Source organism: Oncorhynchus mykiss, chromosome 1, assembly GCF_013265735.2.
Source record: "Oncorhynchus mykiss isolate Arlee chromosome 1, USDA_OmykA_1.1, whole genome shotgun sequence".
NCBI classification, from domain to species: Eukaryota; Metazoa; Chordata; class Actinopteri; order Salmoniformes; family Salmonidae; genus Oncorhynchus; species Oncorhynchus mykiss.
Genome location: NC_048565.1, coordinates 82156852 through 82301030, shown reverse-complemented (window position 1 = coordinate 82301030; position 144179 = coordinate 82156852). Strand labels below are relative to the sequence as shown.

General features: G+C 44.0%; 7 protein-coding genes and 1 pseudogene across 7 annotated transcripts; 7 read left to right on the top strand and 1 right to left on the bottom strand.

The window, feature by feature from the left end:
- The window catches only part of LOC110532782, a 10076-nt pseudogene extending 837 nt beyond the window's left edge, over positions 1-9239 (top strand).
- A 3244-nt stretch (positions 9240-12483) lies between these two features.
- LOC110530601 (neurofilament light polypeptide-like) lies at positions 12484-25962 on the top strand. Its single transcript, XM_036989948.1, has 6 exons — positions 12484-13512; positions 13781-13905; positions 14373-15589; positions 20333-20578; positions 25526-25755; positions 25927-25962. Exons 1-6 carry the CDS (start codon positions 12484-12486, stop codon positions 25960-25962), a joined length of 2883 nt encoding a protein of 960 aa, XP_036845843.1.
- Positions 25963-35012: 9050 nt separating this feature from the next.
- On the top strand, positions 35013-42985 carry LOC110532773 (neurofilament medium polypeptide-like). Its single transcript, XM_036989946.1, has 4 exons — positions 35013-35878; positions 36147-36271; positions 36739-40150; positions 42896-42985. Exons 1-4 carry the CDS (start codon positions 35093-35095, stop codon positions 42983-42985), a joined length of 4413 nt encoding a protein of 1470 aa, XP_036845841.1. The 5' UTR covers positions 35013-35092.
- Positions 42986-55398: 12413 nt separating this feature from the next.
- LOC118966722 (mucin-2-like) lies at positions 55399-68451 on the top strand. The gene is made up of 5 exons (XM_036989935.1): positions 55399-56264; positions 56533-56657; positions 57125-63045; positions 68015-68244; positions 68416-68451. The coding sequence occupies exons 1-5, from the start codon at positions 55479-55481 to the stop codon at positions 68449-68451; spliced, it is 7098 nt and encodes a 2365-aa protein (XP_036845830.1). The 5' UTR covers positions 55399-55478.
- Positions 68452-82147: 13696 nt separating this feature from the next.
- On the top strand, positions 82148-90529 carry LOC118966721 (neurofilament heavy polypeptide-like). The gene is made up of 5 exons (XM_036989927.1): positions 82148-83013; positions 83282-83406; positions 83874-87384; positions 88126-88959; positions 90440-90529. Exons 1-5 carry the CDS (start codon positions 82228-82230, stop codon positions 90527-90529), a joined length of 5346 nt encoding a protein of 1781 aa, XP_036845822.1. The 5' UTR covers positions 82148-82227.
- A 12079-nt stretch (positions 90530-102608) lies between these two features.
- On the top strand, positions 102609-110113 carry LOC110530609 (catechol O-methyltransferase domain-containing protein 1). The gene is made up of 7 exons (XM_021613824.2): positions 102609-102764; positions 104512-104633; positions 106036-106141; positions 106305-106423; positions 106923-106977; positions 107064-107197; positions 108912-110113. Exons 1-7 carry the CDS (start codon positions 102710-102712, stop codon positions 109062-109064), a joined length of 744 nt encoding a protein of 247 aa, XP_021469499.1. The 5' UTR covers positions 102609-102709; the 3' UTR covers positions 109065-110113.
- A 3711-nt stretch (positions 110114-113824) lies between these two features.
- LOC110532767 (neurofilament medium polypeptide-like) lies at positions 113825-118138 on the top strand. The gene is made up of 3 exons (XM_021616911.2): positions 113825-114700; positions 114967-115091; positions 115570-118138. The coding sequence occupies exons 1-3, from the start codon at positions 113915-113917 to the stop codon at positions 118136-118138; spliced, it is 3480 nt and encodes a 1159-aa protein (XP_021472586.2). The 5' UTR covers positions 113825-113914.
- Positions 118139-121953: 3815 nt separating this feature from the next.
- Positions 121954-128955, bottom strand: LOC110530588 (voltage-dependent anion-selective channel protein 2). Its single transcript, XM_021613789.2, has 9 exons — positions 128812-128955; positions 127346-127417; positions 127020-127069; positions 126608-126760; positions 126349-126401; positions 124179-124406; positions 123686-123836; positions 123105-123162; positions 121954-122298 (listed from the first exon to the last, which is right to left on the bottom strand). Exons 2-9 carry the CDS (start codon positions 127410-127412, stop codon positions 122207-122209), a joined length of 852 nt encoding a protein of 283 aa, XP_021469464.1. The 5' UTR covers positions 127413-127417; positions 128812-128955; the 3' UTR covers positions 121954-122206.
- Between the last annotated feature and the right edge of the window lie 15224 nt (positions 128956-144179).

The following is a 144179-nucleotide window of genomic DNA, read 5'->3' as shown; positions in this document are numbered from 1 at the left end:
TTAATTTCCATGATCATTGGATAATAAATTCCTCACCGTTTCTGTGATGGTTTCATACTCACCAGGTTGCTAGCACATAGACCTAGAACAAGTACCGTATACTATTTGTCCCATATCTTGTTTAATTACAACCACTTCATAGTAGTAAATAGACAAGCTATTTCACTCTAAACCATCCGATCCAGAGCTCGGATCCAGAGCACAGTTTATTAACGGTGGCACAGATGGTTGTAGGTTACTTCTGTAGTTTTCGTCTGAATACTGTAATTTCACATTTCTCTAGTAGACAATATTGCGTTTATACACATAATACATATTTTCAGAAGCATTGCAGAATAAATTCTTAAACCTTTTTGGCCATGATGGGTTCATATTCCCGAAGTAGCCACAGACTACAAACAATTACCAAGCGCATCTCTCATTTAACTGGGCCAATTAGATACGCTATTCAAGTATTTTGCTCTATGCACAGAAAGGAAGCTGGTTTATAACATACAGTAGAATGTATTTAACAGGTGAATAGACATATGACATTTTGCATTGAAGTGTGTAAGTTATGACCATCACTGTGAGTAGACAATGTTCTAGAATTCACGCAGTGCAGCAACGTAGGTTGGAGAAAAAGTAAATGCAAAACATGAAGTCCTATTGAATTCAAACGGTCTGTTTAAAGGTCCACAGCTATTTGCCTTTGTTGTTGTCTTACATAAACGTTTTGTCTGTCAGATAGCTACGGTCTACAGCAAATGTCACTGCAAAGGTTTAACATTCTGCCTTGGCCTAGCTCCAAAGTATACAGGAAATAAGGGCGTTATTGTCACAATAAAAGGTGAACGATGGGCATTTTCAAGCGGGGGTTTAATGCTTGTTGATACGTACACACTTCCAGGACGGGTCTGATTGGTAAACGGGAAACATACATACAACGTGCATATTCCATGCACCAAGTTAAGTGTGCAATTTACGAAATGGTTATAAATGAGGCCACAGGATTGCCACAACTATCTCGCCAGTCACTTTTTCAAATGATGTGTTTAATAAAAGCTGGCTGTTAAGAAACACTTAGCTAGCAATCGCTGTAAACGTAGATAGATGGCTAGCCAACAAGAAAGAGTGGCAAAACAGAATCTCCACACAACGTGGTTTACAAGCTGCAAAGGCAAGTCTGCATGCTGGACATCAGGTGCAGCCAGAGCAGCTTGTCCCCACATGGAACTCTGAGTTGGTAGATCATTTGAATATCCAAGTTCATGCACATCTCATTGGCTGAGCTGGCAAATTCAGCTGTTTTTAACCAGTAAGCCCACACCATTCTGTTTTTTCCTTACATGCCAAACAAGGGCACAGACTCAGAGAATATCCATCTTTTAAACATCTTTAAGTACTTCAATTTCTTTTCCTGATGTTGACAGTAAAGAATTCTTTACAAAGGTTAACTTGCTAAATCCTGAACCCGCTGTAGTCAATGTTTGCCATGGTTGCGAACATGGCTTTGGGGCTGACAATCAAAATGATGTTTAGATGGGTTACCATGCCAAACTAAATTTGTAACTGATGTTTTTTTGGTCAGGCACAGGAATAGGATCTGCCCTGCCAGGTAAGAGCCACAGTGGAGGGAAGAACAACCTAGTGCTGCAGTATGTCGTGAACAACTCACTGAGAGAACATCCTGTCATGACCAAACTCAGACTGGTAAGGCTGGGCTGGGTTAGAGCCAGGGTTAGGGTTGAGGTTGAGGCTAGTGTTAGGGTTGAACTGGGATGAGGACACGGAACTAGGGCTAGGGTTGGAATGGTAAGACTGGGCTGGGTTAGAGCCATAGTTAGGGTTGAGGTTGAGGCTAGTGTTAGGGTTGAACCGGGATGAGGACAATAAACTAGGGCTAGGGTTGGAATGGTAAGACTGGGGAGAACCAGGGTGTTTTTGAGATGAAAAGCAGGAATGTACTGTACATACAAACCAGATAGATACAGAGAGATTCTGGTTTTCTACAGTATCATGACAGTTAAATAGGCTACTATAACCACTAGAGGTCAGCACAGTACTATACAAACACTGTGCTGAAGCTAAATACATTGATTAGATTAAGTCATTAAAAAAAGTGCCTAAATGTTTTAGTCTTTTTTTGTCAATGTTTGAAATCAAACAACATCATTCTGATTTTGTGTTAAACGCTCTATAACAAAGCTTTCTTAGTGTCCAACAAGCTTTCTCAACCCTTAACCTTGTTCTGAACACCTCCAAAACAAAGGTCACGTGGTTTGGTAAGAAAAATGCCCCTCTTCCCACAGGTGTGATTACCAGCTCTGAGGGTTTAGAGCTTGAGGTTGTCACCCCATACAAATACTTGGGGAGTATGGCTAGACTGTACACTGTCCTTCTCTCAGCACAAATCAAATCAAATCAAATTGTATTGGTCACATACACATGGTTAGCAGATGTTAATGCTAGTGTAGCGAAGTGCTTGTGCTTCTAGTTCCGACAATGCAGTAATAACCAACGAGTAATCTAACCTAACAATTCCAAAACTACTACCTTATACACACAAGTGTAAAGGGATAAAGAATATGTACATAAAGATATATGAATGAGTGATGGTACAGAACGGCATAGGCAAGATGCAGTAGATGGTATCGAGTACAGTATATACATATGAGATGAGTAATGTAGGGTATGTAAACAAAGTGGACTAGTTTAAAGTGGCTAGTGATACATGTATTACATGAAGATGCAGTAGATGATATAGAGTACAGTATTTCCTGCACTCTATATCATCTACTGCATCTTTATGTAATACATATGAGATGAGTAATGTAGGGTATGTAAACATTATATTAAGTAGCATTGTTTAACATGGCTAGTGATATATTTTTCCATCAATTTCCATTATTAAAGTGGCTGGAGTTGAGTCAGTGTGTTGGCAGCAGCCACTCAATGTTAGTGGTGGCTGTTTAACAGTCTGATGGCCTTGAGATAGAAGCTGTTTTTCAGTCTCTCTGCCCCTGCTTTGATGCACCTGTACTGACCTCGCCTTCTGGATGATAGCGGGGTGAACAGGCAGTGGCTTGGGTGGTTGTTGTCCTTGATGATCTTTATGGCCTTCCTGTGACATCGGGTGGTGTAGGTTAGAGGTCGACCGATTATGATTTTTCAACGCAGATACCGATTATTGGAGGACCAAAAAAAACGATGCCGATTAATCGGCCGTTTTTAATTTTTTATTTGTAATAATGACAATTACAACAATACTGAATTAACACTTATTTTAACTTAATATAATACATCAATAAAATCAATTTAGCCTCAAATAAGTAATGAAACATGTTCAATTTGGTTTAAATAATGCAAAAACAAAGTGTTGGAGAAGAAAGTAAAAGTGCAATATTTGCTATGTAAGAAAGCTAACGTTTAAGTTCCTTGCTCAGAACATGAGGACATATGAAAGCTGGTGGTTCCTTTTAACATGAGTCTTCAATATTCCCAGGTAATAAGTTTTAGGTTGTAGTTATTATAGGACTATTTCTCTCTATACCATTTGTATTTCATTAACCTTTGACTATTGGATGTTCTTATTGTCACTGGGCTCGAACCAGCAACACAACGACAACAGCCACCATCGAAGCAGCGTTACCCATGCAGAGCAAGGGGAACAACCACTCCAAGTCTCAGAGTGAGCGAGTGACATTTGAAACGCTATTAGCGCGCTAACTAGCCAGCCATTTCACTTCGGTTACACCAGCCTCATCTCTGGAGTTGATAGGCTTGAAGTCATAAACAGTGCAATGACTGACGCACAACGAAGAGCTGCTGGCAAAACGCACGAAAGTGCTGTTTGAATGAATGTTTGCGCCTGCTTCTGCCTACCACCGCTCAGTCAGATACTTGTATGCTCAGTCAGAGCATAGATAATATCTAGTAATATCATCAACCATGTGGAGTTAACTCGTGATTATGATTGATTGATTGTTTTTTAGAAGATAAGTTTAATGCTAGCTAGCAACTTACCTTGGCTTCTACTGCATTCGTATAACAGGCAGTCAGTCTCCTTGTGGAGAGGCAGGTCATTTTTGCGTTGTTACTGTAGGTTTGCAAGATTGGATCCACCGAGCGGACAAGGTGAAAATCTGTCATTCTGCCCCTGAACGAGGCAGTTAACCCACCGTTCCTAGGCCGTCATTGAAAATAAGAACGTGTTATTAACTGACTTGCCTAGTTAAATCAAGATTAAATAAAGGTGTAAAAAAAATAATAATATTAATAATTCTAAAAAATTGGCAAAATCGGTGTCCAAAAATACCGATTTCCAATTGTTATGAAAACTTGAAATCGGCCCAAATTAATCGGCCATTCCGATTAATCGGTCGACCTCTAGTGTAGGTGTCCTGGAGGGCAGGTAGTTTGCCCCCGGTGATGCATTGTGCAGACCTCACTACCCTCTGGAGAGCCTTACGGTTGTGGGCGCAGCAGTTGCCGTGCCAGGCAGTGATACAGCCCAACAGGATGCTCTCGATTGTGCATCTGACAAATCAAAGCTGCAGGCTAAAGTTAAATCTAGACTTGATTTCCTCTATCGTAATCTCAGCTGCCAAACTAACCCTGATTCAATATGACCATTTTACCCATGCTAGATTATGGAGATGTAATTTATAGATCGGCAGGTAAGGGTGCTCTCGCTAGATGTTCTTTACCATTCGGCCATCAGATTTGCCACCAATGCTCCTTATAGGACACATCACTGCACTCTATACTCCTCTGTAAACTGGTCATCTCAGTATACCTGTCAAGACCCACTGGTTGAGGCTTATTTATAAAACGCTCTTAGGCCTCACTCCCCCCTATCTGAGATTACTACTGCAGCCCTAATCCTCTACATACAACACCCGTTCTGCCAGTCACATTCTGTTAAATGTCCCCAAAGCTCACATATCCCAGGGTCGCTCGTCTTTCATTTAGCTGCAGCTAGCGACTGGAACGAGCTGCAACAAACACTCAACTAGACAGTTTTATCTCAATCTCGTCATTCGAAGACTCAATCATGGACACTTACTGACAGTTGTGGCTCCTTTGCGTGATGTATTGTTGTTTCTACCTTCTTGCCTTTTGCACTGTTGTCTGTGCCTAATAATGTTAGTACCATGTTTTGTGCTGCTACCATGTTGTGTTGCTACCATGTTGTGTTGCTACCATGCTGTGTTGTCATGTTTTGCTGCCTTGCTATGTTGTTGTCTTAGGTCTTTCTATATGCAGTGTTGTGTTGTCTCTCTTGTTGTGATGTGTGCTTTGTCCTATATTTACAAAAATAAAAAAATGTAATACAAATCCCAGTCACCGCAGGAGGCCTTTTACCTTTTGGTAGGCCGCCATTAAATTTGTTCTTAACTGACTTACCTAGTTAAATAAAGGGTAAATTAAATTAAAATGTTCCTTCCTTCATGTTGCAGAAAACCCTTGAGGACCCATGGAGCATCATGCTGGTTGCTAGTGAACAAGCACAACTGATGGCAAATCTGGCCAAACTGATCAATGCCAGCAAAACCATTGAAATTGGTATGTAATGATAAAAACTTTTAATGTTACTATATTATTTGTAACATATTTCATTGTGCCAATCTTTTCAACATTCACTAATTCTGAATGAACTGCCCTCATTATAATATCAGAAGAGACTAATATTAATATTTTCCTCTCTCCAGGGATGTACACAGGGTACAACACCCTGTTGGTTGTACCACAAAACCAGCCCCCGTATCTAAGGAGAAGTCCCAAATGAGTCTCTGCCAAAATGTAAGGCTGGATTGTGTGAAGGCAGAAGAAAAGTCAACAAACAGAACCCTGACATGGGATTTGGCACCCTCTAGAACATGTTAAGGAGGGTAAGAATGGCATCATCAACTCCTCTGCTAGTCTGATAGGCAAACTGAAATGGGTCGAGATGCTTCTGGGTGAGACTGAGAATATGATTTTTCACAATTTTCTCAAGGCATTTCATTACAAGGATGTCAAGGCGACAGGGCGGTAGTCATTCAGCACAGAGTGTCACGCCCTGACCATAGAGAGCCTTTTATTCTCTATGTTGGTTAGAAGTCAGGTGTGACTAAGGTGGGTGCTCTAGTTTTTTTATTTCTATGTTGGCCTGGTATGGTTCCCAATCAGGGGCAGCTGTCTACCGTTGTCTCTGATTGGGAATCATTATAGGCAGCCTTTTCCCACTGGGTTTTTGTGGGATCTTGTCTATGTATAGTTGCCTGCGAGCACTAGATTAGCTTCACGTTTCGCTTTATTGTTTTCTGTGTGTTTCACTTCCAAATAAAGAGGATGGAACCATACCACGTCCGATTCATATAACAATGTTCGTGACAGAACATCCCACCACCCCAAGCAGCGTGCTCAGGAGGAGCAGACAGTCTGGACGTGGGAGGATATATTGGACGATAAGGGATCCTGGACGTGGGAGGAAATCCTGGCCGGAAAGGATCGCCTTCCATGGGAGCAGACGGAAGCAGCGAGGGAGGGACAGCGATGACACCGGGGTTCGCGGCCACGACGTAGGCCCAAGAAGTAGCCTCAAAACATTTTTTGGGAGGGGCACACGGGGTGGTTGGCGGAGCCGAGGTGTGAACCAGAGCCAGTCTGGGAGAGGAGAGTGAAGGGAGTGAATCAGAGACAGTCAGTGAGTTGATGGGGAAATTGGAGGAGAGAGTTATTAGAGAGCTGTTGTGTTGGGGCATGAGGCACGACATTTGCCCTAAGGAGCGTGTCCTCAGTTTAATGCCACCTGAGTCAGCTCTCTGTACTCGTCCTGAGGAGCATGCTAGCCGTCTGTTGAAGACTGTACCGCCACGCACCAGGTCTCCGGTACGCTTCCCCAGCCCTGCATGTCCTGTGCAAGCTCTCCATACTCACTTTGAGGAGCGTGTTATCGTTCCGGTACAATGTGTGCCGGTTCTACGCACCGTAGAACTGGAGACCAGTGCGCCTCCACAGCCCAGGAAAGTCCTGTGCCAGCTCGCCGCACTTGCCGTGCTAAGGTTGTCATCTGTCCAGGACACTTTGTGCCAGCTCTACGCTCCAGACCTACAGTGCGCCTCCACAGTCCGGTACATCCTGTGCCAGCGCCACGCACCAAGCCTCCTGTGCGTCTCCCCAGCCCGGTATAAAATTGTGCGTTTTTCCACAATACTGGCATGTGTTGCTGGTCGAGTGAGGATTGGAAAATGTCTGTAAAAACTCCAGCCAATTGTTCAGCACAGTGCTTTAATCTTGGAACTCCCTCTCCCGGATCCGGGAGAATTGTCATCAACTGACACTAATTAGCATAACGCAACTGACAAAAAATATTACTAGAAAATATTCATATTCATGAAATCACAAGTGAAATATATTGAAACACAGCTTAGCCTTTTGTTAATCTTTTGATGAGCTTCAGATGTTTTCACTCACGAGACTCCCAGTTAGATAGCAAATCTTCCTTTTTTCCAAAAATATTATTTTTTGTAGCCGAAATAACTCTGTTAGTTCTTCACGTTTGGCTGAGAATTCCACCGGAAATTGCGGTCACAAAAACACCAAAAAAATATTCCGAATTAGCTCCATAATATCGACAGAAACATGGCCTAAGCTGTCAATTATATGTATATTCTAGCATCTTGTCCTGACAAAATAGCCCGTTTACTTTGGGAACGTTATTTTTCCAAAAATGAAAATAGTGCCCCTAGTTTCAAGAGGTTTTAACACATGTCCACTTATTTTGACTGGGCCTGGGCTTTTGTTTGCGTTACATCCCCCACTTGCTCCATCATTCCTCTAGACAGGAATTAGATCTGTTTGTCCAGTATTCAACCCCAATACAACATCTAAACCCATTCAACCCGTTGGAATTCAGAAACATTGATTGTTTCCCCAAAAGCTTCAATACAGAATATTCAAATCAAATCAAATGTATTTATATAGCCCTTCGTACATCAGCTGATATCTCAAAGTGCTGTACAGAAACCCAGCCTAAAACCCCAAACAGCAAGCAATGCAGGTGTAGAAGCATTCAGTATCTAAAATATGTCAGTCAGACTTCACAAAGTGCTGTGGGTGGAGTAGTGAGGCCGTCTGCTCAGAAGAATGTGTCAACTATAATGAACTTAATGCCCCCCTCCAAACCCCAACAGTAGAAATACTACTGTACACAACACAGGTTGTGACAGAAAATGGTTGGTATCGTCTGCTTCAAACCATCTAAACTCGGAATCAAATCAAAATGTAATTTAAAGCACATTGAAACATCTAAATTGACTTTACAGTAAAGATGCCTAGACAATGAAAGACATGTAACTAACTACCTTTTTCTTTTCTAGGCCGGAGTCGAGGATAAAATTACTGTCCATCTTCAAATGTGTATAAAAACACTGGGTAGGTGACTGATTTTAAAGAACCCGATTCCGTTGTGAAACGGTTCAAACCTTTTCAACGTGATCTTTTGTTTGTCCTAGATGAGTTGATAGCTGCTGGGGAAGTTGGAACCTATGACTTTGTTTTCATCGATGCGGATAAAAGGAACTATGACAGATATTACGAGAAGTCTCTTGAGCTTGTGAGACAAGGGGGCATCATTGCCATCGATAATGTGAGTAGCCTATGCCCAAACTTTTATTCCTACAAGCGAGTCGTGATTTTGAATATGATTTGAATAATGCCAGCATGCAATCGATTTGATCTAATAAGCTGAGGTAAAGATGCATGAAAAGATAGGCCTACATATAAATAACAGAGAAAGATGGCAACCTATCACTTCTGTCCTCAGTCTGAGCCTCTCCCCTCACATGTCTCCCCCTTCACCTCACTGCTCTAATATGTCTATCTAATTACCCTTCCTTGACCTGTCTATCTAATTACCCTCTCTTGACCTGTCTATCTAATTACCCTTCCTTGACCTGTCTATCACCTGTCTATCTAATTACACTTCCTTGACCTGTCTTTCTGACCTTCTGACCACAGGACACCTCACCTGTATCTCTGATCCCCCCACCTTCTTCCCCCAGGTACTCTGAAGTGGTAAAGTGGTGGACCCTGCTCCTGATGACCTGACCTCCCAGGCTCTGGACAAGCTCAACAAGAAACTCCACACAGACCAGAGGATTGATCTGAGCATGCTCACTGTGGGCAACGGACTCGCCCTGGCCATCAAACGCTAACGATAACCCATGCTAACTCATACTAACCCGTGATGACTCATGCTTAACCCATGCTTACTCCAAACCCACTGTAATTTCTTGGCGATTTATTTGAAATGTGGTAAACATGAAGGGCTGGAATTAAATACATGTTATTTTCAACAAGCACGTGTACATGTATGAGTGAGATCCACTTTTTACTTGATATTCGAAAGCATGTCAGCCTCTGTCTCAGTAAGAGCAAAATCACTACGTTTTACTACCAGAGATTTTTTTTCCCAGGGTGTGACTAAAATCATTAAACCCTCCAGCTGGGAGAAGAGGGATCTGATGACAGGTCTCCAGGTTACATGCTAGTACTGGAATTGAGCAAAACCAAAAGTCCAACTCCCTATCTCCATCCATGGCTAATTTAGGAAAGGGTCAATTTTAGCTAGTTAGCTACAACAACACAACAGAGAAGCAACTATTCAAGGTGTTTCAGACAATGATGTATTGCTCTCGATATGATATGATTGGGGTGAAACCAAATGCAAACTGGCTTCGCTTAACACTTTATTTTGGTGCTCCAGGACCATTCACAGTTGAGCTCACACATCACAATGACATAGATGTCTCAAGTTTTTGGGAGAGTGCAATTGGCATGCTGACTATAGGAACGTCCACCAGAGCTGTTGCCAGATAATTGAATGTTCATTTATTCAACATAAGCCGACTCCAACATCGTTTACAGAATTTGGCAGTACATCCAACAGGCCTAACAACCGCAGACCACGTGTAACCACGCCAGCCCAGGACCTCCACATCCGTTTTTTTCACCTGCGGGATCGTCTGAGACCAGCCACCCGGACAGCTGATGAAACTATGGGTTTGCACAACCGAAGACTTTCTGCATAAACTGTCAGAAACAGTCTCAGGGAAGCTCATCTGCGTGCTCGTCATCCTCACCAGGGTCTTGACCTGACTGCAGTTTGGCAACGTGACTGACTTCAGTGGGCAAATGCTCACCTTTGATGGCCACTGGCACGCTGGAGAAGTGTGCTCTTCACGGATAAATCCCGGTTTCAACCTTACCACGCAGACAGAAGACAGCATGTATGGCATTGTGTGGGCGAGTGGTTTGCTCGTGTCAACGGTGTGACCGGAGTGTTTCAGCATGATAATGCACAGCCCCATGTCGCAAGGATCTGTACACAATTCCTGGAAACTCACCAGACATGCAACCCATTGAACATGTTTGGGATGCTCTGGATCGACGTGTACGACAATGTGTTCCAGTTCCCGCCAATATCCAGCAACTTCGCACACCCATTGAAGAGTAATGGGACAACATTCCACAGGCCACAATCACCAGGCTGAACCACTCTATGCGAAGGATATGTGTCATGATGAATGAGGCAAATGGTGGTCACACCAGATACTGACTGGTTTTCTGATTCAGGCCCCTACTTTTCTTTTAAGCTATCTGTTACCAACAGATGCATGTCTGTATTCCCAGTAATGTGAAATCCATTGATTAGGTCCTAAGTAATTTAAATGGACTGATATCCGTCTATGAACTGAAATTCAGTGAAATGTTTGAAATTATTGCACGTTGCAATTCAGTGGATTTGCAGTGAGTGTACAGAACATTAGAAATACCCGCTCTTTCCATGACATACTGTAGACTGACCAGGTGAATCCAGGTGAAAGCTATGATCCCTTATTGATGTCACTTGTTAAGTACACTTCAATCAGTGTAGATGAAGAGGAGCAGACAGCTTAAAGAAGGATTTTTAAGCCTTGAGACAAATGAGACATGGATTGTGTGTGTGCCATTCAGTGGGTGAATGGGCAAGACAAAATATTTAAGTGCCTTTCAAAGGGGTATGGTAGTAGGTACCAGGCGCACCGGTTTAAGTTTTTCAAGAACTGCATCGCGACTGGGTTTTTCATGCTCAACAGTTTCCTGTGTGTATCAATAACAGTCCACCACCCAAAGGAGATTCAGACAAGTTGACAGTGATACAACTGTGGGAAGCATTGGAATCAACATGGGCCAGCATCCCTGTGGAATGCTTTTAATACCTTGTAGAGTCCATGCCCTGATGAATTGAGTGCAACACAATATTAGGAAGGTGTTCCTAATGTTTTGTACAGTCAGTGTATCTACTGAGTGACTTTCACCTGATCTAAAAGCACTTTCTCAACACTTTGTTTGTATAGGGGGTGGGGTGAGGACAGTTAGGTGTTACATATTACAATACCTCGAAATTATAAAAATGTTGCCTATGAAATGTGTTAAAATATGTCAATCACTGTGTATCCTTTTCTAACATACATCTATCAAGTGACATGAGTTAATGTAGTGTTTATTTTAGTGATGATACACTATTTTACAATAAAAAATATGTTTGCAGAGACATTGTTTAGTCACATTTTCTATTTACTAATCTCTCTCTATAGAGATTTTCATGTCTGATTAAGAGAGTAAATATCCTATTCTGATATCATATTCACATTATTCACTGAAATCCATCATTGATTTCTATGAGCAACCTACCGTATACTGTGAGGTGTAAATGAAAGCTGTATCACAGGAACACATCCAGGCCAACCCCTTTCAGCCAGTCTGTCTCCGCCAAGCCAAGCAGACCCATGCATTTTCCTCATGTAGACATTTGTAAAAAGGTTCAAGATTAATGGGCAACTCCACCCATTTCCAACCTAATTTTCACTGGTTTGGTGCTGGAGATGATGAATATGAGGTTGAAAAGTGTTTGAAATGCCCTTTAAAAGTGCTGCTTGACTGAGAAATGGAAGCAGTTATGTCTCGGCTTAGGGTCATTCTTACATGACTATTTTACACTTGCATTACTGTCTCTTATATACAGTAATATACAGTTATATTACAAGGCAGACACATTCAGCCAAACCAGATTCTGCAACCCCTTTCTATAATATTTAAAAAATCAACCAAACAAAGAAAGATATATAGCCCCTTGGATAAAACAATAGTCTGAACACCTGACAATTTATTGAAGACATATGACTTTTAATTTTGAGGTGTCATTGTAGACTGCCGACGTTTTGAAGTGAAATTATCTCCTATCCGTCGATGCTGTCTGAGACAAAACGATGAGGGAGAAAGAGAGACGGAGAGAGAGAGAACACAGGTGAGGACACAAGCGTTGGCAGACAGTCAAGCCTACAGCTGATGCTATACATTTTCAGCACTATAGACAGTTCCATTCTGCAGCGCGAGCAGACAGAGGGGGTATAAAAAGGTAGGAGCCGCGCTGCTTAGCCTGCAAACTGACACTGTATAGTTTACTGAGGCAATATGAGCCACAGAATGGACTATCATTCGGGTTCTCCGCATAGGGGAGCTCAAGCTGAGTATTGCTGCTATCAACCCAAACTGACCGGATCCCCCTCTGCATCCAGGACTGTTGGCTTTGAGTCGACTATCGCATACACGAACAGAGGATATGCGACGACGCTGAAGAGCGAATTCGGATCCGTTCCGAGATCATCGGAGAGCCTTTTCGATTTATCAAACCCATTTACCGAGGTTTTGACAAAAAGGAATGAGAAAGAACTGCTCCATGGGCTGAACGACCGTTTCGCCGGATTCATAGAGAAGGTGCGTCATTTGGAGCATGAAAATGAATTGTTTGAGAGGGAAATCGAGGAAATCAAACTAAAGGCACAGTCCCCTGCGTCTCTGGCCCAGGAGCACGAGCCAGAGCTTATGGACCTGAGGAACCTAGTTCATGACATCACCCTTCAGAAGCGTCAGATCGAGATAGAGCATCAGAACCTGGAGGAAGATTTCCTCACCTTGAGAGACAAGTATGAGCAGGAGGCACGTGACCGCTCGAACGCAGAGAACGGCATCCTTGTGCTGAAAAAGGACGCCAACGATGCATACCTTGCCAAACTTCAGTTGGAAAAGAAAGCGCAGTCTTTGGTGGACGAGATCCACTTCCTGAAGAACAACCATGAGGACGAGATATCAGAAATGGTGGCCCAGATCCAAGAGGCTCAAGTAACGGTCAAGGCGTACAACTTTGGCAAACCTGACATCACAGAGGCTCTCCGGGAGATCCGTGTGCAGTTAGAAGGTCACGCCACTTCCGACATTCAGCAGGCCGAGGAGGGCTTCCGTGTCCAGTTCGCAAAGTTAACCAAAGCGGCAGAAAGTAACAGAGAGGCGTTGAAGGCAACCCAACAGGAGATCCAGCAGAATAGAAGGCACCTGCAGGGGAAGACAATTGAACTGGACTGTGGTAAAGGAATGAGAGAGGCCCTGGAAAAACAACTACAAGAGCTGGAGGAGCGTCACTCTGCAGAATTGATTCATTACCAGGTAGACTGTGGTTTATTTTGTACCTCTAACAAATATAAGTAAACATACACATTTTGATGATTCATATTTGTATTCAGGGCTATGTACTAGGTGTAGGCCACAAATATAGGCCCCATGTGAACTGTATCATTATTGGAATATAATTTTCTCATATTGGCCTATATGGGTAGAACAATATTTCCCCCCCTAAATATATCCTGGTTTTCATACCAGACAAAGTGGCTGGTTGACCCTATTATTGACTCTTATTGTGTGCTTTTCTGTCCAGGACACTATCAGGCAGCTGGAGAATGAGCTGACCAATGCTAAACTAGACATGTCTGGCTACCTGAGAGAGAACCAGGACCTGCTGAATGTCAAAATGGCTTTGGATGTGGAGATTCTCTCTTACAGGTAAGAGACATCAACTCTACCGTATATTTTTAGTGTGTTCCTGGATCTTTTTCTGAGGATAACCGGGGTGTGGACAGTTTATTCTAGCCCAGCGCTAACACATCTGATTCAACTCAGTGCTGTGTTACAGCAAAACTGTGTAAAAATGTCATAGCGAGGGTGAGAGATTATTACAAAACACAGTCAATAGTGAATAATAAATAAAGACTAATCAAATTAAACAGTAGACATTTTATTGAAATAGTTTGATTTCATATTTAACATCAAATGAACATAGACCATTTCACAACACAGAATGACACTTTAATCATGATATGGATATTCAGACATATCCACACACACTGTTCTCACAAGCTGACATGGATGTGTGCAGAATTGATCAGTCTGGCATTTACGAGGCTAACACATTGGGACATATCCATATTATAGTCATGACGGTAATAACACGTCTCTCTGCCTCCCTATAGGAAACTCCTGGAGGGTGAGGAGTCCCATCTGTACACCATCTCTGACACCCACATCTCCATGCCCTGCATCTACCGCCAGTCCCCCGTCTACACCCTGCCTTGCCTGGCCCGGCAGGGAGGGCCCACACGCAGGTCTGAACCCCAGTACAAGTTTGTTGAGGAGATCATCTCTGAGACCACCAGAGACATGGAGATGTCCGAGATTGAGGAGAAAGGCTCCGAGGAGACGGTCGGGGGAGAGGGAGACAAGTTGAGACAGAAGCAGGGAGAAGAGAGTGACAAAGCTGAGAGGAGAAGTGGGGAACAGGTGGATGAGCATAAAGAGAAAGCTAGAGGTAAAGTGGATGTTGAAGTGGACGCCCCGGAGGAAGAGGGTGAACAGGAGGAAGAGTCTAAGAGACAGCATATGGTCACATCAGCAGAGGTCGAGGTAAATGGAGATGGAGTTAGCCCTAGTGAGGGAGAAAATGGAGAGGAGGGAGATGATGAAAGAGAGGAGGAAAAGGGGGGTGAGCCAGATGCAATCAAAAAGACAGAGGACATTGACAGAGGTGAAAATACACAAAGTGAAGTCAAATCAGCTGAGGCCACCAGTGAGGGAGAGAAGGAAAAACTGGACACAACAGAGAAGCTAGACAGCGAGATAAACGAGACATTAGAAAAAGATGACACCCCAAAACAAGGCAAATCCCAACTAGAGGTTCCCATGAATGGTGACATCTCAACAGAACCCAAAACGTCAGAGTCAGAGGATAGCAAAACAGGAAGTTCAATAAAGGGTGAACCACAGGTCCCCACAGAGGACATCTCCAAAGAACCCAAAAAGGTGTCAGAGGAGAGAAAAATAGAAAGCCCTTTACAAGAGAAAAAAGAGGTAGATCTGAAAGAGGAGAGTGCCCCAACAGAGCAACAACAAGATAGCCCAAAAGAAAGTCCCATCAAAGAGGGGAAAAAGGTAGATCTGACAGACCAGAGTGCCCCAACACTGGAGCAGAAACCTGATCAGAAGGAGCACAGAGAGTCAGACCAACCTCAAGAGGCAGAGAGTGCTGTGACAACACAAGAAGAGGATCTCCCTGAGCCCACAGAGAAGGACATGGAATCCCCTGATAACACTGCAGAGCTCAACACCAGTTCAACCAAGGAGACAGTGGAGCAGGTGAAGTCACCTGATGATTCTGGTGTAAAAACGACACAAGATGAGAGAACAGTAGGAGGTAAAATGCCAGACAGAATTCTCAGCACAACAAGTGAGTGTAAGGAAGACCTTGTGCAAAAGATTCCTAAAAAGGAGGTGGGTCCGACAGAGCAAAAAGTGAGCAGCAAGGATGATAGTGTAAAAATTGTTGGCAGTGAAAAGGTCACAAAAGATGTCTCAATGGGTGAGGAAAAAAGGAAAGAATCTGAGACATCCCCCAAACCCGACCCAACTGTCACCCCTAAAGAAGAAACTTCCATTAAACCAGAACCAGCAGTCACTGCAAAAGAAGAAACATCCCCAAAACCAGAACTAGCAGTCACCACTAAAGAAGAAACTTCCCCAAAACCAGAAATAGCAGTCACCACTAAAGAAGAAACGTCCCCAAAACCAGAACTAGCAGTCACGGCTAAATTAGAAACTTCCCCAAAACCAGAACTAGCATTCACCACTAAAGAAGAAACGTCCCAAAAACCAGAACCAGGAGTCATCCCAAAGGTAGATACTTCCCCAAAACCAATCTCAACCATCACCCCTAAAGAAGAAACGTCCCCAAAACCAGAATCAGCAGTCACCCCTAAAGATGACACATCCCCTAAACTGGACCCCACTGTCACTCCTAAAGAAGAAACAACACCGCATCCAGAGCCAACTGTCACCCCTAAAGAGGAGACATCTCCTAAACCATACCCCACTGTCACCCCTAAAGAGGAAACACCCCCAAAACCATTCCTGACAGTCGCCACTAAAGAGGAGACATTCCCTAAACCAGAACTATCAGCCACCGCTAAATTAGAAACTTCCCCAAAACCAGATCTAGCAGTCACCCCTAAAGAACAAACTTCCCCAGAGCCAGAACCAGCAGTCACCCCTAAAGAAGAAACGTCCCAAAAACCAGAACCAGGAGTCATCCCAAAAGTAGAAACTTCACCCAAACCAGAACTAGCAGTTACCCCTAAAGTAGAAACGTCCCCAAAACAAAGCTCAACCATCACCCCTAAAAAAGAAACGTCCCCAAAACCAGAACCAGCAGTCGCCCCTAAAGATGACACATTCCCTAAACCGGACCCCACTGTCACTCCTAAAGAAGAAACAACACCGCATCCAGAGCCAACTGTCACCCCTAAAGAGGAGACATCCCCAAAACCATTCCCGACAGTCGCACCTAAAGAGGAGACATTCCCTAAACCAGAACTATCAGTCACCGCTAAATTAGAAACTTCCCCAAAACCAGATCTAGCAGTCACCACTAAAGAACAAACTTCCCCAAAAGCAGACTCAACCATCACCTTTAAAGAAGAAATTTCCCCAAATCCAGAACCAACAATCACCCCTAAAGAAGAAAATTCCCCAAAACCAGAACTAGCAGTCACCCCTAAAAATATAACATTCCTTAACCCTGACCCCAGTGTCACTCCTAAAGAAGAAACAACCTCTCAACCAGGGCCAACTGTCACTCCTAAAGAGGAGACACCCCCTAAACCGTACCCCACTATCAACCCTAAAGAAGAAACTTCCATTAAACCAGAACCAGCAGTCACCCCTAAAGAAGAAGCTTCCCCAAAATCAGATTTAACCATCACCCCTAAAGAAGAAACTTCCCCAAAACCAGATCTAGCAGTCACCCCTAAAGTAGAAACTTCACCAAAACCCGAACTAGCAGTCACGACTAAAGTAGAAACTTCCCCAAAACCAGTACTAGCAGTCACACCTAAAGATGAAATTTCCCCAAAACCAGAACCAGCAGTCACCCCTAAAAATGAAACATTCACTAACCCAGACCCCACTGTCACTCCTAAAGAAGAAACTTCCCCAAAACCAGAACCAGCAGTCACCCCTAAAGTAGAAACTTCCCCAAAACCAGAACCAGCAGTCACCGCTAAAGTAGAAACTTCTCCAAAGCCAGCAGTCACCACTAATGTAGAAATTTCCCTAAAACCAGAGCACACTGTCACTCCTAAAGAAGAAACAACCCCGCAACCAGAGCCAACTGTCACTCCTAAAGAGGAGACTTCCCCTAAACCGTACCCCACTGTATCCACTAAAGAAGAAACATCCCCGCAACAGGAACCAACAGTCACCCCTAAAGAGGAGACATCCCCTAAACCATATCCCACTGTCACCACTAAAGAAGAAACATCCCCTAAACCGTTCCCCACTATTGCCCCTAAAGAGGAGACATCCCCTAAACCAGAACGAGCAGTCACCACTAAAGTAGAAACTTCCCCAAAACCAGAACTAGCAGTCACAACCAGAGAAGAAACTTCCCCAAAGCCAGAACCAGCAGTCACCGCTAAAGAAGAAACTTCCACAAAATCATCTCTAGCAGTCACCATTAAAGAACAAACTTCCCCAAAAGCAGACTCAACCATCACCTTTAAAGAAGAAACATCCCCAAATCCAGAACCAACCATCACCCCTAAAAAAGAAACGTCCCAAATACCAGAACCAGCAGTCGCCCCTAAAGATGACACATTCCCTAAACCGGACCCCACTGTCAACCCTAAAGAAGAAACTTCCATTAAACCAGAACCAGCAGTCACCCCTAAAGAAGAAGCTTCCCCAAAACCAGATTCAACCATCACCCCTAAAGAAGAAACTTCCCCAAAACCAGATCTAGCAGTCACCCCTAAAGTAGAAACTTCCCCAAAACCAGAACCAGCAGTCACCGCTAAAGTAGAAACTTCTCCAAAGCCAGCAGTCACCACTAATGTAGAAATTTCCCTAAAACCAGAGCACACTGTCACTCCTAAAGAAGAAACAACCCCGCAACCAGAGCCAACTGTCACTCCTAAAGAGGAGACTTACCCTAAACCGTACCCCACTGTCAACCCTAAAGAAGAAACTTCCATTAAACCGTTCCCCACTATTGCCCCTAAAGAGGAGACATCCCCTAAACCGTATCCCACTGTCACAACTAAAGAAGAAACATCCCCTAAACCGTTCCCCACTGTTGCCCCTAAAGAGGAGACATCCCCTAAACCAGAACGAGCAGTCACCACTAAAGTAGAAACTTCCCCAAAACCAGAACTAGCAGTCACAACCAGAGAAGAAACTTCCCCAAAGCCAGAACCAGCAGTCACCGCTAAAGAAGAAACTTCCACAAAATCATCTCTAGCAGTCACCCCTAAAGTAGAAACTTCCCCAAAAACAGTACTAGCAGTCACACATATAGAAGAAACTTCCCCAAAACTAGAACCAGCAGTCACTCCTAAAGAAGAAACGTCCCCAAAACCAGAACCAGCAGTCACCCCTAAAGATGACACATTCCCTAAACCGGACCCCACTGTCACTCCTAAAGAAGAAACAACCCCGCATCCAGAGCCAACTGTCACCCCTAAAGAGGAGACATCTCCTAAACCGTACCCCACTGTCACCCCTAAAGAGAAAACATCCCCTAAACCATTCCCGACAGTCGCCCCTAAAGAGGAGACATTCCCTAAACCAGAACTATCAGTCACCGCTAAATTAGAAACTTCCCCAAAACCAGATCTAGCAGTCACCACTAAAGAACAAACTTCCCCAAAAGCAGACTCAACCATCACCTTTAAAGAAGAAACATCCCCAAATCCAGAACCAACCATCACCCCTAAAAAAGAAACGTCCCAAAAACCAGAACCAGCAGTCGCCCCTAAAGATGACACATTCCCTAAACCGGACCTCACTGTCAACCCTAAAGAAGAAACTTCCATTAAACCAGAACCAGCAGTCACCCCTAAAGAAGAAGCTTCCCCAAAACCAGATTCAACCATCACCCCTAAAGAAGAAACTTCCCCAAAACCAGATCTAGCAGTCACCCCTAAAGTAGAAACTTCCCCAAAACCAGAACCAGCAGTCACAGCTAAAGTAGAAACTTCCCCAAAACCAGAACCAGCAGTCACCCCTAAAAATGAAACATTCACTAACCCAGACCCCACTGTCACTCCTAAAGAAGAAACTTCCCAAAAACCAGAACCAGCAGTCACCCCTAAAGTAGAAACTTCCCCAAAACCAGAACCAGCAGTCACCGCTAAAGTAGAAACTTCTCCAAAACCAGCAGTCACCACTAATGTAGAAATTTCCCTAAAACCAGAGCACACTGTCACTCCTAAAGAAGAAACAACCCCGCAACCAGAGCCAACTGTCACTCCTAAAGAGGAGACATCCCCTAAACCGTACCCCACTGTCACCGCTAAAGAAGAAACATCCCCGCAACAGGAACCAACAGTCACCCCTAAAGAGGAGACATCCCCTAAACCATATCCCACTGTCACCACTAAAGAAGAAACATCCCCTAAACCGTTCCCCACTATTGCCCCTAAAGAGGAGACATCCCCTAAACCGTATCCCACTGTCACCACTAAAGAAGAAACATCCCCTAAACCGTTCCCCACTGTTGCCCCTAAAGAGGAGACATCTCCTAAACCAGAACGAGCAGTCACCACTAAAGTAGAAACTTCCCCAAAACCAGAACTAGCAGTCACAACCAGAGAAGAAACTTCCCCAAAGCCAGAACCAGCAGTCACCGCTAAAGAAGAAACTTCCACAAAATCATCTCTAGCAGTCACCGCTAAAGTAGAAACTTCCCCAAAAACAGTAATAGCAGTCACACATATAGAAGAAAGTTCCCCAAAACTAGAACCAGCAGTCACCCCTAAAGAAGAAACTTCCCCAAAACCAGAACCAGCAGTCACCCCTAAAGTAGAAACTTTCCCAAAACCAGACCCAACCATCACCCCTAAAGAGGAAATGTCCCCTAAACCAGACTCAACTCTCACCCCAGAATTAACGACCACCCCTAAACCATACTCAACCCTCACCCCAGAATCAACAACCACCCCTAAACCAGACTCAACCCTCACCCCAGAAACAACGACCACCCCTACAGAAGAGAGTGAAATGATGGGCAGTGGTGACAAAGCTAAGACAATCACACCACCAGAGAAACAGATGCCTGCAGTTGCAGAGAGCAAGGACTCACACAGGGGGGCACCAGAAAGCAACACAATTCAAGAGAAACCAGAGGAAAGTATGGACAAAGAGCCTGAGAAGGTTACAGATCCCAAAGATGGACCCACAAATACAGTTAGCGTGAAGACCAAGGCCTCTGAGTTAAAACCTGAACATGTTGAGATATCTATTACAAAGATATCACCAGTGAAAGAACAGGATGTATCAGCCGTGGGTTTGAAAGATCAGACAGTTGATGAGAAGATAACAGAACAGGTGCAATTTTAAATAGACTAGAACAGCTTTACAGGAGGTGCATGGTTAGTGCAAGCCCATAAAGCAATATGAGAACTGCTCCGCCTTAAAATATTAACTGACACTTAACATGTAAAGTATCATGGTTATCAATTATCACCAGGGCCGCAACTTTCACTGGGGACGGGGACGGGACATGTCGCCCCCCCCCCCCCCCCCCCCACACTTCTAAAATCAAAGATGCGCCCCTGATTATGAGGCACAATTAATGAACTCCTGCAAGAGAGATGTACTGTAATATTGAATGTAACAAATCAAAAGCTGTATTTTGCTGTATCTATTTACTTCTGACCAATGGATGATAATGTGCATAGGGATGATAATGAGAATGGTTGATAATGTGATTTGATCATGCCTGAATGTGCTGAGCAATAAATGCTATTTGAAGAGCACTTCTGTTTCCAGCTATTCTTACATACTGTGCTGTCTTTCACCTGATAAGATGGCATCACGTATATAATTTCTCATAATTTATCCCATATGTAGAAGCAGGTGAATTCCAACAGCACTAGGCTGAATTCAAAATAAATCTCCCCTTTGCCCGCATCCTATTTCCCCAAAGCATGGTAGAAACTCACAGTTGAACACTTTATATTGAACAAAAATATAACTACAACATAATAAGTTACAGTTCATATAAGGAAATCAATCAAATACCTTCTATGCTCGCTTAGAGGCAAATAACACTGAAACATGCATGAGAGCATCAGTTGTTCCGGACGACTGTATGATCACGCTCTCTGCAGCTGATGTGAGTAAGACCTTAAAACAGGTCAATATTCACAAGGCCGCAGGGCCAGATGGATTACCAGGACGTGTACTCCGAGCATGCGCTGACCAACTGGCAAGTGTCTTCACTGACATTTTCAACCTCTACCTGTCTGAGTCTGTAATACCAACATGTTTCAAGCAGACCACCATTGCTCCTGTTTCCAAGAACACTAAGGTAACCTGCCTAAATGACTACCGACCCGTAGCACTCACGTCTGTAGCCATGAAATGCTTTGAAAGTCTAGTCATGGCTCACATTAACATCATTATCCCAGAAACCCTGGACCCATTCCAATTTGCATACCTCCCTCTGCAACATGATCCTGGACTTCCTGAAGGGTAAGGGTAACTTCAAGTTCCTTGGCTTCCACATCACCAACAAACTAACATGGCCCAAGGACACCAAGAAAGTCATGAAGAGGGTATGACAAAACCTATTCCCCCTCAGGAGACTGAAAAGATTTGGCATGGATCCTCAGATCCTCAAAAGGTTTTACAGCTGCAACATCGAGACCATCCTGACGGGTTGCATCACTGCCTGGTATGGCAACTGCTCGGCCTCCGACCGCATGGCACTACAGAGGGTAGTGCATACGGCCCAGTACATCACTGGGGCCAAGCTTTTTGCCAACCAGGACCTCTATACCAGGCGGTGTCAGAGAAACGGCCAAAATATTGTCAGACTCCATCCACCCTAGTCATAGACTGTTCTCTCTGCTAGCGCACGGCAAGTGGTACCGGAGCAACAAGTCTAGGTCCAAGAGGCTTCTAAACAGCTTCTACCCCCAAGCTTGAACATCTAATCAAATGGCTAGTCAGACTATTTGCATTGACACCCCCCCCTCCCTATGCTGCTGCTACTTTCTACTATTATCTAAGTTTAGTCACTTTAAAACTCTACCTACATGTACATATTACCTCAATTACCTCGACACCGGTGCCCCCGCAAATTGACTCTGTACCGGAACCCGCTGTATATAGCCCCGCTATTGTTTTTTACTGCTGCTCTTTAATTATTTGTTACTCTTACTTTTTTTTAGGTATTTTCTTAAAACTGCATTGTTGGTTAAGGGCTCGTAAGTAAGTATTTCACTGTAAGGTCTACACATAGTCTGCGGTTGTGAGGCCAGTTGGACGTACTGCCAATTTCCAATAACTTTGGAGGCGGATTATGGTAGAGAAATTCATATAAAATGATCTGGCAACAGCTCTGGTGGACATTCCTGTAGTCAACATGCCAATTGCACGCTCCTTCAAAACTTGAGACATCTGTGGCATTGTGCTGTGTCACAAAACTGCACATTTTATAGTGCCCTTTTATTGGCCCATTTCTTGGCTCATTTAATTTAGGTGAACTTGTTGGCAACAAACTTTTGTTTGCATCCCTGCATCCATAATTGGGGAATTGACAGAGGAAGACAGAGGAAACTCTGGTTTAACTTCTAGGGGAAGGGAGAGGACTTTTCAAAACTGTTTTGAAAAGTCCCCCCCTACCCCTAGAAGTTAAACTAGAGTTGTTGTTTCACAACACAGCAAGGACAGCAAGCTTCCTCTGTCTTACTATGTCAATTCCCCAATTATGGATGCAGGGATGCAAACAAAAGTTCCTTGCCAACAAGTTCACATAAATTAAATGAGCAGCAGGGTAGCCTAGTGGTTAGAACGTTGGACTAGTAACCGGAAGGTAACCGGAAGGTTGCAAGTTCAAACCCCCCGAGCTGACAAATCTGCCATTCTGCCCCTGAACAGGCAGTTAACCCACTGTTCCTAGGCTGTCATTGAAAATAAGAATTTGTTCTTAACTGACTTGCCTAGTAAAATTAAAATAGAACACAGCAAGTTGTGAGATAGTTAAAGGGAAACCATACTCTATTGTCTTAACCCAGCCAAAGATGGGTTGAGATATTTTAAGGGAAATGCTGCAATGTTAGCTGTATTGTAATGGTGCCAATCTTTCTCATTCAGTTGTGATTGAGGCCTAAACACTAAAAGACTACAAGTGTGTAATATAGATTCAGGCTGATTTTAGATAGATTATTTACTAAGAAACTTTGATCTTAGGGTGAACTTACCCTTTAACAAAGTCTTTAAGCTCTACGGGATTGGTGTCCCTAATACTACGACAGTTGTTGCTCAGTATGCGATAATGTTACTAGAATGACGTTGTAAACAACAGCCAATGTGAGCAGAAAGCTTACATTCTTGTTAATCTGACTGCTGTTTTCAATTTACAGTAGCTATTACAGCAGAAAAAGACCATGCCGTTGTTTGAGGATAGTGCACAACAACAAAACACTTTTATCATTGCAACTGGTTTGATACATTCACCTCTGAAGGTAAATAATGTACTGACATTCAGTAATCTTGCTCTGATTTGTCATCCTAAGGGTCCCAGATAAAAAATGTAGTATTGTCTTGTTAAAAAAATATATTTTTATATTCAAATGTAGGAACTGGGTTCCGCAGTTTGACCCCACTGCTTTCTCTGGCTCTACACACACCCCGCCCAGCCCTCTAGATGTGTGAAGGTTTTCTGTAAGGAAGCTAATGACCCATCATGTATGACATTCCTGGGAGTGTGTAAACTTAAACAATTTTATTACCATAGCATTGTTGTATGTTCGCTATAGTTACTTGAAAATGTATAAATTGCCTCCCGGGTGGTGCAGTGGTTAAGGGCGCTGTACTGCAGCGCCAGCTGCGCCACCAGAGATTCTGGGTTCGCGCCGAGGCTCTGTCGTAATCGGACGCACAATTGGCCTAGCGTCGTCCGGGTTAAGGAGGGTTTGGCCGGTAGGGAAATCCTTGTCTCATCGCGCACCAGCAACTCCTGTGGCGGGCCGGGCGCAGTGTGCGCTAACCAAGGTTGCCAGATGCACAGTGTTTCCTCCGACACATTGGTGCGGCTGGCTTCCGGGTTGGACGGCGCTGTGTTAAGAAGCAGTGCGGCTTGGTTGGGTTGTGTATTGGAGGACGCATGACTTTCAACCTTCGTCTCTCCCGAGCCCGTACAGGAGTTGTAGCGATGAGAAAAGATAGTAGCCACTAAACAATTGGATACTACGAAATTGGGGAGAAAAAGGGGTTAAAAAAGAATAACAAATAAAATGTATAAATTGACCAATTTGGCACATTTGGGCAAACACCTGGAAGAAATTAAACAGCATATTGCGTAGTGATGTAGTTCTTTACTGGATCAGTAAACTTTGCACACACTGCCCTCATCTTGTGGACAACATCTAAATTACACCTAGAATCATACATCACTGTCTGGCCTTTCTATTGCATTGCTAAGATGATGTAACAAGAAAAATAGAAAACACATGTTTTTTTGTTTGTATTATCTTCTACCAGATCTAATGTGTTATATTCTCCTACATTCAAAGTGTTTCCTTTGAAATAGTAACAAGAATATGCATATCCTTGCTTCAAGTCCTGAGCTACAAGCAGTTAGATTTGGATATTTTAGGCGGACAAGGGTCAGATCTTGAACTGGACTTTCTGCCTAGTTTGATTGAACAGTGTTGCTCATACTCAACCCCAATGTTATGCGACCAGGGGGCAATGCATGGCACTTCTTGTCACTTCTACTCCTGCTCCCCCTCTCTAGCACTCTTTGTAGCCAGTTTACTTATTATTACGCACACCTGCCACCATCGTTATGCGCACCTGCACCTCATGAGACTCACCTGGACTCCATCACTTCTTTGATTACCTACCTTATGTCTGTAATTCCCTTTGGTTCGTTCCCCAAGCAGTATTAGTTATGTTTCTATTTCTAGATGCTACTCTTGTTTTATATTGTTCCATTTATTATTTATTTTACACCCTGTACTTGCTTGCAGTCTCCCAGTGTCTGCGTTACAGAATACTGCCACAACAAATGGAAGCAAAAGTGATTTTACATTTTTTTGTAATAATTTTTTGCTGGTAATGTCAGGTCCAAGGGCCACTGCCGAAGCTACCGGGGATGCCTTAGACAGTCCGTCAGGCTCCCGCGCCTCAGCCGATTCGACTGTTTCCCATGCCTCAGCCGGCTCGACTTGGTCCCGCGCTTCAGCTGGCACTTCAGGTTCCCGTGCCTCATCAGAGGTGACCGGCCTGCTCCTGGTACTCGGGACCGTTCCTCTGGTCGGCGTCCTGCTTCTTGAGCCCCGCTTCAGGGAGGGGGTACTGTCACGTCTACTCCCCCTTCCCCTCTCCTCATTGTCGGCAGTTTACTTATTATTATGGACACCTGCCACCATCGTAAGGCGCACCCCATCTCATGAGACTCACCTGGACTCCATCACTTCTGATTACCTCCCCTTTATCTGTCATTCCCTTTGGTTGTGTCCCCAGACAGTATTAGTTATCTTCCTCATGTCCAGATGCTAAACTCTTGTTTTGTATTATTCTATTTGTTATTACATTCACCCCTTGTACTTGCTTCCTAACTCCCAGTGTCTGTGTTACACATCTAGTATTTGTATGTATTATTTGACCCTCTTTACTGCATACAGTGAGCTTCAAACAGTGGTTCCCTATGGCTGACACATTGGAAACTCCACTGTTACATCATGGGGTGGTGTTTGGAAAACACATTGGGAGGAAAGTGTTCTTATGAAACATCTACATAAGGAGTGGTCGATATCTTGTCCCTCACCCTAAAATAATAGTTCAAAACAAACACACATGGAGACCATCAATCAAATGTATTTATAAAGCCATTCTTACATCAGCTGATGTCACAAAGTGCTGCACAGAAACCCAGCCTAAAACCCCAAACAGCAAGCAATGCAGGTGTAGAAGCACAGTGGCTAGGACAAACTCCCTAGAAAGGCCAGAACCTAGGAAGAAACCTAGAGATGAACCAGGCTATGAGGGGTGTCCAGTCCTCTTCTGGCTGTGCTGGGTGGAAATGATAACAGAACATGGCCAAGATGTTCATAGATGACCAGCAGGGTCAAATAATAATAATCACAGTGGTTGTCGAGGGTGCAACAGGTCAGCACCTCAGGAGTAAATGTCAGTTGGCTTTTCATAGCCGATCATTCAGAGTATCTCTGTCGCTCCTGCTGTCTCTAGAGAGTTGAAATCAGCAGGTCTGGGACAGGTAGCATGTCCGGTGAACAGGTCAGTATTCCATCGCCGCAGGCAGAACAGTTGAATCTGGAGCAGCAGTGGAGAGCAAGGAGTCATCAGGCCAGGTAGTCCTGAGGCATGGTCTTAAGGAGAGCACACTTAAATTCACACAGGACACCGGATATCCATCCTGCCCTGACCATTTAGAATCCCACCGTACCTTCTCCGCTGTGCAATCCGGCTTCCGAGCCGGTAATGGGTGCACCTCAGCCACGCTCAAGGTATTACACGATATCATAACTGCCATCGATAAAAGACAGTACTGTGCAGCCGTCTTCATCGACCTGGCCAAGGCTTTCGACTCTGTCAATCACCGTATTCCTTTCGGCAGACTCAATAGCCTTAGTTTTTCTGACGACTGCCTCGCCTAGTTCACCAACTACTTTGCAGACAGAGTTCAGTGTGTCAAATCGGGGGGCATGTTGTCCGGACCTCTGGCAGTCTCCATGAGGGTACCACAGGGTTCAATTCTCTGGCTTACTCTTTTCTCTGTATATATCAATGATGTCGCTCTTGCTGCGGGCAATTCCCTGACCCACCTCTACGCAGACGACACCATTCTGTATACTTCTGGCCCTTCCTTGGACATTGTGCTAACTAACCTCCAAACGAGCTTCCATGCCATACAACACTCCTTCCGTGGCCTCCAACTGCTCTTAAACGCTAGTAAAACCAAATGCATGCTTTTCAACCGTTCGCTGCCTGCACCCGCCCGCCCGACTAGCATCACCACCTTGGATGGTTCTGACCTAGAATATGTGGACAACTATAAATACCTAGGTGTCTGGCTAGACCGTAAACTCTCCTTACAGACTCATATTAAACATCTCCAATCCAAAATCAAATCTAGAATCGGCTTTCTATTTCGCAACAAAGCCTACTTCACTCACGCCGCCAAACTTACCCTATTAAAACTGACTATCCTACCGATCCTCGACTTCGGCGATGTCACCTACAAAATAGCTTCCAACACTCTACTCAGCAAACTGGATGCAGTCTATCATAGTGCCATCCATTTTGTTACCACATCACCTTATACCACCCACCACTGCGACCTGTTGCTCTAATCGGCTGGCCCTCGCTACATATTCATCGCCAGACCCACTGGCTCCAGGTCATCTATAAGTCTATGCTAGGTAAAGCTTCGCCTTATCTCAGTTCACTGGTCACGATAACAACACCCACACGTAGCACACGTTCCAGCAGGTATATCTCACTGATCATCCCCAAAGCCAACACCTCATTTGGACGCCTTTCCTTCCAGTTCTCTGCTGCCAGTGACTGGAACGAATTGCAAAAATCGCTGAATTTGGAGACTTTTATTTCCCTCACCAACTTTAATAAACATCAACTATCTAAGCAGCTAACCGATCACTGCAGCTGTACATAGTCCATCTGTAAATAACCTCCTCATGCCTTTTGCACACACTGTGTATAGACTTTCTTTTCTCTACTGTGTCATTGACTTGTTTGTGTTATTGGCTTGTTTATTGTTTCCTCCATGTGTAACTCTGTTGTTGTCTGTGTCACACTGCTTTGCTTTATCTTGGCCAGGTCGCAGTTGCAAATGAGAACTTGTTCTCAACTAGCCTACCTGGTTAAATAAAGGTGAAATTAAAATATTTAATAAAATAAAATATAAGACAGGAGAAATCCTCTAGATAAAACAGACTGACACTAGCCCCCCCTACACATAAACTACTGCAGCATAAATACTGGAGGCTGAGACAGGAGGGGTCGGGAGACACTGTGGCCCCGTCCGACGATACCACCGGACAGGGCCAAACAGGCAGGATATAACCCCACCCACTTTGCCAAAACACAGCCCCCACACCACTAGAGGGATATCTTCAACCATCAACTTACCATCCTCAGAAAAGGCTGAGAATAGCCCACAAAGATCTCCACCACGTCACAACCCAAGGTAGGGCGCCAACCCGGACAGGAAGATCACGTCAGTGACTCAACCCACTCAAGTGACACACCCCTCCTAGGGACGGCATGGAAGAGCACCAGCAAGCCAGTGACTCAGCCCCTGTAATAGGGTTAGAGGCAGAGAATCCCAGTGGAAAGAGGGGAACCGGTCAGGCAGACAAAGCAAGGGCGGCTCAATCATAGGACCTACTGAAGAGATGAGTCTTCAATAAAGACTTACACTCTTACTGACAGTTGTGGCCGCTTTGCCTGATGTATTGTTGTCTCTAACTTCTTGCCCTTTGTGCTGTTGTCTGTGCCCAATAATGTTTGTACCATGTTTTGTGCTGCTACCATGTTGTGTTGCTACCATGTTGTGTTGCTACCATGCTGTGTTGTCATGTGTTGCTGCCTTCCAATGTTGTTTTCTTAGGTCTCTCTTTATGCAGTGTTGTGCTGTCTCTCTTGTCGTGATGTGTATTTTGTCTTACATTAAAAATATATATATGTAAAACTGAATCCCTGCCCCAGTCCCCGCAGGAGGCCTTTTGCATTTTGATAGGCCGTCATTGAATTTGTTCTTAACTGACTTACCTAAAGGTTAAATAAAGGTTAAATAAAATAAAAATTCACCCACGAAGCATCGTTACCCATCGCTCCACAAAAGCCGCAGCCCTTGCAGAGCAAGGAACTTCAGGTCTCAGAGCGAGTGACATCACCGATTGAAACGCTCTTAGTGCCCACCACTGCTAACTAGCTAGCCATTTCACATCAGTTACACTCACCACCCTTTTGACCTTCTCCTTTTCCGCAGCAACCAGTGATCCGGGTCAACAGCATCAACGTAACAGTTTAACTTTAGTCCGTCCCCTCGCCGGGCTCAAACCAGGGACCCTCTGCAAACATAGACAACTGACACCCACGAAGCATCGTTACCCTTCGCTCCACAAAAGCCACTGCCCTTGCAGAGCAAGGGGAACAACTACTTCAGGTCTCAGAGCGAGTGACGTCACCGATTGAAACGCTATTAGCGCGCATCACCACTAACTAGCTAGCCATTTCACATCGGTTACACTGGTTGCTAGTGAACAAGCACAACTGATGGCAAATCTGGCCAAACTGATCAATGCCAGCAAAACCATTGAAATTGGTATGTAATGCTAAAAACTTTTAATGTTACTATATTATTTGTAACATATTTCATTGTGCCAATCTTTTCAACATTCACTAATTCTGAATGAACTGCCCTCATTATAATATCAGAAGAGACTAATATTAATATTTTCCTCTCTCCAGGGATGTACACAGGGTACAACACCCTGAACATGGTGTTGGTTGTACCAGAGAGTGGTCAAGTGGTAGCATGTGAAATAGACGACGAATACGTGAACATTGCTAAACCTTTCTTTAAAGAGGTCAGATCAACATGCCGCTAATCATTCAGCTAGTTTACTTGCTCCAATATTCCTCTAGACAGGAATTAGATCTGTTTGTCCAGTATTCAACCCCAATGCAACATCTAAACCCATTCAACCCGTTGGAATTCAGAAACATTGATTGTCTCCCCAAAAGCTTCAATATAGCATATTCTGTATCTAACATCTGTCAGTCAGACTTCACAAAATGCTGTGGGTGGAGTAGTGAGGCTGTCTGCTCAGAAGAATGTGTCAACGAAAGGTGCAAAGCCTAGCACTACAATGAACTTAATGCCCCCCTCCAAACCCCAACAGTAGAAATACTACTGGACACAACACAGGTCAACAGTTGTGACAGAAAATGGTTGGTATCGTCTGCTTCAAACCATCTAAACTCGGAATCAAATCAAAATGTAACTTAAAGCACATTGAAAATCCTCAATGGACAGCCCAGTTCGACCTGTGCCTGCGCTCTGGAGGTGCCTGGCTAGAGTGGGCATTCAGCCTGGAAGAGTGGCGTCAAGGCTACGCACCAGATCTTCAGTGCTCCCCCAAAGCTCGGTTCATCCTGTGCCTCCTCCACGGACCAGGCCTCCAGTAGGTCTCCCCAGCCTCGTCAGTCCGGAGCCCGTAACGAGGGTTCCCAGTCCCAGTCTGATTATTGCACAAGTGAGTCCATAGGTTAATCAGCAAGCATGGTGGAAATGCATTAGTGTGCCATGCTCATTGGCAGAAGTTAATAGGTGAAGGACATTCCACCCGCTTGCTAATGGTAAAGAGGAAGAGAGACGTGAGGCTATCCTGATGAGGTGTCAATAAATACACTAACATACAAATACCTGCTATGCTGACTAGTGAGATAGGAAGCAAGCAATGTGAATTATAGAGTTGGTCCATTCAAACCAGCCTTACCGACTGAACTTTCCTAAATACATTTAAAGTACAGCAGTTGTCCCCAACCGGTCGATCTCTAATGCATTCCTAGTCGATCACCAAACAATTCTGTAAAAAACCAAACGATAAAGACTTCGGTTCTTTTTTTAAATGTATTTTTTTGCTGTTGGGGGTAGGTGCACTTGATTCAGCATCCCTAGCACCGGGAAGGCAAAGTGTTCACATTTTTTTACCATTTCATGTGTCTGAATGTAGAACTCCACCTACCCGGCAGGCCCAGAGAGCAACCGGTGGCCAATCATATAGCTCAGGTAACTGTGTCTGCACAGTTTCCTGGAGCCACAGACTGTAATCAGTAGAGTTGTGTTGGTAAAATCACTGGTTATAGAGCAAACAACACAATTATCACAACAGAAAATAAAGCCATATTACAACCGATGTGTTGTGATAATTGCGTTGTTTGCACTATAACCTGTTAGTTCATAAGCCTTGAGACCTGCCAGCCTTACACCTGGCAACTTGGTCAGCGGGCACTGCGCCCGGCCCGCCACAGGAGTCGCTAGTGCGCGATGAGACAAGGATATCCCTGCCGGGGCAAACCCTCCCTAACCCGGACGACACTTGGTCAGTTCGATCCAGCACCACTTCAACTGAAACAATTCAACATCATCAAATCACATTGCTTAGTCTAATACAGTGACAACTAAAAGATACCAAAAATGATTTAGTCCAATCAATATAAGCTAAATATATATATATGTGTGTGTGTGTGTGTGTGTGTGTGTGTGTGTGTGTGTGTGTGTGTGTGTGTGTGTGTGTGTGTGTGTGTGTGTGTGTGTGTGTATGCAAGTTGAAAACAAATGTTGACTCAATCTACCTGTAGAGAAACGTCAATGACATCCTCTCTTTCATGTTGACAAACGGACTATGACTCTGTCGTACAGTGCACACTTGTATTTTTTGTAATAACCTTCTAACCCGAAGTCCAGGGCGCTATAGACTGTGCCGCAAAAGCATGCTCCAGCGGCATTGTCGATATCCCCGCTGAAAAACCCAGGGACGTCACACTAGTTAACATTAGCCTTCTACATCTAGCTACAACAATGCACAACAATGTATGAATTTATGGGTAGATCAGAATCAGCGTTATAATCATTGACCAGTATTAGAATTAAGTAAAAACACAAGTCCAAACCCCTATCTCCATCCATGGTTAATTTAGGAAAGGGTCAATTTTAGCTAGTTTGCTACAACAACAAGTTGTTTTGTCAATGATGTATTGCTCTCGATGTGATGTGATAGGAGGGAAGCCAAATCCAAACTGGCTTCCCTTGACACTTTTTCTTGGTGCTCCAGGACCATTCACAGTTGAGTTCACACACCACAATGCCACAGATGTCTAAAGTTTTTTGGGTAGCGTGCAATTGGCATGCTGACTGCAGCAACGTCCACCAGAGCTGTTGCCAGATAATTGAATGTTCATTTATTTAACATAAGCCGCCTCCAACATCGTTTTAGAGAATTTGGCAGTACCTCCAACAGGCCTAACAACCGCAGACCACGTGTAACCACGCCAGCCCAGGACCTCCACATCCGTTTTTTTCACCTGCAGGATCGTCTGAGACCAGCCACCCGGACAGCTGATGAAACTATGGGTTTGCACAACCGAAGACTTTCTGCATAAACTGTCAGAAACAGTCTCAGGGAAGCTCATCTGCGTGCTCGTCGTCCTCACCAGGGTCTTGACCTGACTGCAGTTTGGCGTCGTAATCACTTCAGTGGTTAAATGCTCACCTTAGAAGGCCGCTGGCATGCTGCAGAAGTGGATAAATCATGGATAAATGCAGGTTACATTCATACCGGGCAGATGGCAAACAGCGTGTACTGTGTCGCGAGGGCAAGTGGTTTGCTCATGTCATCGGTGTGAACAGAGAGCCCCATGGTGGTGGTGTGGTTATGGTATGGGCAGGCATAAGCTACGGATGACAACAAACACAATTGCATTTTATTTATGGGATTTTGAATGCACAGAGATACCTTGACGACATCCTGAGGCACAATATCATGCCATTCATCACCTCATGTTTCAGCATGATAATGCACGGCCCATGTTGCAAGGATCTGTACACAACTTCTGGAAACTAAAAATGTCCCAGTTCTTCCATGGCCTGCATACCCACCAGACATGCCAACCATTGAGCATGTTTGGGATGCTCTGGATCGACTTGTACGACAGCGTGTTCCAGTTTGTGCCAATATCCAGCAACTCCGCACAGCCATTGAAGAGGAGTGGGACAACATTCCACAGGTCATAATCAACAGCCTGATCAACTCTATGCAAAGGAGATGTATCACAGATTTTCAGGACGTTTAAGCTTTGAGACAGTTGAGACATGGATTTTGTGTGTGCCATTCAGAGGGTGAATGGGCAAGACAAAATATTTAAGTGCCGTTCAATGGGGTATGGTAGTAGGTACCAGGAGCACCGGTTTTAGTATGTCAAGAACTGCAATGCTGTTGGGTTTTTCACGCTCAACAGTTTCCCGTGCATATCACGAATGGTCCACCACTCAAAGGAGATTCAGACAACTTGACAGAATCTTGACAGTGACAAAAGCATTGGAATCAACTTGGGCCAGCATCCCTGTGGAATGCTTTTAATACCTTGTAGAGTCCATGCACTGATGAATTGAGTGCAACACAATATTAGGAAGGTGTTCCTAATGTTTTGTACAGTCAGTGTATCTACTGAGTGACTTTCACCTGATCTAAAAGCACTTTCTCAACACTTATGTTTGTATAGGGGGTGGGGTGAGGACAGTTAGGTGTTACATATTACAATACCTCGAAATTATAAAAATGTTGAATATGAAATGTGTTAAAATATGTGAATCACTGTGTATCCTTTTCTAACATACATCTATCAAGTGACATGAGTTAATGTAGTGTTTATTTTAGTGATGATACACTATTTTACAATAAAAAATATGTTTGCAGAGACATTGTTTAGTCACATGTTCTATTTACTAATCTCTCTCTATAGAGATTTTCATGTCTGATTAAGAGTGTAAATATCATGCGATATCATATTCACATTATTCACTGAAATCCATCATTGATTTCTATGAGCAACCTACCGTATACTGTGAGGTGTAAATGAAAGCTGTATCACTGGAACACATCCAGGCCAACCCCTTTCAGCCAGTCTGTCTCCGCCAAGCCAAGCAGACCCATGCATTTTCCTCATGTAGACATTTGTAAAAAGGTTCAAGATTAAAGGGCAACTCCACCCATTTCCAACCTAATTTTCACTGGTTTGGTGCTGGAGATGATGAATATGAGGTTGAAAAGTGTTTGAAATGCCCTTGAAAAGTGCTGCTTGACTGAGAAATGGAAGCAGTTATGTCTTGGCTTAGGGTCATTCTTACATGACTATTTTACACTTGCATTACTGTCTCTTATATACAGTAATATACAGTTATATTACAAGGCAGACACATTCAGCCAATCCAGATTCTGCAACCCCTTTCTATAATATTTAAAAAATCAACCAAACAAAGAAAGATATATAGCCCCTTGGATAAAACAATAGTCTGAACACCTGACAATTTATTGAAGACATATGACTTTTAATTTTGAGGTGTCATTGTAGACTGCCGACGTTTTGAAGTGAAATGATCTCCTATCCGTCAATGCTGTCTGAGACAAAACGATGAGGGAGAAAGAGAGACGGAGAGAGAGAGAACACAGGTGAGGGCGCAAGCGTTGGCAGACAGTCAAGCCTACAGCTGATGCTATACATTTTCAGCACTATAGACAGTTCCATTCTGCAGTGCGAGCAGACAGAGGGGGTATAAAAAGGTAGGAGCCGCGCTGCTTAGCCTGCAAACTGACACTGTATAGTTTACTGAGGCAATATGAGCCACAGAATGGACTATCATTCGGGTTCTCCGCATAGGGGAGCTCAAGCTGAGTATTGCTGCTATCAACCCAAACTGACCGGATCCCCCTCTGCATCCAGGACCGTTGGCTTTGAGTCGACTACCACATACACGAACAGAGGATATGCGACGACGCTGAAGAGCGAATTCGGATCCGTTCCGAGATCATCGGAGAGCCTTTTCGATTTATCAAACCCATTTACCGAGGTTTTGACAAAAATGAATGAGAAAGAACTGCTCCATGGGCTGAACGACCGTTTCGCCGGATTCATAGAGAAGGTGCGTCATTTGGAGCATGAAAATGAATTGTTTGAGAGGGAAATCGAGGAAATCAAACTAAAGGCACAGTCCCCTGCGTCTCTGGCCCAGGAGCACGAGCCGGAGCTTATGGACCTGAGGAACCTAGTTCATGACATCTCCCTTCAGAAGCGTCAGATCGAGATAGAGCATCAGAACCTGGAGGAAGATTTCCTCATCTTGAGAGACAAGTATGAGCAGGAGGCACGTGACCGCTCGAACGCAGAGAACGGTATCCTTGTGCTGAAAAAGGACGCCAACGATGCATACCTTGCCAAACTTCAGTTGGACAACAAAGCGCAGTCTTTGGTGGACGAGATCCACTTCCTGAAGAACAACCATGAGGACGAGATATCAGAAATGGTGGCCCAGATCCAAGAGGCTCAAGTAACGGTCAAGGCATACAACTTTGGCAAACCTGACATCACAGAGGCTCTCCGGGACATCCGTGTGCAGTTAGAAGGTCACGCCACTTCCGACATTCAGCAGGCCGAGGAGGGCTTCCGTGTCCAGTTCGCAAAGTTAACCAAAGCGGCAGAAAGTAACAGGGAGGCGTTGAAGGCAACCCAACAGGAGATCCAGGAGAATAGAAGGCACCTGCAGGGGAAGACAATTGAACTGGACTGTGGTAAAGGAATGAGAGAGGCCCTGGAAAAACAACTACAAGAGCTGGAGGAGCGTCACTATGCAGAATTGATTCATTACCAGGTAGACTGTGGTTTATTTTGTACCTCTAACAAATGTAAGTAAACATACACATTTTGATGATTCATATTTGTATTCAGGGCTATGTACTAGGTGTAGGCCACAAATATAGGCCCCATGTGAACTGTATCATTATTGGAATATAATTTTCTCATATTGGACCATATGGGTAGAACAATATTTCCCCCCCTAAATATATCCTGGTTTTCATACCAGACAAAGTGGCTGGTTGACCCTATTATTGACTCTTATTGTGTACTTTTCTGTCCAGGACACTATCAGGCAGCTGGAGAATGAGCTGACCAATGCTAAACTAGACATGTCTGGCTACCTGAGAGAGAACCAGGACCTGCTGAATGTCAAAATGGCTTTGGATGTGGAGATTCTCTCTTACAGGTAAGAGACATCAACTCTACCGTATATTTTTAGTGTGTTCCTGGATCTTTTTCTGAGGATAACCGGGGTGTGGACATTTTATTCTAGCCCAGCGCTAACACATCTGATTCAACTCAGTGCTGTGTTACAGCAAAACTGTGCAATAGTGTCATAGCGATGGTGAGAGATTACTACAAAACACAGTCAATAGTGAATAATAAATAAAGACTAATCAAATGAAACAATAGACATTTAATTGAAATAGTTTGATTTCATATTTAACATCAAATGAACATAGACCATTTCACAACACAGAATGACACTTTAATCATGATATGGATATTCAGACATATCCACACACACTGTTCTCACAAGCTGACATGGATGTGTGCAGAATTGATCAGTCTGGCATTTACGAGGCTAACACATTGGGACATATCCATATTATAGTCATGACGGTAATAACACGTCTCTCTGCCTCCCTATAGGAAACTCCTGGAGGGTGAGGAGTCCCATCTGTACACCATCTCTGACACCCACATCTCCATGCCCTGCATCTACCGCCAGTCCCCCGTCTACACCCTGCCTTGCCTGGCCCGGCAGGGAGGGCCCACACGCAGGTCTGAACCCCAGTACAAGTTTGTTGAGGAGATCATCTCTGAGACCACCAGAGACATGGAGATGTCCGAGATTGAGGAGAAAGGCTCCGAGGAGACGGTCGGGGGAGAGGGAGACAAGTTGAGACAGAAGCAGGGAGAAGAGAGTGACAAAGCTGAGAGGAGAAGTGGGGAACAGGTGGATGAGCATAAAGAGAAAGCTAGAGGTAAAGTGGATGTTGAAGTGGACGCCCCGGAGGAAGAGGGTGAACAGGAGGAAGAGTCTAAGAGACAGCAGATGGTCACATCAGCAGAGGTCGAGGTAAATGGAGATGGAGTTAGCCCTAGTGAGGGAGAAAATGGAGAGGAGGGAGATGATGAAAGAGAGGAGGAAAAGGGGGGTGAGCCAGATGCAATCAAAAAGACAGAGGACATTGACAGAGGTGAAAATACACAAAGTGAAGTCAAATCAGCTGAGGCCACCAGTGAGGGAGAGAAGGAAAAACTGGACACAACAGAGAAGCTAGACAGCGAGATAAACGAGACATTAGAAAAAGATGACACCCCAAAACAAGGCAAATCCCAACTAGAGGTTCCCATGAATGGTGACATCTCAACAGAACCCAAAACGTCAGAGTCAGAGGATAGCAAAACAGGAAGTTCAATAAAGGGTGAACCACAGGTCCCCACAGAGGACATCTCCAAAGAACCCAAAAAGGTGTCAGAGGAGAGAAAAATAGAAAGCCCTTTACAAGAGAAAAAAGAGGTAGATCTGAAAGAGGAGAGTGCCCCAACAGAGCAACAACAAGATAGCCCAAAAGAAAGTCCCATCAAAGAGGGGAAAAAGGTAGATCTGACAGACCAGAGTGCCCCAACACTGGAGCAGAAACCTGATCAGAAGGAGCACAGAGAGTCAGACCAACCTCAAGAGGCAGAGAGTGCTGTGACAACACAAGAAGAGGATCTCCCTGAGCCCACAGAGAAGGACATGGAATCCCCTGATAACACTGCAGAGCTCAACACCAGTTCAACCAAGGAGACAGTGGAGCAGGTGAAGTCACCTGATGATTCTGGTGTAAAAACGACACAAGATGAGAGAACAGTAGGAGGTAAAATGCCAGACAGAATTCTCAGCACAACAAGTGAGTGTAAGGAAGACCTTGTGCAAAAGATTCCTAAAAAGGAGGTGGGTCCGACAGAGCAAAAAGTGAGCAGCAAGGATGATAGTGTAAAAATTGTTGGCAGTGAAAAGGTCACAAAAGATGTCTCAATGGGTGAGGAAAAAAGGAAAGAATCTGAGACATCCCCCAAACCCGACCCAACTGTCACCCCTAAAGAAGAAACTTCCATTAAACCAGAACCAGCAGTCACTGCAAAAGAAGAAACATCCCCAAAACCAGAACTAGCAGTCACCACTAAAGAAGAAACTTCCCCAAAACCAGAAATAGCAGTCACCACTAAAGAAGAAACGTCCCCAAAACCAGAACTAGCAGTCACGGCTAAATTAGAAACTTCCCCAAAACCAGAACTAGCATTCACCACTAAAGAAGAAACGTCCCAAAAACCAGAACCAGGAGTCATCCCAAAGGTAGATACTTCCCCAAAACCAATCTCAACCATCACCCCTAAAGAAGAAACGTCCCCAAAACCAGAATCAGCAGTCACCCCTAAAGATGACACATCCCCTAAACTGGACCCCACTGTCACTCCTAAAGAAGAAACAACACCGCATCCAGAGCCAACTGTCACCCCTAAAGAGGAGACATCTCCTAAACCATACCCCACTGTCACCCCTAAAGAGGAAACACCCCCAAAACCATTCCTGACAGTCGCCACTAAAGAGGAGACATTCCCTAAACCAGAACTATCAGCCACCGCTAAATTAGAAACTTCCCCAAAACCAGATCTAGCAGTCACCCCTAAAGAACAAACTTCCCCAGAGCCAGAACCAGCAGTCACCCCTAAAGAAGAAACGTCCCAAAAACCAGAACCAGGAGTCATCCCAAAAGTAGAAACTTCACCCAAACCAGAACTAGCAGTTACCCCTAAAGTAGAAACGTCCCCAAAACAAAGCTCAACCATCACCCCTAAAAAAGAAACGTCCCCAAAACCAGAACCAGCAGTCGCCCCTAAAGATGACACATTCCCTAAACCGGACCCCACTGTCACTCCTAAAGAAGAAACAACCCCGCATCCAGAGCCAACTGTCACCCCTAAAGAGGAGACATCCCCAAAACCATTCCCGACAGTCGCACCTAAAGAGGAGACATTCCCTAAACCAGAACTATCAGTCACCGCTAAATTAGAAACTTCCCCAAAACCAGATCTAGCAGTCACCACTAAAGAACAAACTTCCCCAAAAGCAGACTCAACCATCACCTTTAAAGAAGAAATTTCCCCAAATCCAGAACCAACAATCACCCCTAAAGAAGAAAATTCCCCAAAACCAGAACTAGCAGTCACCCCTAAAAATATAACATTCCTTAACCCTGAGCCCAGTGTCACTCCTAAAGAAGAAACAACCTCTCAACCAGGGCCAACTGTCACTCCTAAAGAGGAGACACCCCCTAAACCGTACCCCACTATCAACCCTAAAGAAGAAACTTCCATTAAACCAGAACCAGCAGTCACCCCTAAAGAAGAAGCTTCCCCAAAATCAGATTTAACCATCACCCCTAAAGAAGAAACTTCCCCAAAACCAGATCTAGCAGTCACCCCTAAAGTAGAAACTTCACCAAAACCCGAACTAGCAGTCACGGCTAAAGTAGAAACTTCCCCAAAACCAGTACTAGCAGTCACACCTAAAGATGAAATTTCCCCAAAACCAGAACCAGCAGTCACCCCTAAAAATGAAACATTCACTAACCCAGACCCCACTGTCACTCCTAAAGAAGAAACTTCCCCAAAACCAGAACCAGCAGTCACCCCTAAAGTAGAAACTTCCCCAAAACCAGAACCAGCAGTCACCGCTAAAGTAGAAACTTCTCCAAAGCCAGCAGTCACCACTAATGTAGAAATTTCCCTAAAACCAGAGCACACTGTCACTCCTAAAGAAGAAACAACCCCGCAACCAGAGCCAACTGTCACTCCTAAAGAGGAGACTTCCCCTAAACCGTACCCCACTGTATCCACTAAAGAAGAAACATCCCCGCAACAGGAACCAACAGTCACCCCTAAAGAGGAGACATCCCCTAAACCATATCCCACTGTCACCACTAAAGAAGAAACATCCCCTAAACCGTTCCCCACTATTGCCCCTAAAGAGGAGACATCCCCTAAACCAGAACGAGCAGTCACCACTAAAGTAGAAACTTCCCCAAAACCAGAACTAGCAGTCACAACCAGAGAAGAAACTTCCCCAAAGCCAGAACCAGCAGTCACCGCTAAAGAAGAAACTTCCACAAAATCATCTCTAGCAGTCACCATTAAAGAACAAACTTCCCCAAAAGCAGACTCAACCATCACCTTTAAAGAAGAAACATCCCCAAATCCAGAACCAACCATCACCCCTAAAAAAGAAACGTCCCAAATACCAGAACCAGCAGTCGCCCCTAAAGATGACACATTCCCTAAACCGGACCCCACTGTCAACCCTAAAGAAGAAACTTCCATTAAACCAGAACCAGCAGTCACCCCTAAAGAAGAAGCTTCCCCAAAACCAGATTCAACCATCACCCCTAAAGAAGAAACTTCCCCAAAACCAGATCTAGCAGTCACCCCTAAAGTAGAAACTTCCCCAAAACCAGAACCAGCAGTCACCGCTAAAGTAGAAACTTCTCCAAAGCCAGCAGTCACCACTAATGTAGAAATTTCCCTAAAACCAGAGCACACTGTCACTCCTAAAGAAGAAACAACCCCGCAACCAGAGCCAACTGTCACTCCTAAAGAGGAGACTTACCCTAAACCGTACCCCACTGTCACCGCTAAAGAAGAAACATCCCCGCAACAGGAACCAACAGTCACCCCTAAAGAGGAGACATCCCCTAAACCATATCCCACTGTCACCACTAAAGAAGAAACATCCCCTAAACCGTTCCACACTATTGCCCCTAAAGAGGAGACATCCCCTAAACCGCATCCCACTGTCACCACTAAAGAAGAAACATCCCCAAAACCGTTCCCCACTGTTGCCCCTAAAGAGGAGACATCTCCTAAACCAGAACGAGCAGTCACCACTAAAGTAGAAACTTCCCCAAAACCAGAACTAGCAGTCACAACCAGAGAAGAAACTTCCCCAAAGCCAGAACCAGCAGTCACCGCTAAAGAAGAAACTTCCACAAAATCATCTCTAGCAGTCACCGCTAAAGTAGAAACTTCCCCAAAAACAGTAATAGCAGTCACACATATAGAAGAAAGTTCCCCAAAACTAGAACCAGCAGTCACCCCTAAAGAAGAAACTTCCCCAAAACCAGAACCAGCAGTCACCCCTAAAGTAGAAACTTTCCCAAAACCAGACCCAACCATCACCCCTAAAGAGGAAATATCCCCTAAACCAGACTCAACTCTCACCCCAGAATTAACGAACACCCCTAAACCATACTCAACCCTCACCCCAGAATCAACAACCACCCCTAAACCAGACTCAACCCTCACCCCAGAAACAACGACCACCCCTACAGAAGAGAGTGAAATGATGGGCAGTGGTGACAAAGCTAAGACAATCACACCACCAGAGAAACAGATGCCTGCAGTTGCAGAGAGCAAGGACTCACACAGGGGGGCACCAGAAAGCAACACAATTCAAGAGAAACCAGAGGAAAGTATGGACAAAGAGCCTGAGAAGGTTACAGATCCCAAAGATGGACCCACAAATACAGTTAGCGTGAAGACCAAGGCCTCTGAGTTAAAACCTGAACATGTTGAGATATCTATTACAAAGATATCACCAGTGAAAGAACAGGATGTATCAGCCGTGGGTTTGAAAGATCAGACAGTTGATGAGAAGATAACAGAACAGGTGCAATTTTAAATAGACTAGAACAGCTTTACAGGAGGTGCATGGTTAGTGCAAGCCTATAAAGCAATATGAGAACTGCTCCGCCTTAAAATACTAACTGACACTTAACATGTAAAGTATCATGGTTATCAATTATCACCAGGGCCGCAACTTTCACTGGGGATGGGGACGGGACATGTCACCCCCCCCCCCCCCCCCCCCCGCCCCTGATTATGAGGCACAATTAATGAACTCCTGCAAGAGAGATGTACTGTAATATTGAATGTAACAAATCAAAAGCTGTATTTTGCTGTATCTATTTACTTCTCATTAATGGATGATAGTGTGCATAGGGATGATAATGAGAATGGTTGATAATGTGATTTGATCATGCCTGAATGTGCTGAGCAATAAATGCTATTTGAAGAGCACTTCTGTTTCCAGCTATTCTTACATACTGTGCTGTATTTCACCTGATAAGATGGCATCACATATATAATTTCTCATAATTTCTCCCATATGTAGAAGCAGGTGAATTCCAACAGCACTAGGCTGAATTCAAAATAAATCTCCCCTTTGCCCGCATCCTATTTCCCCAAAGCATGGTAGAAACTCACGGTTGAACACTTTATATTGAACAAAAATATAACTACAACATAATAAGTTACAGTTCATATAAGGAAATCAATCAAATAACTTCTATGCTCGCTTAGAGGCAAATAACACTGAAACATGCATGAGAGCATCAGTTGTTCCGGACCTTGACCTTAAAACAGGTCAATATTCACAAGGCCGCAGGGCCAGATGGATTACCAGGACGTGTACTCCGAGCATGCGCTGACCAACTGGCAAGTGTCTTCACTGACATTTTCAACCTCTCCCTGTCTGAGTCTGTAATACCAACATGTTTCAAGCAGACCACCATTGCTCCTGTTTCCAAGAACACTAAGGTAACCTGCCTAAATGACTACCGACCCGTAGCACTCACGTCTGTAGCCATGAAATGCTTTGAAAGTCTGGTCATGGCTCACATTAACATCATTATCCCAGAAACCCTGGACCCATTCCAATTTGCATACCTCCCTCTGCAACATGATCCTGGACTTCCTGAAGGGTAAGGGTAACTTCAAGTTCCTTGGCTTCCACATCACCAACAAACTAACATGGCCCAAGGACACCAAGAAAGTCATGAAGAGGGTATGACAAAACCTATTCCCCCTCAGGAGACTGAAAAGATTTGGCATGGATCCTCAGATCCTCAAAAGGTTTTACAGCTGCAACATCGAGACCATCCTGACGGGTTGCATCACTGCCTGGTATGGCAACTGCTCGGCCTCCGACCGCATGGCACTACAGAGGGTAGTGCATACGGCCCAGTACATCACTGGGGCCAAGCTTTTTGCCAACCAGGACCTCTATACCAGGCGGTGTCAGAGAAACGGCCAAAATATTGTCAGACTCCATCCACCCTAGTCATAGACTGTTCTCTCTGCTAGCGCACGGCAAGTGGTACCGGAGCAACAAGTCTAGGTCCAAGAGGCTTCTAAACAGCTTCTACCCCCAAGCTTGAACATCTAATCAAATGGCTAGTCAGACTATTTGCATTGACACCCCCCCCTCCCTATGCTGCTGCTACTTTCTACTATTATCTAAGTTTAGTCACTTTAAAACTCTACCTACATGTACATATTACCTCAATTACCTCGACACCGGTGCCCCCGCAAATTGACTCTGTACCGGAACCCGCTGTATATAGCCCCGCTATTGTTTTTTACTGCTGCTCTTTAATTATTTGTTACTCTTACTTTTTTTTAGGTATTTTCTTAAAACTGCATTGTTGGTTAAGGGCTCGTAAGTAAGTATTTCACTGTAAGGTCTACACATAGTCTGCGGTTGTGAGGCCAGTTGGACGTACTGCCAAATTCCAATAACTTTGGAGACGGATTATGGTAGAGAAATTCATATAAAATTATCTGGCAACAGCTCTGGTGGACATTCCTGTAGTCAACATGCCAATTGCACGCTCCTTCAAAACTTGAGACATCTGTGGCATTGTGCTGTGTCACAAAACTGCACATTTTATAGTGCCCTTTTATTGGCCCATTTCTTGGCTCATTTAATTTAGGTGAACTTGTTGGCAACAAACTTTTGTTTGCATCCCTGCATCCATAATTGGGGAATTGACAGAGGAAGACAGAGGAAACTCTGGTTTAACTTCTAGGGGAAGGGAGAGGACTTTTCAAAACTGTTTTGAAAAGTCCCCCCCTACCCCTAGAAGTTAAACTAGAGTTGTTGTTTCACAACACAGCAAGGACAGCAAGCTTCCTCTGTCTTACTATGTCAATTCCCCAATTATGGATGCAGGGATGCAAACAAAAGTTCCTTGCCAACAAGTTCACATAAATTAAATGAGCAGCAGGGTAGCCTAGTGGTTAGAGCGTTGGACTAGTAACCGGAAGGTAACCGGAAGGTTGCAAGTTCAAACCCCCCGAGCTGACAAATCTGCCGTTCTGCCCCTGAACAGGCAGTTAACTGTTAACTGTTCCTAGGCTGTCATTGAAAATAAGAATTTGTTCTTAACTGACTTGCCTAGTAAAATTAAAATAGAACACAGCAAGTTGTGAGATAGTTAAAGGGAAACAGTGTGACTGAATTGCAAACTAAAACCATACTCTATTGTCTTAACCCAGCCAAAGATGGGTTGAGATAGTTTAAGGGAAATGCTGCAATGTTAGCTGTATTGTAATGGTGCCAATCTTTCTCATTCCAGAGATTCTGGGTTCGCGCCGAGGCTCTGTCGTAATCGGACGCGACCGGGAGGTCCGTGGGGCGACGCACAATTGGCCTAGCGTCGTCCGGGTTAAGGAGGGTTTGGCCGGTAGGGAAATCCTTGTCTCATCGCGCACCAGCAACTCCTGTGGCGGGCCGGGCGCAGTGTGCGCTAACCAAGGTTGCCAGATGCACAGTGTTTCCTCCGACACATTGGTGCGGCTGGCTTCCGGGTTGGACGGCGCTGTGTTAAGAAGCAGTGCGGCTTGGTTGGGTTGTGTATTGGAGGACGCATGACTTTCAACCTTCGTCTCTCCCGAGCCCGTACAGGAGTTGTAGCGATGAGAAAAGATAGTAGCCACTAAACAATTGGATACTACGAAATTGGGGAGAAAAAGGGGTTAAAAAAGAATAACAAATAAAATGTATAAATTGACCAATTTGGCACATTTGGGCAAACACCTGGAAGAAATTAAACAGCATATTGCGTAGTGATGTAGTTCTTTACTGGATCAGTAAACTTTGCACACACTGCCCTCATCTTGTGGACAACATCTAAATTACACCTAGAATCATACATCACTGTCTGGCCTTTCTATTGCATTGCAAAGATGATGTAACAAGAAAAATAGAAAACACATGTTTTTTTGTTTGTATTATCTTCTACCAGATCTAATGTGTTATATTCTCCTACATTCAAAGTGTTTCCTTTGAAATAATAACAAGAATATGCATATCCTTGCTTCAAGTCCTGAGCTACAAGCAGTTAGATTTGGATATTTTAGGCGGACAAGGGTCAGATCTTGAACTGGACTTTCTGCCTAGTTTGATTGAACAGTGTTGCTCATACTCAACCCCAATGTTATGCGACCAGGGGGCAATGCATGGCACTTCTTGTCACTTCTACTCCTGCTCCCCCTCTCTAGCACTCTTTGTAGCCAGTTTACTTATTATTACGCACACCTGCCACCATCGTTATGCGCACCTGCACCTCATGAGACTCACCTGGACTCCATCACTTCTTTGATTACCTACCTTATGTCTGTAATTCCCTTTGGTTCGTTCCCCAAGCAGTATTAGTTATGTTTCTATTTCTAGATGCTACTCTTGTTTTATATTGTTCCATTTATTATTTATTTTACACCCTGTACTTGCTTGCAGTCTCCCAGTGTCTGCGTTACAGAATACTGCCACAACAAATGGAAGCAAAAGTGATTTTACATTTTTTTGTAATAATTTTTTGCTGGTAATGTCAGGTCCAAGGGCCACTGCCGAAGCTACCGGGGATACCTTAGACAGTCCGTCAGGCTCCCGCGCCTCAGCCGATTCGACTGTTTCCCATGCCTCAGCCGGCTCGACTTGGTCCCGCGCTTCAGCTGGCTCTTCAGGTTCCCGTGCCTCATCAGAGGTGACCGGCCTGCTCCTGGTACTCGGGACCGTTCCTCTGGTCGGCGTCCTGCTTCTTGAGCCCCGCTTCAGGGAGGGGGTACTGTCACGTCACCTCCCCCTTCCCCTCTCCTCATTGTCGGCAGTTTACTTATTATTATGGACACCTGCCACCATCGTAAGGCGCACCCCATCTCATGAGACTCACCTGGACTCCATCACTTCTGATTACCTCCCCTTTATCTGTCATTCCCTTTGGTTGTGTCCCCAGACAGTATTAGTTATCTTCCTCATGTCCAGATGCTAAACTCTTGTTTTGTATTATTCTATTTGTTATTACATTCACCCCTTGTACTTGCTTCCTAACTCCCAGTGTCTGTGTTACACATCTAGTATTTGTATGTATTATTTGACCCTCTTTACTGCATACAGTGAGCTTCAAACAGTGGTTCCCTATGGCTGACACATTGGAAACTCCACTGTTACATCATGGGGTGGTGTTTGGAAAACACATTGGGAGGAAAGTGTTCTTATGAAACATCTACATAAGGAGTGGTCGATATCTTGTCCCTCACCCTAAAATAATAGTTCAAAACAAACACACATGGAGACCATCAATCAAATGTATTTATAAAGCCATTCTTACATCAGCTGATGTCACAATGTCACGGTGAGTGAATGAGGACCCAAAAGCGAATTAACGACCAGAAAGACACAACATGACAATACATGACACACAAAGTGCTGCACAGAAACCCAGCCTAAAACCCCAAACAGCAAGCAATGCAGGTGTAGAAGCACGGTGGCTAGGACAAACTCCCTAGAAAGGCCAGAACCTAGGAAGAAACCTAGAGATGAACCAGGCTATGAGGGGTGTCCAGTCCTCTTCTGGCTGTGCTGGGTGGAAATGATAACAGAACATGGCCAAGATGTTCATAGATGACCAGCAGGGTCAAATAATAATAATCACAGTGGTTGTCGAGGGTGCAACAGGTCAGCACCTCAGGAGTAAATGTCAGTTGGCTTTTCATAGCCGATCATTCAGAGTATCTCTGTCGCTCCTGCTGTCTCTAGAGAGTTGAAATCAGCAGGTCTGGGACAGGTAGCATGTCCGGTGAACAGGTCAGTATTCCATCGCCGCAGGCAGAACAGTTGAATCTGGAGCAGCAGTGGAGAGCAAGGAGTCATCAGGCCAGGTAGTCCTGAGGCATGGTCTTAAGGAGAGCACACTTAAATTCACACAGGACACCGGATATCCATCCTGCCCTGACCATTTAGAATCCCACCGTACCTTCTCCGCTGTGCAATCCGGCTTCCGAGCCGGTAATGGGTGCACCTCAGCCACGCTCAAGGTATTACACGATATCATAACTGCCATCGATAAAAGACAGTACTGTGCAGCCGTCTTCATCGACCTGGCCAAGGCTTTCGACTCTGTCAATCACCGTATTCCTTTCGGCAGACTCAATAGCCTTAGTTTTTCTGACGACTGCCTCGCCTAGTTCACCAACTACTTTGCAGACAGAGTTCAGTGTGTCAAATCGGGGGGCATGTTGTCCGGACCTCTGGCAGTCTCCATGAGGGTACCACAGGGTTCAATTCTCTTTTCTTTTCTCTTTTCTTTTCTCTGTATATATCAATGATGTCGCTCTTGCTGCGGGCAATTCCCTGACCCACCTCTACGCAGACGACACCATTCTGTATACTTCTGGCCCTTCCTTGGACATTGTGCTAACTAACCTCCAAACGAGCTTCCATGCCATACAACACTCCTTCCGTGGCCTCCAACTGCTCTTAAACGCTAGTAAAACCAAATGCATGCTTTTCAACCGTTCGCTGCCTGCACCCGCCCGCCCGACTAGCATCACCACCTTGGATGGTTCTGACCTAGAATATGTGGACAACTATAAATACCTAGGTGTCTGGCTAGACCGTAAACTCTCCTTACAGACTCATATTAAACATCTCCAATCCAAAATCAAATCTAGAATCGGCTTTCTATTTCGCAACAAAGCCTACTTCACTCACGCCGCCAAACTTACCCTATTAAAACTGACTATCCTACCGATCCTCGACTTCGGCGATGTCACCTACAAAATAGCTTCCAACACTCTACTCAGCAAACTGGATGCAGTCTATCATAGTGCCATCCATTTTGTTACCACATCACCTTATACCACCCACCACTGCGACCTGTTGCTCTAATCGGCTGGCCCTCGCTACATATTCATCGCCAGACCCACTGGCTCCAGGTCATCTATAAGTCTATGCTAGGTAAAGCTTCGCCTTATCTCAGTTCACTGGTCACGATAACAACACCCACACGTAGCACACGTTCCAGCAGGTATATCTCACTGATCATCCCCAAAGCCAACATCTCATTTGGACGCCTTTCCTTCCAGTTCTCTGCTGCCAGTGACTGGAACGAATTGCAAAAATCGCTGAATTTGGAGACTTTTATTTCCCTCACCAACTTTAATAAACATCAACTATCTAAGCAGCTAACCGATCACTGCAGCTGTACATAGTCCATCTGTAAACCTCCTCATAACCTCCTCATGCCTTTTGCACACACTGTGTATAGACTTTCTTTTCTCTACTGTGTCATTGACTTGTTTGTGTTATTGGCTTGTTTATTGTTTCCTCCATGTGTAACTCTGTTGTTGTCTGTGTCACACTGCTTTGCTTTATCTTGGCCAGGTCGCAGTTGCAAATGAGAACTTGTTCTCAACTAGCCTACCTGGTTAAATAAAGGTGAAATTAAAATATTTAATAAAATAAAATATAAGACAGGAGAAATCCTCTAGATAAAACAGACTGACACTAGCCCCCCCTACACATAAACTACTGCAGCATAAATACTGGAGGCTGAGACAGGAGGGGTCGGGAGACACTGTGGCCCCGTCCGACGATACCACCGGACAGGGCCAAACAGGCAGGATATAACCCCACCCACTTTGCCAAAACACAGCCCCCACACCACTAGAGGGATATCTTCAACCATCAACTTACCATCCTCAGAAAAGGCTGAGAATAGCCCACAAAGATCTCCACCACGTCACAACCCAAGGTAGGGCGCCAACCCGGACAGGAAGATCACGTCAGTGACTCAACCCACTCAAGTGACACACCCCTCCTAGGGACGGCATGGAAGAGCACCAGCAAGCCAGTGACTCAGCCCCTGTAATAGGGTTAGAGGCAGAGAATCCCAGTGGAAAGAGGGGAACCGGTCAGGCAGACAAAGCAAGGGCGGCTCAATCATAGGACCTACTGAAGAGATGAGTCTTCAATAAAGACTTACACTCTTACTGACAGTTGTGGCCGCTTTGCCTGATGTATTGTTGTCTCTAACTTCTTGCCCTTTGTGCTGTTGTCTGTGCCCAATAATGTTTGTACCATGTTTTGTGCTGCTACCATGTTGTGTTGCTACCATGTTGTGTTGCTACCATGCTGTGTTGTCATGTGTTGCTGCCTTCCAATGTTGTTTTCTTAGGTCTCTCTTTATGCAGTGTTGTGTTGTCTCTCTTGTCGTGATGTGTATTTTGTCTTACATTAAAAATATATATATGTAAAACTGAATCCCTGCCCCAGTCCCCGCAGGAGGCCTTTTGCATTTTGATAGGCCGTCATTGAATTTGTTCTTAACTGACTTACCTAAAGGTTAAATAAAGGTTAAATAAAATAAAAATTCACCCACGAAGCATCGTTACCCATCGCTCCACAAAAGCCGCAGCCCTTGCAGAGCAAGGAACTTCAGGTCTCAGAGCGAGTGACATCACCGATTGAAACGCTCTTAGTGCGCACCACTGCTAACTAGCTAGCCATTTCACATCAGTTACACTCACCACCCTTTTGACCTTCTCCTTTTCCGCAGCAACCAGTGATCCGGGTCAACAGCATCAACGTAACAGTTTAACTTTAGTCCGTCCCCTCGCCGGGCTCGAACCAGGGACCCTCTGCAAACATAGACAACTGACACCCACGAAGCATCGTTACCCTTCGCTCCACAAAAGCCACTGCCCTTGCAGAGCAAGGGGAACAACTACTTCAGGTCTCAGAGCGAGTGACGTCACCGATTGAAACGCTATTAGCGCGCATCACCACTAACTAGCTAGCCATTTCACATCGGTTACACTGGTTGCTAGTGAACAAGCACAACTGATGGCAAATCTGGCCAAACTGATCAATGCCAGCAAAACCATTGAAATTGGTATGTAATGATAAAAACTTTTAATGTTACTATATTATTTGTAACATATTTCATTGTGCCAATCTTTTCAACATTCACTAATTCTGAATGAACTGCCCTCATTATAATATCAGAAGAGACTAATATTAATATTTTCCTCTCTCCAGGGATGTACACAGGGTACAACACCCTGAACATGGTGTTGGTTGTACCAGAGAGTGGTCAAGTGGTAGCATGTAAAATAGACGACGAATACGTGAACATTGCTAAACCTTTCTTTAAAGAGGTCAGATCAACATGCCGCTAATCATTCAGCTAGTTTACTTGCTCCAATATTCCTCTAGACAGGAATTAGATCTGTTTGTCCAGTATTCAACCCCAATGCAACATCTAAACCCATTCAACCCGTTGGAATTCAGAAACATTGATTGTCTCCCCAAAAGCTTCAATATAGCATATTCTGTATCTAACATCTGTCAGTCAGACTTCACAAAATGCTGTGGGTGGAGTAGTGAGGCTGTCTGCTCAGAAGAATGTGTCAACGAAAGGTGCAAAGCCTAGCACTACAATGAACTTAATGCCCCCCTCCAAACCCCAACAGTAGAAATACTACTGGACACAACACAGGTCAACAGTTGTGACAGAAAATGGTTGGTATCGTCTGCTTCAAACCATCTAAACTCGGAATCAAATCAAAATGTAACTTAAAGCACATTGAAAATCCTCAATGGACAGCCCAGTTCGACCTGTGCCTGCGCTCTGGAGGTGCCTGGCTAGAGTGGGCATTCAGCCTGGAAGAGTGGCGTCAAGGCTACGCACCAGATCTTCAGTGCTCCCCCAAAGCTCGGTTCATCCTGTGCCTCCTCCACGGACCAGGCCTCCAGTAGGTCTCCCCAGCCTCGTCAGTCCGGAGCCCGTAACGAGGGTTCCCAGTCCCAGTCTGATTATTGCACAAGTGAGTCCATAGGTTAATCAGCAAGCATGGTGGAAATGCATTAGTGTGCCATGCTCATTGGCAGAAGTTAATAGGTGAAGGACATTCCACCCGCTTGCTAATGGTAAAGAGGAAGAGAGACGTGAGGCTATCCTGATGAGGTGTCAATAAATACACTAACATACAAATACCTGCTATGCTGACTAGTGAGATAGGAAGCAAGCAATGTGAATTATAGAGTTGGTCCATTCAAACCAGCCTTACCGACTGAACTTTCCTAAATACATTTAAAGTACAGCAGTTGTCCCCAACCGGTCGATCTCTAAGGCATTCCTAGTCGATCACCAAACAATTCTGTAAAAAACCAAACGATAAAGACTTCGGTTCTTTTTTTAAATGTATTTTTTTGCTGTTGGGGGTAGGTGCACTTGATTCAGCATCCCTAGCACCGGGAAGGCAAAGTGTTCACATTTTTTTACCATTTCATGTGTCTGAATGTAGAACTCCACCTACCCGGCAGGCCCAGAGAGCAACCGGTGGCCAATCATATAGCTCAGGTAACTGTGTCTGCACAGTTTCCTGGAGCCACAGACTGTAATCAGTAGAGTTGTGTTGGTAAAATCACTGGTTATAGAGCAAACAACACAATTATCACAACAGAAAATAAAGCCATATTACAACCGATGTGTTGTGATAATTGCGTTGTTTGCACTATAACCTGTTAGTTCATAAGCCTTGAGACCTGCCAGCCTTACACCTGGCAACTTGGTCAGCGGGCACTGCGCCCGGCCCGCCACAGGAGTCGCTAGTGCGCGATGAGACAAGGATATCCCTGCCGGGGCAAACCCTCCCTAACCCGGACGACACTTGGTCAGTTCGATCCAGCACCACTTCAACTGAAACAATTCAACATCATCAAATCACATTGCTTAGTCTAATACAGTGACAACTAAAAGATACCAAAAATGATTTAGTCCAATCAATATAAGCTAAATATATATATATGTGTGTGTGTGTGTGTGTGTGTGTGTGTGTGTGTGTGTGTGTGTGTGTGTGTGTGTGTGTGTGTGTGTGTGTGTGTGTGTGTGTGTGTGTGTGTGTATGCAAGTTGAAAACAAATGTTGACTCAATCTACCTGTAGAGAAACGTCAATGACATCCTCTCTTTCATGTTGACAAACGGACTATGACTCTGTCGTACAGTGCACACTTGTATTTTTTGTAATAACCTTCTAACCCGAAGTCCAGGGCGCTATAGACTGTGCCGCAAAAGCATGCTCCAGCGGCATTGTCGATATCCCCGCTGAAAAACCCAGGGACGTCACACTAGTTAACATTAGCCTTCTACATCTAGCTACAACAATGCACAACAATGTATGAATTTATGGGTAGATCAGAATCAGCGTTATAATCATTGACCAGTATTAGAATTAAGTAAAAACACAAGTCCAAACCCCTATCTCCATCCATGGCTAATTTAGGAAAGGGTCAATTTTAGCTAGTTAGCTACAACAACAAGTTGTTTTGTCAATGATGTATTGCTCTCGATGTGATGTGATAGGAGGGAAGCCAAATCCAAACTGGCTTCCCTTGACACTTTTTCTTGGTGCTCCAGGACCATTCACAGTTGAGTTCACACACCACAATGCCACAGATGTCTAAAGTTTTTTGGGTAGCGTGCAATTGGCATGCTGACTGCAGCAACGTCCACCAGAGCTGTTGCCAGATAATTGAATGTTCATTTATTTAACATAAGCCGCCTCCAACATCGTTTTAGAGAATTTGGCAGTACCTCCAACAGGCCTAACAACCGCAGACCACGTGTAACCATGCCAGCCCAGGACCTCCACATCCGTTTTTTTCACCTGCAGGATCGTCTGAGACCAGCCACCCGGACAGCTGATGAAACTATGGGTTTGCACAACCGAAGACTTTCTGCATAAACTGTCAGAAACAGTCTCAGGGAAGCTCATCTGCGTGCTCGTCGTCCTCACCAGGGTCTTGACCTGACTGCAGTTTGGCGTCGTAATCACTTCAGTGGTTAAATGCTCACCTTAGAAGGCCGCTGGCATGCTGCAGAAGTGGATAAATCATGGATAAATGCAGGTTACATTCATACCGGGCAGATGGCAAACAGCGTGTACTGTGTCGCGAGGGCAAGTGGTTTGCTCATGTCATCGGTGTGAACAGAGAGCCCCATGGTGGTGGTGTGGTTATGGTATGGGCAGGCATAAGCTACGGATGACAACAAACACAATTGCATTTTATTTATGGGATTTTGAATGCACAGAGATACCTTGACGACATCCTGAGGCACAATATCGTGCCATTCATCACCTCATGTTTCAGCATGATAATGCACGGCCCATGTTGCAAGGATCTGTACACAACTTCTGGAAACTAAAAATGTCCCAGTTCTTCCATGGCCTGCATACCCACCAGACATGCCAACCATTGAGCATGTTTGGGATGCTCTGGATCGACTTGTACGACAGCGTGTTCCAGTTTGTGCCAATATCCAGCAACTCTGCACAGCCATTGAAGAGGAGTGTTACAACATTCCACAGGTCATAATCAACAGCCTGATCAACTCTATGCAAAGGAGATGTATCACAGATTTTCAGGACGTTTAAGCTTTGAGACAGTTGAGACATGGATTTTGTGTGTGCCATTCAGAGGGTGAATGGGCAAGACAAAATATTTAAGTGCCGTTCAATGGGGTATGGTAGTAGGTACCAGGAGCACCGGTTTTAGTATGTCAAGAACTGCAATGCTGTTGGGTTTTTCACGCTCAACAGTTTCCCGTGCATATCACGAATGGTCCACCACTCAAAGGAGATTCAGACAACTTGACAGAATCTTGACAGTGACAAAAGCATTGGAATCAACTTGGGCCAGCATCCCTGTGGAATGCTTTTAATACCTTGTAGAGTCCATGCACTGATGAATTGAGTGCAACACAATATTAGGAAGGTGTTCCTAATGTTTTGTACAGTCAGTGTATCTACTGAGTGACTTTCACCTGATCTAAAAGCACTTTCTCAACACTTATGTTTGTATAGGGGGTGGGGTGAGGACAGTTAGGTGTTACATATTACAATACCTCGAAATTATAAAAATGTTGAATATAAAATGTGTTAAAATATGTGAATCACTGTGTATCCTTTTCTAACATACATCTATCAAGTGACATGAGTTAATGTAGTGTTTATTTTAGTGATGATACACTATTTTACAATAAAAAATATGTTTGCAGAGACATTGTTTAGTCACATTTTCTATTTACTAATCTCTCTCTATAGAGATTTTCATGTCTGATTAAGAGTGTAAATATCATGCGATATCATATTCACATTATTCACTGAAATCCATCATTGATTTCTATGAGCAACCTACCGTATACTGTGAGGTGTAAATGAAAGCTGTATCACTGGAACACATCCAGGCCAACCCCTTTCAGCCAGTCTGTCTCCGCCATGCCAAGCAGACCCATGCATTTTCCTCATGTAGACATTTGTAAAAAGGTTCAAGATTAAAGGGCAACTCCACCCATTTCCAACCTAATTTTCACTGGTTTGGTGCTGGAGATGATGAATATGAGGTTGAAAAGTGTTTGAAATGCCCTTGAAAAGTGCTGCTTGACTGAGAAATGGAAGCAGTTATGTCTTGGCTTAGGGTCATTCTTACATGACTATTTTACACTTGCATTACTGTCTCTTATATACAGTAATATACAGTTATATTACAAGGCAGACACATTCAGCCAATCCAGATTCTGCAACCCCTTTCTATAATATTTAAAAAATCAACCAAACAAAGAAAGATATATAGCCCCTTGGATAAAACAATAGTCTGAACACCTGACAATTTATTGAAGACATATGACTTTTAATTTTGAGGTGTCATTGTAGACTGCCGACGTTTTGAAGTGAAATGATCTCCTATCCGTCAATGCTGTCTGAGACAAAACGATGAGGGAGAAAGAGAGACGGAGAGAGAGAGAACACAGGTGAGGGCGCAAGCGTTGGCAGACAGTCAAGCCTACAGCTGATGCTATACATTTTCAGCACTATAGACAGTTCCATTCTGCAGTGCGAGCAGACAGAGGGGGTATAAAAAGGTAGGAGCCGCGCTGCTTAGCCTGCAAACTGACACTGTATAGTTTACTGAGGCAATATGAGCCACAGAATGGACTATCATTCGGGTTCTCCGCATAGGGGAGCTCAAGCTGAGTATTGCTGCTATCAACCCAAACTGACCGGATCCCCCTCTGCATCCAGGACCGTTGGCTTTGAGTCGACTACCACATACACGAACAGAGGATATGCGACGACGCTGAAGAGCGAATTCGGATCCGTTCCGAGATCATCGGAGAGCCTTTTCGATTTATCAAACCCATTTACCGAGGTTTTGACAAAAATGAATGAGAAAGAACTGCTCCATGGGCTGAACGACCGTTTCGCCGGATTCATAGAGAAGGTGCGTCATTTGGAGCATGAAAATGAATTGTTTGAGAGGGAAATCGAGGAAATCAAACTAAAGGCACAGTCCCCTGCGTCTCTGGCCCAGGAGCACGAGCCGGAGCTTATGGACCTGAGGAACCTAGTTCATGACATCTCCCTTCAGAAGCGTCAGATCGAGATAGAGCATCAGAACCTGGAGGAAGATTTCCTCATCTTGAGAGACAAGTATGAGCAGGAGGCACGTGACCGCTCGAACGCAGAGAACGGTATCCTTGTGCTGAAAAAGGACGCCAACGATGCATACCTTGCCAAACTTCAGTTGGACAACAAAGCGCAGTCTTTGGTGGACGAGATCCACTTCCTGAAGAACAACCATGAGGACGAGATATCAGAAATGGTGGCCCAGATCCAAGAGGCTCAAGTAACGGTCAAGGCATACAACTTTGGCAAACCTGACATCACAGAGGCTCTCCGGGACATCCGTGTGCAGTTAGAAGGTCACGCCACTTCCGACATTCAGCAGGCCGAGGAGGGCTTCCGTGTCCAGTTCGCAAAGTTAACCAAAGCGGCAGAAAGTAACAGGGAGGCGTTGAAGGCAACCCAACAGGAGATCCAGGAGAATAGAAGGCACCTGCAGGGGAAGACAATTGAACTGGACTGTGGTAAAGGAATGAGAGAGGCCCTGGAAAAACAACTACAAGAGCTGGAGGAGCGTCACTATGCAGAATTGATTCATTACCAGGTAGACTGTGGTTTATTTTGTACCTCTAACAAATGTAAGTAAACATACACATTTTGATGATTCATATTTGTATTCAGGGCTATGTACTAGGTGTAGGCCACAAATATAGGCCCCATGTGAACTGTATCATTATTGGAATATAATTTTCTCATATTGGACCATATGGGTAGAACAATATTTCCCCCCCTAAATATATCCTGGTTTTCATACCAGACAAAGTGGCTGGTTGACCCTATTATTGACTCTTATTGTGTACTTTTCTGTCCAGGACACTATCAGGCAGCTGGAGAATGAGCTGACCAATGCTAAACTAGACATGTCTGGCTACCTGAGAGAGAACCAGGACCTGCTGAATGTCAAAATGGCTTTGGATGTGGAGATTCTCTCTTACAGGTAAGAGACATCAACTCTACCGTATATTTTTAGTGTGTTCCTGGATCTTTTTCTGAGGATAACCGGGGTGTGGACATTTTATTCTAGCCCAGCGCTAACACATCTGATTCAACTCAGTGCTGTGTTACAGCAAAACTGTGCAATAGTGTCATAGCGATGGTGAGAGATTACTACAAAACACAGTCAATAGTGAATAATAAATAAAGACTAATCAAATGAAACAATAGACATTTAATTGAAATAGTTTGATTTCATATTTAACATCAAATGAACATAGACCATTTCACAACACAGAATGACACTTTAATCATGATATGGATATTCAGACATATCCACACACACTGTTCTCACAAGCTGACATGGATGTGTGCAGAATTGATCAGTCTGGCATTTACGAGGCTAACACATTGGGACATATCCATATTATAGTCATGACGGTAATAACACGTCTCTCTGCCTCCCTATAGGAAACTCCTGGAGGGTGAGGAGTCCCATCTGTACACCATCTCTGACACCCACATCTCCATGCCCTGCATCTACCGCCAGTCCCCCGTCTACACCCTGCCTTGCCTGGCCCGGCAGGGAGGGCCCACACGCAGGTCTGAACCCCAGTACAAGTTTGTTGAGGAGATCATCTCTGAGACCACCAGAGACATGGAGATGTCCGAGATTGAGGAGAAAGGCTCCGAGGAGACGGTCGGGGGAGAGGGAGACAAGTTGAGACAGAAGCAGGGAGAAGAGAGTGACAAAGCTGAGAGGAGAAGTGGGGAACAGGTGGATGAGCATAAAGAGAAAGCTAGAGGTAAAGTGGATGTTGAAGTGGACGCCCCGGAGGAAGAGGGTGAACAGGAGGAAGAGTCTAAGAGACAGCAGATGGTCACATCAGCAGAGGTCGAGGTAAATGGAGATGGAGTTAGCCCTAGTGAGGGAGAAAATGGAGAGGAGGGAGATGATGAAAGAGAGGAGGAAAAGGGGGGTGAGCCAGATGCAATCAAAAAGACAGAGGACATTGACAGAGGTGAAAATACACAAAGTGAAGTCAAATCAGCTGAGGCCACCAGTGAGGGAGAGAAGGAAAAACTGGACACAACAGAGAAGCTAGACAGCGAGATAAACGAGACATTAGAAAAAGATGACACCCCAAAACAAGGCAAATCCCAACTAGAGGTTCCCATGAATGGTGACATCTCAACAGAACCCAAAACGTCAGAGTCAGAGGATAGCAAAACAGGTTCAATAAAGGGTGAACCACAGGTCCCCACAGAGGACATCTCCAAAGAACCCAAAAAGGTGTCAGAGGAGAGAAAAATAGAAAGCCCTTTACAAGAGAAAAAAGAGGTAGATCTGAAAGAGGAGAGTGCCCCAACAGAGCAACAACAAGATAGCCCAAAAGAAAGTCCCATCAAAGAGGGGAAAAAGGTAGATCTGACAGACCAGAGTGCCCCAACACTGGAGCAGAAACCTGATCAGAAGGAGCACAGAGAGTCAGACCAACCTCAAGAGGCAGAGAGTGCTGTGACAACACAAGAAGAGGATCTCCCTGAGCCCACAGAGAAGGACATGGAATCCCCTGATAACACTGCAGAGCTCAACACCAGTTCAACCAAGGAGACAGTGGAGCAGGTGAAGTCACCTGATGATTCTGGTGTAAAAACGACACAAGATGAGAGAACAGTAGGAGGTAAAATGCCAGACAGAATTCTCAGCACAACAAGTGAGTGTAAGGAAGACCTTGTGCAAAAGATTCCTAAAAAGGAGGTGGGTCCGACAGAGCAAAAAGTGAGCAGCAAGGATGATAGTGTAAAAATTGTTGGCAGTGAAAAGGTCACAAAAGATGTCTCAATGGGTGAGGAAAAAAGGAAAGAATCTGAGACATCCCCCAAACCCGACCCAACTGTCACCCCTAAAGAAGAAACTTCCATTAAACCAGAACCAGCAGTCACTGCAAAAGAAGAAACGTCCCCAAAACCAGAACTAGCAGTCACCACTAAAGAAGAAACTTCCCCAAAACCAGAAATAGCAGTCACCACTAAAGAAGAAACGTCCCCAAAACCAGAACTAGCAGTCACGGCTAAATTAGAAACTTCCCCAAAACCAGAACTAGCATTCACCACTAAAGAAGAAACGTCCCAAAAACCAGAACCAGGAGTCATCCCAAAGGTAGATACTTCCCCAAAACCAATCTCAACCATCACCCCTAAAGAAGAAACGTCCCCAAAACCAGAATCAGCAGTCACCCCTAAAGATGACACATCCCCTAAACTGGACCCCACTGTCACTCCTAAAGAAGAAACAACACCGCATCCAGAGCCAACTGTCACCCCTAAAGAGGAGACATCTCCTAAACCATACCCCACTGTCACCCCTAAAGAGGAAACACCCCCAAAACCATTCCTGACAGTCGCCACTAAAGAGGAGACATTCCCTAAACCAGAACTATCAGCCACCGCTAAATTAGAAACTTCCCCAAAACCAGATCTAGCAGTCACCCCTAAAGAACAAACTTCCCCAGAGCCAGAACCAGCAGTCACCCCTAAAGAAGAAACGTCCCAAAAACCAGAACCAGGAGTCATCCCAAAAGTAGAAACTTCACCCAAACCAGAACTAGCAGTTACCCCTAAAGTAGAAACGTCCCCAAAACAAAGCTCAACCATCACCCCTAAAAAAGAAACGTCCCCAAAACCAGAACCAGCAGTCGCCCCTAAAGATGACACATTCCCTAAACCGGACCCCACTGTCACTCCTAAAGAAGAAACAACCCCGCATCCAGAGCCAACTGTCACCCCTAAAGAGGAGACATCCCCAAAACCATTCCCGACAGTCGCACCTAAAGAGGAGACATTCCCTAAACCAGAACTATCAGTCACCGCTAAATTAGAAACTTCCCCAAAACCAGATCTAGCAGTCACCACTAAAGAACAAACTTCCCCAAAAGCAGACTCAACCATCACCTTTAAAGAAGAAATTTCCCCAAATCCAGAACCAACAATCACCCCTAAAGAAGAAAATTCCCCAAAACCAGAACTAGCAGTCACCACTAAAGAAGAAACTTCCCCAAAACCAGAAATAGCAGTCACCACTAAAGAAGAAACGTCCCCAAAACCAGAACTAGCAGTCACGGCTAAATTAGAAACTTCCCCAAAACCAGAACTAGCATTCACCACTAAAGAAGAAACGTCCCAAAAACCAGAACCAGGAGTCATCCCAAAGGTAGATACTTCCCCAAAACCAATCTCAACCATCACCCCTAAAGAAGAAACGTCCCCAAAACCAGAATCAGCAGTCACCCCTAAAGATGACACATCCCCTAAACTGGACCCCACTGTCACTCCTAAAGAAGAAACAACACCGCATCCAGAGCCAACTGTCACCCCTAAAGAGGAGACATCTCCTAAACCATACCCCACTGTCACCCCTAAAGAGGAAACACCCCCAAAACCATTCCTGACAGTCGCCACTAAAGAGGAGACATTCCCTAAACCAGAACTATCAGCCACCGCTAAATTAGAAACTTCCCCAAAACCAGATCTAGCAGTCACCCCTAAAGAACAAACTTCCCCAGAGCCAGAACCAGCAGTCACCCCTAAAGAAGAAACGTCCCAAAAACCAGAACCAGGAGTCATCCCAAAAGTAGAAACTTCACCCAAACCAGAACTAGCAGTTACCCCTAAAGTAGAAACGTCCCCAAAACAAAGCTCAACCATCACCCCTAAAAAAGAAACGTCCCCAAAACCAGAACCAGCAGTCGCCCCTAAAGATGACACATTCCCTAAACCGGACCCCACTGTCACTCCTAAAGAAGAAACAACCCCGCATCCAGAGCCAACTGTCACCCCTAAAGAGGAGACATCCCCAAAACCATTCCCGACAGTCGCACCTAAAGAGGAGACATTCCCTAAACCAGAACTATCAGTCACCGCTAAATTAGAAACTTCCCCAAAACCAGATCTAGCAGTCACCACTAAAGAACAAACTTCCCCAAAAGCAGACTCAACCATCACCTTTAAAGAAGAAATTTCCCCAAATCCAGAACCAACAATCACCCCTAAAGAAGAAAATTCCCCAAAACCAGAACTAGCAGTCACCCCTAAAAATATAACATTCCTTAACCCTGAGCCCAGTGTCACTCCTAAAGAAGAAACAACCTCTCAACCAGGGCCAACTGTCACTCCTAAAGAGGAGACACCCCCTAAACCGTACCCCACTATCAACCCTAAAGAAGAAACTTCCATTAAACCAGAACCAGCAGTCACCCCTAAAGAAGAAGCTTCCCCAAAATCAGATTTAACCATCACCCCTAAAGAAGAAACTTCCCCAAAACCAGATCTAGCAGTCACCCCTAAAGTAGAAACTTCACCAAAACCCGAACTAGCAGTCACGGCTAAAGTAGAAACTTCCCCAAAACCAGTACTAGCAGTCACACCTAAAGATGAAATTTCCCCAAAACCAGAACCAGCAGTCACCCCTAAAAATGAAACATTCACTAACCCAGACCCCACTGTCACTCCTAAAGAAGAAACTTCCCCAAAACCAGAACCAGCAGTCACCCCTAAAGTAGAAACTTCCCCAAAACCAGAACCAGCAGTCACCGCTAAAGTAGAAACTTCTCCAAAGCCAGCAGTCACCACTAATGTAGAAATTTCCCTAAAACCAGAGCACACTGTCACTCCTAAAGAAGAAACAACCCCGCAACCAGAGCCAACTGTCACTCCTAAAGAGGAGACTTCCCCTAAACCGTACCCCACTGTATCCACTAAAGAAGAAACATCCCCGCAACAGGAACCAACAGTCACCCCTAAAGAGGAGACATCCCCTAAACCATATCCCACTGTCACCACTAAAGAAGAAACATCCCCTAAACCGTTCCCCACTATTGCCCCTAAAGAGGAGACATCCCCTAAACCAGAACGAGCAGTCACCACTAAAGTAGAAACTTCCCCAAAACCAGAACTAGCAGTCACAACCAGAGAAGAAACTTCCCCAAAGCCAGAACCAGCAGTCACCGCTAAAGAAGAAACTTCCACAAAATCATCTCTAGCAGTCACCATTAAAGAACAAACTTCCCCAAAAGCAGACTCAACCATCACCTTTAAAGAAGAAACATCCCCAAATCCAGAACCAACCATCACCCCTAAAAAAGAAACGTCCCAAATACCAGAACCAGCAGTCGCCCCTAAAGATGACACATTCCCTAAACCGGACCCCACTGTCAACCCTAAAGAAGAAACTTCCATTAAACCAGAACCAGCAGTCACCCCTAAAGAAGAAGCTTCCCCAAAACCAGATTCAACCATCACCCCTAAAGAAGAAACTTCCCCAAAACCAGATCTAGCAGTCACCCCTAAAGTAGAAACTTCCCCAAAACCAGAACCTGCAGTCACAGCTAAAGTAGAAACTTCCCCAAAACCAGTACTAGCAGTCACACCTAAAGATGAAATTTCCCCAAAACCAGAACTAGCAGTCACCCCTAAAGAAGAATCTTCCCCAAAACCAGAAACAACTGTCACTCCTAAAGAGGAGACATCCCCTAAACCGTACCCCACTGTCACCGCTAAAGAAGAAACATCCCCGCAACAGGAACCAACAGTCACCCCTAAAGAGGAGACATCCCCTAAACCATATCCCACTGTCACCACTAAAGAAGAAACATCCCCTAAACCGTTCCACACTATTGCCCCTAAAGAGGAGACATCCCCTAAACCGCATCCCACTGTCACCACTAAAGAAGAAACATCCCCAAAACCGTTCCCCACTGTTGCCCCTAAAGAGGAGACATCTCCTAAACCAGAACGAGCAGTCACCACTAAAGTAGAAACTTCCCCAAAACCAGAACTAGCAGTCACAACCAGAGAAGAAACTTCCCCAAAGCCAGAACCAGCAGTCACCGCTAAAGAAGAAACTTCCACAAAATCATCTCTAGCAGTCACCGCTAAAGTAGAAACTTCCCCAAAAACAGTAATAGCAGTCACACATATAGAAGAAAGTTCCCCAAAACTAGAACCAGCAGTCACCCCTAAAGAAGAAACTTCCCCAAAACCAGAACCAGCAGTCACCCCTAAAGTAGAAACTTTCCCAAAACCAGACCCAACCATCACCCCTAAAGAGGAAATATCCCCTAAACCAGACTCAACTCTCACCCCAGAATTAACGACCACCCCTAAACCATACTCAACCCTCACCCCAGAATCAACAACCACCCCTAAACCAGACTCAACCCTCACCCCAGAAACAACGACCACCCCTACAGAAGAGAGTGAAATGATGGGCAGTGGTGACAAAGCTAAGACAATCACACCACCAGAGGAACAGATGCCTGCAGTTGCAGAGAGCAAGGACTCACACAGGGGGGCACCAGAAAGCAACACAATTCAAGAGAAACCAGAGGAAAGTATGGACAAAGAGCCTGAGAAGGTTACAGATCCCAAAGATGGACCCACAAATACAGTTAGCGTGAAGACCAAGGCCTCTGAGTTAAAACCTGAACATGTTGAGATATCTATTACAAAGATATCACCAGTGAAAGAACAGGATGTATCAGCCGTGGGTTTGAAAGATCAGACAGTTGATGAGAAGATAACAGAACAGGTGCAATTTTAAATAGACTAGAACAGCTTTACAGGAGGTGCATGGTTAGTGCAAGCCTATAAAGCAATATGAGAACTGCTCCGCCTTAAAATACTAACTGACACTTAACATGTAAAGTATCATGGTTATCAATTATCACCAGGGCCGCAACTTTCACTGGGGATGGGGACGGGACATGTCGCCCCCCCCCCCCCCCCCCCCCCCCGCCCCTGATTATGAGGCACAATTAATGAACTCCTGCAAGAGAGATGTACTGTAATATTGAATGTAACAAATCAAAAGCTGTATTTTGCTGTATCTATTTACTTCTCATTAATGGATGATAGTGTGCATAGGGATGATAATGAGAATGGTTGATAATGTGATTTGATCATGCCTGAATGTGCTGAGCAATAAATGCTATTTGAAGAGCACTTCTGTTTCCAGCTATTCTTACATACTGTGCTGTATTTCACCTGATAAGATGGCATCACATATATAATTTCTCATAATTTCTCCCATATGTAGAAGCAGGTGAATTCCAACAGCACTAGGCTGAATTCAAAATAAATCTCCCCTTTGCCCGCATCCTATTTCCCCAAAGCATGGTAGAAACTCACGGTTGAACACTTTATATTGAACAAAAATATAACTACAACATAATAAGTTACAGTTCATATAAGGAAATCAATCAAATAACTTCTATGCTCGCTTAGAGGCAAATAACACTGAAACATGCATGAGAGCATCAGTTGTTCCGGACCTTGACCTTAAAACAGGTCAATATTCACAAGGCCGCAGGGCCAGATGGATTACCAGGACGTGTACTCCGAGCATGCGCTGACCAACTGGCAAGTGTCTTCACTGACATTTTCAACCTCTCCCTGTCTGAGTCTGTAATACCAACATGTTTCAAGCAGACCACCATTGCTCCTGTTTCCAAGAACACTAAGGTAACCTGCCTAAATGACTACCGACCCGTAGCACTCACGTCTGTAGCCATGAAATGCTTTGAAAGTCTGGTCATGGCTCACATTAACATCATTATCCCAGAAACCCTGGACCCATTCCAATTTGCATACCTCCTTCTGCAACATGATCCTGGACTTCCTGAAGGGTAAGGGTAACTTCAAGTTCCTTGGCTTCCACATCACCAACAAACTAACATGGCCCAAGGACACCAAGAAAGTCATGAAGAGGGTATGACAAAACCTATTCCCCCTCAGGAGACTGAAAAGATTTGGCATGGATCCTCAGATCCTCAAAAGGTTTTACAGCTGCAACATCGAGACCATCCTGACGGGTTGCATCACTGCCTGGTATGGCAACTGCTCGGCCTCCGACCGCATGGCACTACAGAGGGTAGTGCATACGGCCCAGTACATCACTGGGGCCAAGCTTTTTGCCAACCAGGACCTCTATACCAGGCGGTGTCAGAGAAACGGCCAAAATATTGTCAGACTCCATCCACCCTAGTCATAGACTGTTCTCTCTGCTAGCGCACGGCAAGTGGTACCGGAGCAACAAGTCTAGGTCCAAGAGGCTTCTAAACAGCTTCTACCCCCAAGCTTGAACATCTAATCAAATGGCTAGTCAGACTATTTGCATTGACACCCCCCCCTCCCTATGCTGCTGCTACTTTCTACTATTATCTAAGTTTAGTCACTTTAAAACTCTACCTACATGTACATATTACCTCAATTACCTCGACACCGGTGCCCCCGCAAATTGACTCTGTACCGGAACCCGCTGTATATAGCCCCGCTATTGTTTTTTACTGCTGCTCTTTAATTATTTGTTACTCTTACTTTTTTTTAGGTATTTTCTTAAAACTGCATTGTTGGTTAAGGGCTCGTAAGTAAGTATTTCACTGTAAGGTCTACACATAGTCTGCGGTTGTGAGGCCAGTTGGACGTACTGCCAAATTCCAATAACTTTGGAGACGGATTATGGTAGAGAAATTCATATAAAATTATCTGGCAACAGCTCTGGTGGACATTCCTGTAGTCAACATGCCAATTGCACGCTCCTTCAAAACTTGAGACATCTGTGGCATTGTGCTGTGTCACAAAACTGCACATTTTATAGTGCCCTTTTATTGGCCCATTTCTTGGCTCATTTAATTTAGGTGAACTTGTTGGCAACAAACTTTTGTTTGCATCCCTGCATCCATAATTGGGGAATTGACAGAGGAAGACAGAGGAAACTCTGGTTTAACTTCTAGGGGAAGGGAGAGGACTTTTCAAAACTGTTTTGAAAAGTCCCCCCCTACCCCTAGAAGTTAAACTAGAGTTGTTGTTTCACAACACAGCAAGGACAGCAAGCTTCCTCTGTCTTACTATGTCAATTCCCCAATTATGGATGCAGGGATGCAAACAAAAGTTCCTTGCCAACAAGTTCACATAAATTAAATGAGCAGCAGGGTAGCCTAGTGGTTAGAGCGTTGGACTAGTAACCGGAAGGTAACCGGAAGGTTGCAAGTTCAAACCCCCCGAGCTGACAAATCTGCCGTTCTGCCCCTGAACAGGCAGTTAACTGTTAACTGTTCCTAGGCTGTCATTGAAAATAAGAATTTGTTCTTAACTGACTTGCCTAGTAAAATTAAAATAGAACACAGCAAGTTGTGAGATAGTTAAAGGGAAACAGTGTGACTGAATTGCAAACTAAAACCATACTCTATTGTCTTAACCCAGCCAAAGATGGGTTGAGATAGTTTAAGGGAAATGCTGCAATGTTAGCTGTATTGTAATGGTGCCAATCTTTCTCATTCAGTTGTGATTGAGGCCTAAACACTAAAAGACTACAAGTGTGTAATATAGATTCAGGCTGATTTTAGATAGATTATTTACTAAGAAACTTTGATCTTAGGGTGAACAAAGTCTTTAAGCTATACGGGATTGGTGTCCCTAATACTACGACAGTTGTTGCTCAGTATGTGATAATGTTACTAGAATGACGTTGTAAACAACAGCCAACTTTCCGGGACATAGACATGTCTTATGTGAGCAGAAAGCTTACATTCTTGTTAATCTGACTGCTGTTTTCAATTTACAGTAGCTATTACAGCAGAAAAAGACCATGCCATTGTTTGAGGATAGTGCACAACAACAAAACACTTTTATCATTGCAACTGGTTTGATACATTCACCTCTGAAGGTAAATAATGTACTTACATTCAGTAATCTTGCTCTGATTTGTCATCCTAAGGGTCCCAGATAAAAAATGTAGTATTGTCTTGTTAAAAAAATATATTTTTATATTCAAATGTAGGAACTGGGTTCCGCAGTTTGACCCCACTGCTTTCTCTGGCTCTACACACACCCCGCCCAGCCCTCTAGATGTGTGAAGGTTAGTGTCTTTTCTGTAAGGAAGCTAATGACCCATCATGTATGACATTCCTGGGAGTGTGTAAACTTAAACAATTTTATTACCATAGCATTGTTGTATGTTCGCTATAGTTACTTGAAAATGTATAAATTGCCTCCCGGGTGGTGCAGTGGTTAAGGGCGCTGTACTGCAGCGCCAGCTGCGCCACCAGAGATTCTGGGTTCGCGCCGAGGCTCTGTCGTAATCGGACGCGACCGGGAGGTCCGTGGGGCGACGCACAATTGGCCTAGCGTCGTCCGGGTTAAGGAGGGTTTGGCCGGTAGGGAAATCCTTGTCTCATCGCGCACCAGCAACTCCTGTGGCGGGCCGGGCGCAGTGTGCGCTAACCAAGGTTGCCAGATGCACAGTGTTTCCTCCGACACATTGGTGCGGCTGGCTTCCGGGTTGGACGGCGCTGTGTTAAGAAGCAGTGCGGCTTGGTTGGGTTGTGTATTGGAGGACGCATGACTTTCAACCTTCGTCTCTCCCGAGCCCGTACAGGAGTTGTAGCGATGAGAAAAGATAGTAGCCACTAAACAATTGGATACTACGAAATTGGGGAGAAAAAGGGGTTAAAAAAGAATAACAAATAAAATGTATAAATTGACCAATTTGGCACATTTGGGCAAACACCTGGAAGAAATTAAACAGCATATTGCGTAGTGATGTAGTTCTTTACTGGATCAGTAAACTTTGCACACACTGCCCTCATCTTGTGGACAACATCTAAATTACACCTAGAATCATACATCACTGTCTGGCCTTTCTATTGCATTGCTAAGATGATGTAACAAGAAAAATAGAAAACACATGTTTTTTTGTTTGTATTATCTTCTACCAGATCTAATGTGTTATATTCTCCTACATTCAAAGTGTTTCCTTTGAAATAGTAACAAGAATATGCATATCCTTGCTTCAAGTCCTGAGCTACAAGCAGTTAGATTTGGATATTTTAGGCGGACAAGGGTCAGATCTTGAACTGGACTTTCTGCCTAGTTTGATTGAACAGTGTTGCTCATACTCAACCCCAATGTTATGCGACCAGGGGGCAATGCATGGCACTTCTTGTCACTTCTACTCCTGCTCCCCCTCTCTAGCACTCTTTGTAGCCAGTTTACTTATTATTACGCACACCTGCCACCATCGTTATGCGCACCTGCACCTCATGAGACTCACCTGGACTCCATCACTTCTTTGATTACCTACCTTATGTCTGTAATTCCCTTTGGTTCGTTCCCCAAGCAGTATTAGTTATGTTTCTATTTCTAGATGCTACTCTTGTTTTATATTGTTCCATTTATTATTTATTTTACACCCTGTACTTGCTTGCAGTCTCCCAGTGTCTGCGTTACAGAATACTGCCACAACAAATGGAAGCAAAAGTGATTTTACATTTTTTTGTAATAATTTTTTGCTGGTAATGTCAGGTCCAAGGGCCACTGCCGAAGCTACCGGGGATGCCTTAGACAGTCCGTCAGGCTCCCGCGCCTCAGCCGATTCGACTGTTTCCCATGCCTCAGCCGGCTCGACTTGGTCCCGCGCTTCAGCTGGCTCTTCAGGTTCCCGTGCCTCATCAGAGGTGACCGGCCTGCTCCTGGTACTCGGGACCGTTCCTCTGGTCGGCGTCCTGCTTCTTGAGCCCCGCTTCAGGGAGGGGGTACTGTCACGTCTACTCCCCCTTCCCCTCTCCTCATTGTCGGCAGTTTACTTATTATTATGGACACCTGCCACCATCGTAAGGCGCACCCCATCTCATGAGACTCACCTGGACTCCATCACTTCTGATTACCTCCCCTTTATCTGTCATTCCCTTTGGTTGTGTCCCCAGACAGTATTAGTTATCTTCCTCATGTCCAGATGCTAAACTCTTGTTTTGTATTATTCTATTTGTTATTACATTCACCCCTTGTACTTGCTTCCTAACTCCCAGTGTCTGTGTTACACATCTAGTATTTGTATGTATTATTTGACCCTCTTTACTGCATACAGTGAGCTTCAAACAGTGGTTCCCTATGGCTGACACATTGGAAACTCCACTGTTACATCATGGGGTGGTGTTTGGAAAACACATTGGGAGGAAAGTGTTCTTATGAAACATCTACATAAGGAGTGGTCGATATCTTGTCCCTCACCCTAAAATAATAGTTCAAAACAAACACACATGGAGACCATCAATCAAATGTATTTATAAAGCCATTCTTACATCAGCTGATGTCACAATGTCACGGTGAGTGAATGAGGACCCAAAAGCGAATTAACTTAACAGAGCTTCTTTAATAACCAAACATAGGTAGGTTCAGACAGACCGGCAGATTCCGACAGGACAGGACAAGGTTACAGCAAACATGACGATAGTCTGGTTCAGGCATGAAACACAACAAACAAGAATCCGACAAGGACAGGAACAAAAACAGAGAGAGATATAGGGACCTAATCAGAGGGAAAAAGGGAACAGGTGGGAAACGGGGTGAATGGGTAGTTAGGAGGAGACAAGGAACAGCTGGGGGAAAGCGGGGGAGAAAAGGTAACCTAATACGACCAGCAGAGGGAGACAGGGTGAAAGGAAAGGACAGAAAGACACAACATGACAATACATGACAGTACCCCCCCACTCACCGAGCGCCTCCTGGCGCACTCGAGGAGGAAACCTGGCGGCAACGGAGGAAATCCTCGATCAGCGCACGGTCCAGCACGTCCCGAGAGGGAACCCAACTCCTCTCCTCAGGACCGTACCCCTCCCAATCTACGAGGTACTGGTGACCACGGCCCCGAGGACGCATGTCCAAAATCCTGCGGACACTGTAGATGGGTGCGCCCTCGACAAGGATGGGGGGGGGGGGGGGGAGACGAGCGGGGGCGCGAAGAACGGGCTTGATACAGGAGACATGGAAGACCGGGTGGACGCGACGAAGGTATCGCGGAAGAAGAAGTCGAACTGCGACAGGATTAATGACCCGAGAAATACGGAACGGACCAATGAACCGCGGGGTCAACTTGCGAGAAGCCGTCTTAAGGGGAAGGTTCTGAGTGGAGAGCCAAACTCTCTGACCGCGACAATATCTAGGACTCTTAGTTCTACGCTTATTAGCAGCCCTCACAGTCTGCGTCCTATAACGGCAAAGTGCAGACCTGACCCTCTTCCAGGTGCGCTCGCAACGTTGGACAAAAGCCTGAGCGGAGGGGACGCTGGACTCGGCGAACTGAGATGAGAACAGCGGAGGCTGGTACCCGAGGCTACTCTGAAAAGGAGATAGCCCGGTCGCAGACGAAGGAAGCGAGTTGTGGGCGTATTCTGCCCAGGGGAGCTGTTCTGACCAAGACGCAGGGTTGCGAAAAGAAAGACTGCGTAAGATGCGACCAATAGTCTGATTGGCCCGTTCTGCTTGACCGTTAGACTGGGGGTGAAAGCCGGAAGAGAGACTGACGGAAGCCCCAATCAAACGGCAAAACTCCCTCCAAAATTGAGACGTGAATTGCGGACCTCTGTCCGAAACGACGTCTGACGGAAGGCCATGAATTCTGAAAACATTCTCGATGATGATTTGTGCCGTCTCTTTAGCAGAAGGAAGCTTAGCAAGGGGAATGAAATGAGCCGCCTTAGAGAACCTATCGACAACCGTAAGAATAACAGTCTTCCCCGCTGACGAAGGCAGTCCGGTGACAAAATCTAAGGCGATGTGAGACCACGGTCGAGAGGGAATGGGAAGCGGCCTGAGACGGCCGGCAGGAGGAGAGTTACCGGACTTAGTCTGCGCGCAGACCGAACAAGCAGCCACGAAACGACGCGTGTCATGCTCCCGGGTGGGCCACCAAAAACGCTGGCGAATGGAAGCAAGCGTACCCCGAATGGCTAACTTGGCAGAGTGAGCCCACTGAAGAACGGCCAGACGAGTAGGAACGGGAACGAAAAGAAGGTTCCTAGGACAAGCGCGCGGCGACGGAGTGTGAGTGAGCGCTTGCTTTACCTGCCTCTCAATTCCCCAGACAGTCAACTCGACAACACGCCCCTCAGGGAGAATCCCCTCGGGGTCAGTGGAGGCTACTGAAGAACTGAAGAGACGAGATAAAGCATCAGGCTTGGTGTTCTTAGAGCCCGGACGATAAGAAATCACGAACTCGAAACGAGCGAAAAACAGCGCCCAACGCGCCTGACGCGCATTAAGTCGTTTGGCAGAACGGATGTACTCAAGGTTCCTATGGTCAGTCCAAACGACAAAAGGAACGGTCGCGCCCTCCAACCACTGTCGCCATTCGCCTAGGGCTAACCGGATGGCGAGCAGTTCGCGGTTTCCCACATCATAGTTACGTTCCGACGGCGACAGGCGATGAGAAAAATACGCGCATGGGTGGACCTTGTCGTCAGAGAGGGAGCGCTGAGAAAGAATGGCTCCCACGCCCACCTCTGACGCGTCAACCTCGACAACGAACTGTCTAGAGACGTCAGGTGTAACAAGGATAGGAGCGGATGTAAAACGATTCTTGAGGAGATCAAAAGCTCCCTGGGCGGAAACGGACCACTTAAAGCACGTCTTGACAGAAGTAAGGGCTGTGAGAGGAGCTGCCACCTGACCGAAATTACGGATGAAACGACGATAGAAGTTCGCGAAGCCGAGAAAGCGCTGCAGCTCGATGCGTGACTTAGGGGCGGGCCAATCAATGACAGCTTGGACCTTAGCGGGATCCATCTTAATGCCTTCAGCGGAAATAACAGAACCGAGAAATGTGACGGAGGAGGCATGAAAAGTGCACTTCTCAGCCTTCACAAAAAGACAATTCTCTAAAAGGCGCTGGAGGACACGTCGAACGTGCTGAACATGAATCTGGAGTGACGGTGAAAAAATCAGGATATCGTCAAGGTAAACGAAAACAAAGATGTTCAGCATGTCTCTCAGGACATCATTGACTAATGCCTGAAAGACAGCTGGAGCGTTAGCGAGGCCGAAAGGAAGAACCCGGTATTCAAAGTGCCCTAACGGAGTATTAAACGCCGTCTTCCACTCGTCCCCCTCCCTGATGCGCACGAGATGGTAAGCGTTACGAAGGTCCAACTTAGTGAAAAACCTGGCTCCCTGCAGGATCTCGAAGGCTGAAGACATAAGAGGAAGCGGATAACGATTCTTCACTGTTATGTCATTCAGCCCTCGATAATCTATGCAGGGGCGCAGAGACCCGTCCTTCTTCTTGACAAAAAAAAACCCCGCTCCGGCGGGAGAGGAGGAGGGGACTATGGTACCGGCGTCAAGAGCTACAGACAAATAATCCTCGAGAGCCTTACGTTCGGGAGCCGACAGAGAGTATAGTCTACCCCGGGGGGGAGTGGTTCCCGGAAGGAGATCAATACTACAATCATACGACCGGTGTGGAGGAAGAGAGGTGGCCCTGGACCGACTGAACACCGTGCGCAGATCGTGATATTCCTCCGGCACCCCTGTCAAATCACCAGGCTCCTCCTGTGAAGAAGAGACAGAGGAAACAGGAGGGATAGCAGACATTAAACATTTCACATGACAAGAGACGTTCCAGGAGAGGATAGAATTACTAGACCAATTAATAGAAGGATTATGACAAACTAGCCAGGGATGGCCCAAAACAACAGGTGTAAAAGGTGAACGAAAAATTAAAAAAGAAATGGTTTCGCTATGATTACCAGAAACAGTGAGGGTTAAAGGTAGCGTCTCACGCTGAATCCTGGGGAGAGGACTACCATCCAGGGCGAACAAGGCCGTGGACTCCCTTAACTGTCTGAGAGGAATGTCATGTTCCCGAGCCCAGGTCTCGTCCATAAAACAGCCCTCCGCCCCAGAGTCTATTAAGGCACTGCAGGAAGCTGACGAACCGGTCCAGCGTAGATGGACCGACAAGGTAGTGCAGGATCTTGAAGGAGAGACAGGAGTAGTAGCGCTCACCAGTAGCCCTCCGCTTACTGATGAGCTCTGGCTTTTACTGGACATGAAGTGACAAAATGACCAGCAGAACCGCAATAGAGACAGAGGCGGTTGGTGATTCTCCGTTCCCTCTCCTTAGTCGAGATGCGGATACCTCCCAGCTGCATAGGCTCAGCTCCCGAGCCGGCAGAGGAAGATGGTAGTGATGCGGAGAGGGGGGCAACGGAGAGCGCGAGCTCCTTTCCACGAGCTCGGTGACGAAGATCAACCCGTCGCTCAATGCGAATAGCGAGTTCAATCAAGGAATCCACGCTGGAAGGAACCTCCCGGGAGAGAATCTCATCCTTTACCTCTGCGCGGAGACCCTCCAGAAGACGAGCGAGCAAGGCCGGCTCGTTCCAGCCACCGGAGGCAGCAAGAGTGCGAAACTCAATAGAGTAGTCAGTTATGGATCGATTGCCTTGACATAGGGAAGACAGGGCCCTGGAAGCCTCCTCCCCAAAAACAGATTGATCAAAAACCCGTATCATCTCCTCCTTAAAGTCCTGATACTGGTTCGTACACTCAGCCCTTGCCTCCCAGATTGCCGTGCCCCACTCACGAGCCCGTCCAGTAAGGAGAGATATGACGTAGGCGACACGAGCAGTGCTCCTGGCGTAAGTGTTGGGCTGGAGAGAAAACACAATATCACACTGGGTGAGGAACGAGCGGCATTCAGTGGGCTCCCCAGAGTAACACGGCGGGTTATTGATTCTGGGCTCCGGAGATTCGAAAGCCCTGGAAGTGGCCGGTGGATCGAGGCGGAGATGGTGAACCTGTTCTGTGAGGTTGGAGACTTGGGTGGCCAGGGTCTCAATGGCATGTCGAGCAGCAGACAATTCCTGCTCGTGTCTGCCTAGCATCGCTCCCTGGATCTCGACGGCTGAGTGGAGAGGATCCGAAGTCGCTGGGTCCATTCTTGGTCGGATTCTTCTGTCACGGTGAGTGAATGAGGACCCAAAAGCGAATTAACTTAACAGAGCTTCTTTAATAACCAAACATAGGTAGGTTCAGACAGACCGGCAGATTCCGACAGGACAGGACAAGGTTACAGCAAACATGACGATAGTCTGGTTCAGGCATGAAACACAACAAACAAGAATCCGACAAGGACAGGAACAAAAACAGAGAGAGATATAGGGACCTAATCAGAGGGAAAAAGGGAACAGGTGGGAAACGGGGTGAATGGGTAGTTAGGAGGAGACAAGGAACAGCTGGGGGAAAGCGGGGGAGAAAAGGTAACCTAATACGACCAGCAGAGGGAGACAGGGTGAAAGGAAAGGACAGAAAGACACAACATGACAATACATGACACACAAAGTGCTGCACAGAAACCCAGCCTAAAACCCCAAACAGCAAGCAATGCAGGTGTAGAAGCACGGTGGCTAGGACAAACTCCCTAGAAAGGCCAGAACCTAGGAAGAAACCTAGAGATGAACCAGGCTATGAGGGGTGTCCAGTCCTCTTCTGGCTGTGCTGGGTGGAAATGATAACAGAACATGGCCAAGATGTTCATAGATGACCAGCAGGGTCAAATAATAATAATCACAGTGGTTGTCGAGGGTGCAACAGGTCAGCACCTCAGGAGTAAATGTCAGTTGGCTTTTCATAGCCGATCATTCAGAGTATCTCTGTCGCTCCTGCTGTCTCTAGAGAGTTGAAATCAGCAGGTCTGGGACAGGTAGCATGTCCGGTGAACAGGTCAGTATTCCATCGCCGCAGGCAGAACAGTTGAATCTGGAGCAGCAGTGGAGAGCAAGGAGTCATCAGGCCAGGTAGTCCTGAGGCATGGTCTTAAGGAGAGCACACTTAAATTCACACAGGACACCGGATATCCATCCTGCCCTGACCATTTAGAATCCCACCGTACCTTCTCCGCTGTGCAATCCGGCTTCCGAGCCGGTAATGGGTGCACCTCAGCCACGCTCAAGGTATTACACGATATCATAACTGCCATCGATAAAAGACAGTACTGTGCAGCCGTCTTCATCGACCTGGCCAAGGCTTTCGACTCTGTCAATCACCGTATTCCTTTCGGCAGACTCAATAGCCTTAGTTTTTCTGACGACTGCCTCGCCTAGTTCACCAACTACTTTGCAGACAGAGTTCAGTGTGTCAAATCGGGGGGCATGTTGTCCGGACCTCTGGCAGTCTCCATGAGGTTACCACAGGGTTCAATTCTCTGGCTTACTCTTTTCTCTGTATATATCAATGATGTCGCTCTTGCTGCGGGCAATTCCCTGACCCACCTCTACGCAGACGACACCATTCTGTATACTTCTGGCCCTTCCTTGGACATTGTGCTAACTAACCTCCAAACGAGCTTCCATGCCATACAACACTCCTTCCGTGGCCTCCAACTGCTCTTAAACGCTAGTAAAACCAAATGCATGCTTTTCAACCGTTCGCTGCCTGCACCCGCCCGCCCGACTAGCATCACCACCTTGGATGGTTCTGACCTAGAATATGTGGACAACTATAAATACCTAGGTGTCTGGCTAGACCGTAAACTCTCCTTACAGACTCATATTAAACATCTCCAATCCAAAATCAAATCTAGAATCGGCTTTCTATTTCGCAACAAAGCCTACTTCACTCACGCCGCCAAACTTACCCTATTAAAACTGACTATCCTACCGATCCTCGACTTCGGCGATGTCACCTACAAAATAGCTTCCAACACTCTACTCAGCAAACTGGATGCAGTCTATCATAGTGCCATCCATTTTGTTACCACATCACCTTATACCACCCACCACTGCGACCTGTTGCTCTAATCGGCTGGCCCTCGCTACATATTCATCGCCAGACCCACTGGCTCCAGGTCATCTATAAGTCTATGCTAGGTAAAGCTTCGCCTTATCTCAGTTCACTGGTCACGATAACAACACCCACACGTAGCACACGTTCCAGCAGGTATATCTCACTGATCATCCCCAAAGCCAACACCTCATTTGGACGCCTTTCCTTCCAGTTCTCTGCTGCCAGTGACTAGAACGAATTGCAAAAATCGCTGAATTTGGAGACTTTTATTTCCCTCACCAACTTTAATAAACATCAACTATCTAAGCAGCTAACCGATCACTGCAGCTGTACATAGTCCATCTGTAAATAACCTCCTCATGCCTTTTGCACACACTGTGTATAGACTTTCTTTTCTCTACTGTGTCATTGACTTGTTTGTGTTATTGGCTTGTTTATTGTTTCCTCCATGTGTAACTCTGTTGTTGTCTGTGTCACACTGCTTTGCTTTATCTTGGCCAGGTCGCAGTTGCAAATGAGAACTTGTTCTCAACTAGCCTACCTGGTTAAATAAAGGTGAAATTAAAATATTTAATAAAATAAAATATAAGACAGGAGAAATCCTCTAGATAAAACAGACTGACACTAGCCCCCCCTACACATAAACTACTGCAGCATAAATACTGGAGGCTGAGACAGGAGGGGTCGGGAGACACTGTGGCCCCGTCCGACGATACCACCGGACAGGGCCAAACAGGCAGGATATAACCCCACCCACTTTGCCAAAACACAGCCCCCACACCACTAGAGGGATATCTTCAACCATCAACTTACCATCCTCAGAAAAGGCTGAGAATAGCCCACAAAGATCTCCACCACGTCACAACCCAAGGTAGGGCGCCAACCCGGACAGGAAGATCACGTCAGTGACTCAACCCACTCAAGTGACACACCCCTCCTAGGGACGGCATGGAAGAGCACCAGCAAGCCAGTGACTCAGCCCCTGTAATAGGGTTAGAGGCAGAGAATCCCAGTGGAAAGAGGGGAACCGGTCAGGCAGACAAAGCAAGGGCGGCTCAATCATAGGACCTACTGAAGAGATGAGTCTTCAATAAAGACTTACACTCTTACTGACAGTTGTGGCCGCTTTGCCTGATGTATTGTTGTCTCTAACTTCTTGCCCTTTGTGCTGTTGTCTGTGCCCAATAATGTTTGTACCATGTTTTGTGCTGCTACCATGTTGTGTTGCTACCATGTTGTGTTGCTACCATGCTGTGTTGTCATGTGTTGCTGCCTTCCAATGTTGTTTTCTTAGGTCTCTCTTTATGCAGTGTTGTGTTGTCTCTCTTGTCGTGATGTGTATTTTGTCTTACATTAAAAATATATATATGTAAAACTGAATCCCTGCCCCAGTCCCCGCAGGAGGCCTTTTGCATTTTGATAGGCCGTCATTGAATTTGTTCTTAACTGACTTACCTAAAGGTTAAATAAAGGTTAAATAAAATAAAAATTCACCCACGAAGCATCGTTACCCATCGCTCCACAAAAGCCGCAGCCCTTGCAGAGCAAGGAACTTCAGGTCTCAGAGCGAGTGACATCACCGATTGAAACGCTCTTAGTGCGCACCACTGCTAACTAGCTAGCCATTTCACATCAGTTACACTCACCACCCTTTTGACCTTCTCCTTTTCCGCAGCAACCAGTGATCCGGGTCAACAGCATCAACGTAACAGTTTAACTTTAGTCCGTCCCCTCGCCGGGCTCGAACCAGGGACCCTCTGCAAACATAGACAACTGACACCCACGAAGCATCGTTACCCTTCGCTCCACAAAAGCCACTGCCCTTGCAGAGCAAGGGGAACAACTACTTCAGGTCTCAGAGCGAGTGACGTCACCGATTGAAACGCTATTAGCGCGCATCACCACTAACTAGCTAGCCATTTCACATCGGTTACACTGGTTGCTAGTGAACAAGCACAACTGATGGCCATCATTGAATTTGTTCTTAACTGATTTACCTAGTTAAATAAAGGTTAAATAAAATAAATACAATTAAAATCCTCCTTCCTTCATGTTGCAGAAAACCCTTGAGGACCCATGGAGCATCATGCTGGTTGCTAGTGAACAAGCACAACTGATGGCAAATCTGGCCAAACTGATCAATGCCAGCAAAACCATTGAAATTGGTATGTAATGATAAAAACTTTTAATGTTACTATATTATTTGTAACATATTTCATTGTGCCAATCTTTTCAACATTCACTAATTCTGAATGAACTGCCCTCATTATAATATCAGAAGAGACTAATATTAATATTTTCCTCTCTCCAGGGATGTACACAGGGTACAACACCCTGAACATGGCGTTGGTTGTACCAGAGAGTGGTCAAGTGGTAGCATGTAAAATAGACGACGAATACGTGAACATTGCTAAACCTTTCTTTAAAGAGGTCAGATCAACATGCCGCTAATCATTCAGCTAGTTTACTTGCTCCAATATTCCTCTAGACAGGAATTAGATCTGTTTGTCCAGTATTCAACCCCAATGCAACATCTAAACCCATTCAACCCGTTGGAATTCAGAAACATTGATTGTCTCCCCAAAAGCTTCAATATAGCATATTCTGTATCTAACATCTGTCAGTCAGACTTCACAAAATGCTGTGGGTGGAGTAGTGAGGCTGTCTGCTCAGAAGAATGTGTCAACGAAAGGTGCAAAGCCTAGCACTACAATGAACTTAATGCCCCCCTCCAAACCCCAACAGTAGAAATACTACTGGACACAACACAGGTCAACAGTTGTGACAGAAAATGGTTGGTATCGTCTGCTTCAAACCATCTAAACTCGGAATCAAATCAAAATGTAACTTAAAGCACATTGAAAATCCTCAATGGACAGCCCAGTTCGACCTGTGCCTGCGCTCTGGAGGTGCCTGGCTAGAGTGGGCATTCAGCCTGGAAGAGTGGCGTCAAGGCTACGCACCAGATCTTCAGTGCTCCCCCAAAGCTCGGTTCATCCTGTGCCTCCTCCACGGACCAGGCCTCCAGTAGGTCTCCCCAGCCTCGTCAGTCCGGAGCCCGTAACGAGGGTTCCCAGTCCCAGTCTGATTATTGCACAAGTGAGTCCATAGGTTAATCAGCAAGCATGGTGGAAATGCATTAGTGTGCCATGCTCATTGGCAGAAGTTAATAGGTGAAGGACATTCCACCCGCTTGCTAATGGTAAAGAGGAAGAGAGACGTGAGGCTATCCTGATGAGGTGTCAATAAATACACTAACATACAAATACCTGCTATGCTGACTAGTGAGATAGGAAGCAAGCAATGTGAATTATAGAGTTGGTCCATTCAAACCAGCCTTACCGACTGAACTTTCCTAAATACATTTAAAGTACAGCAGTTGTCCCCAACCGGTCGATCTCTAATGCATTCCTAGTCGATCACCAAACAATTCTGTAAAAAACCAAACGATAAAGACTTTGGTTCTTTTTTTAAATGTATTTTTTTGCTGTTGGGGGTAGGTGCACTTGATTCAGCATCCCTAGCACCGGGAAGGCAAAGTGTTCACATTTTTTTACCATTTCATGTGTCTGAATGTAGAACTCCACCTACCCGGCAGGCCCAGAGAGCAACCGGTGGCCAATCATATAGCTCAGGTAACTGTGTCTGCACAGTTTCCTGGAGCCACAGACTGTAATCAGTAGAGTTGTGTTGGTAAAATCACTGGTTATAGAGCAAACAACACAATTATCACAACAGAAAATAAAGCCATATTACAACCGATGTGTTGTGATAATTGCGTTGTTTGCACTATAACCTGTTAGTTCATAAGCCTTGAGACCTGCCAGCCTTACACCTGGCAACTTGGTCAGCGGGCACTGCGCCCGGCCCGCCACAGGAGTCGCTAGTGCGCGATGAGACAAGGATAAACCCTCCCTAACCTAACAAACCCTCCCTAACCCGGACGACACTTGGTCAGTTCGATCCAGCACCACTTCAACTGAAACAATTCAACATCATCAAATCACATTGATTAGTCTAATACAGTGACAACTAAAAGATACCAAAAATGATTTAGTCCAATCAATATAAGCTAAATATATATATATGTGTGTGTGTGTGTGTGTGTGTGTGTGTGTGTGTGTGTGTGTGTGTGTGTATGCAAGTTGAAAACAAATGTTGACTCAATCTACCTGTAGAGAAACGTCAATGACATCCTCTCTTTCATGTTGACAAACGGACTATGACTCTGTCGTACAGTGCACACTTGTATTTTTTGTAATAACCTTCTAACCCGAAGTCCAGGGCGCTATAGACTGTGCCGCAAAAGCATGCTCCAGCGGCATTGTCGATATCCCCGCTGAAAAACCCAGGGACGTCACACTAGTTAACATTAGCCTTCTACATCTAGCTACAACAATGCACAACAATGTATGAATTCATGGGTAGATCAGAATCAGCGTTATAATCATTGACCAGTATTAGAATTAAGTAAAAACACAAGTCCAAACCCCTATCTCCATCCATGGCTAATTTAGGAAAGGGTCAATTTTAGCTAGTTAGCTACAACAACAAGTTGTTTTGTCAATGATGTATTGCTCTCGATGTGATGTGATAGGAGGGAAGCCAAATCCAAACTGGCTTCCCTTGACACTTTTTCTTGGTGCTCCAGGACCATTCACAGTTGAGTTCACACACCACAATGCCACAGATGTCTAAAGTTTTTTGGGTAGCGTGCAATTGGCATGCTGACTGCAGCAACATCCACCAGAGCTGTTGCCAGATAATTGAATGTTCATTTATTTACCATAAGCCGCCTCCAACATCGTTTTAGAGAATTTGGCAGTACCTCCAACAGGCCTAACAACCGCAGACCACGTGTAACCACGCCAGCCCAGGACCTCCACATCCGTTTTTTTCCCATGTTGCAAGGATCTGTACACAACTTCTGGAAACTAAAAATGTCCCAGTTCTTCCATGGCCTGCATACCCACCAGACATGCCAACCATTGAGCATGTTTGGGATGCTCTGGATCGACTTGTACGACAGCGTGTTCCAGTTTGTGCCAATATCCAGCAACTCCGCACAGCCATTGAAGAGGAGTGGGACAACATTCCACAGGTCATAATCAACAGCCTGATCAACTCTATGCAAAGGAGATGTATCACAGATTTTCAGGACGTTTAAGCTTTGAGACAGTTGAGACATGGATTTTGTGTGTGCCATTCAGAGGGTGAATGGGCAAGACAAAATATTTAAGTGCCGTTCAATGGGGTATGGTAGTAGGTACCAGGAGCACCGGTTTTAGTATGTCAAGAACTGCAATGCTGTTGGGTTTTTCACGCTCAACAGTTTCCCGTGCATATCACGAATGGTCCACCACTCAAAGGAGATTCAGACAACTTGACAGAATCTTGACAGTGACAAAAGCATTGGAATCAACTTGGGCCAGCATCCCTGTGGAATGCTTTTAATACCTTGTAGAGTCCATGCACTGATGAATTGAGTGCAACACAATATTAGGAAGGTGTTCCTAATGTTTTGTACAGTCAGTGTATCTACTGAGTGACTTTCACCTGATCTAAAAGCACTTTCTCAACACTTATGTTTGTATAGGGGGTGGGGTGAGGACAGTTAGGTGTTACATATTACAATACCTCGAAATTATAAAAATGTTGAATATGAAATGTGTTAAAATATGTGAATCACTGTGTATCCTTTTCTAACATACATCTATCAAGTGACATGAGTTAATGTAGTGTTTATTTTAGTGATGATACACTATTTTACAATAAAAAATATGTTTGCAGAGACATTGTTTAGTCACATTTTCTATTTACTAATCTCTCTCTATAGAGATTTTCATGTCTGATTAAGAGTGTAAATATCATGCGATATCATATTCACATTATTCACTGAAATCCATCATTGATTTCTATGAGCAACCTACCGTATACTGTGAGGTGTAAATGAAAGCTGTATCACTGGAACACATCCAGGCCAACCCCTTTCAGCCAGTCTGTCTCCGCCAAGCCAAGCAGACCCATGCATTTTCCTCATGTAGACATTTGTAAAAAGGTTCAAGATTAAAGGGCAACTCCACCCATTTCCAACCTAATTTTCACTGGTTTGGTGCTGGAGATGATGAATATGAGGTTGAAAAGTGTTTGAAATGCCCTTGAAAAGTGCTGCTTGACTGAGAAATGGAAGCAGTTATGTCTTGGCTTAGGGTCATTCTTACATGACTATTTTACACTTGCATTACTGTCTCTTATATACAGTAATATACAGTTATATTACAAGGCAGACACATTCAGCCAATCCAGATTCTGCAACCCCTTTCTATAATATTTAAAAAATCAACCAAACAAAGAAAGATATATAGCCCCTTGGATAAAACAATAGTCTGAACACCTGACAATTTATTGAAGACATATGACTTTTAATTTTGAGGTGTCATTGTAGACTGCCGACGTTTTGAAGTGAAATGATCTCCTATCCGTCAATGCTGTCTGAGACAAAACGATGAGGGAGAAAGAGAGACGGAGAGAGAGAGAACACAGGTGAGGGCGCAAGCGTTGGCAGACAGTCAAGCCTACAGCTGATGCTATACATTTTCAGCACTATAGACAGTTCCATTCTGCAGTGCGAGCAGACAGAGGGGGTATAAAAAGGTAGGAGCCGCGCTGCTTAGCCTGCAAACTGACACTGTATAGTTTACTGAGGCAATATGAGCCACAGAATGGACTATCATTCGGGTTCTCCGCATAGGGGAGCTCAAGCTGAGTATTGCTGCTATCAACCCAAACTGACCGGATCCCCCTCTGCATCCAGGACCGTTGGCTTTGAGTCGACTACCACATACACGAACAGAGGATATGCGACGACGCTGAAGAGCGAATTCGGATCCGTTCCGAGATCATCGGAGAGCCTTTTCGATTTATCAAACCCATTTACCGAGGTTTTGACAAAAATGAATGAGAAAGAACTGCTCCATGGGCTGAACGACCGTTTCGCCGGATTCATAGAGAAGGTGCGTCATTTGGAGCATGAAAATGAATTGTTTGAGAGGGAAATCGAGGAAATCAAACTAAAGGCACAGTCCCCTGCGTCTCTGGCCCAGGAGCACGAGCCGGAGCTTATGGACCTGAGGAACCTAGTTCATGACATCTCCCTTCAGAAGCGTCAGATCGAGATAGAGCATCAGAACCTGGAGGAAGATTTCCTCATCTTGAGAGACAAGTATGAGCAGGAGGCACGTGACCGCTCGAACGCAGAGAACGGTATCCTTGTGCTGAAAAAGGACGCCAACGATGCATACCTTGCCAAACTTCAGTTGGACAACAAAGCGCAGTCTTTGGTGGACGAGATCCACTTCCTGAAGAACAACCATGAGGACGAGATATCAGAAATGGTGGCCCAGATCCAAGAGGCTCAAGTAACGGTCAAGGCATACAACTTTGGCAAACCTGACATCACAGAGGCTCTCCGGGACATCCGTGTGCAGTTAGAAGGTCACGCCACTTCCGACATTCAGCAGGCCGAGGAGGGCTTCCGTGTCCAGTTCGCAAAGTTAACCAAAGCGGCAGAAAGTAACAGGGAGGCGTTGAAGGCAACCCAACAGGAGATCCAGGAGAATAGAAGGCACCTGCAGGGGAAGACAATTGAACTGGACTGTGGTAAAGGAATGAGAGAGGCCCTGGAAAAACAACTACAAGAGCTGGAGGAGCGTCACTATGCAGAATTGATTCATTACCAGGTAGACTGTGGTTTATTTTGTACCTCTAACAAATGTAAGTAAACATACACATTTTGATGATTCATATTTGTATTCAGGGCTATGTACTAGGTGTAGGCCACAAATATAGGCCCCATGTGAACTGTATCATTATTGGAATATAATTTTCTCATATTGGACCATATGGGTAGAACAATATTTCCCCCCCTAAATATATCCTGGTTTTCATACCAGACAAAGTGGCTGGTTGACCCTATTATTGACTCTTATTGTGTACTTTTCTGTCCAGGACACTATCAGGCAGCTGGAGAATGAGCTGACCAATGCTAAACTAGACATGTCTGGCTACCTGAGAGAGAACCAGGACCTGCTGAATGTCAAAATGGCTTTGGATGTGGAGATTCTCTCTTACAGGTAAGAGACATCAACTCTACCGTATATTTTTAGTGTGTTCCTGGATCTTTTTCTGAGGATAACCGGGGTGTGGACATTTTATTCTAGCCCAGCGCTAACACATCTGATTCAACTCAGTGCTGTGTTACAGCAAAACTGTGCAATAGTGTCATAGCGATGGTGAGAGATTACTACAAAACACAGTCAATAGTGAATAATAAATAAAGACTAATCAAATTAAACAGTAGACATTTTATTGAAATAGTTTGATTTCATATTTAACATCAAATGAACATAGACCATTTCACAACACAGAATGACACTTTAATCATGATATGGATATTCAGACATATCCACACACACTGTTCTCACAAGCTGACATGGATGTGTGCAGAATTGATCAGTCTGGCATTTACGAGGCTAACACATTGGGACATATCTGTATTATAGTCATGACGGTAATAACACGTCTCTCTGCCTCCCTATAGGAAACTCCTGGAGGGTGAGGAGTCCCATCTGTACACCATCTCTGACACCCAAATCTCCATGCCCTGCATCTACCGCCAGTCCCCCGTCTACACCCTGCCTTGCCTGGCCCGGCAGGGAGGGCCCACACACAGGTCTGAACCCCAGTACAAGTTTGTTGAGGAGATCATCACTGAGACCACCAGAGACATGGAGATGTCCGAGATTGAGGAGACGGTCGGGAAAGAGGGAGACAAGTTGAGACAGAAGCAGGGAGAAGAGAGTGACAAAGCTGAGAGGAGAAGTGGGGAACAGGTGGATGAGCAGAAAGAGAAAGCTAGAGGTAAAGTGGATGTTGAAGTGGACGCCCCGGAGGAAGAGGGTGAACAGGAGGAAGAGTCTAAGAGACAGCAGATGGTCACATCAGCAGAGGTCGAGGTAAATGGAGATGGAGTTAGCCCTAGTGAGGGAGAAAATGGAGAGGAGGGAGATGATGAAAGAGAGGAGGAAAAGGGGGGTGAGCCAGATGCAATCAAAAAGACAGAGGACATTGACAGAGGTGAAAATACACAAAGTGAAGTCAAATCAGCTGAGGCCACCAGTGAGGGAGAGAAGGAAAAACTGGACACAACAGAGAAGCTAGACAGCGAGATAAATGAGACATTAGAAAAAGATGACACCCCAAACCATGGCAAATCCCAACTAGAGGTTCCCATGAATGGTGACATCTCAACAGAACCCAAAACGTCAGAGTCAGAGGATAGCAAAACAGGAAGTTCAATAAAGGGTGAACCCCAGGTCCCCACAGAGGACATCTCCAAAGAACCCAAAAAGGTGTCAGAGGAGAGAAAAATAGAAAGCCCTTTACAAGAGAAAAAAGAGGTAGATCTGAAAGAGGAGAGTGCCCCAACAGAGCAACAACAAGATAGCCCAAAAGAAAGTCCCATCAAAGAGGGGAAAAAGGTAGATCTGACAGACCAGAGTGCCCCAACACTGGAGCAGAAACCTGATCAGAAGGAGCACAGAGAGTCAGACCAACCTCAAGAGGCAGAGAGTGCTGTGACAACACAAGAAGAGGATCTCCCTGAGCCCACAGAGAAGGACATGGAATCCCCTGATAACACTGCAGAGCTCAACATCAGTTCAACCAAGGAGACAGTGGAGCAGGTGAAGTCACCTGATGATTCTGGTGTAAAAACGAAACAAGATGAGAGAACAGTAGGAGGTAAAATGCCAGACAGAATTCTCAGCACAACAAGTGAGTGTAAGGAAGACCTTGTGCAAAAGATTCCTAAAAAGGAGGTGGGTCCGACAGAGCAAAAAGTAAGCAGCAAGGATGATTGTGTAAAAATTGTTGGCAGTGAAAAGGTCACAAAAGATGTATCAATGGGTGAGGAAAAAGGGAAAGAATCGGAGACATCCCCCAAACCCGACCCCACTGTGACTCCTAAAGAAGAAACAAGCCTGTATTCAGAGCCAACTGTCACCCCTAAAGAAGAAACTTCCATTAAACCAGAACCAGCAGTCACTGCAAAAGAAGAAACGTCCCCAAAACCAGAACTAGCAGTCACCACTAAAGAAGAAACTTCCCCAAAAACAGAACTAGCAGTCACCACTAAAGAAGAAACGTCCCCAAAACCAGAACTAGCAGTCACCGCAAAAAAAGAAACTTCCCCAAAACCAGAATTAGCAGTCACGGCTAAAGAAGAAACTTCCCCAAAACCAGAACTAGCAGTCACGGCTAAATTAGAAACTTCCCCAAAACCAGAACTAGCATTCACCACTAAAGAAGAAACGTCCCAAAAACCAGAACCAGGAGTCATCCCAAAAGTAGAAACTTCCCCAAAACCAAACTCAACCATCACCCCTAAAGAAGAAACGTCCCCAAAACCAGAACCAGCAGTCAACCCTAAAGATGACACATCCCCTAAACCGGACCCCACTGTCACTCCTAAAGAAGAAACAACACCGCATCCAGAGCCAACTGTCACCCCTAAAGAGGAGACATCTCCTAAACCGTATCCCACTGTCACCCCTAAAGAGGAAACACCCCCAAAACCATTCCTGACAGTCGCCCCTAAAGAGGAGACATTCCCTAAACCAGAACTATCAGTCACCGCTAAATTAGAAACTTCCCCAAAACCAGATCTAGCAGTCACCCCTAAAGAACAAACTTCCCCGAAACCAGAACCAGCAGTAACCCCTAAAGAAGAAACGTCCCAAAAACCAGAACCAGGAGTCATCCCAAAAGTAGAAACTTCCCCAAAACCAGAACTAGCAGTTACCCCTAAAGTAGAAACTTCCCCAAAACAAAGCTCAACCATCACCCCTAAAAAAGAAACGTCCCCAAAACCAGAACCAGCAGTCGCCCCTAAAGATGACACATTCCCTAAACCGGACCCCACTGTCAACCCTAAAGAAGAAACTTCCATTAAACCAGAACCAGCAGTCACCCCTAAAGAAGAAGCTTCCCCAAAACCAGATTCAACCATCACCCCTAAAGAAGAAACTTCCCCAAAACCAGATCTAGCAGTCACCCGTAAAGTAGAAACTTCCCCAAAACCAGAACCAGCAGTCACCGCTAAAGTAGAAACTTTCCCAAAACCAGTACTAGCAGTCACACCTAAAGATGACATTTCCCCAAAACCAGAACTAGCAGTCACCCCTAAAGAAGAATCTTCCCCAAAACCAGAACCAGCAGTCACCCCTAAAACTGAAACATTCACTAACCCAGACCCCACTGTCACTCCTAAAGAAGAAACTTCCCCAAAACCAGAACCAGCAGTCACCCCTAAAGTAGAAACTTCCCCAAAACCAGAACCAGCAGTCACCGCTAAAGTAGAAACTTCTCCAAAACCAGCAGTCACCCCTAATGTAGAAATTTCCCTAAAACCAGAGCACACTGTCACTCCTAAAGAAGAAACAACCCCGCAACCAGAGCCAACTGTCACTCCTAAAGAGGAGACTTCCCCTAAACCGTACCCCACTGTCAACCCTAAAGAAGAAACTTCCATTAAACCGTTCCCCACTATTGCCCCTAAAGAGGAGACATCCCCTAAACCGTATCCCACTGTCACAACTAAAGAAGAAACATCCCCTAAACCGTTCCCCACTGTTGCCCCTAAAGAGGAGACATCCCCTAAACCAGAACCAGCAGTCACCGCTAAAGAAGAAACTTCCACAAAATCATCTCTAGCAGTCACCCCTAAAGTAGAAACTTCCCCAAAAACAGTAATAGCAGTCACACATATAGAAGAAACTTCCCCAAAACTAGAACCAGCAGTCACCCCTAAAGAAGAAACGTCCCCAAAACCAGAACCAGCAGTCACCCCTAAAGATGACACATTCCCTAAACCGGACCCCACTGTCACTCCTAAAGAAGAAACAACCCCGCATCCAGAGCCAACTGTCACCCCTAAAGAGGAGACATCTCCTATACTGTACCCCACTGTCACCCCTAAAGAGAAAACATCCCCTAAACCATTCCCGACAGTCGCCCCTAAAGAGGAGACATTCCCTAAACCAGAACTATCAGTCACCGCTAAATTAGAAACGTCCCCAAAACCAGATCTAGCAGTCACCACTAAAGAACAAACTTCCCCAAAAGCAGACTCAACCATCACCTTTAAAGAAGAAACATCCCCAAATCCAGAACCAACCATCACCCCTAAAAAAGAAACGTCCCAAAAACCAGAACCAGCAGTCGCCCCTAAAGATGACACATTCCCTAAACCGGACCCCACTGTCAACCCTAAAGAAGAAACTTCCATTAAACCAGAACCAGCAGTCACCCCTAAAGAAGAAGCTTCCCCAAAACCAGATTCAACCATCACCCCTAAAGAAGAAACTTCCCCAAAACCAGATCTAGCAGTCACCCCTAAAGATGAAATTTCCCCAAAACCAGAACTAGCAGTCACCCCTAAAGAAGAATCTTCCCCAAAACCAGTACCAGCAGTCACCCCTAAAAATGAAACATTCACTAACCCAGACCCCACTGTCACTCCTAAAGAAGAAACTTCCCAAAAACCAGAACCAGCAGTCACCCCTAAAGTAGAAACTTCCCCAAAACCAGAACCAGCAGTCACCGCTAAAGTAGAAACTTCTACAAAACCAGCAGTCACCACTAATGTAGAAATTTCCCTAAAACCAGAGCACACTGTCACTCCTAAAGAAGAAACAACCCCGCAACCAGAGCCAACTGTCACTCCTAAAGAGGAGACATCCCCTAAACCGTACCCCACTGTCACCGCTAAAGAAGAAACATCCCCGCAACAGGAACCAACAGTCACCCCTAAAGAGGAGACATCCCCTAAACCATATCCCACTGTCACCACTAAAGAAGAAACATCCCCTAAACCGTTCCCCACTATTGCCCCTAAAGAGGAGACATCCCCTAAACCGTATCCCACTGTCACCACTAAAGAAGAAACATCCCCTAAACCGTTCCCCACTGTTGCCCCTAAAGAGGAGACATCTCCTAAACCAGAACGAGCAGTCACCACTAAAGTAGAAACTTCCCCAAAACCAGAACTAGCAGTCACAACCAGAGAAGAAACTTCCCCAAAGCCAGAACCAGCAGTCACCGCTAAAGAAGAAACTTCCACAAAATCATCTCTAGCAGTCACCGCTAAAGTAGAAACTTCCCCAAAACCAGAACTAGCAGTCACACATATAGAAGAAAGTTCCCCAAAACTAGAACCAGCAGTCACCCCTAAAGAAGAAACTTCCCCAAAACCAGAACCAGCAGTCACCCCTAAAGTAGAAACTTTCCCAAAACCAGACCCAACCATCACCCCTAAAGAGGAAATATCCCCTAAACCAGACTCAACTCTCACCCCAGAATTAACGACCACCCCTAAACCATACTCAACCCTCACCCCAGAATCAACAACCACCCCTAAACCAGACTCAACCCTCACCCCAGAAACAACGACCACCCCTACAGAAGAGAGTGAAATGATGGGCAGTGGTGACAAAGCTAAGACAATCACACCACCAGAGAAACAGATGCCTGCAGTTGCAGAGAGCAAGGACTCACACAGGGGGGCACCAGAAAGCAACACAATTCAAGAGAAACCAGAGGAAAGTATGGACAAAGAGCCTGAGAAGGTTACAGATCCCAAAGATGGACCCACAAATACAGTTAGCGTGAAGACCAAGGCCTCTGAGTTAAAACCTGAACATGTTGAGATATCTATTACAAAGATATCACCAGTGAAAGAACAGGATGTATCAGCCGTGGGTTTGAAAGATCAGACAGTTGATGAGAAGATAACAGAACAGGTGCAATTTTAAATAGACTAGAACAGCTTTACAGGAGGTGCATGGTTAGTGCAAGCCTATAAAGCAATATGAGAACTGCTCCGCCTTAAAATACTAACTGACACTTAACATGTAAAGTATCATGGTTATCAATTATCACCAGGGCCGCAACTTTCACTGGGGACGGGGACGGGACATGTCGCCCCCCCCCCCCCCCCCCCCCCCCCCCGCCCCTGATTATGAGGCACAATTAATGAACTCCTGCAAGAGAGATGTACTGTAATATTGAATGTAACAAATCAAAAGCTGTATTTTGCTGTATCTATTTACTTCTCATTAATGGATGATAGTGTGCATAGGGATGATAATGAGAATGGTTGATAATGTGATTTGATCATGCCTGAATGTGCTGAGCAATAAATGCTATTTGAAGAGCACTTCTGTTTCCAGCTATTCTTACATACTGTGCTGTATTTCACCTGATAAGATGGCATCACATATATAATTTCTCATAATTTATCCCATATGTAGAAGCAGGTGAATTCCAACAGCACTAGGCTGAATTCAAAATAAATCTCCCCTTTGCCCGCATCCTATTTCCCCAAAGCATGGTAGAAACTCACAGTTGAACACTTTATATTGAACAAAAATATAACTACAACATAATAAGTTACAGTTCATATAAGGAAATCAATCAAATACCTTCTATGCTCGCTTAGAGGCAAATAACACTGAAACATGCATGAGAGCATCAGTTGTTCCGGACGACTGTATGATCACGCTCTCTGCAGCTGATGTGAGTAAGACCTTAAAACAGGTCAATATTCACAAGGCCGCAGGGCCAGATGGATTACCAGGACGTGTACTCCGAGCATGCGCTGACCAACTGGCAAGTGTCTTCACTGACATTTTCAACCTCTCCCTGTCTGAGTCTGTAATACCAACATGTTTCAAGCAGACCACCATTGCTCCTGTTTCCAAGAACACTAAGGTAACCTGCCTAAATGACTACCGACCCGTAGCACTCACGTCTGTAGCCATGAAATGCTTTGAAAGTCTGGTCATGGCTCACATTAACATCATTATCCCAGAAGCCCTGGACCCATTCCAATTTGCGTACCACACCAACAGATCCACAGATGATGCAATCTCTATTGCACTCCACACTGCCCTTTCACACCTGGACAAAAGGAACAACTACAGTGAGAACGCTATTCATTGACTACAACTCAGATTCAACACCATATTGCCCTCAAAGCTGATCACTAAGCTAAGGACCCTGGGACTGAACACCTCCCTCTGCAACATGATCCTGGACTTCCTGAAGGGTAAGGGTAACTTCAAGTTCCTTGGCTTCCACATCACCAACAAACTAACATGGCCCAAGGACACCAAGAAAGTCATGAAGAGGGTATGACAAAACCTATTCCCCCTCAGGAGACTGAAAAGATTTGGCATGGGTCCTCAGATCCTCAAAAGGTTTTACAGCTGCAACATCGAGACCATCCTGATGGGTTGCATCACTGCCTGGTATGGCAACTGCTCGGCCTCCGACCGCATGGCACTACAGAGGGTAGTGCATACGGCCCAGTACATCACTGGGGCCAAGCTTTCTGCCAACCAGGACCTCTATACCAGGCGGTGTCAGAGGAACGGCCAAAATATTGTCAGACTCCAGCCACCCTAGTCATAGACTGTTCTCTCTGCTAGCGCACGGCAAGTGGTACCGGAGCAACAAGTCTAGGTCCAAGAGGCTTCTAAACAGCTTCTACCCCCAAGCTTGAACATCTAATCAAATGGCTAGTCAGACTATTTGCATTGACACCCCCCCTCCCTATGCTGCTGCTACTTTCTGCTATTATCTAAGTTTAGTCACTTTAATAACTCTACCTACATGTACATATTACCTAAATTACCTCGACACCGGTGCCCCCGCAAATTGACTCTGTACCGGAACCCGCTGTATATAGCCCCGCTATTGTTATTTACTGCTGCTCTTTAATTATTTGTTACTCTTACTTTTTTTAGGTATTTTCTTAAAACTGCATTGTTGGTTAAGGGCTCGTAAGTAAGTATTTCACTGTAAGGTCTACACATAGTCTGTGGTTGTGAGGCCAGTTGGACGTACTGCCAAATTCCAATAACTTTGGAGGTGGATTATGGTAGAGAAATTCATATAAAATTATCTGGCAACAGCTCTGGTGGACATTCCTGTAGTCAACATGCCAATTGCACGCTCCTTCAAAACTTGAGACATCTGTGGCATTGTGCTGTGTCACAAAACTGCACATTTTATAGTGCCCTTTTATTGGCCCATTTCTTGGCTCATTTAATTTATGTGAACTTGTTGGCAACAAACTTTTGTTTGCATCCCTGCATCTATAATTGGGGAATTGACAGAGGAAGACAGAGGAAACTCTGGTTTAACTTCTAGGGGAAGGGAGAGGACTTTTCAAAACTGTTTTGAAAAGTCCCCCCCTACCCCTAGAAGTTAAACTAGAGTTGTTGTTTCACAACACAGCAAGGACAGCAAGCTTCCTCTGTCTTACTATGTCAATTCCCCAATTATGGATGCAGGGATGCAAACAAAAGTTCCTTGCCAACAAGTTCACATAAATTAAATGATCAGCAGGGTAGCCTAGTGGTTAGAGTGTTGGACTAGTAACCGGAAGGTTGAAAGTTCAAACCCCCTGAGCTGACAAGCTCCAAATCTGTTGTTCTGCCCCTGAACAGGCAGTTAACCCACTGTTCCTAGGCTGTCATTGAAAATAAGAATTTGTTCTTAACTGACTTGCCTAGTAAAATTAAAATAGAACACAGCAAGTTGTGAGATAGTTAAAGGGAAACACGCAGGGGCAAAACAGTGTGACTGACTTGCAAACAAAAACCATACTCTATTGTCTTAACCCAGCCAAATAGGAAGATGTGAGATAGTTTAAGGGAAATGCTGCAATGTTAGCTGTATTGAAATGGTGCCAATCTTTCTCATTCAGTTGTGATTGAGGCCTAAACACTAAAAGACATCTACAAGAAATGTGTATTATGTAATATAGATTCAGCTCAACTAAGGCTGATTTTAGATAGATTATTTACTAAGAAACTTTGATCTTAGGGTGAACTTACCCTTTAACAAAGTCTTTAACCTCTACGGGATTGGTGTCCCTAATACTACGACAGTTGTTGCTCAGTATGTGATAATGTTACTAGAATGACGTTGTAAACAACAGCCAACTTTCCGGGACATAGACATGTCTTATGTGAGCAGAAAGCTTACATTCTTGTTAATCTGACTGCTGTTTTCAATTTACAGTAGCTATTACAGCAGAAAAAGACCATGCCATTGTTTGAGGATAGTGCACAACAACAAAACACTTTTATCATTGCAACTGGTTTGATACATTCACCTCTGAAGGTAAATAATGTACTGACATTCAGTAATCTTGCTCTGATTTGTCATCCTAAGGGTCCCAGATAAAAAATGTAGTATTGTCTTGTTTAAAAATATATATTTTTATATTCAAATGTAGGAACTGGGTTCCGCAGTTTGACCCCACTGCTTTCTCTGGCTCTACACACACCCCGCCCAGCCCTCTAGATGTGTGAAGGTTTTCTGTAAGGAAGCTAATGACCCATCATGTATGACATTCCTGGGAGTGTGTAAACTTAAACAATTTTATTACCATAGCATTGTTGTATGTTCGCTATAGTTACTTGAAAATGTATAAATTGCCTCCCGGGTGGTGCAGTGGTTAAGGGCGCTGTACTGCAGCACCAGATGCGCCACCAGAGATTCTGGTTTCGCGCCGAGGCTCTGTCGTAATCGGCCGCGACCGGGAGGTCCGTGGGGCGACGCACAATTGGCCTAGCGTCGTCCGGGTTAAGGAGGGTTTGGCCGGTAGGGAAATCCCTGTCTCATCGCGCACCAGCGACTCCTGTGGCGGGCCGGGCGCAGTGCGCGCTAATCAAGGTTGCCAGATGCACGGTGTTTCCTCCGATACATTGGTGCGGCTTGCTTCAGGGTTGGAGGGCGCTGTGTTAAGAAGCAGTGCGGCTTGGTTGGTTTGTGTATTGGAGGACGCATGACTTTCAACCTCCGTCTCTCCCGAGCCCGTACAGGAGTTGTAGCGATGAGACAAGATAGTAGCCACTAAACAATTGAAAACCACGAAATTGGGGAGAAAAAGGGGTTAAAAAAGAATAACAAATTAAAAAAATGTATAAATTGACCAATTTGGCACATTTGGGCAAACACCTGGAAGACATGAAACAGCATATTGCGTAGTGATGTAATTCTTTGCTGGATCAGTAAACTTTGCACACACTGCCCTCATCTTGTGGACAACATCTAAATTACACCTAGAATCATACATCACTGTCTGGCCTTTCTATTGCATTGCCGATTCGACTGTTTCCCATGCCTCAGCCGGCTCGACTTGGTCCCGCGCTTCAGCTGGCTCTTCAGGTTCCCGTGCCTCATCAGAGGTGACCGACCTGCTCCTGGTACTCGGGACCGTTCCTCTGGTCGGCGTCCTGCTTCTTGAGCCCCGCTTCAGGGAGGGGGTACTGTCACGTCTACTCCCCCTTCCCCTCTCCTCATTGTCGGCAGTTTACTTATTATTATGGACACCTGCCACCATTGTAAGGTGCACCCCGTCTCATGAGACTCACCTGGACTCCATCACTTCTGATTACCTCCCCTTTATCTGTCATTCCCTTTGGTTGTGTCCCCAGGCAATATTAGTTATCTTCCTCATGTCCAGATGCTAAACTCTTGTTTTGTATTGTTCTATTTGTTATTAAATTCACCCGTTGTACTTGCTTCCTAACTCCCAGTGTCTGTGTTACACATCTAGTATTTGTATGTATTATTTGACCCTCTTTACTGCATACAGTGAGCTTCAAACAGTGGTTCCCTATGGCTGACACATTGGAAACTCCACTGTTACATCATGGGGTGGTGTTTGGAAAACACATTGGGAGGAAAGTGTTCTTATGAAACATCTACATAAGGAGTGGTCGATATCTTGTCCCTCACCCTAAAATAATAGTTCAAAACAAACACACATGGAGACCATCAATCAAATGTATTTATAAAGCCATTCTTACATCAGCTGATGTCACAAAGTGCTGCACAGAAACCCAGCCTAAAACCCCAAACAGCAAGCAATGCAGGTGTAGAAGCACGGTGGCTAGGATAAACTCCCTAGAAAGGCCAGAACCTAGGAAGAAACCTAGAGATGAACCAGGCTATGAGGGGTGTCCTCTTCTGGCTGTGCTGGGTGGAAATGATAACAGAACATGGCCAAGATGTTCATAGATGACCAGCAGGGTCAAATAATAATAATCACAGTGGTTGTCGAGGGTGCAACAGGTCAGCACCTCAGGAGTAAATGTCAGTTGGCTTTTCATAGCCGATCATTCAGAGTATCTCTGTCGCACCTGCTGTCTCTAGAGAGTTGAAATCAGCAGGTCTGGGACAGGTAGCATGTCCGGTGAACAGGTCAGTATTCCATCGCCGCAGGCAGAACAGTTGAATCTGGAGCAGCAGTGGTGAGCAAGGAGTCATCAGGCCAGGTAGTCCTGAGGCATGGTCTTAAGGAGAGCACACTTAAATTCACACAGGACACCGGATATCCATCCTGCCCTGACCATTTAGAATCCCACCGTACCTTCTCCGCTGTGCAATCCGGCTTCCGAGCCGGTAATGGGTGCACCTCAGCCACGCTCAAGGTATTACACGATATCATAACTGCCATCGATAAAAGACAGTACTGTGCAGCCGTCTTCATCGACCTGGCCAAGGCTTTCGACTCTGTCAATCACCGTATTCCTTTCGGCAGACTCAATAGCCTTAGTTTTTCTGACGACTGCCTCGCGTAGTTCACCAACTACTTTGCAGACAGAGTTCAGTGTGTCAAATCGGGGGGCATGTTGTCTGGACCTCTGGCAGTCTCCATGAGGGTACCACAGGGTTCAATTCTCTGGCTTACTCTTTTCTCTGTATATATCAATGATGTCGCTCTTGCTGCGGGCAATTCCCTGACCCAACTCTACGCAGACGACACCATTCTGTATACTTCTGGCCCTTCCTTGGACATTGTGCTAACTAACCTCCAAACGAGCTTCCATGCCATACAACACTCCTTCCGTGGCCTCCAACTGCTCTTAAACGCTAGTAAAACCAAATGCATGCTTTTCAACCGTTCGCTGCCTGCACCCGCCCGCCCGACTAGCATCACCACCTTGGATGGTTCTGACCTAGAATATGTGGACAACTATAAATACCTAGGTGTCTGGCTAGACCGTAAACTCTCCTTACAGACTCATATTAAACATCTCCAATCCAAAATCAAATCTAGAATCGGCTTTCTATTTCGCAACAAAGCCTACTTCACTCACGCCGCCAAACTTACCCTATTAAAACTGACTATCCTACCGATCCTCGACTTCGGCGATGTCACCTACAAAATAGTTTCCAACACTCTACTCAGCAAACTGGATGCAGTCTATCATAGTGCCATCCATTTTGTTACCACATCACCTTATACCACCCACCACTGCGACCTGTTGCTCTAGTCGGCTGGCCCTCGCTACATATTCATCGCCAGACCCACTGGCTCCAGGTCATCTATAAGTCTATGCTAGGTAAAGCTCCGCCTTATCTCAGTTCACTGGTCACGATAACAACACCCACACGTAGCACACGTTCCAGCAGGTATATCTCACTGATCATCCCCAAAGCCAACACCTCATTTGGACGCCTTTCCTTCCAGTTCTCTGCTGCCAGTGACTGGAACGAATTGCAAAAATCGCTGAATTTGGAGACTTTTATTTCCCTCACCAACTTTAATAAACATCAACTATCTAAGCAGCTAACCAATCACTGCAGCTGTACATAGTCCATCTGTAAATAGTCCACCCAATCTACCTACCTCATCCCCATACTGTTTTTATTTTATTTACTTTTCTGCTCTTTTGCACACCAGTATCTCTACTTGCACATCATCATCTGCTCATTTATCACTCCAGTGTTAATCTGCTAAAATTGTAATTATTCGCTCCTATGGCCTATTTATTACCTACCTCCTCATGCCTTTTGCACACACTGTGTATAGACTTTCTTTTCTCTACTGTGTCATTGACTTGTTTGTGTTATTGGCTTGTTTATTGTTTCCTCCATGTGTAACTCTGTTGTTGTCTGTGTCACACTGCTTTGCTTTATCTTGGCCAGGTCGCAGTTGCAAATGAGAACTTGTTCTCAACTAGCCTACCTGGTTAAATAAAGGTGAAATTAAAATATTAATAAAATATAAGACAGGAGAAATCTTCCAGATAAAACAGACTGACACTAGCCCCCCCTACACATTAACTACTGCAGCATAAATACTGGAGGCTGAGACAGGAGGGGTCGGGAGACACTGTGGCCCTGTCCGACGATACCCCTGGACAGGGCCAAACAGGCAGGATATAACCCCACCCACTTTGCCAAAACACAGCCCCCACACCACTAGAGGGATATCTTCAACCATCAACTTACCATCCTCAGAAAAGGCCGAGAATAGCCCACAAAGATCTCCACCACGGCACAACCCAAGGTGGGGCGCCAACCCGGACAGGAAGATCAACCCACTCAAGTGACACACCCCTCCTAGGGACGGCATGGAAGAGCACCAGTAAGCCAGTGACTCAGCCCCTGTAATAGGGTTAGAGGCAGAGAATCCCAGTGGAAAGAGGGGAACCGGTCAGGCAGACAAAGCAAGGGCGGCTCAATCATAGGACCTACTGAAGAGATGAGTCTTCAATAAAGACTTACACTCTTACTGACAGTTGTGGCCGCTTTGCCTGATCTATTGTTGTCTCTAACTTCTTGCCCTTTGTGCTGTTGTCTGTGCCCAATAATGTTTGTACCATGTTTTGTGCTGCTACCATGTTGTGTTGCTACCATGTTGTGTTGCTACCATGCTGTGTTGTCATGTGTTGCTGCCTTCCAATGTTGTTTTCTTAGGTCTCTCTTTATGCAGTGTTGTGTTGTCTCTCTTGTCGTGATGTGTGTTTTGTCTTACATTAAAAAAATATATATGTAAAACTGAATCCCTGCCCCAGTCCCCGCAGGAGGCCTTTTGCATTTTGATAGGCCGTCATTGAATTTGTTCTTAACTGACTTACCTAAAGGTTAAATAAAGGTTAAATAAAATAAAAATTCACCCACGAAGCATCGTTACCCATCGCTCCACAAAAGCCGCGGCCCTTGCAGAGCAAGGAACTTCAGGTCTCAGAGCGAGTGACATCACCGATTGAAACGCTCTTAGTGCGCACCACTGCTAACTAGCTAGCCATTTCACATCAGTTACACTCACCACCCTTTTGACCTTCTCCTTTTCCGCAGCAACCAGTGATCCGGGTCAACAGCATCAACGTAACAGTTTAACTTTAGTCCGTCCCCTCGCCGGGCTCGAACCAGGGACCCTCTGCAAACATAGACAACTGACACCCACGAAGCATCGTTACCCTTCGCTCCACAAAAGCCACTGCCCTTGCAGAGCAAGGGGAACAACTACTTCAGGTCTCAGAGCGAGTGACGTCACCGATTGAAACGCTATTAGCGCGCATCACCACTAACTAGCTAGCCATTTCACATCGGTTACACTGGTTGCTAGTGAACAAGCACAACTGATGGCAAATCTGGCCAAACTGATCAATGCCAGCAAAACCATTGAAATTGGTATGTAATGATAAAAACTTTTAATGTTACTATATTATTTGTAACATATTTCATTGTGCCAATCTTTTCAACATTCACTAATTCTGAATGAACTGCCCTCATTATAATATCAGAAGAGACTAATATTAATATTTTCCTCTCTCCAGGGATGTACACAGGGTACAACACCCTGAACATGGCGTTGGTTGTACCAGAGAGTGGTCAAGTGGTAGCATGTGAAATAGACGACGAATACGTGAACATTGCTAAACCTTTCTTTAAAGAGGTCAGATCAACATGCCGCTAATCATTCAGCTAGTTTACTTGCTCCAATATTCCTCTAGACAGGAATTAGATCTGTTTGTCCAGTATTCAACCCCAATACAACATCTAAACCCATTCAACCCGTTGGAATTCAGAAACATTGATTGTCTCCCCAAAAGCTTCAATATAGCATATTCTGTATCTAACATCTGTCAGTCAGACTTCACAAAATGCTGTGGGTGGAGTAGTGAGGCCGTCTGCTCAGAAGAATGTGTCAACGAAAGGTGCAAAGCCTAGCACTACAATGAACTTAATGCCCCCCTCCAAACCCCAACAGTAGAAATACTACTGTACACAACTCAGGTCAACAGTTGTGACAGAAAATGGTTGGTATCGTCTGCTTCAAACCATCTAAACTCGGAATCAAATCAAAATGTAACTTAAAGCACATTGAAAATCCTCAATGGACAGCCCGGTTCGACCTGTGCCTGCGCTCTGGAGGTGCCTGGTTAAAGTGGGCATTCAGCCTGGAAGAGTGGCGTCAAGGCTACGCACCAGATCTTCAGTGCTCCCCCACAGCTCGGTTCATCCTGTGCCTCCTCCACGGACCAGGCCTCCAGTAGGTCTCCCCAGCCTTGTTCATCCTGTGCCTCCTCCACAGACCAGGCCTCCAGTAGGTCTCCCCAGCCTGGTTCATCCTGTGCCTCCTCCTCAGACCAGGCCTCCAGTAGGACTCCCCAGCCTGGTTCATCATGTGCCTCCTCCACGGACCAGGCCTCCAGTAGGTCTCCCCAGCCTCGTCAGTCCGGGGCCCGCAACGAGGGTTCCCAGTCCCAGTCTGATTATTGCACAAGTGAGTCCATAGGTTAATCAGCAAGCATGGTGGAAATGCATTAGTGTGCCATGCTCATTGGCAGAAGTTAATAGGTGAAGGACATTCCACCCGCTTGCTAATGGTAAAGAGGAAGAGAGACGTGAGGCTATCCTGATGAGGTGTCAATAAATACACTAACATACAAATACCTGCTATGCTGACTAGTGAGATAGGAAGCAAGCAATGTGAATTATAGAGTTTACAAGGTGAATGAAATGCCGATCCATTCAAACCAGCCTTACCGACTGAACTTTCCTAAATACATTTCGAGTACAGCAGTTGTCCCCAACCGGTCGATCTCTAAGGCATTCCTAGTCGATCACCAAACAATTCTGTAAAAAACCAAACGATAAAGACTTCGGTTCTTTTTTTAAATGTATTTTTTTGCTGTTGGGGGTAGATGCACTTGATTCAGCATCCCTAGCACCGGGAAGGCAAAGGTCGTCCTCACCAGGGTCTTGACCTGACTGCAGTTTGGCGTTGTAATCACTTCAGTGGTTAAATGCTCACCTTAGAAGGCCGCTGGCATGCTGCGAAAGTGGATAAATCATGGATAAATCCAGGTTACATTCGTACCGGGCAGATGGCAAACAGCGTGTACTGTGTCGCGAGGGCAAGTGGTTTGCTCATGTCATCGGTGAGAACAGAGAGCCCCATGGTGGTGGTGTGGTTATGGTATGGGCAGGCATAAGCTACGGATGACAACAAACACAATTGTATTTTATTTATGGGATTACGAATGCACAGAGATACCTTGACGACATCCTGAGGCACAATATCGTGCCATTCATCACCTCATGTTTCAGCATGATAATGCACGGCCCATGTTGCAAGGATCTGTACACAACTTCTGGAAACTAAAAATGTCTCAGTTCTTCCATGGCCTGCATACCCACCAGACATGCCAACCATTGAGCATGTTTGGGATGCTCTGGATCGACTTGTACGACAGCGTGTTCCAGTTTGTGCCAATATCCAGCAACTCCGCACAGCCATTGAAGAGGAGTGGGACAACATTCCACAGGTCACAATCAACAGCTTGATCAACTCTATGCAAATGAGATGTATCACAAATTTTCAGGGCGTTTAAGCCTTGAGACAGTTGAGAGATGGATTGTGTGTGTGCCATTCAGAGGGTGAATGGGCAAGACAAAATGTTTAAGTGCCTTTCAATGGGGTATGGTAGTAGGTACCAGGAGCACCGGTTTTAGTATGTCAAGAACTGCAATGCTGTTGGGTTTTTCACGCTCAACAGTTTCCCGTGCATATCACGAATGGTCCACCACTCAAAGGAGATTCAGACAACTTGACAGAATCTTGACAGTGACAAAAGCATTGGAATCAACTTGGGCCAGCATCCCTGTGGAATGCTTTTAATACCTTGTAGAGTCCATGCACTGATGAATTGAGTGCAACACAATATTAGGAAGGTGTTCCTCATGTTTTGTACAGTCAGTGTATCTACTGAGTGACTTTCACCTGATCTAAAAGCACTTTCTCAACACTTATGTTTGTATAGGGGGTGGGGTGAGGACAGTTAGGTGTTACATATTACAATACCTCGAAATTATAAAAATGTTGAATATGAAATGTGTTAAAATATGTGAATCACTGTGCATCCTTTTCTAACATACATCTATCAAGTGACATGAGTTAATGTAGTGTTTATTTTAGTGATGATACACTATTTTACAATAAAAAATATGTTTGCAGAGACATTGTTTAGTCACATTTTCTATTTACTAATCTCTCTCTATAGAGATGTTCATGTCTGATTAAGAGAGTAAATATCATGTGATATCATATTCACATTATTCACTGAAATCCATCATTGATTTCTATGAGCAACCTACCGTATACTGTGAGGTGTAAATGAAAGCTGTATCACTGGAACACATCCAGGCCAACCCCTTTCAGCCAGTCTGTCTCCGCCAAGCCAAGCAGACCCATGCATTTTCCTCATGTAGACATTTGTAAAAAGGTTCAAGATTAATGGGCAACTCCACCCATTTTCAACCTAATTTTCACTGGTTTGGTGCTGGAGATGATGAATATGAGGTTGAAAAGTGTTTGAAATGCCCTTGAAAAGTGCTGCTTGACTGAGAAATGGAAGCAGTTATGTCTTGGCTTAGGGTCATTCTTACATTACTATTTTACACTTGCATTACTGTCTCTTATATACAGTAATATACAGTTAAATTACAAGGCAGACACATTCAGCCAAACCAAATTCTGCAACCCCTTTCTATAATATTTAAAAAATCAACCAAACAAAGAAAGATATATAGCCCCTTGGATAAAACAATAGTCTGAACACCTGATAATGTATTGAAGACATATGACTTTTAATTTTGAGGTGTCATTGTAGACTGCCGACATTTTGAAGTGAAATTATCTCCTATCCGTCAATGCTGTCTGAGACAAAACGATGAGGGAGAAAGAGAGACGGAGAGAGAGAGAACACAGGTGAGGACGCAAGCGTTGTCAGACAGTCTAGCCTACGGCTGATGCTATACATTTTCAGCACTATAGACAGTTCCATTCTTTATTTATGTTGCTCCTTTGCACCCCAGTATTTCTACTTTGCACATTCATCTACTGTCAAATCTACCATTCCAGTGTTTTAATTGCTATATTATATTTACTTCGCCACCATGGCCTATATATTGCCTTTACCTCCCTTATCTCACCTCATTTGCTCACATTGTATATAGACTTATTTTTCTACTGTATTATTGACTGTATGTTTGTTTTACTCCATGTGTAACACTGTGTTGTTATATGTGTCGAACTGCTTTGCTTTATCTTGGCCAGGTCGCAGTTGTAAATGAGAACTTGTTCTCAACTTGCCTACCTGGTTAAATAAAGGTGAAATAAAAATAAAATAAAATAAAAATAGTATCAAGAATATGCATATCCTTGCTTCAGGTCCTGAGCTACAGGCAGTTAGATTTGGGTATTTTAGCCGGAAATTGAAAAAAAGGATCCTGATTCTTAATTGGGCTGCCTGCCCAATCTGATTGAACAGTGTTGCTCATACTCAACCCCAATGTTATGCCACCGGGGGGCAAAGCATGTCACATCTTGTCACGTTTACTCCAGCTCCCCCTCTCTGGCACTCATTACTTATTATTATGCACACCTGCCACCATCATTATGCACACCTGCGCCTCATGAGACTCACCTGGACTCCATCACTTCTGATTACCTCCCCTATATCTGTCATTCCCTTTGGTTGTGTCCCCAGGCAGTATTAGTTATCTTTCTCATGTCCAGATGCTAAACTCTTGTTTTGTGTTGTTCTAGTTATTATTAAATTCACCCCCTGTACTTGCTTCCTAACTCCCAGTGTCTGTGTTACACATGTAGTATTTGTATGTATTATTTGACCCCCTGTACTTGCTTCCTAACTCCCAGTGTCTGTGTTACACATGTAGTATTTGTATGTATTATTTGACCCTCTTTACTGCATACAGTGAGCCTCAAACAGTGGTTCCCTATGGCTGACACCTTGGAAACTCCACTCTTACATCATGGGGTGGTGTTTGGAAAACACATTGTGAGGAAAGTGTTCTTGTGAAACATCTACATACAGAGTGGTCGATATCTTGTCCCTCACCCTAAAAGATAGTTCAAAACAAACACACATGGAGGCCAGTGGACTTTCCCATCCACTCTGGTTAAATAGTAGACCCACATTCCTTCAATAATGTCTCTTTGGTGTTCACTCTATATAGCTGAATAGACACACTTCCAAAATGGCTCCAGATATCAAGATGTATTTCTGCTTTCAGCTTGTTCTTGCACTAACAGGTAAATATCTCGCTGTGCAATTTTTCCATTAGAGAGGAGACAAATGTTTTTATTTAAGCTTTATTTAACTAGGCAAGTCAGTTGAGAACAAATTCTTATTTACAATGACAGCCTACCGGGGAACAGTGGGTTAACTGCCTAGTTCAGGGGCAGAATGACAGATTTTTACCTTGTCAGCTCGGGGATTCGATCCAGCAACCTTTCGGCTCTAACTACTAGGCTACAGTACCTGCTGACTAGGGGGAGACCTAGGCTCAGGGGCCTCATTTATAAACATTTACATACAAAATATACCCCAAAATGTGCATGTACCAGTTTTCACACAAAAGTCAGAATTTATAAAAACTGAACTTGACTTGAAAATGTGCTCACCTTCCAGCAAACTTTAGACTGTGTATGCACTTTCTAGTGGTTGAAGTTTTGCATTGCAAGCAGGCAAGTAGATTAGTATGTTGTGCATGTGGGAAATATACTGGACATGCTTGTTCATAAAAATAAACAGGTTAATAATTTGCTGTTAGTGAGTAGAGAGAAAATCTATTTAATTTATCTTTGCATTTTAAAATAATTAGAAATAGGCATACATTTTATAGGCTATTATTTATTTAATTTACATGATCATTGCATAATAAATTCCTCACCGTTTCTGTGATGGTTTCATACTCACCAGGTTGCTAGCACATAGACCTAGAACAAGTACTGTATACTATTTGTCCCATATCTCGTTTAATTGCACCCACTTCATAGTAGTAAATAGACAAGCTATTTTACTCTAAACCATCCGATCCAGAGCTCGGATCCAGAGCACAGTTTATTAACTGTGGCACAGATGGTTGTAGGTTACTTCTGTAGTTTTCGTCTGAATACTGTAATTTCACATTTCTCTAGTAGACAATATTGCGTTTATACACATAATACATATTTTCAGAACCATTGCAGAATAAATTCTTAAACCTTTTCGGCCATGATGGGTTCATATTCCCGAAGTAGCCACAGACTACAAACAATTACCATGCGCATCTCTCATTTAGCTGGGCCAATTAGATACGCTATTAATTCAAGTATTTTGCTCTATGCACAGAAAGGAAGCTGGTTTATAACATACAGTAGAATGTATTTAACAGGTGAATAGACATATGACATTTTGCATTGAAGTGTGTAAGTTATGGCCATCACTGTGAGTAGACAATGTTCTAGAATTCACGCAGTGCAGCAGCGTAGTTTGCTGTTAAGAAACACTTAGCTAGCAATCGCTGCAAACGTAGATAGATGGCTAGCCAACAAGAAAGAGTGGCAAAACAGAATCTCCACACAACGTGGTTTACAAGCTGCAAAGGCAAGTCTGCATGCTGGACATCAGGTGCAGCCAGAGCAGCTTGTCCCCACATGGAACTCTGAGTTGGTAGATCATTTGAATATCCAAGTTCATGCACATCTCATTGGCTGAGCTGGCAAATTCAGCTGTTTTTAACCAGTAAGCCCACACCATTCTGTTTTTTCCTTACATGCCAAACAAGGGCACAGACTCAGAGAATATCCATCTTTTTAACATCTTTAAGCACTTCAATTTCTTTTCCTGATGTTGACAGTAAAGAATTCTTTACAAAGGTTAACTTGCTAAATCCTGAACCCGCTGTAATCAATATTAGCCATGGTTGTGAACATGGCTTTGGGGCTGACAATCAAAATGATGTTTAGATGGGTTACCATGCCAAACTAAATTTGTAACTGATGTTTTTTTGGTCAGGCACAGGAATAGGATCTGCCCTGCCAGGTAAGAGCCACAGTGGAGGGAAGAACAACCCAGTGCTGCAGTATGTCGTGAACAACTCACTGAGAGAACATCCTGTCATGACCAAACTCAGACTGGTAAGGCTGGGCTGGGTTAGAGCCAGGGTTAGGGTTGAGGTTGAGGCTAGTGTTAGGGTTGAACCGGGATGAGGACATGAAACTAGGGCTAGGGTTGGAATTGTAAGACTGGGGAGAACCAGGGTGTTAATGAGATGAAAAGCAGGAATGTACTGTACATACAAACCAGATAGATACAGAGAGATTCTGGTTTTCTACAGTATCATGACAGTTAAATAGGCTACTATAACCACTAGAGGTCAGCACAGTACTATACAAACACTGTGCTGAAGCTGCAATACAGCGTAATTACATTGTTTGATTAGATTATGTCATAAAAAAGTAATGTTTTTTTGTATATGTTTGAAATCAAATGTTGTGTTAAACACTCTATAACAAAGCTTTCTTAGTGTCCAACAAGCTTTCTCAACCCTTAACCTTGTTCTGAACACCTCCTTAACAAAGGTCATGTTTGGCAAGACTGTACACTGTCCTTCTCTCAGCACAAATCAAAGCTGCAGGCTAAAGTTAAATCTAGACTTTGTTTCCTCTATCGTGATCGCCCCTCTTTCACCCAAGCTGCCAAACTAACCCTAATTCAGATGGCCATCCTACCCAGGCTAGATTATGGAGATGTGATTTATAGATCGGCAGGTAAGGGTGCTCTCGCTAGATGTTCTTCACCATTCGGCCATCAGATGTGCCACCAATGCTCCTTATAGGACACATCACTGCACTCTATACTCCTCTGTAAACTGGTCATCTCTGTATACCCATCGCAAGACCCACTGGTTGATGCTTATTTATAAAACCTTCTACTGCAGCCCTCATCCACCACATACAACACCCATTCTGCCAGTCACATTCCGTTAAAGGTCCCCAAAGCACACAATGCCTGGGTCACTCGTCTTTCAGTTCGCTGCAGCTAGCGACTGGAACGAGCTGCAACAAACACTCAACTAGACAGTTCTATCTCAATCTCTTCATTCAAAGACTCAATCATGGACACTCTTACTGACAGTTGTGGCTGCTTTGTGTGATGTATTGTTGTCTCTACCTTCTTGCCCTTTGTGCTGTTGTCTGTGCCAAATAATGTTTGTACCATGTTGTGTGTTGCTACTATGTTGTTGTCATGTTGTTTTGCTACTATGCTGTGTTGTCATGTGTTGCTGCCTTCCTATGTTGTTGTCTTAGGTCTCTCTTTATGCAGTGTTGTGTTGTCTCTCTTGTTGTGATGTGTGTTTTGTCCTATATTTAAAAAAAATAAAAACAAAACAAAACATTAATCCCATCCCCCGTCCCCGCAGGAGGCCTTTTGCCTTTTGATAGGCCATCATTGAATTTGTTCTTAACTGATTTACCTAGTTAAATAAAGGTTAAATAAAATAAATACAATTAAAATCCTCCTTCCTTCATGTTGCAGAAAACCCTTGAGGACCCATGGAGCATCATGCTGGTTGCTAGTGAACAAGCACAACTGATGGCAAATCTGGCCAAACTGATCAATGCCAGCAAAACCATTGAAATTGGTATGTAATGATAAAACAAGCTTAATCCTGAAAACATTTAATGTTACTATATTATATGTAACATATTTCATTGTGCCAATCTTTTCAACATTTACTAATTCTGAATGAACTGCCCTCATTATAATATCAGAAGAGACTAATATTAATATTTTCCTCTCTCCAGGGATGTACACAGGGTACAACACCCTGAACATGGCGTTGGTTGTACCAGAGAGTGGTCAAGTGGTAGCATGTGAAATAGACGACGAATACGTGAACATTGCTAAACCTTTCTTTAAAGAGGTCAGATCAACATGCCGCTAATCATTCAGCTAGTTTACTTGCTCCAATATTCCTCTAGACAGGAATTAGATCTGTTTGTCCAGTATTCAACCCCAATACAACATCTAAACCCATTCAACCCGTTGGAATTCAGAAACATTGATTGTCTCCCCAAAAGCTTCAATATAGCATATTCTGTATCTAACATCTGTCAGTCAGACTTCACAAAATGCTGTGGGTGGAGTAGTGAGGCCGTCTGCTCAGAAGAATGTGTCAACGAAAGGTGCAAAGCCTAGCACTACAATGAACTTAATGCCCCCCTCCAAACCCCAACAGTAGAAATACTACTGTACACAACACAGTTCAACCATTGTGACAGAAAATGGTTGGTATTGTCTGCTTCAAACAATCTAAACTCGAAATCAAGTCAAAATGTAACATTGAAACATCTAAATGGACTTTACAGTAAAGATGCCTTGACAATGAAAGACATGTACCTAACTACCTTTTTCTTCTCTAGGCCGGAGTCGAGGATAAAATTACTGTCCATCTTCAAATGTGTATAAAAACACTGGGTAGGTGACTGATTTTAAAGAACCCAAACACGATTCCGTTGTGAAACGGTTCAATCCCTTTTAATGTGATTTTTTGTTTGTCCTAGATGAGTTGATAGCTGCTGGGGAAGCTGGAACCTATGACTTTGTGTTCATCGATGCGGATAAAAGGAACTATGACAGATATTACGAGAAGTCTCTTGAGCTTGTGAGACAAGGGGGCATCATTGCCATCGATAATGTGAGTAGCCTATGCCCAAACTTTTATTCCTACAAGCGAGTCGTGATTTTGAATATGATTTGAATAATGCCAGCATGCAATCAATAACTCATGCAGATGCATGAAAAGATAGGCCTCCCAGGTGGCGCAGTGGTTAAGGGCAGTACAGCTACTGCAGCGCCAGCTGTGCCATCAGAGTCCCTGGGTTCGCGCCCAGGCTCTGTCGTAACCGGCCGCGACCGGGAGGTCCGTGGGGCGACGCACAATTGGCCTAGCGCCGCCCGGGTTAGGGAGGGCTTGTCTCATCGCGCACCAGCGACTCCTGTAGCGAGCTGGGCGCAGTGTGCGCTAACCAAGGTGGCCAGGTGCACGGTGTTTCCTCCGGCGCATTGGTGCGGCTGGCTTCCGGGTTGGATGCGCGCTGTGTTAAGAAGCAGTGCGACTTGTTGTGTATCGGAGGACGCATGACTTTCAACCTTCGTCTCTCCCGAGCCCGTACGGGAGTTGTAGCGATGAGACAAGATAGTAGCTACTACAACAATTGGATACCACGAAATTGGGCAGAAAAAAGGGTAAAATAAAAATAAAAAAATAAAAAGAATAGAACATGGTGGCGAAGTAATTACAATATAGCAATTAAACACTGGAATGGTAGGATGTACATACAGAAGATTAGAGAGTAGAGATACTGGGGTGCAAAGGAGCAAGATAAATACTGTATACATACATACAAGATAAATACAGTATGTGGATGAGGTAGATTGGATGGGCTAATTACAGATGAGCTATGTACAGGTGCAGGTGCAGTGATCTGTGAGCTGCTCTGACAGCTGGTGTTTAAAGCTAGTGAGTGAGTGAGTGAGGTAAGAGTCTCCAGCTTCAGAGATTTTTGCAGTTCATTCCGGTCATTGGCAGTAGAGAACTGGAAGGAGAGGCGGCCAAAGGGGGAATTCTGCGTAGAGGTGTGAGCAGTGAGAGCGACATCATTGATGTATACAGAGAAGAGAGTCGGCCTGAGAATTGAAACCTGTGGCACCCCCATAGAGACTGCAAGAGTTCCGGACAACAGGCCCTCTGATTTGACACACTGGACTCTATCAGAGAAGTAGTTGGTGAACCAGGCGAGGCAGTCATTTGAGAAACCAAAGCTGTCGAGTCTGCCAATAAGAATGTGGTGATTGACAGAGTCGAAAGCCTTGGCCAGGTCGATGAATACGGCTGCACAGTAATGTCTCTTATCGATGGCGGTTATGATATCGTTTAGGACCTTGAGCATGGCTGAGGTGCACCCATGACCAGCTCTGAAACCAGATTGCATAGCGGAGAAGGTACGGTGGGATTCGAAGTGGTCGGTAATGTGTTTGTTGACTTGGCTTTCGAAGACCTTAGAAAGGCAGGGTAGGATAGATATAGGTCTGTAGCAGATTGGGTCTAGAGTGTCTCCCCCTTTGAAGAGGGGGATGACCGCGGCAGCTTTCCAATCTTTGGGAAACCTATCACCTCTGTCCTCAGTCTGAGCCTCTCTCCTCACCTGTCTCCCACTTCACTTCACTCCTCTAATCTGTCTATCTGAAATCCTCTTCCTTCACCTGTCTATCACCTGTCTATCTAATTACCTTTCCTTGACATGTTTATCACCTGTCTAAATAATTACACTTCCTTGACCTGTCTTTCTGACCTTCTGACCACAGGACACCTCACCTGTATCTCTGATCCCCCCACCTTCTCCCCCCAGGTACTCTGGAGTGGTAAAGTGGTGGACCCTGCTCCTGATGACCTGACCTCCCAGGCTCTGGACAAGCTCAACAAGAAACTCCACACAGACCAGAGGATCGATCTGAGCATGCTCACTGTGGGTGACGGACTCACCCTGGCTATCAAACGCTAATGATAACTCATGCTAACTCATACTAACACGTGATTACAAATGCTTAACCCATACTTACTCCAAACCCGCTGTGATTTATTGGGGATTTATTGGAGAAGTGGTAAACATGAAGGGCTGGAATAAATAGATGCTATTTTCAACAAGTACTGTACGTGTACGAGTGAGATTCACTTTTTACTTGAAATTCGAAAGCATATCAACCTCTGTCTCAGTAAGAGCTAAATAACTACCTTTTACTCACAGAGATTTCTTTTTTTCAGGGTGTGACTAAAATATTTTTTTATTAGATTTAAATTGAGTACAGGCTTAACTGAATGACAACAGAATACCATATGGTAGTTTTGGGGTAGGCCTCGTCTCAGAGGAATGCTCCACAGAACCAGATGCTGATAACAGATTGCCCTATGCTGGACAGCTGGCATCGAAACCCTCCAGCTGGGAGAAGAGGGATCTGATGACAGGTCTCCAGGTTACATGTTGGTGGAGAGGTGGGAGGTCTTTGGAAGACTTTTGCTCCAAAATATCAAGTGAGACACAAGGGGTGAGTTGACATACTCCCCTGGATTTATGCCCATTGGTTGACAGAAAGGGAAGTGATTATTGCACGAGTGAGCCCATAGGTTAATCAGTAGGTATGGTGGAAATGCATTAGTGTGCCATGCTCATTGGCGGAAGTTAAATAGGTGAAGGACATACCACCCGCTTGCTAATGGTAAAGAGGAAGAGAGACGTGAGGCTATTGTCACGCCCTGACCTTAGAGATCCTTATTTATTCTCGATGTTTGGTTAGGTCAGGGTGACTCGGGTGGGAAAATCTATGTTTTCTATTTCTTTGTTGTTTTGCAGAGTGTGGTTCCCAATCAAAGGCAGCTGTCTATCGTTGGCTCTGATTGGGGATCATATATAAGTTGAGATTTTCCGTTTGGGTTTTGTGGGGTGTCATTTTCTGTTTAGTGTCTATGCCTGACATAACTGTTCGCTTTCTGGGGATTTGTTCTTTTTGTTTGAGTGTTTCTTGAAAATAAATACCATGAACACTTTCCACGCTGCGCTTTGGTCCACTCTTCCTTCCACCGACGAGAGCCGTTACAGCTATCCTGATGAGGTGTCAATAAAAACACTAACATGCAAATACCTGCTATGCTGACTAGTGAGATAGGAAGTAAGCAATGTGAGTTATAGAGTTTACAAGGTGAATGAAATGACGATCCATTCAGACCAGCCTTACTGACTGAACTTTTCTAACTACATTTCAATCGAGTGCGTGTGTGTGTGTGTGTGTGTGTGTGTGTGTACATGCGTTTGTGCCAGAAACATTTGTGCAAAAAACATGTTGACTCAATCTACTTCTAGAGAAACGTCAATGACATTCTCTCATTCATGTTGACAAAACGGTCTGTGACTCTGTCATACAGTATACACTTGTATTTTTTGTTGTCCTAGGCTACCTGGCTAAAAATCTTGCTACAGCATAGCACAACAATGTATGAATTTATGGGTAGATCAGAATCACCGTTATAATCATTGACCAGTATTAGAATGAAGTAAAAACACAAGTCCAAACCCCTATCTCCATCCATGGCTAATTTAGGAAAGGGTCAATTTTAGCTAGCTAGCCACAAACAAACACAAGTTGTTTTGTCAATGATGTTTTGCTCTCGATGTGATGTGATAGGAGGGAAGCCAAATCCAAACTGGCTTCCCTTGACACTTTTTCTTGGTTCTCCAGGACCATTCACAGTTGAGTTCACACACCACATTGCCACAGATGTCTCAATTTTTTGGGTAGCGTGCAATTGGTATGCTGACTGCAGGAACGTCCACCAGAGCTGTTGCCAGATAATTGAATGTTAATTTATTTACCATAAGCCGCCTCCAACATTGTTTTAGAGAATTTGGCAGTACCTCCAACAGGCCTAACAACCGCAGACCACGTGTAACCACGCCAGCCCAGGACCTCCACATCCATTTTTTTCACCTGCAGGATCGTCTGAGACCAGCCACTCGGACAGCTGATGAAACTATGGGTTTGCACAACCGAAGACTTTCTGCATAAACTGTCAGAAACAGTCTCAGGGAAACTCATCTGCGTGCTCGTCGTCTTCACCGGGGTCTTGACTTGACTGCAGTTTGGAGTCGTAATCAAATTCAGTGGTTAAACACTCACCTTAGAAGGCCGCTGGCATGCTGGAGAAGTGTGCTCTTCACGGATAAATCCAGGTTTCAACCTTACCGGGCAGATGGCAAACAGCGTGTACTGTGTCGCGAGGGCAAGTGGTTTGCTCATGTCAACGGTGTGAACAGAGAGCCCCATGGTGGTGGTGTGGTTATGGTATGGGCAGGCATAAGCTACGGACGACAACAAACACAATTGCATTTTATTTATGGAAATTTGAATGAGATACAATGACCACATCCTGAGACCCATTATTGTGCCATTCATCACCTCCTGTTTCAGCATGATAATACATGGCCCCAAGTCGCAAGGCTCTGTACACAATTTCTGGATGCTAAAAATGTCCCAGTTCTTCTATGGCCTGCATAACCACCATTGAGCATGTTTGGGATGCTCTGGATCGACTTGTACGACAGCGTGTTCCAGTTTGTGCCAATATCCAGCAACTCCTCACAGCCATTGAAGAGGAGTGGGACAACATTCCACAGGTCACAATCAACAGCCTGATCAACTCTATGTGAAGGAGATGTGTCATGCTGCATGAGGCAAATGGTGGTGATACCAGACACTGGTTTTCTGATTCAGGCCCCTACTTTTCTTTGAAGGTGTCTGTGACAGACAGATGCATATCTGCGCTCTCAGTCATATGAAATCTATAGATGAGGGCCTAAGTGATTTATTTAAATTGACTGATTTCCTTCTATGAACTGTAACTCAGTAACATCTTTGAAATTGTTGCATGTTGATTTTATATTTTAATTCAGTTTATATACACTGAGTTTACAAAACATTAGGAACACCTCTTCTTTCCATGACATAGACTGACCAGGTGAATCCAGGTGAAAGCTATGATCCCTTATTGATGTCACTTGTTAAGTTCACTACAAAAACAGTGTAGATGAAGAGGAGCAGATAGGTTAAAGAAGGATTTTTAAGCCTTGAGACAAATGAGACATGGATTGTGTGTGTGCCATTCAGTGGGTGAATGGGCAAGACTTAATATTTAAGTGCCATTCAACGGGGTATGGTAGTCGGTACCAGGAGCACCGGTTTAAGTTTGTCAAGAACTGCAACGCTGTTGGGTTTTACACGCCTAACAGTTTCCCAGACGTATCAAGAATGGTCCACCACACAAAGGAGATTCAGACAAGTTGACAGTGACTCAACTGTGGGAAGCATTGGAATCAACATTGGCCAGCATCCCTGTGGAATGCTTTCAATACCTTGTAGAGTCCATGCCCTAATGAATTGAGTGCAACACAATACTAGGAAGGTGTTCCTCATGTTTTGTACAGTCAGTGTATCTACTGAGTGACTTTCACCTGATCTAAAAGCACTTTCTCAACACTTATGTTTGTATAGGGGTGGGGTGAGGACAGTTAGGTGTTACATATTACAATACCTCGAAATTATAAAAATGTTGAATATGAAATGTGTTAAAATATGTGAATCACTGTGTATCCTTTTCTAACATACATCTATCAAGTGACATGAGTTAATGTAGTGTTTATTTTAGTGATGATACACTATTTTACAATAAAAAATATGTTTACTGAGACATTGTTTAGTCACATTTTCTATTTACTAATCTCTCTCTATAGAGATTTTCATGTCTGATTAAGAGAGTAAATATCATGTGATATCATATTCACATTATTCACTGAAATCCATCATTGATTTCTATGAGCAACCTACCATATACTGTGAGGTGTAAATGAAAGCTGTATCACTGGAACACATCCAGTCCAACCCCTTTCAGCCAGTCTGTCTCCGCCAAGCCAAGCAGACCCATGCATTTTCCTCATGTAGACATTTGTAAAAAGGTTCAAGATTAATGGGCAACTCCACCCATTTCCAACCTAATTTTCACTGGTTTGGTGCTGGAGATGATGAATATGAGGTTGAAAAGTGTTTGAAATGCCATTGAAAAGTGCTGCTTGACTGAGAAATGGAAGCAGTTATGTCTTGGCTTCTTACATTACTATTTTACACTTGCATTACTGTCTCTTATATACAGTAATATACAGTTAAATTACAAGGCAGACACATTCAGCCAAACCAGATTCTGCAACCCCTTTCTATTATTTAAGCCCCTTGGATAAAACAATAGTCTGAACACCTGACAATGTATTGAAGACATATGACTTTTAATTTTGAGGTGTCATTGTAGACTGCCGACGTTTCGAAGTGAAACTCCTATGCGTCAATGCTGTCTGAGACAAAACGATGAGGGAGAAAGAGAGACGGAGAGAGAGAGAACACAGGTGAGGACGCAAGCGTTGGCAGACAGTCAAGCCTACAGCTGATGCTATACATTTTCAGCACTATAGACAGTTCCATTCTTCAGCGTGAGCAGACAGAGGGGGTATAAAAAGGTAGGAGCCGCGCTGCTTAGCCTGCACACTGACACTGCATAGTTTACTGAGGCAATATGAGCCACAGAATGGACTATCATTCGGGTTCTCCGCATAGGGGAGCTCAAGCTGAGTATTGCTGCTATCAACCCAAACTGACCGGATCCCCCTCTGCATCCAGGACCGTTGGCTTTGAGTCGACTATCGCATACACGAACAGAGGATATGCGACGACGCTGAAGAGCGAATTCGGATCTGTTCCGAGATCATCGGAGAGCCTTTTTGATTTATCAAACCCATTTACCGAGGTTTTGACAAAAATGAATGAGAAAGAACTGCTCCATGGGCTGAACGACCGTTTCGCCCGATTCATAGAGAAGGTGCGTCATTTGGAGCATGAAAATGAATTGTTTGAGAGGGAAATCGAGGAAATCAAACTAAAGGCACAGTCCCCTGCGTCTCTGGCCCAGGAGCACGAGCCGGAGCTTATGGACCTGAGGAACCTAGTTCATGACATCACCCTTCAGAAGCGTCAGATCGAGATAGAGCATCAGAACCTGGAGGAAGATTTCCTCACCTTGAGAGACAAGTATGAGCAGGAGGCACGTGACCGCTCGAACGCAGAGAACGGCATCCTTGTGCTGAAAAAGGACGCCAACGATGCATACCTCGCCAAACTTCAGTTGGACAAGAAAGCGCAATCTCTGGTGGACGAGATCCACTTCCTGAAGAAGAACCATGAGGACGAGGTATCAGAAATGGTGGCCCAGTTCCAAGAGGCTCAAGTAACGGTCAAGGCGTACAAGTTTGGCAAACCTGACATCACAGAGGCTCTCCGGGACATCCGTGTGCAGTTAGAAGGTCACGCCACCTCCGACTTTCAGCAAGCCGAGGAGGGCTTCCGTGTCCAGTTCGCAAAGTTAACCAAAGCGGCAGAAAGTAACAGAGAGGCGTTGAAGGCAACCCAGCAGGAGATCCAGGAGAATAGAAGGCACCTGCAGGGGAAGACAATTGAACTGGACTGTGGTAAAGGAATGAGAGAGGCCCTGGAAAAACAACTATACGAGCTGGAGAAGCGTCACTATGCGGAAATGATTCATTACCAGGTAGACTGGTTTATTTTGTACCTCTAACAATTGTAAGTAAACATCCACATGTTTATGACTCATATTTGTATTCAGGTCTATGTACTAGGTGTAGGCCACAAATATAGGCCCCATGTGAACTGTATCATTACTGGAATATAATTTTCTCATATAGGCCTATAGGGGTAGAACAATATTTACCCCCCTAAATTTCTCCTTGTTGTCATACCAGACAAAGTGGCTGGTTGACCCTATTATTGACTCTTATTGTGTGTTTTTCTGTCCAGGACACTATCAGGCAGCTGGAGAATGAGCTGACCAATGCTAAACTAGACATGTCTGGCTACCTGAGAGAGAACCAGGACCTGCTGAATGTCAAAATGGCTTTGGATGTGGAGATTCTCTCTTACAGGTAAGAGACATCAGCTCTGTCTCTCCCATATATAAAATCATTGACTGAGGAAAATACCGTATATTTTTAGTCTGTTCCTGGATATTGTTCTGAATATACCCGGGGTGTGGACATTTTATTCTAGCCCAGCGCTAACACATGTGATTCAACTTAGTGCTGTGTTACAGCAAAACTGTGCAAAAGTGTCATAGCGATGGTGAGAGATTACTACAAAACACAGTCAATAGTAAACAAATGAAACAGTAGACATTTTATTGAAATAGTTTGATTTCATATTTAACATCAAATGAACATAGACCATTTCACAACACAGAATGACACTTTACTCATGATATGGATATTCAGACATATCCACACACACTGTTCTCACGAGCTGACATGTGTGTGTGCAGAATTGATCAGTCTGGCATTTACGAGGCTAACACATTGGGACATATCTGTATTATAGTCATGATGGTAATAACACGTCTCCCTATAGGAAACTCCTGGAGGGTGAGGAGTCCCATCTGTACACCATCTCTGACACCCACATCTCCATGCCCTGCATCTACCGCCAGTCCCCCGTCTACACCCTGCCTTGCCTGGCCCGGCAGGGAGGGCCCACACGCAGGTCTGAACCCCAGTACAAGTTTGTTGAGGAGATCATCTCTGAGACCACCAGAGACATGGAGATGTCCGAGATTGAGGAGACAGGCTCCGAGGAGACGGTCGGGGGAGAGGGAGACAAGTTGAGACAGAAGCAGGGAGAAGAGAGTGACAAAGCTGAGAGGAGAAGTGGGGAACAGGTGGATGAGCAGAAAGAGAAAGCTAGAGGTAAAGTGGATGTTGAAGTGGACGCCCCGGAGGAAGAGGGTGAACAGGAGGAAGAGTCTAAGAGACAGCAGATGGTCACATCAGCAGAGGTCGAGGTAAATGGAGATGGAGTTAGCCCTAGTGAGGGAGAAAATGGAGAGGAGGGAGATGATGAAAGAGAGGAGGAAAAGGGGGGTGAGCCAGATGCAATCAAAAAGACAGAGGACATTGACAGAGGTGAAAATACACAAAGTGAAGTCAAATCAGCTGAGGCCACCAGTGAGGGAGAGAAGGAAAAACTGGACACAACAGAGAAGCTAGACAGCGAGATAAACGAGACATTAGAAAAAGATGACACCCCAAAACAAGGCAAATCCCAACTAGAGGTTCCCATGAATGGTGACATCTCAACAGAACCCAAAACGTCAGAGTCAGAGGATAGCAAAACAGGAAGTTCAATAAAGGGTGAACCACAGGTCCCCACAGAGAACATCTCCAAAGAACCCAAAAAGGTGTCAGAGGAGAGAAAAATAGAAAGGCCTTTACAAGAGAAAAAAGAGGTAGATCTGAAAGAGGAGAGTGCCCCAACAGAGCAACAACAAGATAGCCCAAAAGAAAGTCCCATCAAAGAGGGAAAAAAGGTAGATCTGACAGACCAGAGTGCCCCAACACTGGAGCAGAAACCTGATCAGGAGCACAGAGAGTCAGACCAACCTCAAGAGGCAGAGAGTGCTGTGACAACACAAGAAGAGGATCTCCCTGAGCCCACAGAGAAGGACATGGAATCCTCTGATAACACTGCAGAGCTCAACACCAGTTCAACCAAGGAGACAGTGGAGCAGGTGAAGTCACCTGATGATTCTGGTGTAAAAACGACACAAGATGAGAGAACAGTAGGAGGTAAAATGCCAGACAGAATTCTCAGCACAACAAGTGAGTGTAAGGAAGAGCCTTTGCAAAAGACTCCTAAAAAGGAGGTGGGTCCGACAGAGCAAAAAGTGAGCAGCAAGGATGATAGTGTAAAAAGTTTTGTGCAGAAGGAACATAATGGCAGAGAAAAGGTCACAAAAGATGTCTCAATGAGTGAGGACAAGGGGAAAGAATCGGAGACATCCCCTAAACCCAACCCCACTGTGACTCCTAAAGAAGAAACAAGCCTGTATTCAGAGCCAACTGTCACCCCTAAAGAAGAAACTTCCATTAAACCAGAACCAGCAGTCACTGCAAAAGAAGAAACGTCCCCAAAACCAGAACTAGCAGTCACCACTAAAGAAGAAACTTCCCCAAAAACAGAACCAGCAGTCACCACTAAAGAAGAAACGTCCCCAAAACCAGAACTAGCATTCACCACTAAAGAGGTGACATCCCCTAAACCGGAACCCACTGTCACCCCTAAAGACGAAACATCCCCAAAACCGGACCAAACTGTCACCCCTAAAGAGGAGTCATCCCCACAACAGGAGCCAACCGTAACCCCTAAAGAAGAAACATCCCCTAAACCGGACGCCACTGTCGCCCCTAAAGAAGAAACAGCCCCGCAACCAGAGCCAACTGTCACCCTTAAAGAGGAGACATCCCCACAACAGGAGCCAACTGTCACCCTTAAAGAGGAGACATCTCCTAAACCGTACCCTACTGTCACCCCTAAAGAGGAGACATCCCCACAACAGGAGCCAGTTGTCACACCTAAAGTAGAAAATTCCCGCAAACCAGAACCAGCAGTCACCCCTAAAGAAGAAACTTCCCCAAAACCAGAACCAGCATTCACCCTTAAATTAGAAACTTCCCCACCACCAGAACTAGCTGTCACCGCTAAAGAAGAAACTGCCCCAAAACTAGAACTAGCAGTCACCACTATAGAGGAAACTTCCCCAAAACCAGAACCAGCAGTCGCCCCTAAAGTACAAACTTCCCCAAAACCAGACCCAACCATCACCCCCAAACAGGAAATATCCCCTAATTCAGACCCAACCCTCACCCCAGAATCAATGACCACCCCTAAACCAGACTCAACCCTCACCCCAGAATCATCGACCAGCCCTACAGAAGAGAGTGAAACGATGGGCAGTGGTGACAAAGCTAAGACAATCACACCACCAGAGGAACAGATGCCTGCAGTTGTAGAGAGCAAGGACTCACACAGGGGGGTGCCAGAAAGCAACACAACTCAGGAGAAACCAGAGGAAAGTATGGACAAAGAGCCTGAGAAGGTTACAGAACCCAAAGACAGAGAGCGTGAAGACCAAGGCCTCTGAGTGTTGAGATATCTATTACAAAGATATCACCAGTGAAAGAACAGGATGTATCAGCCGTGGGTTTGAAAGATCAGACAGATGATGAGAAGATAAAAGGACAGGCGCAATTTAAAATAGACGAGAACGGCTTTACAGGAGGTGATGGAGAGAGCAAAGATGACAAAACTGCGAAGAAGACATCAACAGGAGAAGCTGCTGAGCCAATTGCAGAGAAGCAGGCTAAACCTAAAACTTTGGACTTAACCTCTTTATATAATGACTAGATTTAGAGGTCAGTAGAGGTTTTCTTTAAAACTGCATGGTTAGTGCAAGCCTTTAAAGCAATATGAGAACTGCTCCACCTTAAAATGTAAAGTATCATGATTCGTGACTGTCAATTATGACCAGGGCCGAAACTTTCACTGGAGACGGGGGGATATGTCCCCCTCCCACATTCTGAAATTAGATTTTTGTCCCCCCCCAGTTTCATCATTGGAATATGTTACAAAACAGGCAACGATGTGCTCTAGGACCATGTGGATGCCCCCAAGTGGTTGGGGAGGCTGTTTGGAGTGTTTATCCAACTTTATATATATTTTTTTTTTACAATAATAATAACGCTCCCCCACTTCTAAAATCAAAGACGCACCCCTGATTATGAGGCACAATTAATGAACTCCTGCAAGAGAGATGTACTGTAATATTGAATGTAACAAATCAAAAGCTGTATTTTGCTGTATCTATTTACTTCTCACTAATGGATGATAATGTGCATAGGGATGATAATGAGAATGGTTGATAATGTGATTTGATCATGCCTGAATGTGCTGAGCAATAAATGCTATTTGAAGAGCACTTCTGTTTCCAGCTATTCTTACATACTGTGCTGTATTTCACCTGATAAGATGGCATCACATCCTATTTCCCCATAACATGGCAGAGACTTGCGGTTGAGCCTTTTATAATAAACAAAAATATAAACGTAACATACTGAGTTACAGTTCATATAAGGAAATCAATTTAAATAAATGTATTGCCTTAAGCTATGGATTGTACATGACTGGGAATAAAGATATGCATCTGTTGGTCCCAGATATCTTAACAAAAAAGTTACAGGCGTGGATCAGAAAACCAGTCAGTATCTGGTGTGACCACCATTTGCCTCATGCAGTGTGACACATCTCCTTTGCATAGAGTTGATCCGGCTGTTGATTGTGGCCTGTGGAATGTTGTCCCACTCCTCTTCAATGGCTGTGTGAAGTTGCTGGATACTAGCGGGAACTGGAACACGCTGCCGTACACGTCAATCCAGAGCATCCCAAACATGCTCAATGGGTGACATGCCTGGTGACAATGCAGACCATGGAAGAACTGGGACATTTTCAGCTTCCAGGAATTGTGTACAGATCCTTGCGACATTGGGAAGTGCATTATCATGCTGAAACATGAGGTGATGGCGGCGTATGAATGATGAACAGATGAATGGCATGACAATGGGCCTCAGGATCTCGTCACGTTATCTCTGTACATTCAAATTGCCATCGATAAAATGCATTTGTGTTCACCGTCCGTAGCTTTTGCCTGCTTTTGCCAACTGTTTACAACGTTGAAGTCAGCAAAATGCTCGCCCACAGGACGCAATACACTTGGTCTGTTATTGTGAGGCCAGTTGGACGTACTGCCAAATTCTCTAAAACTCTGTAGGTTTCGGCTTATGGTAGAGAAATTAATATTAAATTCTCTGGCAACAGCTCTGGTGGACATTCCTGCAGTCAGCATGCCAATTCCACTCTCCCACTTGAGACTTCTATTACATTGTGTTGTTTGACAAAACTGCACATTTAGCCTTTTAGTGCCCCCAGCACAAGGTGCACCTGTGTAATGATCATGCTGTTTAATCAGCTTCTTGAGATGCCACAACTGCATTATCTTGGCAGAGGATAAATGCTCACTAACAGGGATGAAACAAATTTGTGCACAAAATTTGAGAGAAATAAGCTTATTGTGCCTCTGGAACATTCCTGGGATCTTTTACTTCAGCCCATTAAACGTGAGACCAACATTTTACATGTTGCATTTATAGTTTTGTCAGACAACACAATACCACAGATGACTCAAGTTGAGGGAGCTTGCAATTAGCATGCTGACTACTGGAATGTCCACCAGAGCGGTTGCCAGAAGTTGTTTTAGAGAACTTGGCAGTACGTCCAACCGGCCTCACAACTGCAGACCAAGTGTAACCACGCCAACCCATGTGTTGGTGTTGTGTGGGCGAGCAGTTTGCTGATGTCAACATTGTGAACAGAGTGGTCCATGGTTGTGGGGGTGGGATTATGGTATGGGCAGGCATAAACTATGGACAACACAACTAATTGCATTTTATGGATTGGCAATTTGAAAGCACAAAAATACCATAAGATCCCGAGGCCCATTTTTTTCAAGGTACAGTATCTGTAACTAACAAATGCATATCTTCATCCCCTCATGTGAAATCCATAGATTAGGGCCTAATTAATATCAATTGACTTATTTCCTTATATGAATTGTAACTCAGTAAAGTCTTTGAAATTGTTGTATGTTGTGAAACATTGTTTAAGTATATGAATCTTGTTTTGTTTTATGTTCTGAATCTAGAAAAACATGCCAATGAAATTATCCCTGAAGCATTATACAATGGTAGAAAAAGTATAGATTTGTATTAAAGTACATGAATACTCTAAATGTTAGAATGAAACAAGCAAGGCCTTTAAACACTTGGGACAACAAATTAAATGCATTTTATGGGGTCTGATGGAATTGACAAATCCAGTTAGGTGCATTTCATAAATGGTTTAAATTAAGTTGTTCCTTTACATGGTGAGATTGTCGATAAAGATATTTTAAAATGTTACGGTTGGGATTGTCCCATCTTTAAAGAAACCCTGATAATCAAGACCTCCCAAGGTCCGAGTTGATCATCTCACACAAAAAAAATAAAAATCAGGAGTTGGTTTGTAGAGCTCAAACACTTGATTGAAAAGTTAAAACATACAAAAGGGATCTCCCAAGTTTCCCATGATCGCTGTCTCAGCCAGCCCAGATGAAGCTCCTGGGAGAGCCTACACACAGCCAGACCGTATCCAGGCAGTTTGGCATTACTGTGAACATTAAACCACTCCTGTAGTCATCTGTAGCAATGCAGAAAACAAAAGCAAGCCTGCCAGGTCGGCCAAGAATTACAGGTTTTACCCAAACTTAGATTCTTACTGTTTCAAGCCACCCAAAAACTTTTCCGATTAAGAGAGTTCTTCATGTACAGCTTTGATATATCCATCAGGGTTTGAGATGTCATACGACAGTAATTAAATAAATAGGAGAGAAATAGTATGCTGAAGAACGTGGTTGCAAATGAGAAATGTCTTCAGATAGAATACCAAATGATTGGTTAGAAGTGGTCAAATCAGTAAGTATGACCAAAAGCACCCACCGCATTTAACCAATCAATTGACATCTCACCATATAAAGAACAATACTTAAGGGATAAATATAGGAGCTACAGGTGACCAACTAATGAGTAAAGGGTCTGAATACTTATGTCACTGTGATATTTCAATTGTTGCTTTGTCATTATGGGGTATTGTGTGTAGATCGATAAGGGGGGGGGGGGGAATTTTATATATAAAAATGTAAAAAAACGTTTTAGAATAAGGCTGTAAAGTAAAAAAATGTGGAAAAAGTCAAGGGGTATGAATACTTTCCAAATGTACTGTAAGTGAAGTTTCTGGTCACATTGGGATGAGAATGGTGTGGCGCATTTCATTGTCATGGCAGTGTTAGATAGATACAATGAGAAGGTGTATAAATTACTGACCCACTGCAAGTGTCTTTTAATGGAAACTACAAAGCAAACATGTACACCAAAGAATGACGGAAATAGCTACCGTCATAAAACTGTAAAAAATAAAAGACCGTAGTGCTTCTTTCTCTTGTTGTTGTAGCCTCTGAACACGCCCCTTTCCATGGTACATCCTCTTGCTGGTTTGAGTTGGAAATACATCATAAGGCCAGATTCTGCTGATATTCCCTTATCCCCTTCGCCGTGACGATAGTTTAGGCCTCCAGTTCCAACCCCAGGCCCAGCTTGTGGCCTCCAGTGTTGATGCTCTTGCCGTCCACCAGGGCAGAGAGCGTGAGTTTCACACCTGCAACAGAGGAGAGACAACAAGGCTCGCATTCAGGATGAGGGTAAAATAAATCAAATAGGTGTCAACCAGAGATGGAAATTAAGCAAGCCCGCTGGCCAGAAGATAGTACTGTTGAGACATGTGCCATACTAGCCTACTATCAAAGCAGTGAAATTCCTTACGTTCCATCCCTGGTGTCAACATTCTCATCATTGAGGATAGAAAATCTCTTATAGAGCTCAATGATTTCCTTTTTCAAATGAAAGCGAAACTAGTCTGTCCAACATCATTCTACCTGAGCCTTCTGAAACACTGCAGGAGTGCACCTATAACAATAACAGTACACTGTGACACATTGACAGCAACGTGAATAGGACGTTGCATTACTGGGGACTCACTTGCCGAGATGATTAGCGATCAAGTCGAGATCACCCCTTCAAAACAGCATGATGGCAGTTGCTGAAATTGACATAAACTCTCTCTATTGGCCGACCGTTGCTTTGAGTCTCCAGTAAAGCATCATCTTAAAATCAACTTTGGTGCCGGGTGGCGTGTATACGTGCACTTTAACTGAAAGAGTCCTACGCCCCCCCCCACCCCATTTACTGTACAATGTGTTTCTTTTACAGATGCAATACTGTATGCAGGTCACGTTGAGCACTTTGGTTCAGGAAGAGGATGTTGCATTAGTGTCTGTTGCTCATAGAGAAGTAGTGGGCTACAGACAAGAGTGGTAATCTAACATTTCAACTTGAGGGAATTTAGAGAACCTGTAGTATCAGCAGTAAGAGAATCCTTAAATCTCCTGTAAAACGAGGTCTTACCTGGTCTCAGCGTCTGGGTGTATCCAAGACCGACCAGGCTGATGTTGTTCACTTTAGCCTGAAAAACAGAATCAATTGTTTAACTTACGAGCCAAAAGGCAGAGGAAGGTTCCTAACGACGGCAGCCTTCTAAACTAGAGCGGGCAACTCTGATCCTGGAGAGCCAGACAATGTGGCGAGTGCTGTAGCAGTAGTAGACAGCACTAGTAAGTATGTGGTGAGTGTTGTATACAGCACTAGTAAGTATGTAGGAGAGTGTAGAAAACAGCACTAGTAAGTGTTGTATACAGCACTAGTAAGTGTTGTATACAGCACTAGTAAGTGTTGTATACAGCACTAGTAAGTATGTAGTGAGTGTAGAAAACAGCACTAGTAAGTACTTGAGCGTTTCTTGTATGTGTTCTTAGGATACAGTAAGACAAAGGGATGGTTTCCTGGACACAGATTAAGCCAAGTCCTGGACAAAATTAAAATGTGAATTCAATGGAAAATCTCAATTGACATAGCTTTTTAGTCCTGGACAAGACTAAAGCTCTGTCTGGGAAAACTGGCCCAAAGAGTCACTCCTGCACAGTACTTACACTGATGGAGGCACTCTTGTCCAGCTGGTATTTGGCTGCGATGCCGAAGCTTGTGCTGTTGCTGCCGGCAGTCCAGGCAAGGTTGACCGCTGTCTCCAGCGCTGGACTCACTTTCTGGTAGATTGAGCCACCAAACTGTACACCGTCATTACTGTAACAACCACCAGGGACAAGATTAGGGAGAGAAGGAGTGATAAGATAATATTTGTCAAGTTGTAGCCTTTACCATGCTATGCAGTTTGTAGGGCCTGACGTTTTGATCCCTGGTTAAATCATTATTAATCAGATATTCAATGATTACTATAATTTCCAGGTTGACTACAGCTGTCCAGTCATCTATGTTCATTGTTTTTGTGTGCGCTTTTTAATTTATTTTTTTTAAATACACACAATTGAATAGACAATGTTTGCCCTTGAAGGTAATTGGTATTGTATGCTCATAGCAGAGGACTGGAAATTCATACACTTGTATACATTGTATGCTCTCACTTACACGTTGGTGTGTAGCTGGAAGTCTCCGGTCTTGTATCCCACAGCGAAGTTGTTCTGGGTCATCTTAGACTTGGCCGTGTCAAAAGTCATCTGGTAGCCGGCAAGCCAGCCCTCGTAACCAACGACGGCCGCTCCATGGATAGCGGGGCCAGCGAAGTCAAAGTCAACGTCACAGCCCAGGTTGACAAACTCGCGCTTGTAGGCGGTCTTGACTTTGCCGCTCTTCTTGCTGTCGTTGTAGCAAAAAACATTTTGTTAGCCTACATTCTGAAGTTAAATATTTTTATTTAAAAGCCAAACAGCTCAGGCCAACAATAACCAGTCTAATGGAAATGTAGCAACAGTAACAGAATATGAAGGCAATTGGGAGAAACCAAGAGCTTGAAAACCTCTCACTCCAGTAGTAATTCACCCACACAGTCTTATGTTCCTAATCAAATAGTCCACAAGCAATACAAATCCTGAGCAATGTCTTTCTGGATCGTCATTACACACTAGCCAACGAGGTTTACAGTAAGTGCACAAACACACAGCCTCCATTCACACACAGCATTAGCAACTAGAGATTACAATAACACATTATGAGCCCCATAAAATGCTTGTGCTAAATGACACTAAGGCCAGTTCTAAACTGATAGCCTAGGCAGTGTGACAAGCTGTAGAATTCAGCAGACTGAAGTTGCCCTTAGATGCTGACCGTGGGTCAGTTTTGCACCTCCCCCCCATTAATGGTTAAAGTTAGGATCAGTTTCCCCTCCCAAATCCTATATCTGTACCTAGCGGAAACACCTCCCCCAGAGCTCAGTGGACATGCAGCAACACCCCCCCCCCCCCCCCCACACAACCCCAACATGTGGCCCACCATGTGTCACCACGGGATTTACACTTCCAGGAAAGCCAATACTATGTGGACTGGCTGGGGAGGAACTACTGCATAGGTTTTGGTCACACACAAAGCTATCTTATAAAGTATTTCACAGTGCTACTGAGATGGTATAATTCAATAAATACATTGTTTCATCTAACATGTCCAAGCAGGAACACACGATCAAGATATTTTTATGTGCATTATGGGTTGACAAATGGGTCATTATTGCTATAACATTACTCGCAAAATTAGGGCCCAGAATTGCAGATTTATTTTATTCAATAGACATTACATTTGCTAGCATCTTTTTATGTACAAATAGCTCATAGGCTGGTTCATTTGGGAAGTGAAAACTCATTAGCTATAATAGGCTGCTATTGTTAGCCTTGTAATTAATTAATCGAACAGTAAATTAAATGTAATAAAAAAACTGTTGCATACTACCCAATGACGTCTATATAGGCCTATGCAATGACCGCAAATGGCCGATGTGCACTACCAGTGCTCTGTATACTTCAGCAATACACCAGTTATTTTGGTTGAAAACTATGCTTAAACAATCAGTATTGAGAGTTGAGAAATACAATGTAATACCTACAGAAAGCTGAGGCCCTTCTCTCCAACAGTCACAGCAGTTGCTATTTTTCCCCTCCCTCTAACCTACTCAGAGCATGCCGAGTGAAACAGCCACAGGGGCTGGGCACAGACTTTCATGGAGGAATCCGGATATTTGGATTTTATTAGGATCCCCATTAGCGACAGCTCGTCCTACTGACGAAAAAGACAAGACTTTACAATTGATATAAAACATTCAAATCTAGTAATGCACTTTAGGCTACTGCTTGATCGAATCATGGTTTTAGCCACCCCAAAAATAGTTTGATTAAATTGTCAAAATCTGGAGCCCAACTAGGAGAATAAACATCTCCATTCAAATATACAAGCAAGAAAACATAATAATAATAATAATAATCAATTCTACACAGATGAGTGCCATTTCAGGCTGAAGATAATTTGACTGACCCCGTCACCTCAGATCTACCCACAAGCCTGTGAGGACTGCACACCCCAGATCATGTTACCTTCATGTAAGGACACTATGTGCTGGACTGACTCTTCTTGGCTAGCTATATGTTAATAGCATCAGTACCCATATGTCCAAACACATGAAACACCATTTTAAGTACTAGAACCACATTTTAGTCATTTAGTAGATGCTTTTATCCAGAGTGACTTACAGTAGTGAATGAATACATTTTTAGAACTGGTCCTCTGCATTGAAATCGTACATTTGTAATCTTACCCAGTGTTTGGTGAGAAGGTTGTGTCAAATGTCAGCTTCAGACCCTTGACAATCTAAAGAAAACAAGAACAGAGAACCAGACTGGTAACACAAGTTTGATCTTCCGGCATTTCATGTGATCACTACATATCGAACATTCATTACTTGTTTGAATCAGCTTTCTTTTCAATTGTGTGTCAAGGCTATTGTGAGAAACTCCAAACACAACACCGATTGTGTTACAAAAAGCATTTTCAATAAAGCTTTGTTGAATCCGAACCTGGTCTTCGACGGTGATCTCTGTTCCCAGGGTGTTGTCAGTGTTCCACTTCTCTGTGAAGGTCAGGCCGTACTCTGACCTCTTGTATTTGGTTTCCAGGCTGCCCGCCACCTTGCTGGTGTCTGTGTTGGTGGAGCCAGCTGTTTTGAACTCCTGCAGAACATTTGTAAAAAAGGTTCACATCAGGATATGAATAAATACAAATGTTGTAAAAATATCTTAATTCACTTGGGGTTTTATTGTCAAGGAGAGTATTGAACTATACTGCTCCTGTGAAGCTCTCAGGGTTGCAAATTCAAAGTATTACACAATTACTGCAATCATAAAGACCACATACACAGTAGTAGAATAGAGATAGTTCTACATTCATTTTGAAAGTACACATAATTAGAAAGAAAATAAGTCAACTTACCACTCCGCTGCCGGACTTGGTCTTCACATCAAGCTTCACCAGGCCGAACCCTTCAGGGAGAAAGCAAAGTCAGTCAACCATTGATGCATATTTCACAAATGGGAAATAGTCATTAAATAAAATCAGTGTTAGCACAATGTAATACTTCATACACTAATATCTTACAGGATGACATGCAGAGCCGAGATAGAACACCATCCTGCCAATTGGGTTAGAATCCCTCAAATAAACTCACCCTATTGGTTCTTCCTGTTCTGAAACAAATGTGTTTCATTACAAACACAATGACCACTACAGTATATTTGTTTGAGTGAAATGTACAGTACCATAGCCTTTGCTGAAGATGTCCTTGGCGGACTTGCCGAGGTCACCATATGATGGAGGCACAGCCATTACACCTGTAGCAGGGAGAAAAAAATGTATACATTACACAACAGTCAGAGTTCATTTTGATTTACAAATTGCCTGCTTTGGAAACCAATTTATTTTGAATCTATGAACAGGGATAGGAATAATAAGCGACATAAGGGTCCCAGGCCACTAGCAGGTCCCCAACGACAAAAAAACATTTAATTTGTATTTTAGGTACTCTGTCAGGGTCTCAACTTACTGTTTAAAGCTTGAATAGTAAAATACACATGGGTTAAAGTTCAACATTTGCTTGTGCATCAGCAATTTCTCATCATGTCAGTCACTCAACTAGCCATGTCATCATTTTTAGATTGATAATTAGTCTAGCCAGCTATCATGGCCTAATACTGACCAGTTACCAGGACCACCATTGATTTGTTAGTCATGCTCACTCTGATATCATTAAAATGGCATAAGTCAAGGCAAAATGTGTATAGCAGGAAACTCACTTTTATTTATTTTTTACATTTCTCTCCACTGTCAAGAGTCACTAAAATGTTTTGCCCGCTTAGAGGCCCCAAAAGGCTAGTAGTCCCTGTCTATGAACATAAGTACTCATCCAACACAGCTAGTCATCCACTAGGCAAAAAAAAAAAACTGTTTTCCAACTACTTTACCAGGGCTCTCCAACCCCAGTTGTAACTAACGTGATGCAGTTTATCAACCAGCTAATTACTATAGTTAGGTGCTCTAGGTTATGGTTGGAACGAAAACCTACTGAATGGTAGCTCTCCAGGAACAGGGTTGGATAGCCCTGCACTATACAATAAAGAGTGTGGTTGCCTGTCTATAACAGCTAGCTCTATCAGCCCAGAGAAAGGATTCCCTTGCAGACGTTGATTATCTGAGTGGGTATGATAAGTGGCCTGTCTGGTTCTGGATAGCTAATTTATCTGAACTGACGCTGGGCCACACCTCAGTGACTCACTCAGTTAAAGCCAGGCAGAGGAATGTAGGGCTAGGTCTGGGAAGCGCTTCACTCAGTTTAATTCCAATTCGCTTTATTGGCATGACGTTTTGATACATATGTCCACTCTCCAGCCAATTACTGGCTCCTACCCTGTCCGTCCAATTAAATCAACTACTGGGTATTGTGCAATTCAGAGACTCCATTAATGTTACTAGCTAGGTCATTATCCTAGAGCAGCTCAAAGTAATCCGGTGAACGCCATTTAACACACATGTGCAGCGGACATGAGTTGTCCTTTCTAGTATAAGGTTACATACAGGTCCAGCAGCAAAGCTCATTAGTTAGATAGCTAATGCTAGGCACATTTAGCGATAGTGTGTCAGGCAGTTCTCGAGCAAGCGTGGTCATAAACCGCGGCAAATGTCGTTTAGTTCCTTTAAAATAAAATCCAGTTTAGTTGCTTTTGCTTACCAGTAAAAGATAAGGCTAGCAGTAAACTTCACCGGTTGGAGGGCGACTTGAAGGAGACTGCAATGTAATGAAATCCAGCCTATCAACCGAAAGACCCCTCTACCTGTCACATGTTTGCCTGTCTAAAAAAATACTTGCAGATTCATTACAAAATAATTACAAAATCAAAAGTTTAAAAGGCTTTTGGCTGTGACTAGATTTTTTTCTGTCAATACAAAAAACATTCTTACGCACTTTTTTCCCCTTATGAATAGAAATATGTATTTATCATAGATTCATCCATTTCCGTGTGTAACTTCTCATGGACAACTATGTTTGATCCCGTGGAATACGATTCAAATTTGAATAGAAGTAGTTCCTAACTGCTGAAAGGATCAGACTTGTCCTATCACACCAACATTGGTAAGACATTTAATGAATGATCTAATTGACAGATCAATTTATTACTGAGATTCACATTAAACACGTTCACATTGAGATTGATAAAGGAAAATGGCAAAAGTATAGTGAATATATCAGAAGAACTAGCTGAGTTTCCATCCAATTTGTGACGGAGTTTCATGCGAATATTCTCAAATCCACATAAATAAAATATGCGCATTTTCTCACCAGAGATGTGTTTTCATCAAATGTACTTATTGCCGATAAAAGTATGTGCGTGATGACAGTGCACATAAAAATAACTTGGGGTTAAATTCTCATGTACTGAATAAAAAAAAAGTGTTCCATTGCATTTTCAACTCTGATGGTTTTGTCACAAAAAAAGTGTTATGTAGCGAATGTACCCAATGTGGTATTGCGCTCTGGCAAATAGCTAGCTGATACAGTGCGGGTATAACCTACAGTTAGTGATGGGTATTCCGGCTCTTTTCAGTGAGGCGGCTTGTTCGGCTCAGCTCACCAAAAAGAGCCGGTTCGTTTAGCTCCCAAACGGTTATTTTTCAAGTCAAACAGTTTGCGATAGTTTGACTATGATTAGTGAAAAAACAATTATAATTAAATTAAGTCATACTCTACCTTAACCACAATGTATTTATAAATGCATTGGTTTGTTATGAAAAATAATGCTATTTAACGTTCGCATTTAATGTATATGAACAAAGTGCATATAAATCTAACCATTCAAAACTAATACAATCTGAACATCATAATAGAATATTGCACCATAAAGAAAAATAAATAATGTACAAAACTGCAGCATCCCACTTAAAGAGAGAAAAGAGGTTCCAGTTTACTGCCATGTTATAACCAGCAGCACACAGCAAAACTGACCATATCTTGCTTTTATGAGAGATTTGCATTCAGAAATGCAAGCTGCCTCACTGATGCGGTTTCTTCTCTCGGTAATTATTTGTCCCGTTTTCGAGAAGACCCTCTCCGAGGGAACGGATGTGGCCACTATGCAGAGTCTCCCTGTCATGACTTTAGTAAGCCGAGGGGCTCCTCCAAATAGGATTCAACCTCCATTATGGCATCTGCTGAGGGATTCCTTCGTGCTCAGTTGTTCTCTCGTAAAACAGCAGACGTTTGTGGCACTACTGCTGGTGCTTCTGCTCCATCTGATCCCTCTTCTTCCTGTTGCCCTGGTGCCAGAGCCAGCTGACTGCTGGGGCTGTTCCTCCCTGCTGCTGAGGTTATTCTTTGAAGAGCCTCAATCGCTCTGGCATCACTAAAGGCTAACTTCTTAAACCTGGGGTCAAGTGCAGCGGTTTCTGATATTACGGGATTATATTCCATTGATGAACATAGGGTGTCCATCAACTCTGTCACATGTCCTGTGGTTACATTTGCTTCTCTCTGGTGGCTGGCTGTGATTCGCTGCAGACCCTTACACAGGAGTATAATTTGAGGCTGTCACATAGCTGAAGAGAGAGAACAGTAACTTATTAGTTCAGGTTAATGTGCTTTCCTACTGATACTACATTCTCATCTACTGCTCATATACATATATAATACTGGATTAAATAATGTAGCATTAACTGCTTACTGTACCTCTCTCCACTGATCTCCACAGTGACCTGCTCAAAGGGTTCCAGGACTCTGTACACCTCCACCACCTCCCATTCCTCTTGGGTCAGAGCATCAACAGGTGCATTGACAATGGCCAGGGTAGAGACGATGGCATCATTTGACTCAAGAAACTGCTTCAACATATAAAATGTTGAATTCCACCTTGTTTAGGCCTCAGCTCAGGCATCCCCATCTGGCATTGTGTAAATTTTAGTTTTTCAGCACCTACTGTGCTCCTGTGGAAGTTTTCCACAGCTGCTTTCACTTTGTGGACAGTGGGCTTCATCACCTTCAGAGCATCTCTTACAATCAGTTTGATTGTGTGGGTAAGACATGGATGATGGCTAGCGTCACAGTTGGGTGCACAGTTCGCATATGCCGGTGTGCGTAGAACCGGCTTTATATAAGGTTTTGTTTTGGCAAATTCTACTGTGCTCTAACATTGTCTACATTATTCAAATGCATCCAAATGCTACTGTGCCTCCGACTAATTTTCCAGCTGTTTTCAGTCTGAGCAGACAGGCAGAATGAATGTGTGCTTGAGCATTTAAGCCTACATTTAATTTTTTCGTTCTTTGAATTAGTTAATTCTATTAAGTTAAATCTTTTGATTATTCATATCTTAAATTTTTCAGATAAATAGAGTCGGCTCCTCTATGCGAGCCTTCTCCCGTTCACCTACATGAGCCGGCTCTTCGCAAACGACCCATCACTACCTACAGTGTTTCCCAACCAAGGCTAGGACCCATGAGACCATAGGTTCTGGTAAAATCCACTACAAGCATAGGCCTACTTTGGGTAAAACCAAATGTACTTGGTGGCACAGCAACCCCCCCCAAAAAAATTGAACCACTGGCCTACATGAGATTATGGACAAAAGAGCATAATTATTTTAATTTGTCAAACGGCAGCCAAGCATCATGTCACCAGAATGAGACCCTCGATATTTATTGGAAATTAGCTTGTTTTTAGCTGATAGGAGTGGAATCCAGTGTGGTCGTCTGCTGCCATAGCCCATCCATGACAAGGATCGACGAGGTGTGCATCCTGAAGTGCCGTTCCACGCGGTTATTTGTCTCTTCTTGCTATTCTCCTTCGACCGCTCATCAACAAGCTGTTTTTGCCTATAGGACTGCCGCTGACTGGATGATTTTATTTTGTCGCACCATTTGCGATAAACCTTAGACAGTCGTGTGAAAAGCCCAGGAGGGCAGCTGTTTGAGAAACTGGATCCGGCACACCTGGAACCGACAATCATAACACGCTCAAAGTCTCTTAGGTCAGTCGTTTTGGCCATTCTACCGTTCAATCAAACAGTAACTGAATGCCTCGATGCCTTCTTTATATAGCAAGACATTGTCTAGGAGCGATCCATTTGTTAACGAGGTGGTTAGCTAAAACAGGCCACTGATTGCATCTTAAAAGTATACATGTTTATCCTCTGACTAGATCTTCATATAATTGAATAGGCATGTGTTTAAATATCTATTAGTGCTTAGGCCTACAGACGTGGTTGTTCCCCATGGGCATGCATTAGAAATAACTCGGTGTTAAGCGACTGATGCCGTTAGATGTCTTACCTATGCACAATGTGTGTCAAGGACCAAAGCACGAAAGAGAATTTGACTACTTCCTATTATCTACTTAGACATAAGTCTAACTCTATTCCTGCTTCCATATGAGTGTATTATGTCCCTCAGTTAGCCTGGCTGACACGACTCACATGGTACACAGCGAGAGAGAGCTGTGACACTGGTCTGGACAGGTGCCTGTTGTAAATGCAGTAGTCTTACATAAATGGGCTGAGCTTGGATTGGTTCTCAAATGTTTGTTTCCTGGATCAGAACCAATCAGTAAAAAAAGCACAGCCCCCCCCCCCCCCCCATCATTATCGCCACATGCCTACAACAAGGAGCCAAGACTGACATCAGGAAGACTGAAGAGTTTGGTATTAGCCTGACTACCTATCACTAGCAGAAACAGCCATTACATTCTATTGACTAGTAACAGGCACTACAATACATTAGCTAATTTGTATGTTGCAAATAAAATCTAATGAAATAGGAATTCAGCAGCCTATTTAGTTGGTGTGGGGCAGAAACAGTTGAGATGGAGTCAGAGGTTAAGGTGCTAAAACAGGTGAGATTTATTTTACAGGGCAGGTGATAGACAAGATCCAGAAGTTGCATTTACAGTTGACAGAAAATAGTTGGGAATAGAATAAACTTGCAAAATAAACTTACTAGCCCAATTGCAATATATAACCATGACTTGAGGACTAAAGCAAAAACACCTCAAACAGGCCCATAAACACATCCGAGTAGGCCTATATGGCAGAGTGTTAAGTTTAGGGTTAGTGGATCATAGAAATGTTGAGTTAATTGATCTGAGCATCTATCTCAGAGGCAATAAGGGTTATACAGAGCCAATCACATTGCTCCGTGAATCTATCAGTTAGGAACACTCAATTAGGGCAATAGCATGCAAAGTAATTAACGGCATGTCACTCCTGCGACATGCTCGCCCATTAAGACAAAAGATGTCCACACATTTGACTAAATAGAAAAGGCAATGCTAGCAATTCAAAAACATGCAAATAAATGTTCACACCAAAAAAATGGCTCAAGTTCTGTCACACTTAGCACAACAACTTCCTCCAAGCATTTAGTTGTCCCTAAGTTCCATATTGAATGCTCAATAGTTTGACCGGTTGTGCTTCTCTCCCTCACCTGTGTACTGAAGCTACTCCTCAAGGTTAGGGCCCATGGAGGCCTCCATACTGTGTTGCTCACCCACATCTGTAGACCACACCCATAGGCTCCTCTCCAGACCAGGCTTGATTGGCACCAGCAGGTCCATTTAGCTGCAAGGTGTCCTATCTTGGCCATGCTTCCTGAATCCCAACCGCTCACTAGGAGTGGGACACCTCGTCAGTTGTCCCGCCAGATAAGAGGAGGCTTTCAACCGGGCAGTCTCCTCTGGTGCCACCATATCCAGCTACTAAATAGCATGGTTTGCACACACCAGCACAGCATCCACCCATATAGCACCTGAGTATTTTAAGAGTCCACCTCAGGAAGTATGCACAAGGGGGGAGGGAGCAGCCAGTTCCCCAGACCTGCAACCACATCAGAAACCTGGAGGAATATGTCAACTCACAACAGAATGCAAAGAGTAGAGAAGGGACATGCAAATCATTAACACTACTTGAAGCCATTCCGTGTTATCCACTCACTGCCCAAATCGTGCCGACAACACCTAAATGTCACACCTTGAAGGGGCTGTGACTAGACAGTTCAGTAGCATAGATCCTACTACACCTCGGTTTAGACTACAGGAGAGAGGCGTCCAGCTTCTAAAGACTTCAATTTCATCTTAAACAACCTCCATTATACATGCGCTCAACAACCGACACCCTACATGCACTAGCAAAACCTGGACATCCACCATGCCTCCAGACTGCATTAAGTTCCTGTGAGGAGCCACACAACAAATAACGGTAACAAGGGTTATAAACAGAGCCAATCACATTGCTCCATGAATCAATCAATTAGGAACACTCAATTAGGGCAAAAGCATGCAGAGTAATTAAAGGCATTTGTCACACCTGTGACACTTGCCTAAACGTACAATACAATTAACATATGAATAACATCACATTTAATATAGCATCCCATTTACTGGGACCAAGCTTTTGCTTTATCAGCTTGTACTGTATCTCTGCGTATGATCAATGACTAATGGTTAACACGATGCTGGTAAATGCTGGTGCATGTGTCCTATCTGACTCTCCAACTTTTGTACAACACACATAATGAATGATCAACTGTAAGAAGAGCAGAGGGCTAGAGGATTGTCTCTGCAGACAGCATTAGCGCTGGTTGTTGTTACCTTATTTAGAGAGTTTTGAACCTGCCGTGTCACTTCTTACTGAACAACTGCCCTCTCACCACTTTGTCCTCAGCGCTCTGGATTTTTTTATATATATTTTATTAATGTATTTTTTTAAACCTTTATTTAACTAGTCAAGTCAGTTAAGAACAAATTATTATTTTCAATGACAGCCTAGGAACAGTGGGTTAACTGCCTGTTCAGGGGCAGAACGACAGATTTGTACCTTGTCAGCTTTGGGGTTTGAACTTGCAACCTTCCGGTTACTAGTGTGAAGACCCTCCCACTCTATCTGCCGTATTCTCTCTTTGTTCTTGTTTCCTTATTAGGATGCCGGTGGGCGGAGTTGGAAGGGTCGTCAGCTACATGGGAAACACCTGGGGCCGGTGTGTCCCAGGATAAATACACCACTTCCCCATTCATGGAGGAGACTCTCTCCATGCAGACGCCTTTATAGATTTTGTTGTGTTTCTTGGTGGGTTTTTTTTTTTTAATTGTTTGCTTTGGCATCTTTCAACATCCTGCATTATCAACATCCTGCATGCAAAACACTCACTTACACTACTAATTACTGATTACACACACCATTGTATATTATACTTAGATAGTTTATTTAAATAAATATATATTTTGTTACTCCTTATCTCCACGTTGTCTCCCTTTTGTTACGAGCTTTGAGTCGGTTCGTGACACTAGTCCAACGCTCTAACCACTAGGCTACCCTGCCACACCATGCTGGCAGTGTAGTTGGGAATCTGACTTGGGAGCAGAGACTGACTTTGTAGCTGTTCTGTTCCCAAGAGACCAGTGACACCAGTGTTATTGTTATGATCTCTTTAAAGTGGGACCTTGTTTGCGATAGAAAAGAGGTGAACAAAACATCTGCCACCAGTTTCTTCATTGGAGTAATGTGTAGGGCTCCTTTATTTGGTTTCTTCAGTGACCGGTATGCACTATACAGAACCCTTACTACTTCACACAAACTCACATATACTAACACTACTGATACAACACAAGTTTCCTGTGGAAAATAGCTGCAAGCTTTAAACCATTGGTGTTCAGGTCCTGTGTGGCTCAGTTGATAGAGCATGGGGCTTTTAATGCCAGGGTTCTGGGTACAATTCTCACGAGGGAGAAAGTCGCTCTGGATAAGAGTATCTGTTAAATGTACACATTTTAATTTTCATGCAGAAATTAAATACTCTGATCATTTCTAAAAGTATGTTTAATAGAATGTTGTCTTTCACTTAGCTGCATTGTGTATAGAAATATTGCAACTTTACGTTATGGTATACTGATTATAGTGATTCCGTGGTTTATAAGTGGTTTACAATGGTTAGTTAAATAATTTGTTTATATATATTATATATACAGTACCAGTCAAAAGTTTGGACAACTACTCATTCCAGGGTTTTTCTTTATTTTTACTATTTTCTACATTGTAGAAACTCAAAACTATGAAATAACACATATGGAATCATATAGTAACCAAAACAAAAAAAAGTGTTACATGTAGCCACCCTTTGCCTTGAAGACAGCTTTGCACACTCTTGGCATTCTCTCAACCAGCTTCATGAGGTAGTCACCTGGAATGCATTTCAATTAACAGGTATGCCTTGTTAAAAGTTCATTTGTGGAATTTCTTTCTTTCTTACTGCATTTGAGCCAATAAATTGTGTTGTGACAAGGTAAGTGTGGGTATACAGAAGATAGTCCTATTTGGTCAAAGACCAAGTCCATATTATGGCAAGAACAGCTCAAATAAGAGAAACGACAGTCCGTGTAAGACATGAAGATCAGTCGATCTGGAAAATGTCATGAACTTTGAAAGTTTCTTCAATTGCAGTCACAAAAACCATCAAGCGCTATGATGAAACTGGCTCTCGTGAGGACCGCCACAGGAAAGGAAGACCCAGAGTTCATTAAACTTAACTGCACCTCAGATTGCAGCCCAAATAAATAAGACTGTCACGCCCTGACCTTAGTTATTTTTGTTATCTTTATTTTGGTTAGGTCAGGGTGTGACTAGGGTGGGTATGTTCGTTTTTGTATTGTTATGGTTTTTTGTATATCTAGGGTTTTTTGTAAGTCTAGGTATTTGTATGTCTATGGTGGCCTGAATTGGTTCCCAATCAGAGGCAGCTGTTTATCGTTGTCTCTGATTGGGGACCATATTTAGGTAGCCATTTTGTCTAGAGTATTTGTGGGTTCTTGTCTGTGTAGTTGCCTGTCAGCACTTGTTTAATATAGCGTCACGGTCGTGTTGTTATTTTGTTAGTTTGTTCAGTGTTCTTTCTTTAATAAAATAAGTATGTACGCTGACAACGTTGCGCCTTGGTCTCCTCCATACAACGAACGTGACAGAAGAATCCACCATAAAAGGACCAAGCAGTGTGCTCAAGAGGAGTGGACATCCTGGGCCCGGGAGAAAGATGAGTGGACTTCTTGGACCTGGGAGGAGGTAATGGCAGGGGACAAGACTCTGCCATGGAAGCAGGTGGAAACAGCGCAGAAGGAACGGCGACGATACAAGGGGACATGGCTAGCATGGAAGCCCGAGAGGCAGCCCCAAGAAAAAAATTTGGGGGGCACACGAGGAGATTGGGAAGTTGACTTTGTTTATGGCACATAGCCTTTAGCCTCACGGTTTGTTTTGTAGTGTTTATTGTTTTGTTTGGCGTCTTTTCTAATAAAAATAATATGTACGCACACCACACTGCACCCTGGTCCTCTTCATTCAACGGCCGTGACACAGACACATGTAAACATCAACTGTTCAGAGGAGACTGTGTGAATCAGGCCTTCATGGTCGAATAGCTGCAAAGAAACCACTACCAAAGGACACCATTATTAAGAAGAGACTTGCTTGGGCCAAGAAACATGAGCAATGGACATTAGAATGGTGGAAATCTGTCCTTTGGCTAATGAGTCCAAATTTGAGATTTTTGGTTCCAACCACCGTGTCTTTATGAGAAGCAGAGTAGGTGAACGGATGATCTCTGCATGTGTGCATCCCACCATGAAGCATGGAGGAGGTGTGATGGTGTGGGGGTGCTTTGCTGGTGACATCGTCTGGGATTTATTTAGAATTCTAGGCACACTTAACCAGCATGGCTACCACAGCATTCTGCAGCGATCCACCATTCCATCTGGTTTGCACTTAGTGGGACTATAATTTGTTTTTCAACAGGACAATGACCCAACACACCTCCAGGCTGTATAAGGGATATTTGACTAAGGAGAGTGATGGTGCTACATCAGATGACCTGACCTCCACAATCACCCGAGCTCAACACAATTGAGATGATTTTGGATGAGATGAACCGCAGAGTGACGGAAAAGCAGTCAACAAGTGTCAGCATATGTAGGAACTCCTTCAAGACTCTTGGAAAAGCATTCTTCATGAAGCTGGTTGAGAAAATGCCAAGAGTGTGCAAAGCTGTCATCAGGCAAAGGGTTTGCTACTTTGAAAAATCTAAAATATATTTATATTTTTTAAACAATTTTTTTTGGTTACTACACGATTCCATATGCGTTATTTCATAGTTCTGATGTCTTCACTATTATTCTGCAATGTAGAAAATAGTAAAAATAAAGAAAAACCCTGGAATGAGTTGCTGTGTCCAAACTTCTGACTGGTACTGTATATGCATATATTAAATATATATATGTGTGTATGTAAAAACACTTAGTGTGTCGGTATAATGCTTTATAACATGTTATAATCACGTATGTGTCACTTCCTGACCGTAGTTCCATTTTTATGTCTCTATTTTAGTTTGGTCAGGGTGTGAGTTGGGGTGGGCATTCTATGTTTTGGTTCTGTGTGTTATATTTCTAGGTGTTTGGCCTGGTATGGTTCCCAATCAGAGGCAGCTGTCAATCGTTGTCTCTGATTGAGAACCATACTTAGGCAGCCTGTTTTCCCACTATGGGTTGTGGGTAGTTGTTTTCCGTTTCAGTGTTTGCACCATATGGGACTGTTTCGGTTTTAATTTATTCTCATTCTTTTGTATTTAGTGTTCAGTTAATTAAAGGAAATATGAACACGTACCACGCTGTGCTTTGGTCTACTCCTTCTTCCTCAGACGAATATCGTTACAGTATGAGCCTTTAAAATGCCTTATTTGATCCGATTTGGCCAGTGGGAAACGCTGATGGTGGCAAGCGTACCTGTCAAATATGGTGATTGCCTTAAACAATGCCTTCTCTACCTCCTATATCATGTTTTGTATCATGAGATACTTCACTGGAGGGACATTCTCTGGAATAAGCATAATCTCCACTGTACTCACTGAGTTAGTGACTGATTGTACTTTGTTTTCTATAGTGTTATATATCGTATAATACTTTAATATGTATTATTATAATATCCCTCGAAAAACAGGCATTAAACCGCAAGGGAATTGATCTTGGTTAAATTAGGGGTTAAATGAAATAGTTTCAAGTTTTAATGTCACATGCACAAGTACAGTGAAATGCCTTTCTTGCTAACTCAAAACCCAACAATGCAATAATCAATAACAATGTATTACTAGAAAAAACACACAAGAAATAATACAATAAAGTAAGTAAGCTTACTATATACAGGAAATATTTTTATAAAGTCAGTTCCAATACACTGGGATTTCATACATTATTCATATGAAAAGGTTGATGACTGATTTAGTGATATATTGCATGACTCAGGGATCTGTGATGTTAATTAATGCTGAAGTTTCTTGGAATATTCATCTTGTTCTTTGTTCTATTCAGCTTGTACTTTGTTCTATTCAGCTTGTTCTTTGTTCTATTCAGCTTGTTCTATTCAGCTTGTTCTTTTGTTCTATTCAGCTTGTTCTTTTGTTCTATTCAGCTTGTACTTTGTTCTATTCAGCTTGTTCTTTGTTCTATTCAGCTTGTTCTATTCAGCTTGTTCTTTTGTTCTATTCAGCTTGTTCTTTTGTTCTATTCAGCTTGTACTTTGTTCTATTCAGCTTGTTCTATTCAGCTTGTTCTTTTGTTCTATTCAGCTTGTTCTATTCAGCTTGTTCTATTCAGCTTGTTCTATTCAGCTTGTTCTTTGTTCTATTCAGCTTGTTCTATTCAGCTTGTTCGTTTGTTCTATTCAGCTTGTTCTATTCAGCTTGTTCGTTTGTTCTAGTCAGCTTGTTCTTTTGTTCTATTCAGATTGTTCTTTGTTCTATTCAACTTGTTCTTTTGTTCTATTCAGCTTGTTATTTTGTTCTATTCAGATTGTTCTTTGTTCTATTCAACTTGTTCTTTTGTTCTATTCAGCTTGTTATTTTGTTCTATTCAGATTGTTCTTTGTTCTATTCAACTTGTTCTTTTGTTCTATTCAGCTTGTACTTTGTTCTATTTTGCTTGTTCTTTTGTTCTATTCAGCTTGTTCTTTTGTTCTATTCAGCTTGTTCTTTTGTTCTATTTTGCTTGTTCTTTGTTCTATTCAGATTGTTCTTTGTTCTATTCAGATTGTTCTTTGTTCTATTCAGATTGTTCTTTGTTCTATTCAGATTGTTCTTTGTTCTACATTTAAAGGAGCAGCATGCTTAGAAACTCTTAAAATGTCTTAGTACTGCTTCTTACTTTATCATATTCCATTGGGCCATCCATTGGGCCATCCATTGTCATTTGACACTAGTTGCTAGTTAAAATGTCACATGTATAACCTGTTGCATATTTTTTTCTTAAGTTCCTTATTTTATGTGACCTGTAGGTATGGAGTTGTGTTCACATATTACTGAATCAGCCTGAACAACACTGGGTTTGGCATGAACATCTACTTCACACAGTTCATATATGTTGCCATGGAGATGCCTGGAAAGATTGCAGTCTATCACTTCTTGAACAAGATTGGCCAAAAACCTGGAAAGGTTGGGACACTGCTTTTGACTGGAGCCTGTGTCTTCAACATATTTGCTCCTCAAGGTATTTGTTGGTTCCTAAAATATATTGTTAGCAAATAATGTAGTATTCGACTTTGCAACAATGCGCTACACGTGTTAAGATTTTACTTCACTTTACGTTTCTACTTACTTACTTACATACCTTTGAGTTCCTTGTGGCCATCGACACAGTTTGTTTTCTCTTTCTGCACTTGCATTTTGAGCCCTGTGTGTTACTTGTCAGTTGTTAGCCTTAGAATCAGTCATTCATGTTTTCATATCTTCACTCAGGTACCGTGCATTTGGAAAGTATTCAGACCCCTTCACTTTTTCCAGATTTTGTTACCTTACAACCTTATTCTAAAGTGGATTAAACAATTGTTTTTCCACATCAATCTACACAATACCTCATAATGACAAATGTATAAAAAAACAAAAACAGAAATACCTTATTTACATAAGTATTCAGACCATTTGCTATGAGAATCGAAATCGAGCTCAGGTGCATCCTGTTTCCATTGATCATCCTTGAGATGTTTCTACAACTTGATTAGAGTCCACCTGTGGTAAAATAAATTGATTGGACATGATTTGGAAAGGCACACACCTGTCTATGTAAGGTCACACCTTATATAAAACCAAGCCATGAGGTCAAATAAATTTTCCGTAGAGCTCCGAGACAGGATTGTGTTGAGGCATAGCTCTGGGGAAGGGTACCAAAACATTTCTGCAGCATTGAAGGACACCAAAAACACAGTGGCCTCCATCATTCTTAAATGGAAGAACCACCAAGACTCTTCCTTGAGCCGTCTGCCCGGCAAAACTGAGCAATCGGGGGAGAAGGGCCTTGGTCAGGGAGGTGACCATGAACCCAATGGTCACTCTGACAGAGCTCCAGAGTTCCTCTGTGGAGATGGGAGAACCTTCCAGAAAGACAACCAGCACTCCACCAATCTGGCCTTTATGGTAGAGTGGCCAGACGGAAGCCACTCCTCAGTAAAAGGCTCATGACAGCCCTCTTGGAGTTTGAGAAAAAGGCACCTAAAGGACTCCCAATGAGAGACAAGATTATCTGGTCTGATGAAACCAAGATTGAACTCTATGGCCTGAATGCCAAGCGTCACGTCTGGAGAAAACCGGGCACCACTCATCACTTGGTCAAAACCATCCACACGGTGAAGCATGGTGGTGGCAACATCGTGCTGTGGGGATGTTTTTCAGCGGCAGGGACTGGAAGACTAGTCAGGATCGAGAGAAAGATGAATGGAGAAAAGTATAGAGAGATCCTTGATGAAAACCTGTTCCAGAGCGCTCAGGACCTCAGACTGGGGCGAAGGTTCACCTTCCAATAGGACAACGACTTTAAGCACACAGCCAAGACAACGCAGGAGTGGCTATGGGACAAGTCTCTGCATGTCCTTGGGTGGCCCGGCCAGAGCCCTGACTTGAACTCAATATAACATCTCTGAAGAGACCTGAAAATAGCTGTGCAGTGACGCTCTCCAAACAACCTGACAGAGCTTGAGAGGATTTGCAGAGAAGAATGGGAGAAACTCTCAAAATACAGTTGTACCAAGCTTGAAGCGTCATATCCAAGAAGACTCGAGGCTGTAATCACTGGCAAAGGTGCTTCAACAAAGTACTGAGTAAAGGGTCTGAATACTTATTTAAATGGAATATTTCAGTTTTTTATTTTTAGTACATTTGCAAACATTTAAAAAAAGCTGTTTTTTCTTTGTCATTATGGGGTATTGTGTGTAGATTAATGAGGGGGGAAAAAAACATTTAATCAATTTTAGAATAAGGCTGTAACGTAACAAAATGTGAAAAAAGTGAAGGTGTCTGAATACTTCTGAGTGACCAATAAACTACTATATCACATTTGTTCACTTAATGTAATGAGTCCTTCGGTGTATTCAGTGAGGTGAAACGTCATTTACAATGTTGCAGATAGAAATGTAGCAAGACAATCAACTATTTTCTAAAGAATACATTTATATCTGAATGTTTTGTAACGTTGTTTGTTGCCCTCCTGAGACGGACCCCTTTTTGGTTATGATGTTCATAGAAACAGAGACCTAATATCGAGACTTGTTCATTGGGTTGCTCTTTATAGTGGCCTCTTTATAACACATATTGTTGACAAGAAGTTTCAAAGTACGTCATGCTGCTACATAATAATGTGTTTTTTTCCCCTCACAGATCTCTCCTCTTGCACCTTAAATAACTTGTTAGTTTGGTCCCTCATGCAGAGCGGCGTTGACTACATCTCGTTTGTGGGTCGACTGGGCGTGTCCATCGCTCCCTCTCGTCACACTATTAGACGATATTTGGGAGGTCCTTCCTGCTGTAATATAATAGCTTGGTGATTGTTGGTACCAGACTAGTGGCTTTGCTCCTCCCAGAAACACTCAATGTTCGCCTGCCAGAGTTCATAGAGGACATAAGGTCACCAAGGTAGAGGAGGAATTGTATTTGCTAACACTGTATTTAAAGCCTCCAGCTATATTATTGATTGATTGATGATTTTATTATGATTTATTGATAGATGATTTTACAGCCCATATTGCTTATATGACAATATTCATCAAGTACTTAAATTGTACATTTATGATGCAGTTCTATGATGCATTGTAAGACTTGTCATGAGCCTGGTTATAGGACATTATAAAGACTCATGCTTATAGCAAGATATACTTTTTTTTTTACCAAGATGCTTTAAATAAAGGTATTTAATCCAGTATTAAATCAGTATTCATAATTGGACAAATGGCCATCTAACATCTAATTTCACCTTTTCTCATTTGCAGAGCGAAACTGAATGGAGAAAGTGCCATTCCACTGAATCACTTCTGATGAAAACAGAAATGGAACAGCTGAAGTTGCATGAATCCACACAGAGGTTCTATTAAATTACAAAGGGATTCTATAATTCTATGTGAATCCATGTCACTCAGAGAAACAGTAGTTTTAAAGCAAGCGCATGAAATATGAACATAGAGCAGAATATCTAGCCAGAAGATAATGGATGGACCAAAGCATAGATGCACTAGGGCCCTACTAACGTAACTAAAACAACCAAAAAACAACAATATAATCATTTAAGTAACACACTTGACAACAGTTCTTGTTAATCTGGTTATTACACAGTGAAAGAGCACTGTAAAATTAATTGTAGTCTGTTTTTCTCACACGGTCATCAATTCATCTATACTGGTGTTGGTATGTCTTCCTGTGGGGCTTGGCAATAAACCCATGTTCTATAGATCTGTTTCCTCTACTGAGTTACCCTAAGGGTTAGGGTTAGTTCCTTCCTCTTAAACCGCTGTCACGAGTTGGAACTTGTGTTTTCCATCAGATAAATACCTTTATTGTGGTGGCATGTTCAATAGAACATATTATGTAAAACACTGTGAAGCATTTCAGTATATCTAGCCTTCGTCTCGTTTCAGTATATCTAGCCCTCGTCTCTTTTAGCCTTCGTCTCGTTTCAGTATATCTAGCCTTCGTCTCTTTTAGGCTTCGTCTCGTTTCAGTATATCTAGCCTTTGTCTCGTTTAGCATTCGTCTCATTTCAGTATA

What these genes read in the sequence shown, in the direction of transcription:
- LOC110530601 (XM_036989948.1), top strand. Translation starts at nt 12,484, where the DNA reads ATGAGCCACAGAATGGACTATCATTCGGGTTCTCCGCATAGGGGAGCT. An exon ending in GTGGAGATTCTCTCTTACAG is followed by an intron (nt 13,906 to 14,372) that starts GTAAGAGACATC and finishes GCCTCCCTATAG; the next exon opens with GAAACTCCTGGAGGGTGAGG. An exon ending in AGATGAGAGAACAGTAGGAG is followed by an intron (nt 15,590 to 20,332) that starts GTAAAATGCCAG and finishes CTCTCACCCCAG; the next exon opens with AATTAACGACCACCCCTAAA.
- LOC110532773 (XM_036989946.1), top strand. Translation starts at nt 35,093, where the DNA reads ATGAATGAGAAAGAACTGCTCCATGGGCTGAACGACCGTTTCGCCGGA. An exon ending in CAGAATTGATTCATTACCAG is followed by an intron (nt 35,879 to 36,146) that starts GTAGACTGTGGT and finishes TTTTCTGTCCAG; the next exon opens with GACACTATCAGGCAGCTGGA. An exon ending in GTGGAGATTCTCTCTTACAG is followed by an intron (nt 36,272 to 36,738) that starts GTAAGAGACATC and finishes GCCTCCCTATAG; the next exon opens with GAAACTCCTGGAGGGTGAGG.
- LOC118966722 (XM_036989935.1), top strand. Translation starts at nt 55,479, where the DNA reads ATGAATGAGAAAGAACTGCTCCATGGGCTGAACGACCGTTTCGCCGGA. An exon ending in GTGGAGATTCTCTCTTACAG is followed by an intron (nt 56,658 to 57,124) that starts GTAAGAGACATC and finishes GCCTCCCTATAG; the next exon opens with GAAACTCCTGGAGGGTGAGG. An exon ending in TCAAGAGAAACCAGAGGAAA is followed by an intron (nt 63,046 to 68,014) that starts GTATGGACAAAG and finishes TGGTAATGTCAG; the next exon opens with GTCCAAGGGCCACTGCCGAA.
- LOC118966721 (XM_036989927.1), top strand. Translation starts at nt 82,228, where the DNA reads ATGAATGAGAAAGAACTGCTCCATGGGCTGAACGACCGTTTCGCCGGA. An exon ending in CAGAATTGATTCATTACCAG is followed by an intron (nt 83,014 to 83,281) that starts GTAGACTGTGGT and finishes TTTTCTGTCCAG; the next exon opens with GACACTATCAGGCAGCTGGA. An exon ending in GTGGAGATTCTCTCTTACAG is followed by an intron (nt 83,407 to 83,873) that starts GTAAGAGACATC and finishes GCCTCCCTATAG; the next exon opens with GAAACTCCTGGAGGGTGAGG.
- LOC110530609 (XM_021613824.2), top strand. Translation starts at nt 102,710, where the DNA reads ATGGCTCCAGATATCAAGATGTATTTCTGCTTTCAGCTTGTTCTTGCA. An exon ending in TCATGACCAAACTCAGACTG is followed by an intron (nt 104,634 to 106,035) that starts GTAAGGCTGGGC and finishes TTCATGTTGCAG; the next exon opens with AAAACCCTTGAGGACCCATG. An exon ending in CAGCAAAACCATTGAAATTG is followed by an intron (nt 106,142 to 106,304) that starts GTATGTAATGAT and finishes TCCTCTCTCCAG; the next exon opens with GGATGTACACAGGGTACAAC.
- LOC110532767 (XM_021616911.2), top strand. Translation starts at nt 113,915, where the DNA reads ATGAATGAGAAAGAACTGCTCCATGGGCTGAACGACCGTTTCGCCCGA. An exon ending in CGGAAATGATTCATTACCAG is followed by an intron (nt 114,701 to 114,966) that starts GTAGACTGGTTT and finishes TTTTCTGTCCAG; the next exon opens with GACACTATCAGGCAGCTGGA. An exon ending in GTGGAGATTCTCTCTTACAG is followed by an intron (nt 115,092 to 115,569) that starts GTAAGAGACATC and finishes GTCTCCCTATAG; the next exon opens with GAAACTCCTGGAGGGTGAGG.
- LOC110530588 (XM_021613789.2), bottom strand. Translation starts at nt 127,412, where the DNA reads ATGGCTGTGCCTCCATCATATGGTGACCTCGGCAAGTCCGCCAAGGAC. An exon ending in AGATCACCGTCGAAGACCAG is followed by an intron (nt 126,402 to 126,607) that starts GTTCGGATTCAA and finishes TGTTTTCTTTAG; the next exon opens with ATTGTCAAGGGTCTGAAGCT. An exon ending in ACAAGAGTGCCTCCATCAGT is followed by an intron (nt 123,163 to 123,685) that starts GTAAGTACTGTG and finishes TCTGTTTTTCAG; the next exon opens with GCTAAAGTGAACAACATCAG.